The sequence below is a fragment of the Patiria miniata genome, unplaced genomic scaffold, assembly GCF_015706575.1.
Source record: "Patiria miniata isolate m_02_andy unplaced genomic scaffold, ASM1570657v1 HiC_scaffold_22, whole genome shotgun sequence".
NCBI classification, from domain to species: Eukaryota; Metazoa; Echinodermata; class Asteroidea; order Valvatida; family Asterinidae; genus Patiria; species Patiria miniata.
This window is the reverse complement of record NW_024037061.1, coordinates 5,063,459-5,197,156: the sequence shown is the minus strand read 5'-3', so window position 1 is coordinate 5,197,156 and position 133,698 is coordinate 5,063,459. Positions and strand designations below refer to the sequence as shown.

General features: G+C 40.7%; 4 protein-coding genes and 2 long non-coding RNA genes across 7 annotated transcripts in view; 3 read left to right on the top strand and 3 right to left on the bottom strand.

Moving 5' to 3' along the window:
- Positions 1 to 19,324: 19,324 nt before the first annotated feature.
- Positions 19,325 to 20,213, bottom strand: LOC119730211. The gene has a single exon (XM_038203000.1). It carries the CDS (start codon positions 19,731 to 19,733, stop codon positions 19,356 to 19,358), a length of 378 nt encoding a protein of 125 aa, XP_038058928.1. The 5' UTR covers positions 19,734 to 20,213; the 3' UTR covers positions 19,325 to 19,355.
- A 1,868-nt stretch (positions 20,214 to 22,081) lies between these two features.
- LOC119729970 lies at positions 22,082 to 24,423 on the bottom strand. The gene is made up of 3 exons (XR_005271331.1): positions 23,880 to 24,423; positions 23,015 to 23,172; positions 22,082 to 22,720 (listed from the first exon to the last, which is right to left on the bottom strand). It is a non-coding gene; the product is annotated as an uncharacterized LOC119729970 (long non-coding RNA).
- Positions 24,424 to 30,316: 5,893 nt separating this feature from the next.
- On the top strand, positions 30,317 to 90,856 carry LOC119730628. The gene is made up of 21 exons (XM_038203616.1): positions 30,317 to 30,546; positions 35,940 to 36,011; positions 45,793 to 45,852; positions 46,035 to 46,103; positions 46,567 to 46,638; positions 49,855 to 49,926; positions 50,536 to 50,607; positions 50,820 to 50,888; positions 51,855 to 51,920; positions 52,350 to 52,439; positions 52,647 to 52,718; positions 52,890 to 52,961; positions 54,127 to 54,198; positions 54,682 to 54,825; positions 56,227 to 56,295; positions 70,668 to 70,742; positions 72,316 to 72,387; positions 72,661 to 72,717; positions 73,895 to 74,082; positions 86,465 to 88,273; positions 88,738 to 90,856. The coding sequence occupies exons 1-21, from the start codon at positions 30,326 to 30,328 to the stop codon at positions 88,971 to 88,973; spliced, it is 3,729 nt and encodes a 1,242-aa protein (XP_038059544.1). The 5' UTR covers positions 30,317 to 30,325; the 3' UTR covers positions 88,974 to 90,856.
- On the top strand, positions 83,557 to 86,098 carry LOC119730629. The gene is made up of 2 exons (XR_005271386.1): positions 83,557 to 83,847; positions 84,062 to 86,098. It is a non-coding gene; the product is annotated as an uncharacterized LOC119730629 (long non-coding RNA).
- A 9,310-nt stretch (positions 90,857 to 100,166) lies between the features above and the next one.
- On the bottom strand, positions 100,167 to 116,743 carry LOC119730654. The gene is made up of 20 exons (XM_038203643.1): positions 116,671 to 116,743; positions 115,228 to 115,287; positions 114,838 to 114,906; positions 114,354 to 114,425; positions 112,468 to 112,539; positions 111,410 to 111,481; positions 111,106 to 111,174; positions 110,358 to 110,429; positions 109,643 to 109,732; positions 108,887 to 108,958; positions 108,624 to 108,695; positions 108,127 to 108,198; positions 107,412 to 107,555; positions 106,377 to 106,445; positions 105,459 to 105,533; positions 104,898 to 104,969; positions 104,231 to 104,287; positions 103,858 to 104,042; positions 101,614 to 103,422; positions 100,167 to 101,404 (listed from the first exon to the last, which is right to left on the bottom strand). Exons 2-20 carry the CDS (start codon positions 115,233 to 115,235, stop codon positions 101,166 to 101,168), a joined length of 3,390 nt encoding a protein of 1,129 aa, XP_038059571.1. The 5' UTR covers positions 115,236 to 115,287; positions 116,671 to 116,743; the 3' UTR covers positions 100,167 to 101,165.
- A 7,179-nt stretch (positions 116,744 to 123,922) lies between these two features.
- LOC119730874 (betaine--homocysteine S-methyltransferase 1-like) overlaps positions 123,923 to 133,698 on the top strand; it is a 17,923-nt gene continuing 8,147 nt past the window's right edge. Inside the window, exons 1-5 of one of the 2 annotated variants that reach the window (XM_038203938.1) lie at positions 123,923 to 124,266; positions 126,723 to 126,782; positions 127,320 to 127,510; positions 127,714 to 127,908; positions 133,114 to 133,225. In XM_038203938.1, coding sequence (XP_038059866.1) covers positions 126,752 to 126,782; positions 127,320 to 127,510; positions 127,714 to 127,908; positions 133,114 to 133,225 — 529 coding nt within the window. In that variant the 5' untranslated portion in view covers positions 123,923 to 124,266; positions 126,723 to 126,751. Of the gene's footprint in view, positions 124,267 to 125,403; positions 125,631 to 126,722; positions 126,783 to 127,319; positions 127,511 to 127,713; positions 127,909 to 133,113; positions 133,226 to 133,698 lie in introns of those variants that run through there. The other variant, XM_038203937.1, reaches the window with a different exon arrangement.

Here is a 133,698-nt window from a genome sequence, read left to right as displayed (position 1 = left end):
GGCAGTTAATGGTCAAATGTGTATAAATATCACAAATTGTTAGCCTGGTTGCCTTGTGGGACAGAACAACATTGATGTAGCTTTGTCTGATACTAATCATATTTCTGTTATTGTCTCATGGATGGGACGGATTGCATTTAATAACTACAGCTTTTTGTATATTAGGTTATACTTTGCTTTGCATGAAATACTATATTTGAGGTCAAATATTTGGCAAGTGGTCTTTACAAGTTTGATGATCCGTTATTCAGATTATGTACGCATAGAGTATCGCAATGTGTTTTTAAGTTTACCTGTATTTGAACTACCCATTTTACCGAAATGGTAATTGTTGTAATGTTCCTACATGTGTACTTATTTTTTAATTATAACATATCTCAGCTAAACATTAAGAATATACCTCATAAGTCTTTCTTGTGCTTTAGTTTCGACCATAATACCATTACATTCTGTTCATTTATTCTCAGGGCTGTTGATAACACCCTAGAGTTTGTGCCTGTCACATGAAAATGTACGGATCGAATGTTACGACGTAATTATTATCCTATGGTTACTAGATTTGTTTACTTGCTCTATCTCTTAAAGAGCCCATAATGTTATGTATTTTTGTATGCAATCCTTAAATATGCACTTTTGAGTCACAATTAACCTTATGTTTCAATTTGTATTTTGACATGTTCAAGGGGGTTTTGTGCCTTTTTTGTGTCATGCGGACCAGGAGTCACTCGAGTCCGTTAATGTGGTAGTGCATTGTTTCTCTTTATTTGATGTCATTTATTACAAGTGTTTGACATTCACATTACCAACAAAAGCGTATTAAACTGTCGGGCATAGACGTCGTAATTCGCATAATTTCCCTAATGAAAATTTCCATAATCTTGATCAAGCTTGCAAGGTCCATTTCAGCATCAACAGTTACCTGAATTGTGTATATATTGCTGTCTTCAATATTCTTATTACGGTGACTGTAAGGCGATGAACATTCGTGTCTCACAAACCCTTTTCAATCAGCATATGTGTTGGTTCACAACTTGAACATAAACCCCTAAGCTGAACAGCGACTTCCCAATGCGGATGGAAGGTAAAAGTCATACATTTTGGAGTAGAAAGTTGCATAAAATATGTTCCTAAGGAAAGTGTTGATAAATATCAGAAAATGTTAGCCTGGCTTCCTTCTGTTTGCACTTAACTACTTGTAAATATGTAAGTAGTGATCGTTTTAAATGTATGGATATGGAAAAGGAAGAACCGAAAAAAATATTAGTGTACCTTTGTTTTATACTAAATGTATTTAAACTATTCTGTCATGAGTTGGATGGATTCTACTTTGCTTTGCACGAAAGCCTATTAGATAATTTGAAGCGTTTTCTTGTTGAGTATAATTACCTTGACAATACCAACACGTGCAGAGCCTCGGAGGTCTTCTCTTTATACCAATCAGAAATATTGCTTTATTGTTGTTAGCTTTGGCATGACTTCTAGCAGGTTGTCTCTGATTGGCTTTGCTTTTTTCCCCTTCTGTTGTATCTGTGGGGACATTGATGACTTGCTTACAATCTAACTCCAGTTACGCCAGAAGAAATGAAAAAAGAGGAAATTTTGGATTCCCTCAATCAACAAATGTTTTCTCGTAATTTGTATTTGTGGTTGTCTGTCAGTCTGCAGAAGTTGCCCAACGGGTTAGGGAAAAAATGATCGCTTCACCTTATCCCCATGTTGCTATGTGGACTACATTTGTATATATTGTCATTCTGTTAATAATGGTATTGTGTTAAATTTACTCGTATTGATGTTGTATGCTAAACTGTTGACATGATGATTTCGTGTTTCTAGTTTTGTTACAGCGTTGAAATAAATGCTCAGTAAGTATACACCATCAATCATGAAATTAAGTTACACATCATTCTGCGTTTTGGCAGTCTTGGCCAAAGTCTGGAATTGGATTGTGTTAACTACGTGCAGTCGAACCGGCGCAGCCATCTGACATCAACAGAAGAGGGCGATATCGACGAGAAAAACCGAAGCCAGTCTTTGGGGAATTTGGCATGCCTCCCCGAAATATTTCAAGTATACCTCACGCGCTCGCATTAGCATCAATATAATAGCAGGAAGCTGCACATTGACACGTATTTTTGACACCACCATAACCGTCAAAAATCATTACTACCAACCACTCTTACGGGACTAACACTTGCTAACACTCAAGGTCAAAACTCCAACATTGACCAATCATAATCGTTCATCTGATTATACTTTTTTTGTAAAGTTATTTCAATTCTAAACTAAGGTAAACAAATATATTGCGTATATTCTCAATATGCATTATATAAGATGAATCGGTGATAATTTTTGAAAATTACTAGAGAAAAGAAATATTAGAAGTTAACTTCCCCCATGTATGTACGTGTGTTTGTGCTTAATTCCAGAAATGTGTGTGTGTCTCTGTGTCTGGCTGTCTAAGATTTTCTCCAGAACCGGGCTCTGTATGAAGTCTAAAATCAGAGGGTGTATTGCCAGAATATGCAGTGTTAGGTCTAAAATTGTTGGATTGAGCGGTTCTCGAAAAAGCAAAAAAGCTGCAACTAAGCCCCATTTGTCTAATATAAAAGAGTTGGCCTGTGTGTCCATAGAGCTAGCTGACCTTCAGGGGGCACACCGGTAAATAGGCCTGAATCCATCCGTCGATGGATCGTACGCGAAGGTTGTGTACCGCTTATACTAGTTGGCTTTCCTGACTTTAGACCCCCCCCCTCTAAAAAGGTCGGTCTCTGGTCAGTGCGCGCGTCGATTTTAATCATGCGCGTCAATCTTGTTTTCCCCAAAATGTTCCGTGGTAGCTCCATTAGCGCCCTATATTGCCGCCCCTCCTGTTTTTTTTTTTTTACCAAAGAGCACCAAGGAATGGAAAATTGCACCAAGGCAAATGATCGAGAGCATCAAGTCAAATTATGGAGGACACCAATGTAGATGAGGACACCGAAAAAGCAAATCGTACCACCTTGTCTGTACAATCCAAGCTTGAAAAAAAGAAGCAAAAAACAAACAAACAAACAAACAAAAGCCGCGTCGCCGCGTCAATCCGGAACTTTGGTCTAACCAGAGTCTGAATATTTTTTTATTTTTTTTTATTTATATATTCTTTTTATACAGAATGAAAAAAAAAACCATATGTCAATGTATCTCTCTTTGTGGGGTGAAATGACTTGTTGTTTCGAAAATTATAGTTCACTATAGACTCGATTTTGAGAGCATCTTGAGTTTGCTTTGAAAAAGGGGAGGAAGAGTAAAAAACTAAACAATCTCACCCCAAAAAGTAAACCCGAAAAAGAGGTTAATATATACACCAAAAGCTATAAATATCGGTATACAGCTAACCAAAAAAAAACGTTGCACGAACGTTCTGAAAACGTTACGGCAATGCCAATAAGCCCAAAGTTCCTTGAACCATATCTTAAAAGCTATTGAGTCAAATTAACCCACCCCACCCCTGGCCGGGCAGCCGCCGAGTTTGCTGCTGAGGGAGGACTCAGACACAGAGAAATACGCATCAAAACACTAGACTAGGTTGTGCTGCTATCAATTCTTTCTTTTCTGTTTTGTTCCAATTTGCTTTTCAATTTTTCAGTTTAAAATGCATCGTTTGGGAATTTTACGTGGCGGCAGAATAAGAAGATCATAATTCACCTATGATCTAACTCAGCATTGGTTTTCCAGCATACTTGACAGTAAATAAGGGTTGTTGTATTCTGAAATTTAACGAATGTTTAATAATTTTATGTTGAGATTTTACCTTTTCTGACTAAATCTGATTCAATTTTCAAACATAGACAAAATCCCACATCCGTTGATTACGTGAAAAAAATAATGGCCGAGATTGTGCGAAATATGGTCGGAGATGTAAATATGTCTCTATGCAAATAGTGGTTAATTTTGAAATGCATATGTTTTGCATTTCATGTTCATATTTACACTATATCTGTAGCTTCAATCAAGTCAATGACCCTGAAAACATGGGTCTATAGACACCTCGTTGAAACGTTTTGACGAATACATATGGAGATATTGAAAAAAGTTGTATTTCCGATAATGTGGCAGATGCTAATTTACATTTTAATGCATAATATAGTGCACTGTCGCTGTAACCACAGCTTCAATGGAATCATGGACCCTAAAAACATGGGGTTAGACACCAAGATTGATAGAATTTGGACGAGATCTTGCTAATTTGCATATTAATTGATTTTAAAAAAAGATGCTGGTCAAGGGTGCCAAATTGGCAAGAGAATGCAAAACATTTTTGTGCGGACCATAATTCACGCTTCTGTGGTCAACCCCCGGACTATCAGATATAAAGACAAGTCGTCTGTTGACGTTGAGAAAAGTCGACTCGTATTTTTTTAATGATTATAATAGTCCAGCGGATATGTGCAAAAATTGTGCACTTCTGCATAAAAGCATGAAACATGGCACAGATATCTATAATCATAAGAGAAAATGTTTTAAATGTGGAGCTTTGCAAACTTACCCTTTGCTGACTGTCGTACAGACTGTGCTAGACATGTAAGTTGACACAGTAAAAAAAGGCTACACAAATTAATGTGTGCAGAGCATTAATGCAGAGTTTGATCATAGTTTATCCTATCCTGTCATGTAAATGTTATTGTAATACAGGTTTCGAAAACAGTGGCAACTGCACTGTAGTATTCCAATGCATTAACTAGGCAAAACAGTGTAACATGTATGTACATGTTCGATTACAAAATATCAAAACTTGTGCTTTTTGTTTTTGTGCATGTATGAGGGGTTTGTTATTGCCTCCATATTTTGCGTGGGGCACTGTCTTCTTTTTGGAATGTGGTGTGTCGTACAAGAGCCCCACAACGTGTACATCTTTCTTTTATCTTTCTTTGTTTTTATTGGGGGGGGGGAATTGTCATTTTTCCAGATCGTTCCCATTGTTCTCCTCAAAAGTTGCCAAAAAGTCAAGCAAAATACTTGACAACAATACCTTTCAAAGAACTGGCTTGTCCTAGGGCTTCAGTAATACTAACGATTATTTTGTTGGTTTGTAAATCCGTGAATTTGACCGGTTTAGCACAGTTTCATAACAGGAACTTACATACAATGTATCGCTTAATAAATTGTGATGTGAATTCACTATCAGAGACTGGATAAAAGATTCACTTTGCGTGTGCAGTATGTTATATAAACACGACCATCGCGCGGCATAACAAGGGGATCCGAATTTAGTAGTCAGTTTAGACACACATTTTATTAGGTGTTACATTTGTCAAAAATTATTATAAAAACCTGTTTATCTCACTCTTAAGCCATCAGCTACACTTGCATATTACAGTATGAAAACCAAAATAGCACAGATATCCCTTTCATTCGGAACCCTGTCCTCTACTTTTCCAGAAACGCTGCGCCGCTGTGTGTGTATGTGCGTATACGACGGTGCCTGCGCATGCATGTATCATCGATAAACTACGTTCAACGCGTATACAGTCTGCAATTTATTTTAGTCGTGAACATTATTGATTTCCTCAAAATTAATCACTTATAATATTGTTTTCTATAAACTGACTGCATGCTGGCGTGGTTGTGTTGATGTTTAAAAAAAGAATCTGTTAGGTTTTCGTTTCGCCCAAAACGCGTTTGTAGCCCAAGTTAATATTGGACGTTTTCCAGGCCGCAATATCGTTGCATTTGCAGCCAATAATCGTACTGCAACATGGCATTCAGTCACGACAAATACATAGACCTGTGGAGAAGTTTCTCCGCATTGGGTTTCTATCAGGTAATGGGCGAGATATTCTCTGCCCTTGACGAGATTCCCTGGCCGAATATTCTGACCAAGTTTGGGTCATTCTTGAGACTACTGGAGATGAATATTGTCCAACTGGTTATCAGTCCCCGCTGCCACTTTCCAGACTTCACCTACCGCAATGTGTACATTGAGTATTTGTTTGGTATGAGCTTAGTTGCGTTCGTTGTGTTGGCAGCATTGAGTTTCTATTGGGTCTCAAAGTGCTACTCTGCGGTCAAGAAATGCACAGTTGAAGGGCGTGTCAAGGTTTGTCAACTACAAGGCAGAAATGTTACCTGTTTGTTGTCATGCTTCTCTTTGTGTCATATCCTGGCCTGTCCGGTGTTATCTTCACCCTCTTGCCTTCTGGCTGCGACCTGTTCTATCTAGATGAGAACGAGACATACAATGCTACGAGACTTCGATCCGATTACTCTTAGTAGGGGGGCCAATGTACAGATTTGGGGTTCCCGTCGAAATTTCATGTTAATTTATGGCAACCATTATAAATGTAATCTTATGAGTCCTGAGAACAAGAAAATTGATGTTGCCATTTATTCCATTGACCTTTAGTGACCTTGACCTGAGGTCAAAGTTCATGGGTCATTTTCACCTAAAATTTGCCTTTCGGAAGGGTTTGCGAAGATTTTTCGAGGCAAGTGAGCACATATTGTATTTGGTTGAGAGTTTCTCCATTATAATAAATGTTATTATTAATGTATTTATGGGTTTTCCTGAAGAAAACATGGGAAAATGTCACTTTTGCCCGAAAAGGGCCGGATTGTTTTGACCATCTCACGCAGATTCCACCCCCCCCCCATGACCACGGCCATCGAGTGACGAAACATTATGAAACTCGGTACATGCATAGAACAACTTAACATGAACAAACCCAAGAAATTTCATGACTATGGGTCAAAGGGTTTTGGAATTACACTAATTAATTATTCATAAGCACGTATGGTAATTCAAATGTGTACACTACATATATGGGGAAATTCAGTTTTGACGGAGGGTAGCGCCGAAAATATTTCGCTGCGCGGCAACCTGTGGTTCGAACTTTATGTTTTTGGTATCAAAAGATGTGCAAGACTCGAGGCTAAAAAGTCAGGACAGCTCAGGCCGTGAAATAAATAAATTTTCAAGAGTATCGCGGAAAAAGTTGAAAGGGGGAAAATCCGCCCCCCTTTTAGGGCCAAAATATGACCAACCCTTTAGTGCCTGGCATCTAAATATGAAATGTTGTAAAGTGTCCTCTGCAGTACCACACTCACACAGGGTGTTTGTCGGTTGAGGAAAATCCCCACTTCTTTTGGTGCGAGCCACTCCAGAGCGAAGGTGATTTAAGCATCCTCAGGTCTTCCATCCTGCATTGGATCCTGTAGGTAAGGCTTCTGCAGGCTTGATTGGCATCTCATGTAGTGGGGGGAGACGCCACCAGCCTGGTCCACCCAGGAGGCACACACTTGGGTCTTAATAGCAGGGTTGATCGCTTTCAGGTGACTCATGGTGTAGCATTGCTGTGACTGGTCAAGAGCATTGGTCAACGTCTTCCCTTGGGGGACCGTTCCTTTGAAGACGTACTCTACTCTGCCTTTGAATACTACAAAGAAACGATGGTTCTTCAGTAGAACACCAATAAACTGGGTAAGGGTCAGGTCTGCCGTCATGTCCAGGATCTTCTGAAGGAGTCAGCAACGGTTAACACTGTCAAATGCAGCTGTAAGATCAACAAAGACAGCGCCGGTGATCTATTTTTTTTCTGATGGAAGCAGTCCTTAATGTACTGAGTGAGGTTTAGAAGCTGTCCCGTTGTAGATTTGCCGGGACGGAAGCCTGCCTGCCTGTTCCTGTATCAGTTGTTTCTTAATGAAGAGGCAAGAAGGTTGAGGAGGAAATGTTCCAGCAACTTGAATGTGTGACTTAAAAGGGATTTGGGACTAAAAGATTTGACCCGCATTGGGTCTTTCCCGGGTTTTAGGAGGGCGATGACCTTCGACTTTTGCCACACTTTAGGTATTGTTTGTGTGGCGAGGCAGGTGTTGATGAGCTGGAGTAACCAATATGAGGCGTTTGGTCCAAGATGTTTCAGTTATTTGGTGAAAATGTTATCCAGTTTCGTTGATTCCCTGTTCTTTATTTATGCCAGTCGCAAGTTCATTAGCAGAGAAGGATTCGATGAAGCCAATTAGGTCGATGGCGGGGTCTTTCTGGCGGAGCTTGGCTTTCGGTCGCTTATTAGGAGAACGTGGCACTTTACCATTTAAATAGCAGTTGTTGTGGGCTATTTGGTTGGCGGTGATGTTACAATGCTGTTCACTTGGCTGAGCTTTTTTTTTTATATTATACTCCAGGCTTGGAGGCCATATTGGCTTCTTGGCCATATTGGTGGTTACCACAAGGGTTTGCCACAAGCTTTGAAGCTGTTCTGATATGGCTGTTATTAATTCCTCCCCAGATGAGATGGTATCGACAGCAAGAGAGTCGTTTTCATACATGCGTTTGTATTTCCTGTAAAGTTCAGCACTACGGGATGCTAGGCCTGCGATGTAATCAGTGCGACAGCCCCTAGGGATGTTCTTGCACCACCACATCAACAAATTGGTGTCATAGTTATCGGGGGTTGGATCAATGTCAGCTAGATGGTGTTTGAGCTCATTGGTGAAGCCTTCACAGTTGGCCTTACCAAGTTGAAACAGCGGTGGAATGGAATTGTTGGGAAGAGACAGCAGCAGTCACTTTGATTCCAATAGGGCGATGTCGGGTCTTTGGAATGGGGTCAAGGACCATCTTGTTGCGAAGTGAGGCGATGTTGTGGCTCAAAGGGGGCTAGAGCAGGGTTAAAACTTTATCTCCAGCCTCCACTGTGGAAAAACTTCGATAGTTTCGCATTAAGCAGACATGCAACTGTAAACTCACCAAAAAAGAGGAAATTCTTAAATTCAGAAGACTTTGTACAGTGATTTTCAATTTTGAATGGCAGAAATGAGAATAAAAAAAGAGGAAATCAGCTGATCCGAGGAAAAGTTGCATGCCTGATTGTGAATAAGGCTCAGTTGACTTGCTTCGGCGAGCGACTCAAAAGCGTCGATGTCTGTGCTGGAATGATAGCCAATGATGCTGCTGTGGCTATTAAATCCCCGATAATTATGCCTGGCTTGGGCTGTTTTGTGGATTGTGGCGGTCGCATTAGGATGGAAGACCTGGAGGTGCTTAAATCACCTCCGCTCTGGAGTGGCTCGCACCAAAAACACCATGAAGAAGTGGGGATTTTCCTCAACCGATAAATACCCTGTGTGAGTGCGGTACTGCAGAGGACACTTTACAACATTTCATATTTAGATGCCAGGCACTAAAGGGTTGGTCATATTTTGGCCCTAAAATGGGGGCAGATTTCCCCCCTTTCAACTTTTTCCGCGATACTATTGAAAAGTTATTTATTTCGCGGCCTGAGCTGTCCTGACATTTTAGCCTCGAGTCTTGCACATCTTTTGATACCAAAAACATAAAATTCGAAACACAGGTTGCCGCGCAGCGAAATATTTTCGGCCCTACCCTCCCTCAAAACTGAATTTCCCCATATACGTAGTGTACACATTTGAATTACCATACGTGCTTATGAATAATTAATTAGCCGTAATTCCAAAACCCTTTGACCCATAGTCATAAAATTTCTTGGGTTTGTTCATGTTAAGTTGTTCTATGCATGTACCGAGTTTCATAATTTTTCGTCACTCGATGGCCGAGGTCATGGGGGGGGGGGTGGAATCTGCGTGAGATGGTCAAAACAACCCGGCCCTTTTCGGGCAAAAGTGACATTTTCCCATGTTTTCTTCAGGAAAACCCATAAATACATTAATAATAACATTTTTTATAATGGAGAAACTCTCAACCAAATACAATATGTGCTCACTTGCCTCGAAAATCTTCACAAACCCTTCCGAAAGGCAAATTTTAGGTGAAAATGACCCATGAACTTTGACCTCAGGTCAAGGTCACTAACGGTCAATGGAAAAAATGGCAACATCAATTTTCTTGTTCTCAGGACTCATAAGATTACATTTATAATGGTTGCCATAAATTAACATGACATGCCAACGGAAGTACATTGGCCCCCCTACTATCTATCGACTGTCAAAACGAGCAGCATGTGCATTTCAACCATGCTGCCGAAGTTTCTTTCTGTTATGTTGTTGGCTTTTCGTCCTTGCTGTTTGTACTTCTGTGGAAAAGTAACAGACAAGGCAAGAGGAAGAATATGGAGGAGCAGCCTTTGCTTGAATCGGCAGTAGATGATCCGAGTTACTACAGCATTAATGATCCAACTATGCCACCAAGAAATGAAGATGATTCCTCACTTAATCAATCATGCATCAACCTCCTAAATCCCATACAGCAAAGTCAGGCGGATATCAGCTGGAAAAGTTTCCTCAGTGGAAACTACAAAGCAGAGTTCTGGTATTGGGAAATTGTTGAGCTCTCTCGTAAGATAATTCAAACACTGTTTGTGCTGCTGTGCGGCCCAGATGATCACTTCACCATGTTTGCAACCATCGCCATATCTGTTGGGTTCCTGCTCCTACATGCATATGTGAGACCAATTAAAGATGCCACCGATAACCGTCTACAGATGTGTTCCCTGGCAACAATCTTCCTGAATCTCTTGGCAGCTTCCTTGCTCCTGTCTCGAACTGGAGGTAGCACAGGGAGAACCGAGGTCCTTGCGGTTATCCTGGTTCTGATGAACTTCAGCATCATTTTTTTTGGTCATAGGTACGCATTTAAATAAATCCAGAATCTTGATTGTTGTAGACAGTTCATTTGTGCAATTTGCACGGTGCTTAAGACCAAATTTGACAGAAACTGTGATCACCTGACCAAGAGTCATGATCTAATTGGTCAATGAGCACTATTTGATTGAAGGTTGGGACGGGGCTATTAGAATCAGTAACAATGTTCCATTTGGGGTTTCCTTGTATACAGTGAGTCTTCTCCGGATTGTGATGAAGTCACTGTGGCACCGTGGGTGCTGTAGCAGTATGGCAGCATGCATTGCTAAAGCCTGTTGCTGGTGCTATCGACACGAGTCATTGGACAGGCAAGGCAGCGACATTCATCTCATGATGACCAGCGTGAGTTATCATTCGCTTGATGTTGACGAAGACTATGCAGAAAGGCCTTTTGAAGATATCATATCAGAACTTTATCACAAGGTTGAGTAAAAATAATTAAAACTTCAAAATTCAAAGGCCAATCAGATTTGTCAATAAAATTGGATTTACTTCTATAGTCAAGCACTTATTTAGAATGGAGGCAAAATAGGTTAGAAAAGATGTTGAATTTTGAGGGACATGTAAGAGCTTCAAACTAGTTTGTTGTAGTTTCGGTACAGATCAGCTTGAATATTTGCAATGGGAGTTCACAAAATGTTGATTTTTTTTTTTTTTGTGGATTTTCGTAAATTATCAGAAATTTCCTTGAGATAGGTGAATTGTAAATAAATACGCACGGACAGATAATGGTCAAATTTTGATAAATTCAAGATCCTGTGAGTCTGGTTGCCTTCTGTTTGCATCAACCACTTGTAAATATGTATCTATAAATATTTTCAAATGTACACAAATATGGACCAGAGAACAATGTAGGTTTGCTTAATAGCTATTTTAACCCCATTATCTTTTCATAGATATGATGAATTTCGTAACTAAAGCTCTGCTTTGTATGAAAGACTGCTCCGAGGTAATTATTTGGTCAATGGTATCTAGAAGATCGATGATCAGTTAACTCAGATTATGTGAGCAGAGGAGTACCTCAATGTGTTTCTTTGAAGGCAAATCATCATTCTTAAGTTAAAAACCTCTTAACCAAGCTGGGTTTTTTTTTTCAAAATCTTCCTTGGTTTTATGAAATGAATTGTAACAATGCTCACGTCTCCGAATGGTCTCCAATACCAACAGTTTTTTTCATCTTTCTTGCTTCTTCTGGACGTCCAGTCTTCTTCAGTAATAATATGTAGGTGTACAGGCTATCACTGTAATCTAAGTCACATTATAAACATTTAATTGATGTAAAAATGACAGACAACTGCACAAGTAAACTTAAATAAGAACATCACAGATAGAATATATAGGTAGGCTCAAATGTATTTAAGGTAGTCAATCCAAGCAATTCATCAGTCAGAAAAGAAAACAAATCCTGCTTTACCTACGGTGTATCATAAAAAACCTGAAGCAGTTTCCTGTAGAGTATATATTAACCTGGACAATACAAGCATGTAAAGAGCCTCAGAGGTTTTCTTTTGACCATTCAGAATTATTGCTTTATTGTTGTAAGCTTTGGCCTTGACTTCTAGTAGACTGTCTCTGATTGGCTCGGAGCCTCCAGAAAGATTGTGCGTAAGGCCAAAAAAAAAAAAAAAAAAAAGGTCTCCGCGCGTCGCCATAGCCATGCGCGTCGGCAAAATTAAACAGTTTTTTTTTAATGTAAGATGATGTCCCAAAACCGCCAAATTCACTGGTTTGACTGGAATCCTGCTGATGCACAATTTTAACTTGCATTAAATGGGGTTACGATCGAGTATATGCTTTATGTGGCCTTTCTGGGTTCACATGTATTTTGCACAGAATAGTAGGGCACCATTTGCAGACGGTGCTGTATTTTTGTGTTGTGTGTGTTGAAGCCAGAGGTGTGTGTGTAGAAGCGATGGTCGTGAATCAGCTCAGACACGATAACGATGTCGCTGTATGGTCTGACGTTGACGATACCGTTTTCTCTGATTTTTGTCTTAACTATCTACATTCTCGGGCACCATTTGCCTTATGGTCTTATTAAGGTCACCTGAAGGTCAACCCTGAAGGATACTTTGAGAATTTTAAGGGGATCGAAGCGTCATCATCTGCAACATCAGCCGACATTTGAAGAAGAAAAAAGTAGGAAAAATAAAAGCCGCGTCGCCGCACTGCTTTTTGGGCAAGCTCAATGCCAGAAACCGAAACCTTTTTTTGGCCTAAGGGAGGAAGTCAGGAACACATGATGAATCTTCCTGCTGGTATATGGTCCGTTGAAAAGAAAACTTCATGCACATCATGAAACAAATAATTGGTGCAAACGAAATTTGGCATATTTGGAACTTTCTCAACTTTTTTGAAATCATGTCTTACTATTAGGTACGTTTCACAAGTATACTTCGGTTTATCAAGTGATAACTACGAGCAGTTTGTATGAAGTCTTTGCAGCATCATTAACTCTTGGGGAAAACTATATGATTACGTTTAATCTACCATGATTACACCTGCATTCAGTCACAGAAACCTGATAACAACAATCCAAACTCAACCAAAATCCCCAAATCCTACTGCAGAACTAGTGACAAAGAGTGTACAAGTATTCAAGGGTCTGTTTTAGTTGCTTACTCCCTCTTTCCATTCAGTTCATAAAGAACAATTTGCAACAAAAAAAATCATCTCTTTCTCAGCATTGACACTTATACTTATTATTTGTACGAACTGTTTCCTAAGCGGCCCTCAGATCAACACGGAACAGTCGGCGACTGATTTTTAAGGATAAAGCTACGTACGTCTGAGCAATGATCGTGCATAGGGAACATTTTCAGTCGTCATTTTTTTTCGACCAGAGTGTGGTGCTACAAAAAGCAACATTCGCAACAGTAGAAACAAATGTGAACTTCTGCGCCACATTGGAACTTGTAATTCCCGACAGTCAGGTATCAAACTTAGTAGACCTGTTTGAAGTAATTGCGTCGTGCGCGCAGTCGGAGCATCTAATTTGTATTGCGTAGTTGGTGACATGATGAGCATGGTTATGATTATTCTGTGTCGAGATGCCGCTTGTTCCAAGACAGTGACACGATTTCTCAGTTTTGTGACCCGAGCAAGACCCTTGTCCTGTGCTTGCTACCCCAGTAGCAAAATTCCAACCAATCATCAGCCTTTTATTGCGTGCGTTGCTACTACCCGGACGCGTCGACGCGCCCAGATGCTTGCGCACAATTTAAAAACAAAAACTGCGAGTCTAGTTTTCCACGAGATCGTGACTGCGTAATTGTTCTTACATTATCTCATTTAAATTTTACTGTTAAAAGTAATTCAACAAATTATTTGAGTGTATGAACTTATTTTTCATCTGAACTTACAGTTATTTGTTCTTACGTTTTCCTTACTCATCCTTCTTTTAAAAATGGAAGCGACTAGGCAAAATCCGCGTTGTGATTGGTTAACCTTCAAAATTCTATCGCAGCACAAGCAAACAGCAGGTCGACCCGAAGCCAGTGTAACGGTCTCAGTTGTAAGGTATGCTCATCTCTTTGCTTTGGCTTTTTTGGTCTTTGCTCTTAGCTTTGCCACTCGTGCGTGCTAACTTAATTTTTGCTCCAGTCGGTTCGGGTCTTCGCAAATCCGCCGCTCTAAGCCAAGATGGCCTGGGCAAAACGCTTTGCTTGATGCCGAAAATTCTGTCGCAGCACAAGCAAACAGCAGGTCGACCCGAAGCTAGTGTAACGGTCTCAGTAATTAGGTATGCTTATCTCTCAAGATGAATTCAGTGGATAATCTAGCACACGTTACTGTCACAGGCTCTGTTAATACGCCGGGCTAGATTTTCCGGTGAATGGCACGGACAGCGCGTTTTAGCCGTTCTGTAAGGGAGATGGGTCAGAAACACCAAGACAACTTCCAATAAAGAGGGGTTTTCTTGAGAAAGGAGAAGGGCTAAAACTCTGCTCGGTACCACCGCGTTATTCACACATGTTTACGTCACGCTACTTAATTTTTCAGTCGGCGTAAATATGTACACAATCCCATCAGTATGCTGTGTGGCAGTCTTGGCCCAGGACTCGATTTGCAGGTTATATTCATCTACTTAAAGTCTGTCCGGGTGCAACCAACCGACATCAACCTGAGAGGGCGCTATCGACGAGACAAACCAAATCCAGTCTTGGCGAATTCGGCACGGGCCTCCCCGAAGTATTCCCAGAAATATTCGCCCGCATTAGCATGAATAGTAGCAGGAAGCTTTATTCTGACCTGTATTGGTAACACCTCCACATGTATAGGCTTAAGAATCATCATTTTCAACAACTCTTTTATGGAATTATCACGTTCGCCCATGTAAACCTGCAATGTTCGCCAATCAGCAACAGAATTTCAATCTCACGACTCCCACATTGACCAATCACAATCGTTCCTCTAATTAGACCTATGTCTTCTGAAATTCTTATATATCTAAACTAAAGTGAAAAGATTGTATTATTTAATATTTGTATTTTTCAGATTCTCAGTGTGCATACAATAGGTGAATCGTTGATGAGTTAATTTTTATAACCTGAGTGCTCTGGTGGCACGACTATAGGTAAATTGTTCAAAAAGAGAACAGCGCCAGAAGGTTTCTTTTGACACAGTTCATTGATGCATTACTAAAGGGTGCTAGACTGGTTGTTTCATGTGCCCGTCTTTTTTCTTGTGTAAGTGTGTTACTATCTTCAGTTTTAGGGCTCTCCTACACAATATATAGAGCCCCATCTTGTTATTTACTCTTGTCTTCCATACCCAACTCGAATGTCGAAAACGGAACTGTTTTATCCGAGCTCTGTGAACGTGTTAATGTCAAAAAATGTATTAAACTAACCCCTTGTGTGTGCAGACGACTAGGTTGTTTTCCAGCAAACACTGAGCACCAACACCTCCAACAATCCAGAGACTATTGCTACAAAAAATCATGTCCCTTGGCGAATCACTAAAACCTAGATCTGTAACAATTCCATCGATTATACACCGCAAAAACCCACCAGCGCCTCAACGCAAGAAGATATACGATTCCAATAATCTGCTAAAATCCATCGCAAGGCATAACGCCTGGGTTCAAACCGAATAAATGAGACAGAGATGTTGAAACAATGAATGACTGAACTTATAAACCGAGTTTACGATTGAACGTGCTCTATGGCGAAGCTAAGATTGTCAACCACATTTAAATATCTGCGTGCGTACCAATAAGGTGTTATGTTCAGTGTGACCCATGCCTGTGCGCAGGAGAAATAGGCCAATCAAAGTACAGGGTAGCACAGCACAGACGCATATCGACCAATGAGATAACAGAAGCATGAACTGTTGCCTGTCATCATTTACACGTGTGTTTGAGGTCAGGTTTCCAGATATATCCCTAGGTTTGCAAAAGGAACCGAACCAGCTATAATTTGTGTGGGACACGGGACTCATAGGGGTCTGACAATTGTCCAATTCTGCCCATCCCTCCGTGTATGACGTCGACGACTATAAATCGTCACCGTCACCTCGAAGTGACCTTAACCCCCGCAACTTCGTGAAAACGCAAAACCCATTATTGACGCGTAGTGTGCAGGCAGGTTACACGACAAAGAATGGTAAGTACATTTCGTGAAAACGCGTTTTCCAGTTTGACCCATTAATGTTACAAACGTTAAATAATGTTAATTAATATTTTGACAAAACTAATTAAATCTGTGAATAATAATTTCTTAAGGTGATAGATTATGTGTAATTAATCACACACAAAATCGAAATTGCAAAATATTTGATTTTTCAACGTCAGTGTCACTTCGTGGTGACGGTGACAAAAAAGGGGCTAGGCGAAAGTGGTTCTATCATTTGCGCGCCTTCGCCTTTGAGAGTAAACTTGGATTCCGTTCTCGTCGAATCCGCACTGTACCTTTTTAGTATAACAATCTTTGATTTGATTTCTGGAAGAGTATGTTTGTGAGGCAAGCCACAGTTAAGTGTGTAGTGCTGCATCTAGGAGCGGAGTTTCTGTAAGTGAGTAGCCATTCTTTCTTTTCAGTGTGTGTGGAATCATTTAGTGATAATTAATTTTGCTGGTAGTACTGCTGTTTACAGGGTCAGAAATATTGTACAAATTTTGAGTGCAGTTTACAATTTAAGCTATTTTAGCTATTGGACAAGGATATTGGTGTCTTCAGCCGTGTCTTCAGCCGTGACAAGTTGGCAAAGGGATTCAGATTTAAAGTGTGATCGTGTTTGGTACGGGAACTTGCAGATTAACTTGAAGTTTCAATTCAAACGCTGATACTGTTGTTGTCACATGGGGTTGAACTCCTGTCCGCAGTGTTATAGTCAAGTCCAGTCTGGGTTGAGGCCAAGCAAATCAAGTCCAATTCGAGTGTAGTCACTTTTCCTGAAGTCAAGCTTTGGCCAAGTTAAAATGATTGAGTCTAAGCTTTATCCAGTGAAAATACATTCGACCACTACACGTACCGTGAACAGAGTTTAAGGGACAACATATAGAGAACAGTGTGTGTGAGTATAATGTTCTGCTGCATAGTTTCTTTATTATCTGCCGTGAGCCCGTGAATATCGTGTGATGATGGTTCTATATTTAATTTAAGTTTATTTGAGATGCCTACTGAGCTTGTCTATAATTAAGTTGAAATGTGAAGTTGAATTATATCGTTTGACAATTGTTGAGTAACTGTGATGTGGGGATATTTTATCATTATTTTCTACTTGTAAGTTATAGTTCAATTTTAAAAAGTTGTATTTTTACTGTTTGCAAATTAATTTATGCGATGTGCATGTGGGTTGCTGATAGTGTGAGCCAATCGCTCATTACCAAAGAAAAACATGTTGAGTTTGCCCATTAAATATTTGTTTAATTACTTATGCGAGTTCTCCGAACGAAATGAAAAGCACCTGCAATGCATGTAGTTCCATATCGCCATAATATGTTTTACCTATATGGTATGGTACATGTATATAATCCGTACGCAGTGGGGCAGCAACAAGTATGGGAATGTTTGTGGCAGCTTTTTTCGTTCAGTATTGTTGAGAAAATTTGCATCAAGGTCTGTAAAAGCCAACGATGGTGTATCTGAGAATTAAATTAATGGGTGACATTCAATTCAAGAAGACATTTATTCCACACTCCTTTAGAGAATACATCCATAAATAAAAGAAAGACTGGTAAATAGCTTGTTTAAGAGTGAGGGGAAAATGGTGATTATAGCAGGAGGAGAAAATGGAAAGGAAAGTGTTATATGCAGTATCAGAGTCCTGAGCTAGATACACGTCACTCCACTCAATGCTGCCGAGGTCTTGCTTAAATGAACTGAGGGATTCCGTGTTAATATCCCTTGAAAGATATGTTTAAGGAGAGGATTCAGAGCTCTGGAGACAAGAAGTAGTGAATCGGAAGAGTGGATAGTGATCAGAGATGTCAGAGTACAGAATCCCAGCTGTAGTGTTTAGATCAGAATAGGTTAGTATGTTGTCTATTAGTGTGGAAGAATGGGGAGTGATGCGAGTGGGTTTTGTGATTAAAGGATGGAAACCACAGGCCAAGACAGCATTCACAAAGTCGTCCGCGGGTTGGTGATCTGCACAATGAAGTATATTAAGGCTGAAATCACCCATTATGTAACACAGCTTTCCCTCCTTTGTTATCTTATCTAGGCAGGTACCAAAAGCCTCGTTAAAGTTGTCAAATGAAGTACCAGGATCCCTGTAGACATTTCCCACAACACGATTGCTAGCTTTGTCACGCTGAATTTCGATAAAAAACTGTCTCAAAGCCATTATGAGAAGGCATGAGGTCTTCACGGATCCGAAAATTCAGCGAGTTCTTGACAAACATGGCTACCCCTCTGCCAGGTTTATCGGAACGTGAGGAATGAACTAGACGGAAATTATCCATGTGAACATAGGGCGGAGGGATTGTTTGAAACCAAGCTTCAGTGAACCCGTAGATGGAGAAAGAGTGGTTAAGACTAGCCAAGTAATCTGTTATGTCGAAGAGACTCCTGGAATTCACGTAAAAGATAGAGAAGATACCTGGTGTAGAGATATTTAAATCATTAAATTCAGTAGACTCAAAATAGGCACATTGTCCATCATTAAAAACATCATCATCAGAAAAAGAAATATTGTCAACAAAGTCAGCTAGGGTCATTTGGACGAAAGATAAACAATACAATACGATATACAAAACAAAAACTTAACTTAAGTAAACAGTATGTAAAGTAAACAGTATGTAAAGGCAAAAGGAGAAACGGGAAAAAATGCAAGTCAATGGGGGACTAACAAATAGAGTAAATTCAGTAGACTCAAAATAGGCACATTGTTCATCATTAAAAACATCATCATCAGAAAAAGAAATATTGTCAACAAAGTCAGCTAGGGTCATTTGGACGAAAGATAAACAATACAATACGATATACAAAACAAAAACTTAACTTAAGTAAACAGTATGTAAAGTAAACAGTATGTAAGTGGAGAAGGAACCCAAGCATGAACAAACCAGTAACAATAATTTAACCAATCACAAGGAGATTAAGATGCAAAACAAATAAATTGAAGCAATCAATTTCAAGCGAATGAATGTAATAGATAAAAAGTTCGATGTAAAAATCATAATGGATGGTTAATGCGATGATTTGCAGCAAACATAACATATACAGTACATAGATATACAGTGGAAGCATGCAGATTGATGTGATGCTTAAAGGTAGAAGTCAGCTAGTGCGCCGCCTGCACCTCTCCACTTACCGGCTACGAACCTGTACTTCATTCCCTCCTTGTTCGCTGCGGAGGCTTGTGTTGACCATTTTCTCTTCTCTTGCAGGTCGGCTCTGGTCAGGTCTTCGACTTGTCCGGACTTGTCGCTGTTGCTGGAGGATCTTGATTTTGTCCTGATAGCAGTTCAGCTTGATAAGAAGGTGCTGTGGTCTGCCGTCCATCTTTGGGCCATCACGGTGAGCTCGTTCCAGCTTTGCATCTGGCATCTTGAATTTCTCCTTGAAGAGATTGTGAGCGAGAGCCAGGCAGTCTTCAACTTTCTGCTGTGGGAAGCCGATAACCCGAAGATTATTTCTCCGAGAGAAGCGTTCCAGCTTGTTTAGCTGCTCGGCATGGTCGGCCATGGTTTTCTCAGCCTTGGCAACCACTGCAGTTATCCGGTCAAGTTCTTTTATCTTCAACTCCAAGCCGTCAATACGCTTACTCTGGAATTCAATGGAGTCATTGATATTCTGTTCCAGCCTATGTATGCAGTTACGTAACTCTTTTTGTCCTGATTGAATCTCTGTCAGGGTTTGACGGACAAGGTGTTTAAACTCGTCGGTGTCGGAAAGGGACTGCTCTGTGCTTGGGTTTGCAGACTGTGGCGATAACGTTGGTGGTGATCCAGGATCGCTCACTGATTTTGTCGTTTTCTTTCTCACCAAACGGTCTCCAAGGCTTGAGTATGTCCTTATTGACAATTGGTATGATATCTACGTATGCTGAGGCTAGGATAACGAACATACTAAGGATTTTTTACACGGAGACCCCAAAAAGCTCGTGTCTCACTTTGTCGCCATGTTCTACTGGCGACATTGAGACAAGGATGATCGAACGTGAATAGATATATTATTAGCACTCTGACTTGCCGTAGGTAAAATGTTTGGAAAAACCATTGCACTATCAACAATATGGGCCGGGTACCCATAAAACGGGAGGAATAGGAACAAAGAGGTGAATAGGGACACACATCTGAAATATATGTACCACATGCATCCAGCTGCCCAGCCATGACCCACGTGATGGGAAACAACTAACATGTACCCCTGCGTGAAAGAAAATCCGATGTCTTGGAAAACGTCTCAAATCCTAATGTTGTCAAAACATTGCATCTTGGGATTTTCTTGAGAGAACCATCTGATTTCACATCAAGACCTCACAAATATGGTCTTGTATGTAAGGTTTGAGCTGGGAAGCATTTGAAGTTGTGCTGATATTTTGTCCTTTCTTTTAAGCTTTATTTTCACGTTTTTGCAAAACAACCGTGGTAAAAAAGAGACAGGATGCCACGTGACTTTAAACCAAAGCCTGTGGCCAAAAGATATATGAAGAGCACAGTAAAGATGAGAGTTGAGCCACAGGAAAGCATAAGAACTGTATGGCATCCCCAAAACAGTCATTTTCAGGCACCTCAAGCACCCTGACACTCTTTCCATAGGTGTACAGACGATTTCTGACAAGACCTTTGGGGATCATCTCCTTAGGGAATCCAGACTAGTGCCGAATGGGACTATATATCCATTAGGCACTCGAGAGTTGAGGCATCTCGTCAAAGGTTACTTGGACAAATAAACTTTGAAACCTGTTCAAATGTAGGGCCGCAGTGAATAGGGTCAAGCAGAACCGATTCCAAAACCATTCAATGCCCGGTATTGAATGGGTGAATTCTGTCCTGAAGCAAAATAAAGACAGTGTGGCACACGCATTTGCGAGAACATAAAACGGTCACGAGATGCTTGGTCTAGATAAGCTATCAATGAATACTTCGACAACCTGGTCAAGACTTTAAACGATATAGGCCATCAGCTGAAACTCAAAAACCGGCTGTAAAATGAGTTTCGTTCCAGCAACACTGGGTCTACTTTTTTAATGCACATATGTGGGGTTTAGTACATCACAAACACTATGTCAAAAGTTCTCCAGCAAATATGCTGCAGTTTTTTTTTTACACTTCATCAAAGTTTGCCAATGTTATGTACATGTATGTATGCTAAAAACCCACATTTTCCGGTTTGAGGCCTTGCGTTGGCACTTCCAATTTCAAAACTACGCACGTACAGCACTATAGCTTGTCATATCCTACACTCTAGAAACTCCTGGGTCAGACTCAGTCTGCTCAGTCCTTTTCCGGGTCAAAAATTGACCCCTTTTGGAGTCATAAATGACCCCTTTGGAGTAAAAAAAAAGACATGTTTCTCGGTAATTTTGACTGAAATGTGTATTTTTTTTACCCAGAAAAGGACTGAGCAAATTTGGATTCAGATTCTGGGTCAATCTGACCCAGGAGATTATAGAGTTAAAAAATATCTTTTATGTACATTGACAATTGGGTCACACCGAACAATTTTTTTGAAGGTTTATAATGCAGTGGTGGAATGAGGGGGTGCCCAAAATGGAGGTGTCTTTAGAGTAAATAAATACCTGTACATGTAACCAGCAGAAGAAACAGGAAAGCAGACAAGATATGTCCCTTTAAACAAAGCAAACTAACGCATATAAAAAAATACAAAAAATGGGTGCTATGCCCCCAAACCCTCTGGATCTGCTGTGGTGAACCAGGTACGTCACTTAAAGAACCTTCTACTTGTAAGAAAGACCACCTTTTTTGGAATGAAACAGGCTTTAAATACAATTATAAATCAAAGGACCATCAGATAGAAGTCAGAGTCTGGTTTAATAATTTCAAAAATCAACCATTGTTTATTTATTTGCTACCTAATCAAAACAGCCATCTTGGTTTGGAGAAAAGCCTTAAGATCAGTCTTTTGTCAAAGAAAATTTCAGCTTTTAATTTATTGATACATTGATTAGCATCGAAAAATGCATGTATATCAATAAAAAGAAAACAAAACCATAACTCATGCTATTTTGTATGCTTACACATTAAAGAGAGTGATTTGGCTTGTCATATGTGGCTAGTCTCACTGTTAACATTCACAGAATTTGCCTTTCTACTGGAACTAATTTTTAATAATTGAAAAGAATTAAAATGAATAAAACCAACACTAATGAACAGAAAGATACAATTATGTAGTTTTGAAATCTAGAGTTACTCATTATTTTCATTATAATGTCAAATGCTAACTAGTCGTGCTGATACAACTTCAAGTAAATGTTATCACTACATCAAAGTTCTCATCAAATCTTGTGCAGTAACGGCATAACAACAGGATGGAGCATATGTCTTGCTTTCTAAGCCAAAGTTTCAGTTTTGAATCCTCCTCTGAAGTCCCCAGAGATTCAACCACACATCCAGCAGATAAAGTAGCGGTGTAGATGATGTTGCATATATTCAAGGAAAGAGACCTGTGGATATTCTCTTCTAAGCCGATATGTCAACTTATCAGTTCTGTAAAAAAAGAAAATAGTAAAATATAGACAGGTTTAGTATCTGATGATCAAAAACAATGATTACTGTGGATGTGCTTTAGAAGAAAGAAAACAAGTTGTTCAATCTAGAGTTAAATTACTAGAAAGATCACGTGCCCGATCGTTTTGCCTTCCACTGTAAATATGTAAACATTGGTAGCTATTGAGAACCAACCTTTTCAGCTTCCAAAGCAATATCCAGAGGTTTTCATTTTGAATATTCTATTAAAGTTTATTTCTGTTTGCACTCTGAATAACAATCAAAACATCTTACCGATATAAAGATCCAAGGCCAGTTCCTTCGGCTTCTAAATCATTTCATGATTCCAACAGTTCAGCAAGCTGGGACATTCTCATGAAACTAAGTTGTTGATCGGGGTTGAACAGTCAGTCGCAGAACATCTCCCTTTTCCTGACGTTCATCCTTTAGGCCTATATATATAGAATAAAATAGTAAATTCTATAAAAAGCTATTTTGCTATTTTATACAAAGGGAAAGACTACCCTCACACCTCCATAAAAGTATCCTTCAACTATGGAGAAAGAGACTGCACAACATTTTATTATGGAATTTTGTGCAGTACCCGTTGTACTTTGGCATCTTAACGTTAGACATTTATTTTCAGTGCCAGAGGTACTCGGTTTGAATCATGGAACTAAAAAAAAAACACCCTTTTTTACTAGGTTTTTCAAATAAGACCTTTGTCATTGAAGACATTTTTCTTCTTTGACTTAAGAGAATTTTTCTAAAAGGAAAGTAAAGTCCAAGAACCATTCAGTAAACAAGTGACGTACCCAACAGTCCAATGCCGTAGAGAAAGAAAAGGTGTGTTTTTATAACCAGGAATCTGTTATCATTTTGAATGGTATCTTTTGCAAGAAAATAATTTTTTCTGTGCATTTTCAGTTGACGCCATCCAAATCGATGCGGTTCTGTGCATTCACGGTGCATCGTGGTGACCACCAGCTTTGTTTTTGCATTTCGTTTTTATCGTTGTGACACCCCAGTTTCCCTCAAAGAAATTAAAACCTAACCTTACCCTTAATTCAAGACAAGTAAACCCAAACATGTTTTTTTTGTTCTTTTTCGGGGCACATAAATACACAATCGCCTTCATTATAATGACATGTAGGCCTACCTCCAACGGAAGTTCTGCTTGTTGTACTGTTGCAGCTAGCAGCTTTCCTTGAATTGAGGTTTTCATCGAAATCGAAATCCTGGTTGAGTTTGTGTGCAGCATGACACAGTTATGTAGATAGGCAATTAAAAGAAACTTGAACTTTGCCCGGAGCTTTTTCGGTGAAGAAATCTGGGTCTCAGCTGAAGTGTCTGGTTTGCGTTTTCTTGCAGCACCGAGACGTTTACTATCTATAAAAATCGCCATGGGTGAGATCGGCCGGCCGGACTGCCTTGTTTACATGCGCCGGTAGTGTATGATGTAGTAGTACTGTCATGACTGTGCAGTACGATACACTGTATATACAGACATAGCAGATCCACTGCCCACACATCGTGGGTATATTCGGCGATGCCATTGTGAAAATCAGCCACTCTTTGGCACAGGAAATGAACTTACTACCACCGGCATCAGATCCTTCGCATTTACCCCCTCAAACGTGACAGATTATGAGTGCAAACACTTCTTTTTTTCACCGGTCGATGTTTACGTTGACGCACTTTTGCCAATGGACGCTGCCATGTTTGTTAAATGTCATGACCTGCGACCTCATATCTGATGTCTAATTGGACAGTTCACGTCACGTGGTACGATGCGTCATACGCGGCGGATTTTTTTAACGTAGGCGCGGTACGTTTTTGAACGTCCACAATGGACAAATAGTCCGCTTTTTCGAGTCAAATTATCAAAAAACTGCTGGACGAAATGTGGAGAACTTTTGTAGTATCATTCTTTGGTAGTGTATTTCGGTACAACTGTTAAAAAAATTTAGACCCGCGATTGCTGGAGCGAAAAGAACGAATTTTCCAGTCCAGCTGACGGCCTGTATACCCCCAGTAAAATGGTGAATTATTATGAGACCAATCTGTCAGATGACCCTGTTACTATAGATGGAGCTTTGTCATTACAATTTCTGATAAAAATCGTTAAAATACTTCTACAAGCATTGTGTTGTTTGAAAAAAAAAAGCCCATGTAGTCCCTATTCCCCTCAGCTGAGGGTACACTAGGAGCAGTTAAGTGTTTCGTTCTGTTCCTAATCACCCCAACATCGAAGTGAATCCCCAACATCGGGGTGAATAAGAACGGTCGAATAAAATAAAAAATCCAACGTTGATGGGATTTTTTTTTTTTTTTTTTTTTTTGCTGTCAATCCAAAGTTAACATGGGTGGACATTAAATAGCACCAAAATCTCTATCACTGGCCATGTAGTAAAAATTGCGATACACTTGTATAATATACTCCCTCTTGCTGGGCCTCAGTAAGGAGCGAAACTCTACCTAGTCTTCTAAATCATAAAGAGAGAAACTTCAATATACATCTACAGCAGTTGAAAGAGGTAAAGCTGTTTCCTGCTTTACGCTTGAATAATTGTGCATGCCTTTGTTAGCAACAATGGATCCATTTCCTTGTGACGATGTTGTCATGGGGTAAAAAATAAACCTGGGAATTTCCCTTAGACCTTCGTCTGAGTTCATTTTCTACATTGTCCCAATCCACCCCGTTTAACGGCATTCAATTTATTTCTCATGAACCAATTGTACGTGCTATGTGGCTAATGCAGGTGCATGTTATGGCCCTTAATAACAGTTCAAATTACTGAAATGGCTACCATGCTGGAATAAAAGTAGTATTCTTCAAAAGATATTACTTAATTTTGCAATCAGGGTGATCGTTAACCGATTTTCGGGTTACTTTGACAAAACTTTTGTAAAAAAAACGAGTTTGACAGAAAATTTGACTGAATGGATTTGTTTGGCAAATTTCTGGCAGAATTCTACACAAATGGTTATTTGACAGAATAACAGCAAATTTGAACAAAAAAGTGTTCATATTGTTAAAAAAAAGTTTCAATCCTTTCATACAAACCCTTGCATAATGGGACAGGTTGGCTGGTCTAGGTGCTGAGGTTCACTAAGAAACGAGCTTCGTCGTGGCCGGATCCGCGCTTTGCCCAAAATTTACCAATAATTTCACAACATCGTTAAGTGACTAGATTGTTTATTATGTAATATTAATGAATATTAATAACGGAAATACTACCGATCTGCATGTGATTTTAAGGGTTTATAGTGTATTTCGAGTAATTCTGGGAATTTGGCAGATTGTTTTTATAAATATGACAGATTTTTGATGCGCATTTAGCAGAATTTGGCTCTGACCTTACGGCCACCGTGTCTGTAATTAGGACTTGTTTAATAAAAAAAGTTTTAGGCAAACAGGATGTTTGACAACTTTCATGTTGTAGTTTATGCTGCGTGTTACCCCGTTGCTCAAAAGGGAGTGAATTCGAATTTCGAAGCATTTACAATTTCTGTGGGACACGGACCCACAGGGCCGGGTGTCTTACGATTGCACCATTCTGCTTGTCTTTCCGAGCATGACGTCAGTTTCACTATATATATATAGGGGTTGGGCAAAAAGGGGTTTTATCAACTGTGAGCCTTCTCCTTTGATAGTAACAGTGGATCCGTTCTTGTCAATTCTGCACTGTACACAATAATTCAGTTTTGCAATACATTTCAGGCATGCAACTTTTTCTCGGATCTGCTGATGTCCTCTTTTTTATTCTCATTTATTTTGCCTTTCAAAATTGAACAACACAAAGTATTCTGAATTTAGGAATTTTCTCTTTTTTTGTGAATTTACAGTTGCATGCCTGAAATTTAGTTAGTGGAAGAGATTAAAGCACGATTTATTAGGCAAGCCATATACGAACTGTATTGAAGACTCAATCGGAATCCCTTTTGTCGTCACGGTGAGTAGAATGGGCGTAAATTCCACCCATTTGTGAGACATGTTAAACCTGTAACAGCTTTTATACTGGGTGCACATTATCTTTGTTTTTATCCTCATTAAACCACAGATGGCCCCGCGTTGATGACTCATGAAAGCTTTGCCATTTGTGACTGTTTGTAAGGGATGGACGGTCCTTTTCCCCCTTGGCCCCTACGTTTGAGTATTATGGAGACATTGAGTCTGTCTCGCAATTCCACAGGGAGATGAAGCCCTATGCTAAGATATACATGCGGTAGAGTCAGTTAAGGCTTGGCAAGTTGGCATGACCAGACATATGATACTCCAAGAAGGCTTCTCTTTGCGGCAATAAATTGTATCAACAGGGAAGTTATTTTTCTAATTAATACCAAATTGACTTCACACTTCACAAGAAGAAATTTCCTGCATAAAGTCTTTTCACAATTGTGGGTACGTGACTCTACTGTTATTTTCCTTTGTAGGCACCAAACTCTACCATCGGGAGGGTGGCGGGGGGGGGGGGGGTCAATAAAGGGCAACATTTCCCTACCGTGGAGAGTGAGAAAGGGGGTGGGGCTGAATCCTACGTCACTAGACGGCTGTGCATGTGGTTGTCCAACGTTTGATTTATTGGTACGATTAATTCCCTTCCAGACAGTTTCTTTTGTTAAAGGTACAATCAGCAAGTAATGAGCATTGACATTGCGGCTCGGATACGGAGCATGAGTGGGTATGAAGAGAGGGAAAACATGGGGGAGATGCCCCTCCCTCCACCCACTGCAGTTCTTGAGGTTTATAGCACGATGCACAAGAACGAAGGTCGCCAAAATATTTCAAGTTTTTCTTGCACAACGAATAACTGCCATGTCTTTATATCCAAAACAGTAATGGTCTGCTGAACTCCTGAGTCAACTAATAGACCTGAGACATAATGACGTCACGCTTTGGTAACATGTGCACTTTCTTTTTGGAGCTCGGTGGCTCTCGTGCCCACCTGGCTCTTATAGAGAAGTGCACATGTAAGTAAAACATGACGTCATCAGTTATATTAATGACTGCAGTAGTTTCGTGTACACAGGCCTACATATACACCCTTTTAAACCTTAGTGACTGAATGATTTGATTGATCCAATAAACTGGGCTGGCCAATTTAAAATGTTAAGCTCCAAGATGTTCCAGTTGAAGCTACTTTGGAATTTTATTCTTAGAAAGTGTTTCAACATCCAGAGAGTGGGCGAAAGTGCCGTCCAATTGGCGTCCTGGGCTCCTCGGTTTTACACAACAGGTTGGAGATAACTTGGGAAAAATATTTCAGTTTCATTGGTGGATATCGAGTGGGTGCGGCACAAAACAATCACTTGCACATTTAACATGCACATTTCGATACCAAAGCCGTAATATATAACATTTAGCTTGCGAGGGTTGAAATACAAAGATATACATCTAACTATAATTCCAGGAATTCCAGGGTGTGCGTTTGTATGATGCCTGTGTCATACGCATGCACACAGTACGCAGGATTCACGTATTTTCCGAAAGCATTTTCAAAGCGGCGGGGCCAGGATATATGCGTAGTGTATGTCTGCCTGCTATTTGGATTTGGGCAGATGGTGCCATTTATCTACATTCAGTCTATATATTCAATAGCTATGTACGTTGTTTCATCGTTTCTTTTTTTTTTCTCGAAAGTCTACCAAAGTGGAATTCTCCTTTAATTAACCTTTCCAAAGGTACTTCACTTGATTCGGAATAAACTGTCAAAGACGATGAAAAGTCCCAAGAATCAACGTTAATTTCTTTGCAATTGAGACACCGATGAACATGACAATCAAAGGTAATGTTTCGAGAGTATTTTCCCAAGAAGTGTCTTGCCGAAAAGCTCACATTCTTTTTTGCTACTAAATTATCGGGTTTTTTTTCTGTCGATTTATTAATATATATCTCGAATACCAACAACTGATTTGTAATATTAAGTGATTGAAAAAACGGCGTGCTGTGAGCTGTTTTTATGCAAAACGAGCAAGTGCATAAAAAAATTAGAAAACAGCGGTGGAGAAACGTGTGTTTTTGAAGTTGTTAATTCAAGTTGAATTATAAGCTGCCTGGATAATCCCTTGCCCTTCTTCGACTTATAGTCAGCCTTTTACAGGGCGAAAATAAAAGCGAAACTCTACCTAGTCATTATAATCATGAAGAGAAAAACTTGACAGCAAATTGAAAGAGGTAAAGTTGTTTCCTGCTTTACGCTTTAACATTTTGCATGCCTTTTGTTGACAACAATGGACATATTTCCCTGTGTCGCTGTTGTCATGGGATAAAAAATAAACCTAGGAATTTCCCTTGGACCTTCGTCCGAGTTCACCACGTATCTGTTCAAGACCTGCAAGAGGTACTCTGGATTTATTCTGATTTTTAATACAGTTTGAAAGAAAATCTATATTTAAGATCGATATTACTCTGCAGTTTCTACTAGTGTAATATAGCTCCTTCATGCTGGACCGAAGTTTGGAGCGAAACTCTACCTAGTCATTGAAATCATATAGACAAAACTTCAATATACAGCAATTGTAAAGGGTTAAGTTGTTAACTGCTTTACGCTTCAATAATTGTGCATGCCTTTTGTTAGCAACAATGGCTCCATTTCCATGTGACGATGCTGTCATTGGGTAAAAAAACAAACCTGGGAATTTCCGCTGGACCTCCGTCGAGTTTATTACCACGTAGCTGATCAAGACCTGTATTTAACAAGTGCTCTCGATTGAAACAGTCAGTGTTTTTATTCTGATTTTTAATACAGTTGAAAGAAAAGTGAGATTTAAGATCGATGCACACTGCAATGTAAAGCCAACCATATTTTAAGCCAGACGGTCTATGCAGTACGCGGTATTCCGCGTGTGTACAGGCATGGAGCGTGGTTGGTACATGCAATTCATTTGAGGCTTGACTTAATTGTATGTATAGCCTCAAGCATAAACATCTCTATCTGGCAGGCGGGGAGGGCGGCGATCAAATGAACGCTAATTTGTTGTGCCATGCTCTCTGTTGGGCAGTCAAGACGAAAGTGAAGCATATATTATACGCCTCCCTATGAGTCTCAGACGTTTATTGTTATAGACGCAGTGGACTACAAAACCCATAACAATAGTTCAGTTTGCCCCTTGCGAGTTTTACTAAAGATTGTTATGTAATCTCCCAGACAGTTCAGTTAAACCCTTGCAGCTGAGAAAGTACAATCTTAAAGACTTATAATTATGTATGGAATTCACCCACTGTAAAAGAAGGTACTCGATCGTGTTCCATAAATAAGATTAATACTAGATCTAGATTAATCTCTTCTATAAGATGGAATTTTGAGTCGAGGTGATAGAAATCAAAACTATAGTTGTTTCCTGCTTTACTCTTCAATAAGTTTGCAGGTCTGTTATTAGCAACAATGGATCATGTTTGTCACGATGTCGTCATTGACTACAAAATAAATCTGGGAATTTCCCTTGGCCCCCGTCCGACTTTTACCATGCAGCTCTTCGAGACCTGCAACAAATGATCTCGACTGAAACAGGAAGTGCTTTTGTTCAGATTTATTTAACACAGTACGTTGAAAGTAAATCGAGAATTAAAATCAATAACACATACTTGAAATCAGACGGTCTATGCAACACCCGGCGTACCGCGTGTATATAGGCATGGAGCGGGGTTGGTACATAATTTTAGGACTGATGATGTTGCACTATGCGACTCTTATCTTGACGGTTCATGCAAGCAAGGAAGCGTGTGAGGTGTGTGAGTGTAGCGACCACGGGACTCGCATAGACTGCAGTGATAGAGGTCTGATGGAGTTACCGAAGGGGATACCAAACGACACCAAAGTCCTGTAAGTGAAACAATTATTATTGCTGGCACTACAACGTCCTTGTTTTACCTTTCTGACTGACTCCCCCCCCCCCAAAAAAAGACTCCCTGTCTCGTTTTTCTCTACCCCCGTTTTCCTTCAAGAACATCATAGGAAAGAGAAAACCGGGGACAATGTTGTAAACAAAAAGCCAAAGAGAAGAATCGAATCCCTCTTGTACTGTACCTTAAATTGAAATTTTTCACTGTACATTAAACTGAAACTTTTACTGTACAATACAAAGACTGGAGAACCACTGAAATGGCATTAAACTGCAAAAAATATATACGTATACGTATGAAATAGATTTGAACAGGGACCTCAGATGATGGTCCCCGTCCCCGTTATTCGATTTTTTTCCACGGTCGATATATCTAAGCACGCAAATTTATGCAACCCTGCGGCCCAGCCAATCGGAGTCGACTACATTGTGACGTCATTACATTTCGAAATCTGGCTATATTTGTGATTTTTCATTTCAAATGCAGTGTTTTTTTTTTATTTGTAATACAACAATGGGCATATGCCCATTGTACAAGCTTGGCACTGTGTAAGATAATACACAGCGCATGACCGCTGCCTGCCTTTGCAAATGACCAAATACCCTATATAGAAAGCGCCCATTGATTGGTCAAGATCTAGAGGTCAAGAGGCGGTTGTCTTCCATCATTAATCAGCAAATCTGATCATAGACTACCAACTTCCAAACCAATCCCCCTCCCCCAACCCCCCCCCCCCCCAAAAAAAAAATCCCCCCCCCCTTCACCGCGACTGCTGACTGACTGACTGCTCCTGGAAAGCTGGGTGGTGGTTTCAGATAGGATTACATTGCAACAATGAAGCAGCCAAGAGTCTTTTAGTATCTCTCTGACTGACTGACTGCTCCTTGTGAGCCGGGCAGTGTAATCATTTAACGCCGATGAATGCGCTTCAACCCCTAGGTGTAGACCAGATGGATAAAAACACAGCAGTGAATAGCCATTCACAATCAATTGAATAGTATATTGTGATCTTGTACCAGCTTTACTACGGTTGCTTTGTCTTGTGTATTTTTAGTTGATTTCATTGCATAATTGATTACAACAAAGCAAGCATTTCTTGAAATAAAAAGCTCGTATAACTTTTTCTTTTCCAAATTCAACTTCGACACTGCAGGTTTATGTCAAGTTGTACGGTGGCCCTGGAACGACATGTTAATATTGACCTTTTTAATGTGAGCCTTGTAACCTCTTAATATTGACGTTGTACCTTCGCATTATGCACGTTGCCACACGTGGCTTAATATCGCATTTTGGAAGTTGTTCCTTCTTAATGTGAATGTTCCAACTTGTTAATATTCACGTTCGATCTTGTCAGCAAATTTGCACTGTTATGCAAGTGAATAATGTTATGCATCTTGTTAATATCATTGTTGAACCGTCCTCCTTCGCAATGTACGAAGTCCTTGCCAAGCCCTATAGTTAGACAACCAGTTATGATGGCGTTTCAATCTGACGGCTGTTCAATGTCACTTAACCTGGGCGTCTATCTTGTATTGATTGTTATCATGACCCAAGGCTCTCTGTTTTATTTCACTCATCTTTTAAAATTCACGTTCAGGCTAACCATAACCCAAGGTTGGGCATACATGTAAAAACATGGATCCTGAAGCAGATTTGTCATAGTTTCAAATAACCTGATCTAATCATTTCAACCGTTTACTATACACACATTTATACCGGTTTGCTTTCTGAATGTAATGATTTCTTTCTTCCTGTACTTTCATCTTTGCCATATCCCAATAATTTTTGACTCGCCAACAGGGTTCCTCACCAAATAGTATGAGGGTACCCGCTGTTTTGACGAGCATTTCGTTTATGGGCTATTGCTAAGTCGAACCCTAAATATCCCCCCCCCCCTCCCGGATATCCGAGCCTGACCGCAACATGAAGAATATTCGCAATTGGCTGACTACCAGTCATGCATGCATGAACTCCAAGCAAACAACTTCGTATAGGGTGCCCCGGCTACACGTGATTCGCGCAACGGTGCGGTCGTGATGCGGCGCTCTCTCGCGGTGGCGGGTTATCGCTGCAGCGGGTAATCGCGCATTCAACCATAAAAACGTCTAGCCCTATAGACAAGCTCGAGTATGTTGCGGGTGTATGCACTGAATAAACAATTAAATAATTGACCGAAGCCACCTGTGCCCCGCGCGCTATCGTTTTTACAGTAACTGACGAGAATATGACCGTTGGTGAAATCCCCGATATTTCCCCGAAGTAATAAATATCAATGTATGCCCTTACTATTGTTGTCATGCTTTGTAAGACGTGGATATTACTTCGTAACGGTACCACCGCATATGTTCCTTTCAATTACATCTTTAGATCATACTCTTATACTATATGCGATCACGTGACCAGTTGTCGAAGAAAGCTCACAAATTTCTTTCTCCCTGTGATTGTAGGACTGCCAGATTTTACCTTCTACCCAAGATTCACAAGGCTGGCAACCCCGGTAGACCCATCATCTCCGGTAATGGCTCACCCACGGAACACATCTCCCTGTTCATTGACAGTTTTCTCAAACCCCTTGTCCCACAGATTTCGTCATACATTCACGACACCCCAGACTTCTTACGCAAGCTTGAAGGAATCAAGGACCAGATTCCCAGCACAGCCATCATTGGGACTTTCGACATCTCATCTCTGTACACCAACATCCCACATGAGGAGGGTGTTCGTGCTTGCTCCTTGGCTCTGGCCAAGGCAGGACAGACGACTCCTCCCATCAGTGATGTAGGCACCCTCATGAGACTTATACTAACGAAGAACAATTTTTCCTTCCTTGGTGAACACTATCTACAGGTACACGGCACTGCAATGGGCACTCGCATTGCCCCGTCGACGGCTTGCCTCTTCATGGGTGACCTCGAAGAACGCATTCTTGCCTCGGCCCCATGTCGCCCTTGGATCTGGTGGAGATATATTGATGATGTTTTCTTCATCTGGACCAGGGATGAGGACAGTCTCTTGACCTTCACTAACCACATCAATTCCTTCCACAGAACCATCAAATTCACATCGGAGTTCTCGGCTCACCAAACCCACTTTCTGGATGTCACCGTCCGCAAGCAAGGCAACTCACTAACCACTGACCTGTATTCCAAACCCACAGACACCCACCAGTACCTCCACTCCTCCAGCTGTCACCCCAGGCACTGCAAAACTGGCATAGCGTTTAGCCGGGCACTCAGACTCAGAAAAAATTGTTCTAATGATTCCGATTTCTCCCGCCATACACAGATACTGAGGAACAACTTGGTGGCCAGGGGTCACAGCTCTCGCCAAGTTCATCGTGCCATTGCCAGAGCTAAAATTATCCCCAGAAATCTAGCTCTCACGGGAAAGGCCCCTGATGCCATGGCCAAACCCATGATTCCCTTGGTTACCACGTTTCACCCCAATCTCCCTTCCCTCCGCAAAATCACTAATGACAATCATCATATCCTCCATACTTCAGATCGCCTTGCCCGCGCCATCCCCAACGGCCCCACATTGGCTTACAGGCGTCCTCGAAATCTACGGGACTTGATTGTTCGAGCTGAAGTCCCATCCTTAGATGCATCCCCTCCCACCCAGCATGGTACTTTCAAGTGCAGTTCCAGATGTGTTGTCTGCCAGATTCATATCCAGGAGTCTGACTCCTTTTCTGGCCACTCTTCTGTCACTACCCACAGAACCATTGGTAACATCACTTGTAACACCTCTAATGTCATATATCTTATTTCTTGCAGGGTCTGTGGAGTGCAGTACATGTATGTAGGTGAGACTAAGAATACGCTCAAGAAGCGTTTCTATGCCCACCGGTCAACGGTCAACACCAAGAAACTAGACACCCCTATTGGTCATCACTTCAACCTGCCTAACCACTCCATTTCTGATATGATTTTGCAGGGCATTGAATCTCTTGGCCATCGCAAGGACTCAGTTCGCCTCAGCAGAGAGAAGGTGTGGATGAATCGTCTTCGAACTATTCAACCACATGGTCTCAACATCCAACTTGGAAATGATTTATCCTTTTCTCCCTCCATTGTCCTCTGTTTCAGATAATCCATCTGGTCTTCCTTGTTTGTGTTTACCCATCTTCCCCCATCTTTCATCCCTTTCCACCTCAATACTGTCCCCCCCCCCCCCCCCGCATCATCCCTTCACTCTCACACTCTTTTGTCCGTTACCACTCCCTGTGACCTTTGATCCTTCTCCTTTTTGGTCCCTCCCCTGTTTACACCAGACCCCTTGTGGTTTGCCATCTCCCTTTGTTTCTTTGTTCTCCCCTCCACCCTCCCCTGCATCTTCCCACACCTTTCCCACCTAATCCTGATCCTTTTGTGTTTCTTCTTTCAGCCCTGCGTGTTTGTGTGCAACCCCATGTTAATGTATGTACCTCTGTCATTTCTGTTTTAGCCTCTGAAGAAGAACTTGCTAAGTTCGCAACGTCAGGCCACATTAATTTTAAGATTTACTCTTATACTAATTAAATACGTGGATCTCGACGGAAATCTCTCGTAACTATGATTAAAAACACAAAAAAAATCTGAATAGGGCTTGAAGGATGTAAAGTATTATGATAAAAGCCTTCTTAACGTGATCACAGAACACTGTTTTGCTTTGTTGTAATTGACGGAGAGTATACCGTCAAGAAATTAATTAGTCTCATGAATTGAACATATCTCTTCTAGTGAAACAGCGCTCATTATATAGCCTGAACATGAATTATAAAAGATATGTGAAATAAATCAGAAACCCTTGATTCATGATAAAAATCACTACAAGGTAGACCCAGGTTAAGTGACCTGAAACAGCTGTCCATCATAACTGGTTGTTTAACTATAGGGCTTGACAGGGACTTCGTACTTTTTAGAATGCATGATTCACATTGCGAAGGAGGACAGTTCAACAATGATTTTAACAAGATGCAAGGTCAAATGTTCACAATGTGAAGGTACATGGTTCATATTGCGAAGAAGCAAGGTGCAACGTTGACATCAAGCATGATCAATGGTATACATTGACAAGATCGAACGTGAACATTAACAAGTTGGAACATTCACATTAATTAAGAAGGAACAACTTCCACAATGCGATATTAAGCTACGTGCAACGTGCATATTGCGAAGATACAACGTCAATATTAAGAAGTTAAAAGGTTCATATTAAAAAGGTCAATATTAAAATGTCGGTCCAGGGCCACAGTAAAGTTGTGCTTAAAACATTTCTCTTGAACTTTCATCCCGAAAATGATTCAGTTGATGAAGGAATTTGGCATTAATATACAATATACGCTAATATCGGCCTATAATAAAGCCTTGAATGCACAATGTTCATTTTCAGAAACCTTGCCGAGAATGCCTTGAAGGAGATACCTAAGCATGGTTTCTTGGACCTTCCGCACCTTATTGTGCTGTAAGTACATTGCAAGGGTTATTGTTCTAATGGGCGACATGGCACGAAGCAAACAACGCCCTTGGCCTTCTGTACAAAATAATATTATTATTTAGCACTTCAATTGCCTAGTAGAAACATGTTATCAACACCGTTTCGTTTGTTTTGAAGTGACCTGTTCTCAGCTTAGTTTTACACAGCAGTAAGTACATACGCTTACTGACATGGAAAGAATCATTACAGCTTGCAAGCCACATGAAAATGGATCCAGATATATTGGACATTTTACATCCTTTGTTTTTACTGAGTTACACATGTATACCCGATCTCTTTAAAATATAATTAGTCCTGATTGCAAAGTTTCAATGTGTACGTATTTTTTTACGAAACAAATTCCACTATATTCCAACCTCGTCTAGAAGAGTAACTTTATTTTGACCTTGTTTCCCGGAAAAAAAAATATATTTTCGATTTTTTTCCCCCTGTATATTGATTCAACACAGCAACGGCAAGTAATGTTTGCTGTGAATTATCACGTTCACGCCACCTCATCAAGAGCCCCCATTTCCATGTTGCTTATTTTTATGTTGTGCTGCCGTTTTTACCGCGGGCACGACCCTAAAAAGATAAATTTGCGATGGCGCCATTTTCCGGCATAAATATGAACATCTCTGCCAAGTTTCACGTTTTTATGCAAAGGTGCACAATTCATCGATATTTTGTCACATATCCGCTGGACTTATAATAGTTGGATAAGATTGCTACTTTTTAATTTAAAATGCACTGTAAGCACAAGAAGGCACCAGATTATTACTTATTTGCATATGTGTGCATATCCTTGGTCAAGGCGTTTGTACCTATGGTATTCGGCGGCATATCTTTGCCGCACACTTCAAACAGAACAACGAAGACTAAAATATTCTCCAGAAACCATGAGAAAACGTCGCGCGACACTATTCTACCGACTGCCGTTGACCAAACAAATTGGCCAACAATGCTGGGACCAGCAGATGAACGCTGGGCACGTACGTCCACATCGCATTGTTCAAACACGAGTTGGAAATTTAACATGTTGACGATCGTGATGGAAGTTCTCGGAATTGAACGGGAAATTTCACTTTTCATCCGACTCGTAAGCAAACTTTACTACCTCGATTTCAATCATCGATCTCTCATTTTACCTCAGGAGGCGTATCTAGTAATTTTGAGGCCGTTTTTAGGTAAATCTTGTGTTTTTGTTGGCCAATGTTGGTTTTCTGGGGGTCAACGGCAGTCAGCAGAATAGTGTCGCACGACGTTTTCTCATGGTTTCTGGAAAATCGCCACCAAAATCATCGAAAAATTTCCTATGTTTGTCTTCGTTGTTCTTTTTGAAGTCGATTACTAGCTTCATGAACGTCTGCTGCATCATATGAGGTATGAATTATGGAATCTGGGTCGGAATAATATAGGGAAAATAACCGTTTTTGTAATGCACTGGGGATGTACAGTCCGAGATTTCGGGATTCTTACGACCCGGTGATTGTAACGTAGTTTTGACTCGAGCTCTAATGCGATAGGCAATAGAGCTGGAGTTACTCAAGCTAAGTAACTATAGGCAATATTGAGTGAAAATGTACATTTTTCTAAGAATCCCTTTTTTTTTCTACCAGTTTTTGATCGTAGAAGGTACAATTTTGAATGTTTGTCAAGTGCCCAACACCACACACACCTATATCACACATCATTTCATATGTCTACTCTTAGATTAGGCATAATGTGGAACTGTCACATGGGGGAAAATTTGTCTTTTGGCTCATTTTGGTCTAAAAGTCACAATTTTGGGTCAAAAATATGATTTTACACATGTTGTATTCTATATACCTGTGGGACCAGCCTGAACCATCGAGGAAAGTTTTACACCAAATTGACGTTCCATAAATTCACAAATACCATATGAAGATTATAAAATGCAAAGTAACTAAAGGCAATATTGAGTAAAAATGTGAATTTTTCTCAAAATCGTGTTTGTTTTTAGGGGGAACATTAAGGTAACATTTTGTTATTTGTCCGTTGCCAAACATCACACACCTACATCATATAAGGAACACAATTGGTTAAATTTGGTATTTCAGCAAATTATGCCTTTTTATCAGCAAGCAAATGAAAAAAAAAACGATTATAGATCATTTTCACAATAACTTGACTACGACTTAGTGTATTTCTCGCCAATTTAATTTAATAATTGTAGACATCTATGGAGCAAGTCCCATCCATGGAAGCAAGTTTTACAGCTAAATGTATATCATCTTTCATAAATTCACTACAGAGATCTTAGTATTACAAAATGTACAGTAACTATAGACACTATTGAGTCAAAATGGTTTTCTCAGAATCGTATTTCTAAAAAGCAAAATAAATGTTGAACTGCACAAATGTTATATTTAGTTTTACAGCATTACATGTTATATTTAGGCATAAGATGGAACTGATGAGTGAATTTTTTTTTATAAGAATATGATTTGTTGCTACAATCCTGGCCAAATCTCGCTGGCCCCCCGGTTCAATGTTGGCTCTCATGCGCGGTGCGCAGTGTGTGCTCCATCAGCTGGAAACACAACATTGACCGGGGGAGTGGGTGACCGTGGCAGGCTCAGGAAGTGTCCCAACCATTTTGGCCGGGATTGTAGCATGAACTCTTGTCAGTGCTGGAGGTTTCTCTGATATACATCTGAAAAAGTCCCTAATTTGTAGCAGCATTAAAGATGTAGCCGGTCTGTTTAGTTCACAAGTTAGTAGAGTAGATACCTGAATGTGTCTGCATGTTTCATCCTCGAATGCAGCTTGGTACTGCGGCGCTGCGAGCGTGGCTGCCCTTAAATCAGGTTGCTCTGGCCTCTTGACTTAAACCTTTGGTGAGCGAAGAGAGCAGTGATCTCGGTGACCGAGGGAATGTGTCCGTTCGGAAGGCCGTATGCCGACATCATGTACAAAGTGGTCTCCTTAAGGATGTACAATTAAGGGAAGGACATGAACTGACCGACTGAACAAACGCTGAAACCTTTATTTATCAGACAACAACGAAAATCAAGTTCTTTTAATACTCCATTGCGTTGAATTAGAATGAAGGGGTCAATCAACAATAATTACAGAATGAAAAGGCACCTGCGTCAGGGGTGAACTGTTCGCATCGCCCCCCCACGCTCTTTTGCAACTTACTATCGGGGACCCCAAAGTTACCGGCGGCAGGACTCCCGAGGCCCCAGTGGATACAGCCCACGAGGTAGCAAGACGTACACGGACCAAGCTTCAGATCCCCGGTGTGTCTCCGGCTACTGACCCCCTGTCCTTGCCCAGTCGTTGGCACGTCGGTGCAGCAACACGACAACGCACAAACGTCTGTTCTCCACGAGACGCCGCAACCCACGTCCGTTCTCAACGATGCGCTGTGATCAACTCCTAATTTGGAACGCGCGCACGGTTCTAACTACAGAGGGCGCTGCGCAAGCTTGCTGGCTCTTGCACTATAAATTACTCGCTGCAAGCACACCATTACGCTACAGTACCAAGGAGTGAAAGGATGTGTGATCATCATGTCCCTGGACACACGGTTTTCGCAGTCAGCTACTTTTCCAGATATGATGTTTGGTTTGGCAAGAAGGTTTAGTATATTCTGAAAGCTAGAGGAGCTACAATGTAAGCGCTTTGCAAATCACTCCAAACCGGCAGAAAACAGGAAAAGGTGCTAATAAATGCAGTAATACAGTAGCTAGTGGTAAAGTCGTATGAACACAGCGTGAAAGGTAATGAAGATAACGTGGAATGTATCTAAGGTCAAAGGTCATAGATCAACGGTCAAATCAAGTCAATTATGATGCAATTCGTAAAAGTTTTGATTCAGTTTTTATCTCTGAGGGTGGCATTGGAACGGGGTTTGGCGAGTACCATCCCGTTCGTTGGTGACATAGGGATGGTAACCCCAAGCCGGTAAAAGCGAATTGTTAAGTTTTGCGACTCGACCTGTTGAGGCGACAAACAACAGTTCAGCTCGAGTTGACATCTCATCAGTGGGTCCATGGCCACTGAAAAGAGAGGCATGGGTCCATAGTGATGTGGGTCAGATGGGTAGTTTGGAGCGACCAAATCACAGGCCAAACATAACCCCTGATCGGTACAGCGGAAAGGTGCTCTGGAAGAGTGCCTCCGCCATTTTGAGTCGTGTCGTGAGGTCAAAATGTGGAGCGAGGAGCAGGCTGCGAGTTGGTTAGCCGCAAGCTTGCAGGGAGACGCTCTACAGTTGTTGGGTGACTCTGGCCATAAGTACACGTATAGTGCGCTTGTAAAATTGTTGGAGCGCAGGTTTGGGTCAGCTCGACAGAGCGAAAATTATCTCGTCGAACTGAGACATCGGCGCCAAAAGCCAAAGGAGACTCTGTTTGAATTAGGGCAAGCGATTTACGAATTGACAGCGAGAGCATACCCTGAGTTGCAGGAAGATGCTCATAAAAGGTTGGCTAAGAACCACTTCACAGATGCTGTTGACAGTTATTCAGTTAGGGAGGGCATCAACAGGGCTCGTCCAAAAACTTGGGATGAAGCAGTCCAGGCCTCCATGGAGACTGAGATATTGAGAAGGTGGAACAGCACAGATTAATTGCTGGACCGGAAGCATTGCGGTGTTTCAGATGTAATGACAAAGGGCACTTCGCCCGGGAGTGCAAGAAAACTCCAAAGCAGGGAAACGTCAGTCAGCCCCCGTAGAACCCGCGGGAGGGCTGAGAGGTCAAAAGGGTTCAGAAGACAACACAGTGACAGCGAGGCTGGTGGTGGACAGAAAAGGTCAAAGCTTGGGGACGGGCAACGAGTCATAACTGTGCCCTATCTCAGTCGTGGAGCTCGGTATGGTTTGTTTGTTGACAAGTGTTGATTTTTGATCGACGTGGGGGCCACCAATACTTTAATAATTGGTACGGTGTACTACCAAATTCCGAAAAAAAAAGAGGCCCGTTTTACAGACGGATAATGTTCAGGTGAAGCAAGTTGACGGTAGTCAGCTCGCCGCGTTGGGTATAGCTTGGGTAGAGGTACAAGTGGGTCGAACCACGCACCAAGTCAGGGCAGTGTTTGTGAAATGAAATACTGTGGTATCCTGGGCATGGATTTCCTGGTACCCTCAGGTGGAAATCTAGATTTCCAGTTGAAAGAGTGGGGGCTCAGTTGTGAGTGAATCAAATGCACCAATCGTGCTGGCGAGCCTTTTGTTGGTCGTGTTGTAGTTTCTCAAATTACGGTGATTCAGTCAGGTCATGAGGCCGTGGTCCCAGGTATAGTTGCTCGGAAGGGTGCCGACTTGGTCGGGCCTGCCATCGTCGATGGAAGGTGGCGGTGACCTAGCCAAGAAAGGCTTGGTGTTAGCCATATCTCTGGTACCATGAGGACGTCCGGAAATGTCTTGTAGACTTTCAGGATGTGTTGTCCAAGGGTGACCATGACATTGGTCGCACGGACGTGGTGCGGCATCACGTAAATACTGGTGATGCTAAGCCGGTGAAAGAACTGATGAGGCGTCATTCGTATTGTCAGGAGGAAATTCAGAGGCAAGTCAGTGATTTGGGAAAGGGGGGGGGGTGATTGAACCTTCCGACAGTCCATGGGCGGCAAATGTTGTTTTGGTTGACAAAACAGATGGTACGAAACGCTTCTGTATTGATTACAGAAAGTTGAATTCGGTGATCATCAAGGGTGCCTATCCTGTGCCGCGCATTGATGAAACATTTGATGCGTTGGGTGGGGCGAAGTGGTTTTGTACACTTGATTTAGCGTCGGAATACTGGCAAGTCGCTCTGGATGAGGACGCCAGCCAAAAGTCATCATTGGTGGTGAAAAGCGGGTTGTACCGGTGGAAATGCATGCCTTTTAGAGGGGCTAATGGAAAAAAGGTCATGACCGGCTTGCAGTGGGAAATCCTACTGATTTATTTGGATTACATCATCGTGTTTGGCCAGTCAATGAGGGAGACCCTAGAGCGTCTCCGAGTTGTGTTTGACAGGCAAAGAAACGCTGGGCTTAAACTCAAGCCCAATAGGTGTCATTTGTTTCATATGTCAGTGGCTTACCAAGGGCACATTGTGTCCTCAGAAAGGGTAGCCAGCCACGGATCCTCAGAAGATCAAGGCAGTGGCAAGTTGGCCTGTTCCGAAGTGTGTACAAGCTGTGCGAAGTTTTTTAGGCCTCGCATCGTACTACTGGAAGTTCATAAAGGGGTTTGCAGAAGTGGCAAGTCCACTTCATGCATTAACCGAGAAGTCAAGAATGTTTGTGTGGACTGAGAGTTGTCAAGAGGCATTTGACGAGCTGAAGGGCAGGCTTCAAGCCGCCCCAGTTTTGTCATATCCGATGCCCGAGGATGACTTCATCTTGGACACCGATGCCAGTGGTGAAGGTATCGGGGCGGCGTTGTCGCAGGTCCAGGGTGGTGACGAAAAGTGCTTGCGTATGCGAACTGGAAGCTCAGCAAACCTGAGCGAAATTACTGTGTCACTCGTATAGAGTTGTTGGCTGTGGTTGTGTACTTGTAAGGCCGCAGGGTAACGGTCAGAATTTACCATGCCGCATTGCGGTGGGTACTTAATTTTAAGAACCCCGAGGGTCAGCTGGCAAGGTGGATTGAGGTCCTGTCTCAATATGACTTGGTCATTGAGCACAGGAGTGGCAAGAAATATGGTAATTCTGATTGGTTGTCGAGACGGCAATGCAAACAGTGCGGTTGTGAGGAGGTGGTCAAGGAGGATGAGGCAACTGGTGTAGTACCCGAGGTTCGGCATCAGGGGAGTGAGTTTTGGTTAGGGGCGTAGTCACAGGATGACACCATGAGTTGGCTCATGAAGTTGAAGGAGGACGGTAATTGGTCGTCCTGAGTAAATGCTGCCACTTCAGAAGTTCGGGAAAAATACTCACAACACTCCAAGGTGTTCGATATACACATCAAATTAAAGCTTGTTTCATCATCTTTTATTTTCTTTTCAATTTTCGGGGGGGGGGGTCAACTGATGACTTTCAGGAGAAATTTCCATCTATAGATGATCACCCCTGAAAATAGTCCTGAAGCACATCGCCATTTTGAAAAACGATGCCTACACTCCATTGCAAAATAGAGCGCTTTTGGGGTCCAAATTACATCCAAATTACACAGAACTGCAAGCTCCCAGTCCTGTGCACGGCTTCCACCCATATTTTTTACAATGCCTCAGGTTCATGGCCCACAGCATGCTCAAATACTGAAGATTTTGAGGGCATGCAAATCGTGATTTGGCCGGCGTAGGCAATTTCGGACCGATTTACTGGTCTGCACCCATAAATGCGTGCCTGGAGATTACATTTTGGCTTTGGAAGGCTTTGATTGTTAGGTGAGATACTGCTTGTGTGCCTAGTTTCGGGGCTCAGCTGTTTCAGGTGTTGAGTTCTCCGGGTGTCTGGAGAAGCGGGCTAGAGCGTAGCTGCGACAGCGGGCAGAAAAGTCGGTGAATTACTTGTACTCCACATGTGTAGTTGCTTAGGCGATTCGTGTACAAAGTCTGTGTAGCTGTACAGGGGTTGCGCTGGTACATGTAGCTGAATTCTGGCTTACACACACGGCGTAACGGGTACCCTGCTAACGGACCGTATACATTGCTAAGCGGCTGTTGTACGCTTGTGACCCTGTGTTATTGCTAACTTAGCGATTCATAACTAGCGCTGTGTATATATGAAGTCACATGGACCACATTGGGGTCAACACACCTTGGGTCAGACAAATGAACAAACCACTACTTAGTCTATAAATAATACTGAACTAGAAAATCTTTAATTTGAAAACTCGGTCAGAACTCTATATCAAAATCTATAACACCAGCGCTGATGATGATAATCAAAAAAAAAAACTTTAAGAAGGCCTACATGTAAATGTTTAGGTCAACAATGTCACTCTAAGGCAATCAAGTCCCAATCCAAAAATGTTGATCGACTAGTCAGTTCAGTTCAGTTCAGTTCACATCACTTCGTGGAGTTCCGGCGAAACTACAGAAGTTCAACGTCACTGTATACGCTGCACAGTAAACTAAACGGTTCCTTCACAAGATCCCTCCTGCTTGGAGATAGAAGTTCACCTAATGCAGACAGCATACATGTAATTCATGTCCTTGTGAAGATGTAACATGTGTAAGCTCACACGTGGCCAGTCCAGTCACCAACGGCTTGCTCCACTCAAGATGTGGAGCAGAGTTCCAGACTGTGACTGTCCAGGCAGAAAAATACAGATCAAGTTATTTCCCAAACTATCAGGGTACACCTGAGAGTAAAAGAAAAGCAAAATATGTACCTTAACAAAAGGCGTGTGTCTCTACACAAAGCAATTTAGGGGGTCAATCCAGATTGTAGATCAAATAATCCACCCAACTTCTAGCATCAGTACACTTTAAACTTGTTCAATTTCTAACATTACTCAACATGTAACTTAATTTGAATCATCCCAGTATGTGAGGTTTCATTACGGAAAGGTATATTGGTAACAAGATCAATTATTTCTTCTAGATGCATTAAAATTGGCTCCCGATTTATACAATTCACATTTGTTTCTGTAACGTTAATTTCAACATCAATTATCAACACAACAAATGTTATAATCATCCCAATATCCTTCACTTATTCTCACCTGAGAGCCACAAGCTGTAGGATTGTCAATCAATGTCAAACTAACAGTTGACTTATAGCAAGAATCTTGGCATTTCACTGCGGGAATTTCGCCAAAACATGTGCGAACATGTCGTCTGCCATGGTTACAGTACACGCGTGTCTCATAACTGCTTGAGGGCGCACTTCAGCGTGCCACACGGGCTACATATTATAGTTGCTCATTTTGCTGCCATTGATGTCTAGTGCTTAATGCTGTGTGTGTTGTTGCATAGGCGAGCAGCGGGCTACCTCCAGTAACGAAGGACCCTGGTATTAAAACAACCCACCGAACCACATCCTAATTAATGTACCTGATTATTGTGAATAAATTACGTTCATTGTTGTTTGAGATTACCGACAAACTGCTTCCGGTGTTTATGTTTACAGGTTTATTGTGCAATTAAGTAATACAGATAAATAATCAACACTCATTCATAATCGGGCGGTAGATTTCCACCTTAACGGACCTGCACCCTTAGCCTTGAAGGTCGCTCTGAGTGATCTCTCATCTAGGGAAGAGTGGGTTTGGGAAGACTGTCTTCACCGCGCTAGGAGTCAGACGTATCGTAACAAACTTAGGTTGGCGGGGGGGGGGGGGGGTTCCCGCCACACTATCTATTAACCATATTCACTTTTTCATTTAGCTCGGAAAACAGGCACAAGTATAGTAAATAACAAAGACAATTACCTTCATGTTGTTTTAAGAAATACGATTGTTAGAAAATTGCATATTTGCACTTAATACTGTTTTTAGTAACTGTACATTTTGTAATCTGAATATGGTATTAGAAAATGTATAGAACGGCAATTTGGTTTAAAACGTGCCTCGATGGTTCGTGCTGGTCCCACATATATTAGTCCCCTATTCAATACCAAATTTGTTAACTCATACTTTTGTAACCAACAATGTAAGTTTTAGAACAAAATAGCTACAAAGCCACATTTCTTCCAATTTTGAAGCTTCAAATCAAACCTAATCTTAAAGTAGACATATTAAGCCTGCTCATGATGTATGATGTAGGTATGTGTAGGGTGGGGCATTTTAGTCAACCCAAATTTTGATTCCGCCGCTCGCCTATTAACACCTGACTGTATCTTCTCTGTTTTTACAAAGCGATTTGACTGGCAACAGCATTGACAAGCCTTTCGAAATTCCAGAGTCTGTGATGATGTTGTAAGTATTAAATAAATTACAACATTCAACTGCCTCTTGTCTTGGTAAATCACAAATATTTGTGTCTATCGAAATAGTTGCATCATCTGGTTATTTGCTAGGATAGCCAATTTCAAAATTGCGTTCTCTTCTGTGATGACAATTGAACAATTGGACTATTTTCATGTCTGGCTTGCTCGTAGACACGCTCGTGGAAATCAACTGCAAGACATCGACTTGGTCATGAAAAATGGAGTCCAGCTAAAAACAGTGTGAGTCAATATTAATTGCTAGCTTTTCGTTGATTGTTATATTCAAATAACAGAAATTTCACTCATATTATAGTCTATGTGAGTGAATCAGTCATGCTTTTCGACTTTTAAAACATCCACATGCTTTAAGAGAATCAGTTTTCAAAGTGATCCCGTGAGGCACCTGCCGCGTTAAACTGGGAAATTATAAACTACTTTGACTCTACGGATTAAATCACCGTAACTGTGATTTTTGGCCTCCATAAATTATTGTCAATAGTTTAAAAATATTTGGACTTGAATTTCCTTGTTTTGTAATGTTGTAAAAACGTACATGTGCACACGCAGGATTGTTTTGCATTAGTTTAAGCTGTTCGGCCATAGCATACATGGTGCTGACGCAGGGGATTTTGTCTTCGCTGTATCGCCAATATGATTACCGCAAAGGAATTAACGTATATTTCAACATCGGTTTCTGTTCCAGGGATTTCGAAGACAACAGAATGACGGCTATTGGTAGAGACACCTTTGCAAGATGTACAAAGTTGACAAATGTGTAAGTTCGCAAATTTAAGATCGTAATTTAAGGTCTATAATACGAACCTCGTCCCGTTTTGCTTTGTTTTAAACCTCGACGCTAATAGTAACCCATGTGTGGGACATTTACATCCTGTAGGCCTATCCCAATTAGACATGGCATGGTATTCTTATCGTGTACTTCGTGATTTGTTTCCAACGTGTTTTTATGACCTGCTCACATTAAGGAGCACCCTAATAAAACAAACAGAATATCTCAAAAGGATAGCTAAAGTTCTTGGTTCAACAGACCATTCCACAATGAAAACGAGAAATAAGAACGAAAACAATGGTTATTGGGCTATGCCTCACTCAAAAGTGAAGAGAGACATGCCTATTAGCATCACAATGCAGTCACATTTCACCCAAACTGATTGTTAACTTTAGTGTACTTAACATTTAGTCTGCATTTGAAGGACTGCTTGCCCTTGTAATGTATGTCTGAAAGAACTGATGACGGTAGACTGTTCCATAATCTTCACTGCTGCAGGAAGTTAAGTAGCATAGGTTGCCTGGTTTGTCGAGCAGCAGGTAGCCTGAAAGGTGGTACCGTGGATTTCAGCAAGGTTGGGCACTTGCTGCACTGTATTCTATATTTATAAACAGAAGACTGCTGCAACATTTCATCGATGGGGTAAACTGCTAAGATTATGCCTCGATTGCTCTTGATTGCTTAACCATATTAGGCGGCAGGCTCTCCTTTGGATTTTTTAAGAGTCGAAAGATGGACAGTGCTAGGCTCCCATCCAAGCAGTGCGAGTGATATTCTTCAGATGTGTCTTCCATTCCAGTTTGCGAGAGAATGTAACTCAAAAGGTTTCATCTCCGGCCCATTACCGACAACCTGGCCTTGGAACATTATAGGCGGATGATTTTGCATGTCCTTCATGCTGAACACAAAGATTCTGTGCCTCCCAAACTCAGCTCTAACAGGTTTAACCAACTGTCGTTTAATTCTGACACCAAGCGTGCTTTAAGACGCAATATTAGGGCCTACAGGAAAACTCGTTGCACCAACAGAGACAAGGACTCTGCCCGCTTGCGACGGCTAAAGAGAGACGCCCATAAGATTTGTCGTAACGCGCACAACAAATACATCTACGACATTGTGCACAGTGAACCAGTAAGCGCAAGGAACAAGAAGCTGGGTGCTCTTATAAAGTCCATGAACGAGGGTGGATTCCTTAAAGCGGATTCATAGACAAACGCTGACATCTTAAACCGGCAATTCTCATCCGTTTTGTCCAAATTTGATGGCTCCACACTTCCTGATTTAGGTTCCAGGAACTCTCCCGCCATGGAGTCCATCGCTGTGAGCCAGAGTGGTGTTACCAAACAACTTCGGAACGACAAGCCATTACTGCATCTAGCCCTGATGGCATTCAAACTAAACTTCTGAAGGAACTAGTTAAAGAAATCGCTCCTGCAGTCACACTCATATTTCAAGCCTCTATCAATCAAGGGTACTTTCGCAATGGAAGAAAGCTCACATCGTCCCTATCTTTAAGAAGGGTAGCAGGTCAGACGCAGCAAACTACCGCCCAAACTCTCTCACATCGGTTTCATGCAAGCTCTGCGAGCACATTGTTTTCTGTGGCAGTGATCCGTCATCTCAATGACTGCAATATCTTCTCAAACACACATCACTAGTTTCGCTAAAGTACAGCACGTGACACCGATTGGATGACAAATCACAAATTGATGTGATCCTACTTGACTACTTCATAAAGTCTCGCACCGCCACTTCCTGATGAAAGTTGAGCACTATAGAAAACGAGACATCACCTTAGATTGGACCCAGGATTTTATCCATATACAATCCCAATTTGTCCGAGGTGACGGTCAGAAGAGCACCGAATCCCGGGTAAGGGTAATGTCCTAGGCCCCTTGTTGGTGCTAATTTTCACTAATGACCTACCTGCTTGCGTCCCAACTTCCACAACAAAGCTGTCTGCTGAAGACGCAGCCAGCCTTTAAAAAGATCATGATGCTCTCTAAGATAGGGAATCTAAGTGGCCGATGAGGTTTAACGTTAAGAAATTCCAGGTCCTTCGAATCACTAACAAACGTAAAGCCATCCTTGCATCATACACCATTCATGGACGCACTTAAGAAGTAACCTATTTTGCGAAGTACCTTGGAGTTGATCTCGACTCTCATCTCACCTCAACACCCATGTGGACACTATCAGTAGGAAATCCAACTCCACAACGTTTTTTTTTATCTCGCAACCTCAGACATTGAAGTTGAAATGTGAAGGAAGCTGTCTACATGAAGCACCACCTGAGTCAGACATACAGTGGAATATACTTGCTCTACATGGGACACCCACACACAGCGAAACACGCTATGCTAAAGGATCTGAACCGGCCATCTGTACAGGACTGACGTAGTACTCACAGTTGCTTGGTCATGATGTACGAAATCAACTACAATTTAGTCGACAATGTTGACAACCAGTCTCACCCAACATACTATACCAGCCAGAGACCACGAATCCCGATTCGTCATCCCACACACCAAGTACTGCCTCTTCCCACGCACAATCCGGGACAGTAACAGCCTTGTGGTAGATCCAGTGGAGTACAAATCCCTCGACGCCTTCAAGCTGGCACTAAGGGATCATCCACTAAAAAAAGTCAGCACAACCAGCTTTTTACTTGCAGATCTGTACATGTACATATTAGTTATACATATAATTGCTCAGACCCATGCGCAACATATCGTACATTTATCCTCGAAGACTCTGTGGAAGAATAAAAATACGGGTACCTTTCTGCAAGTAGGTGTTTGAGCACACTAGTATGAGTCATTAAAGGAAATACTCGAGTACAAATACGACCACGAGTACAATAATGTGCTATGGGGGAGGCAATCACATTAGCACTCGTACTGGTCTCTTTTTGGTGCCGGCATCTGAGGCGCAACGCGTCCGGGTAGCCAAGCGCTACTTGACTAAAGTATATGAGTCTACTGGCGCCTGGTCCGTATATTGTTGATATTAATTGTGGAGCAAGAACCAGACTACCTGCCAGAAGGAAATAGTTGTCAGGCAGCCAATAAGTCGAAATTGTAAAGGAATAATTCAATTACAAACTGTCGATGTTTCATCAAAAAAAACATGATAACTAGAAGATGACCAAAAAAGAAAAAATCGCAAGTAGAGCGCATATTTAAGACACAAACTTTCTTGCAGGAATTTAAGAGGGAATGACGTGACTAGTATTGAAGCGGATGCATTCAAGAGTTGCACCAAACTTCGATATTTGTGAGTATTAGCGAATATATATTTGTTAACAAGATATCGTTACAAAATCAGTACATAGATATTTTACCATTAATTGACCACTTTTGTGCAGCTTGGGACGTGCTTTGTTAATTCCTGGTTTAGATTAATGTCAAGGCCACCTTTGGAGACATTTAAAACAAAAGACAACATTCAGAACAGATACATTTAGCAATGTTGGTACTTAAGAGGAACTGACGGGGGCATTCGTATTGCGGTGTGAGAGGTGAAAATTCTTGGATCGCTGCAAGACGACAGACTACAAAAGCATTTTCCAAGAAAGTTGTCATTAATCAATGCGTGATTTTTGACAGAAAACTATCTATTTCTAGACAAAATGAATCTCCCAAAATTGATGTTGGTGGAGTTTCACAATTTGCTGCAGATCCTGTCCTGGGGATGGTTATAATGATAGGTGAAGCCGATGTGAATAGGCCGAATGTCTGGGCGAATGAGAGCCTTCTCCTACAACCCTCCCTTAATCACTCGAAACCACGGCCTATTGCATTCATGACTGGGTCCAAAAAGATTGATGATATAAAATTGCCAAATCTGCAAAAGAAAAATTATGGAATGTTTTGGTTTAATCAGATTACTGGATAAAAACAAGATATCAACCATATCAGCCAAGGAATTGACTGCCCCGAAGGACATGGACACATTGTAAGTTTCTTTTTATTCCTTAACTGTCACTTTGTGCAAGCAGTAATAAGTAAAAAAAACTGAAACAAATCATGATGATACAGGAATGAATTTTAATGATTGAGGGGGTTGGCTTTGCATTTACGGTAGTATTTGCATGACCTATGACCGTTGGAAATTGTGTAAATTTAAACTGAATTAACATTTTGTTTCGCGTTTCTTTAATCTACCAGGGGTCTTGCCGAAAATAAGTTGAAGGAGCTCGGCCCAGATACCTTCAAAGGACTGCAGATCCGAGAAGTGTAAGAAACACTATAGGCACGGTGGAATATGGGCTCAGTGCGTGGAAAGGGAGAGCAGCGCCTTAACTAAACACAGCAATCTGATATTTTTAAATCTGATCGTCTTATGATGATGTCAGTTATGTATACCTTTGGGAAATTCCGTGACCTACATTTTTGTACCCTGTTTACTGCACAATACTGTTAATCGTTCCAGATTGTCAACGGTTAATGAAAAACGGTGCAAAAACACATGCCCGTACTTCATTGGCCCTTATAAGGTCTTCAGTGTCGAAACACAGAGCGGATGATTCAATTTCACGCGCTCCCATGTTTACAACCACTATGTGATCGATATTTCATGCAGTTCGTTTCGGGCAGTCACGCAAGAATTTGCACTCGACTCGCGCTCTCTTTAAATTTGCAACGTTTGCAACTGCATTATTGTCAATATAAGACATTCTTACTAGGAATGTTGTGGACTTTTGAAGCAACCGCCGCTTAAGTCCTTATCCGTTGCATTACCTGTTCTCCTCCCCTTGTCTGATGACATCATGAATTTGAAACCCTGCCAAGTTCTTAGGAATCTGTGGACGTTTGAAGCAATTCACCGCTTGAGTCCTTATTCGTTACTTTACCTGGTGTTCTCCCCTAATATCTACATGCTTATGTACACTGATAAGCATTGCTAAATCTCAAGGTGTTACTCTTTTTACCTACAGGATATTTCATAACCTTTAAACTCTCTTCATCAATGAAAACCCCGCTCGAATTTTTTACCCGTTGTCTCAAACTTCACGTGTTAATTTACCGTTGCCGCGCGCGCGTTTACGCTGACCCAACGTAAGGGGAACCCTTCTTCCCCATGGCCCAATTGAATGATGTCGTCGTGTGTCATTAGTGACTTTACATCACAATACCTAGTGTCTGGTCCTGCCCTATAGGCTAAACGATCTTGGGTATTATTCACACGTTTTTGCATTACAGGTGGATGGACGACAACGATGTGCAAGTGTTAAAGGCACACACTTTCGGCGGAGTCATCTCCTCCATGTGAGTATACATGTAGGTCGTGGTGAGTACTCAATAATAAGAATGGTCTTCAAAGAATGATGCTCGTTTCTTTGTAATGCAGATGTCTACCAAAGGTGATTTGCTCAAACATTACAACTGGTAAATGCCATGTTACTGTAGAATGATATTTCGAGAATAAAGTACACATAATATATTATACTTTCAATTAAGAAGGCATAAGAGCTTTATTATTGTTTAGAACAAATACCAGAGATAACCCTGACGATTTGTATATTATACGCACACATTTTGCATTTAAAGTGTTTTGAATAAAGAGTATAATATACAAACATGCATACCCTTTCCATTAATTATAAACGACATTATCCATTTCCACGTTGAATATCATTCTCAGTAAAAGAAAAAATTTATACTGAAACTCTCATCTCAATTTTTAATATTTGACAGAGTTTTGGATAACAATAGAATTCTCGAGATTCCAGCTAGTTTATTTGTGGATCCCTCGAACAAACAACACAGGAAAGAAATCGAGAGATTGTGAGTATAATTGTACAAATACCATGGCCTTTAAGTTACGGTCATCTTAAAAACAAATTTTGCCAATAAAAAAGTTTTCTTAGCCTTCAGGGCAGGGTATCACAGCAGGTGAAAAGACGGCGGTAATAAACCTCTTTTATTAAACCAGTTTGCCGTATCCGATTTATGTTAAATTGTTTAAATACTGTAACTCTTTTGTTTCTTCAGTTATTGTCAAGAAAACAGGGTTAACCGAGTCGCCATTGGAGCTTTTCAAGGTGTTAATAGGTTCAACAAATTGTAAGTAAACTTCAACGTCAAATAAATAATAAAATGTGCTTCGACAGACTTTATATACGAAACGCATTGGGCATTTGGGATTCATTTTCTGTTCAATATCAGACAAATTCATAAATGCACTATTAGTTGCTTTTAAACTCTTCATTTTACACATCTGTCACACTGTATTAGGTTAATGCGGAACAATCGCCTAACGACTCTACCAGAGGGTTTGTTTGACACGAAGACTGAAATCGGGCAGTTGTAAGTGTACAACGTGTCCCAATAAACATTGTGCATGAAGAAGTCGCTGATTTGCTCAAAAGATGTTCATACTAGCTAATGAAATTTTATAGTATTTTCAAGTCTATGGATTTGTTTGTAATTGGTAAAAAAAATTCAAGAAAAGTCATATTATTTTCCACTCGCACAATTAGAAGTCTTCGGCTGAACTTAGGCTAATACATTAATATTAGGCATTCCAAGTGGTATTAGATTTGATTGCAAAATTCTATGTCACAAAATGCTACCTGTAAACACCCTTATCCAAATGCTTCATAAAGGCCAGGCAATATTCCAAGCACTCACAAGACATACCAATAACCCAATAATTGGCGGAAGTGCATAAATTACATTGTGCAGGTCGCAATTTACGTAGCCTTACCAAATCAAAGATACACTCTAAAAACAACTTAGTCAAAATATTGACTAGTTTTCCCAGTTATTGGAAATTGAATAGGAATTTAGTTAAACATGCAAAGTTCAATACTATGACTAGAAACGTAGTTGGGTTCGACTCCAATTTCAGTTATTTGCATAACTACTTTTCCAAAGTCAATAATACTGACTGGAAAAATCTAGTCAGATTGACTGATTTTCAGTCGCACCCAGCTGACCCTCAATGGCTAGTCAAATTTGACTGGTTTCTAGTCAAATCTGACTAATGCTTTTTTAGAGTGTACAGTTGGTTAACATTGTTGAATTTTCTTGATGTTTTTGAGCAATTATAAACAAACCATGGGCTTGAAAATGCTAAAACAATTGATAAGCTACTTTGAACAGTTTTTTTTGGAAATCAGCGATTTTTCTTCATGCACAATGTTGATTTGGACACGCTGTACTTCTTCGTATTCATGTTTGAATATGTTTTAATGTCGCTTCATCGATAGTACAAAACTATAGGCAAGATGTTATTTTTATTAATGAAGGTCCTTTCCAAAAAAGTTATTCATTACTCTAACGTGAAATAATAGTCTCCGTTGACTGCATGACCTGAATACATGTATGTTAAAACAAAATTCTTCAATCGAGATTCTTTATTATAACAGATTAGACACAAGTACATGTTTAATAACGCTTCTTTTAATAAAAGGATTCTCACCAAAAATATAATGAGGTTTTCATATGTATTCGTTTCTATACCATACAGGTTGATAGCCGATAACCACCTAGATTTTCTACCAGAGAATATTCTAGTCAACACAACATTAACCGAAGTTCTGTAAGAGTTTTGACACACTATATTTTATGGTCTCAATCGCCACACTTATACATAAGTCAATCTTTTAGTAACAACGTTGAGTGTTTTTTTTTCCGACACAATGCGCCAAAACAAAACCATTCCCTTGAAGCAAAAACTGGAGGTTGCTAACTGTTTTTCGGGTTAGTACATGTATGTAACAGTCTAATTACGCGACCCAATGTAATATTTGGTAGGAAAATGGTTGTATGCACAGCGTGCCTAGATTCCAGCAGTCCTCAGCTAATCCTTGGAGGTTTTTTTTTCCAAGAGGGACAACTATCAAGTTAGTCCATCGCAATTCTCAACCAAACCAACCCCGTATAAAGAAATGAGCTCTGAAGAAAACAAGTGCTCCTTCGCTCTGTATAACCTACAATGCTGACTCGCAAACACTTGAAGTGTGGTATAAATTATGCATGGTTTGACGTTCCTTTTTTCTCTCAATATGTTCATATTTTGAAGTGATATTGGCTTCAATCGTCTCACATCCATCCCCGATGGCTTATTTCGCAACCAGACCAAGCTACGGACACTTTTCATGCAACGCAATAACATCAGTGTCATTACCAGAGGAATGTTTAAGGATCTTCACTCTCTGGAAGTACTGTGAGTCATCAATTTTTATTGTTTTTTTTTTGCTTACCGCTTATTAAAAAAAAATCTAGGTTTAAATCAGTGTTTACTTATCCAGGTATTTGCTGTTCCCAAGTTGCAGTCACAAGGCCATGCATTTGCAATCATTTGTCAATCGTGCCGGAATAATATTTTTTGGGTACTTTTCTCTACCGGGATGTCGCGCTTCACACGGCACCCGCTAGCTGGCTAGAGTCATTAACTTCGACCTCAATTTGCATGTTGACCACCGGTTGCCGTGGTAAACCTTGGAATGTTTATATATATATATTTGGAATGTTTTGGAATGTTTTTATATATATATAGGCCTAATGTTGTATCTTTTAACTATTCAAAGTCTGATGAAAGAAGGAAATCTGCTAAAAAAGCAAAACAAAACAAATATATAATGTTAATCATGAACCTACCGTGATATTAGAGGACTGTGAATTCGTATCATACATGCGAAGATAGCCAACAACTTCACAAATAATTGAGTGTGCAAAGATGGTCAATAAGGCCGGTCCTGGCGCAGAATGACTGATTGCAGTATAGGCAGGTGTTGGTTGGGGGCTAACTAGGCGGAATGGAGGAACTTGATCTGTTCTTACAGAGCTGAAGTTTCTGTTCGGCTTCACAGATGCGACCTTTCTCATACTTGTTTACGCCGTGCATGACTTAGTAATAGGCCAGTTGGAGCGGTGCTGAGAAATAATCTCCCACGTCTCTAGATCTATGCTGCAACCTTTGACGGAGGCATTAAGGGTGCCTTAATTTGTAACATTTCCCGTGCCACCTTGAGTCTGCGCAGATTAAACAACTTGCTCTCAGAGCAGTATTGCAGATAGACCCCTATATCCCCGCAACAAAAGGTATCTATCAGCATATCCGAGAACATCATGTTAATGGGTAGGTCCCAGGACGCAGCCTTGCTTCACTCCGTTGGCCACTCAGATGGGTTCAGAGAATGCGCCGTTGTCTTGGACGCGAGCTTGCATGCCATTGTGGATTTCACAGACCATGTGAATGAACATGTCGGGGCAGCCAGAGTTGGACATAATCTTCCACAGGCCCTCTCGGCTTCAGTGGCGTAGGCAGGAATTTTTGAGGGGGGGGGGAGGCGCTGGAACATTTCATGGGGGCGTCATGTAGATCAATGATAATTGTTTTTAAAAACTCAAAATCTCAGTGTGTGTAGGGGGGGGGCGACTGGGGGGCGACAAACATCAGACAGACAGACAGACAAACATCAGACAAACAGACAGTCTAACATTTGACTGGCCGTTGCAAATCCCTTTGGCGAAAACCAAGTTTTGTTTCGCTAAACAATGGTATGCCCTCGTGTAGTGATAAAGCGTTTCAAAATGATTTCCAAGTCTTGATTTTGTTTTATAGATCCGTATTTGGCAATCCTCTCCTTGCGCTACAAGCCTGGCATTTCTATAACACGCAGCTCACAAATGTGTAAGTACATGCATATCATCTACAATCAATTGCTTATTAAGTGATGTTATGGAGGTTGTATATTTATTTCACATTAACATGTGCCAGGTGCACGATCCGTCATGTTTGCCGCCCATAGCGTGCTTGATCGGCTGTGCAGTACATGTACAATGCATGATGCGTAACGTGCATGTTATGCGGTATCCGTCACGGTCAATATCCGATTTGAAAAGGTCTGGGCAGTTTTTTCCTAAATTGTGTAAGTGGACGTAGTCACCAATGACGTTTTTGGCCCATTATTTACATGTCTGCAACCGTAAGGGTTTAATATAGCGGAAGCGTGGGTAGCTACTCAACTAATTCGTCACATTAAGTACTTCTTTAAACCAAAACAAGATCGATACACCAAGCTCCGACCTATGAATCTTTAACCAATCACAGCAACGTTTTATGTCCAGCATTGCGTGCACTTACATGACGCGCGTGTGTGGCGTGAATTTAGGTATCAATGATATACGGACTCATTGGAAGCATTACAAATACCTCGGCGAAGATAGCTAGGAGAACGACCAATAAAAGGGAAACAGAGTCCTAAGTCAGGTTTTCATTCACCACCGGCAGAAACTTGCAGTGTCGTATGCCATTTTAAATTGGCACTTGTGTGACGCAAGTACGTTGTGCGCGGGGCCTTTTTTGATCTAGCGGATATGTGAAGAAAATGGTGCACTTTTGCATGAAAGCATGAAACTTGGCACAGATGTTTATATTCATGAGAGAAAATGTTTCAGATGTGGAGCAACCGCGAAGTCACCATTTTAGGGGCGAGGGAGTCATTTATAAAAGGGGGACTTTTTATGCTCACCGTTAAAAACATCATGCCCACCTCTCAAAAATGCACATAGCTGCAAACAAACATATATATATATATTCATGACAAAAACAAATAGATGTAGAGGTCTCGGAACATAACCATTTTAGGGGCGTGGCATCCATTACAAAAAGGCGGGACTTCATTATGTCCTCAGTGAAAAAAGTGCCCATCTTTCATAAATGCATATAAGTTCACATAAACATATATATTCATGACCAAAACAATATTCAGATGTAAAGGCCTTGACAAATTACCCTTCTAGGGGAGTGACAGCTATTTAAAAAAGGTGCCCTTTGTGAAACACAAATTGAGGCTGACTTTTATAAAAAGAAAACCAGTTAAGATGTTAAACCCCAAAGGACATGACCCGTTGGGGGCGTGGCCGTTATTTCAAAAATAGGGTGTGGGTGGGAGCTGTTGTACGCACCATAGAAAAAATTGACAACCCTTCTAAATTGCATCAACTGCACACATATATACATTTAATTGTATCTGTGATATTTTTTTAGATGTGGAGACCTGGCAAACCTAGCCCTTTAGAGGCGTGGCAGCCATTTTATAACGGGGATCGAGTCACATTCAACGTACCCACATTTGTAATTTTCGTTTTTTCCGACCGGTTTTGTACAATGTTGGTTGGCCATTAATCTTCATATATGTTATCTCATTTAGTAACACTGCAACATCGGCATAGATCATTTTACTTCAATTTTCTCCTAATTTCTTCATAAGTGGAATTAAATAGTTTAATAAGCTGACATTGAACATACGTGTACTTTCACATGCACCTACTAGCTCACGAAGATAGCATACCTGCAGGGGACATCAACACCCTGTATTCCCGGTAAGATCAATGACTCATGAGGTTCAACTGGAGGAAATGCTTCTCTTTAAAAATTACTTATAAAAAGACTGATGCCATCTACAGGTACAACATGGGAGGGTCTCCACTACAGTCCACTGTACTGATAATCATTTCTACCTTGCAACATTTATCTACATATTAAACTCAACTGGAGTTAACATATCATCAGGACTGCAACCAAAGCAAATAAGACAGTCTGCTTCAAAGAAATTTCCATCACTACACGAAGGTGAATTCGACTGCTTATAAAACACCTGTGCGCCATCAATTGGAGTATTGCAGTGCAATCTCGGGCCCACATCATCAAACACATCATCACCACATGCACACAAAGCAGCACACTTCAGGGCTGCTTTGAAGCACTTGCACCTTCCTGTGCAACTTTTTTTGAAGGCACAGCAAAGCAGTTCACGGCAAGATGCGCTAGCCTCAGGAAGTGTTGTCCATAGTGGCCTCTAGTTTGACGCATCTGTCCACCCCATTCACCAGGAGATGGCATATCGGGATCTCTGATGAGAGATTTACCCCAACAAAATCCGCCTTGGTAGATGGCTCTTTTGATGTGTTTGATTATGGCCGCCTTTGTAGGTGGAAGTGACTGCATGGTACGCCCTTTCTTCGTAAACAGTTTCATTCGTGCCTCATCTATATTGACCAAGTTGCTAGTTCTGTCATATAGAAGAATTGTGAACCTTTCAAGCACAGCAACATCTGAATCTTGCATAAGTTGGGGCACCTCATTTAATCTTTTTAATGAGGCTGTTACTTCTTCAAACACATTCCATGTGTCCTATGCCCTTTTCTTCCCGACAGACCCAAAGGCAGATACTGTGTCGCAACCTCTATAAGCATGAAACATTGGCAGGGCAGCTGATTCTGCAGGACCAATTGGTGATGCAATTGGATGAGCAGGAATACAACGAAAATACTTTCCAACACCGAATGCTAGCTACCCCCATTTCTGCACCGAGAAGCTTGTTTACTTCTGCAACCTTTTTTATATGCATCAGCTTCTACAATATAGTTGGCTAGGAATGCAAACAACTCTTGTTTGTTTTGTTCAATTCGAAGAAACTGATTCCTGCTTCCTGGCAAGAGTAATGTTGATTGAACTCTACGTCTGATACCTTTCCCCCTTTTTGTCTTGTTTCAGATTTGAGACTGTTGAGTATGTACACGTCAAAGACAAGGTCCAATCTGCAGACCTTCTCCAGATGACTTTGTATGTACGGTACGAAGATCTTTGAAGCATACTCCCCAAAGGTCTTAACACCTTTCGGCTTGATCATGTTTACAATATTAGCTCCATCCATGATGATAATATTAACTAAAGGTACGACTATTTGGGACTCGGCGCAGCTTTCAAGACAGTGTAGTAGATCAGCTTTTTCCCCAGTCTAAGTGCACCACACTGAGAGAGCGAAGGGGGACATGGTTGATTTTCATGTTTGAAAAACTCCCCCATGTTGCCATCACGCATCTTGCAGGCAATTTTCAATATTAGAAAGAGAGAACAAACATTCTGGAGTAAAGATAACTGAAACTTTGCTTTAGACTTGGTTAATTCGGATGATCAACTGAACAGTTGCAGCTTGTTTCTCTTGATTGGATCCGTAAAAGGCACGGTACGATCTACAAATCTGTCTGTTACAAAAGAGCTATAGGCCTACTGCTCTTGGCCCAACTTGTAAGCCTTTTGCACAGATGTCACCACTGCATCATCCATTATGTCTCTTGTGTCGAGTCTAAGCAGATCATTGCTTCCTTCCAAGAAAGGGTTGCCCATTTCTTCCACCACCTCGACAAGTGCCTTGGTCTGAGAGGCAAACGTCATTTGTACAGCTATTGTTTGCTCATGATGTTTCGTTGCATAGGTTAAACCTCTGTTTTCTATAGACGACTCAAATTCAGAAATCGTGCTAGCAACTTCTGGTCCGGAAACCATCCATCGTCTGAGAGCCTCATTGTCTTGAGTTAGGCCAACAACGCTTGGTCAATTGCTATGGCTGAGATTGCAGAGTGACTCTTGTAAACTGTGAATTTCCACTTTTGAAATTCTTCAGCAATGTTGGGGTGTGTCTCGCTAAGACTCACCATGTCTCGTACGTGGATCGGCAGCCACCTCGCATAGTTGTTGTGATCTAGGCTGAAAAACCACGGCGTCAGCTTTGTGAGGCAGTCGATGTACAAACCAAAATTTGCTTCTCGGAGTGACCTGACGTAAGATAAGACAAGAAGCTCTAACTGTACAGTAGAGTACCAATACTGAAAGTGTGGATGTCTTTACACTTCATATTACACCAGTCATCTAGATCCATTGGTTGGTCTCATTTAGTAATGGCTTCTGTGTACTTGGTGTATACCTTCTTCAAAAGTATATACAAACTGCATGCAGTCACCTGATGAGCGTGCCTCGTTCGAGTGACATGGGATGCCTTGAGAAATGAGTCGGCTATTTCAGCTGATGTTATTTTGGCCTGCACGAGTGCTTCAACCCATCCACTATCTTCAAGCCAATCACCAATTGCCTTGAGAGCAGCCATTTTAGTATGCAATCCACCAAGAAGGATGAAAAAGTTATCCTCTCCGTACTGCTTTGGCCACCTCCACTGTATCTGTTTTGCAACTGCATACAATGCCTGATCCATTGTGATCACTGGTGTCTGACTAGGATTAAGATGTAGAACAGCCTTCTTAATCATCGCATAAGACTTGGATTGGTCGGGAAACAGGGGTAGCATTGCAGTAATTGCCGGTTCCAAATCATGCACACCTGTCTGACTTGCATGGTATGCACACCTGTCTGACTAGCATGGTATGCTGAACATGAAATGTTGCCGTCTCTTCCATTGTGTTGGAGATACATCTGTTGAAAATGCTGCGGCCTACTGAAAAGGAACAATACAAACAGAGAAAAGGTTTATAAGACATTACAATGGTTGTATCAAAGCAGGTGAACCCAAAAATTTTTCAGTAATTTCAGTTTCAACGTGTCTATACTTATGATGCTGTAGTAATTCGTGTTTTCTCCCGAAATGAGCTCTACTACTGTTTATCAAGCCTCGTGTCTGTTCTTACAAGTCGTGAAAAAAGGCACACAAAATGTTGGTTGTTTACGAGTTTTAATGCTCTCAAAATTCACAAGTTCGTCATGCACCTGCTATCCAATGATTAACAAACTTCTGGAACGTCAGTAGGTTTAAGCACACATCAATTGACTGAATAAAACTTGGTTGAGGAAACTTTCAACGTTGGAATAAGACTTGCACAAAGCAGAATGAAAACGATAAGTAAAAGGTCACCAACATGTCACACTGCGCAAACGCAGCACAGCGAGAGTGAACTCCGGTGCCTATGGCAACCAAAACTTATTAACATACTTATTTGTATGGAACGCCTGTTGGAGCTAAAAGTACAAACAATTAATTATATACACATGTACATGTCACTACAGTAGCCCCCCTCTAGATTGTAAGAGATAAATGAAACAATCGATACAAGCAGTTGATAATAACAGTCAGTGACAGTCGAATTGTTCATATTTGGCTGGCCAGTGAACTCGTTGACCAGCTCTGGTGGCTCGTTGTGGAGAAGATGGCGTCTCTGGCGATGGGGGTTGTGAAACCGGCAAAACAGTTCTCGCGGGGGCGTTCTCGCGAATCTGTCGGGAAGACGACGTTTCTGTGGATGGGGGGTGTGATTCCGGCAAAACAGTCCTTGCGGGCGTGTTCTCGCAAATCTGTTGGGAATGCGCGTTTGTCCAGTCGTCATCAAGATACGCCACTTTCAGACGATCCTTGGCAACCGCATCCCGTCTGCCGTTGAGGTCCAAAACAAAGTATTTGCTGGCGCGCTTGATGGTGCGAAATGGTCCATCATACGGAGATTGAAGGGGTGTTTTCACTGCATCATGCCGAACAAAAACGTGTGTGCACTTGTCTAGGTCAGCTGGAATGTGTGATTGTCGCTGTTGTGGCCTGGGCGGAGTGGGACGAATGTCCTGCATGTGACAACGCAGCCTGTGAACATACACACTGGGGTTGAGCTCAGCATGATCATTGTTAGGCACAATAAACTCACCAGGCAGCCTGACTGTGGTACCGTACACCATTTCTGCTGGAGAGAAACTGATATCTGACTTGATAGCGGCTCTGATGCCTAACAGGACGAGGGGAAGAGATTCCGTCCAACGTGGGTTAGCATGAGTCTTTAGCGATGCCTTGAGTTGTCTGTGTAGTCGCTCTACCATCCCATTTGCAGCAGGATGATATGATGTAGTGTGAATTCGTTGTCAACCGAGCATGTCAGTGAGCATTCGAAAAAGTCGTGACTCGAACTGGCGTCCTCTGTCGGTGGTGATGGTAGCTGGTGCACCGAACCGAGAAACCCAGTGGGTAACGAATGCATGGGCCACAGTCTCCGCAGTCATGTCAGGAATGGGGATCGCCTCCGGCCAACGTGTAAATCTATCCACACACGTAAGCAGGTAGGACTGTCCGGCTAACGGTGGAAGGGGACCGACTAAATCGATGTGTACGTGTGAGAATCGTGCGTCGGGTGTGGAGAACGTACCAAGTGGCGACTTGATGTGGCGATGAATTTTGCATTGTTGGCACTTGCAACAAGTCTTAGCCCAAGCGCGAACGTCTTTGTTAATACCAGGCCACACGAACCGTGCAGTAAGTAACTGCTGTGTGGTCCTGATACTAGGGTGCGACAGTCCATGCAAAGCGTCAAAAACTGTTCGACGAAACTGGGCTGGGATGAAGGGTCGAGGCGTCCCTGTGGAGGTATCGCATAGAATGGTACCCTGCGATGTCTGGAGGGGGACGGCAGTTAGCTGGAGAGAGGTGTCGGGGAGATGTTTCAACTCGTCGTCATCGATCTGTGCTTTAGCGGGATATTTTGGGATATGAGGTCAAGTTGTGGTCAAGTTGTGGAATCTCTCGAGGAGAATGGCGGTCTAGTTTGGAGTGTAGGGCATACGTAAGGGGCTTGTGATCAGTGTAAGCGCGGAATGTCCGTCCCTCCAGCATGTGTCGGAAATACTTGATGCCGAGGTATAGAGCTAAAAGCTCTCTACCAAAAGTACTGTAGCGGGTTTCCGCTGGTTGGAGGCGCTTGGAGAAAAACGACAGTGATTGCCAAACACCCTTGACGTGTTGCTGGAGAACACCGCCCACGGCCTTGTCCGATGCGTCGACTAAGAGGCATAACGGTGCGTCAGTCTGTGGGTGGACTAGGAGTGTTGCGTCGGCCAATGCAGCTTTCACACGCTCGAAAGCTAGCTGCTCGTTCGGCCCTAACTGAATCGGCTCGTTTTTCTTCCTGCTGTTCTTGAGCAGGTCGGTCAGGGGCTGGAGCATGTCTGCGCAGTGGGGAACAAAACGCCTGTAGAAATTGATGAGGCCAAGAAATTCCCGCAACTTACTCAGCGATGCCGGTTCCGGGAAATCTCTGATGGCTTGCACCTTGTCAGGCAAAGGACAGACTCCTTGCTGGTTGACGAGATGACCGAGGAAGGAGAGGGATGGCACGCCGAACTGGCATTTGTGGGGGTTTATGACTATGCCATATTGCGAGAGGCGGTCGAACAGGAGTCGAAGGTGTTCTTTGTGTTCAGCCTCTGATGAGCTTGCTACCAGCAGATCGTCAATGTAGGCGAAAACAAATGGTAAACCACGGGTTACCTCGTCGACGAACCTTTGGAAAGTCTGTGCCGCATTGCGGAGCCCAAAGGGCATGCGCACGAACTCGAATAATCCAAACGGTGTAGTGATGGCAGTCTTACGGATGTCTGTTGGTTCCACTGGAATTTGATGGTAGGCGCGTACCAAATCAATCTTGGAGAACAGCGTGCACCCGTGAAGGTTGGAGGAAAAATCCTGCAGGTGTGGAATTGGGTAGCAGTCCGGAATGGTGTTCTTGTTGAGGGCGCCGTAATCACCACACGGACGCCAATCCCCGGGAGTTGACTTAGGCACCATGTGCAACGGAGTGGACCATTCGCTACTGGAAGGGCGAACAATTCCAAGGCTAAGCATATGGTCAAACTCAGCCTTGGCAAGTGGTAGTCTGTCCGGGGCAAGTCGACAGGGTCTAGCCGCAACCGGGGGGCCATGAGTTTCGATGTGGTGCGTGATGTTGTGCCGTACCTCCGTTTGCTTATACACAGGACGCACTACGTCGGGATACCGGCTAAGGAGCTCGTCGTATTGTGATGAAGCTGCATTCACAAACATGGGGCTCGCGGACGGGGTACCAGACATTATTCCTTGTATGGCAAGACTAGTTTTGGAATCGACAAGCCGCTGGTTCTTTACATCGACTAGTAGGTTGAACTGCCGAAGAAAATCAGCTCCAATAATAGGGGTTGGCAAGTCGGCAACAATAAAAACCCAACGGAATACTCTGCGAAGTCCCAAGTTACAATAGGTGAGTGATTGACCGCTTGTAGCTGTATAGAAATAGGTTGAGCTCGTGACTTGTGACTGCGTGGCAAAACACTCACTTCAGCGCCGGTGTCAACTAGGAAACAAGTGCCTGTGGCCTTGTCAGTTACATGGAAGAGGCGACTTGTTGTATCGCTGCCAGACCGACCTGTCGCCGCTAGTCGTTGGCTTGGCCGTTTTCCTGGTTCCGCTGTGGTTCTGTGCGTCGCGAACAAGGACTGGTACATTTTCGTGCATTAGTTCCGTACTTCCAATGATACCAGCATTGGCGGTCGCCGGATGGCTGGTTATCCGCAGAAGGGGTTGGACTACGTTGTCTGGGTCGACTGCGGGAGGAAGAGCGGGGACGGCCTTGTCGCTGCATGCCCTGTAGCTGAAAAGTCAAGGCCTGCACTTGCCGAGTCAGGTCATCAACCTTTGCGTGCAGAGTGAGTACCTCAGGGGAGGCGTGTCGTTGCGGGGGGTGGAGGGGTGGTGAAGAAACCGTGGAAATTTGCAATGCCGGCGTAGAGTGGGCAGACACCTCAACAATTGTGTCAGCCAAATCTGCCAGTGCTCCAATTCCCACAGTGTCCGCTGTGGAGGCCAAAATGGACTGGACGGTGTGGGGAAGGCGCTGTACAAACAACTGCTTCAAAATCCTCTCCTCCAGCTTGTTGTCCCCCAAAAGCGGGTGCATGCGCCGCAACAACTGCGAGGGCTTGCGATCTCCCAATTCCTCTGAGGTAAGCAGCTGGTGTAATCGTTTCTGCTCAGAAACTGAAGTGCGGCGAATGACTTCAGATTTCAGCTTATCGTAGCAGTCCGTGGATGGGGGTGTAATCAGGATATCCCGCACCTCTTGTGCGACCTCCGGTTGCAAAGATCCGATAACGTAGGCAAAACGAGTCTCCTGGGTAGTGATATGGCGGATGACAAACTGAGCCTCCACCTGGGTAAACCCTGGGTACTGCAGCTTGCATTAGGCATGACAGGCGTTTGAAATGGGTTAGAGGGAGGTGGAGTTGGAGGCGGTGTACCCTCTGTCCCATCAGGTTTAACTTCCACAGACATGGCTTGTGCAGAAGGTCACAATTGATCACGTCAGGGTCACCAGTGTAGTAATTCGTGTTTTCTCCCGAAATTAGCTCTACTACTGTTTATCAAGCCTCGTGTCTGTTCTTACAAGTCGTGAAAAACGGCACACAAAATGTTGGTTGTTTACGAGTTTTAATGCTCTCAAAATTCACAAGTTCGTCATGCACCTGCTATCCAATGATTAACAAACTTCTGGAACGTCAGTAGGTTTAAGCACACATCAATTGACTGAATAAAACTTGGTTGAGGATAAGACTTGCACAAAGCAGAATGAAAACGATAAGTAAAAGGTCACCAACATGTCACACTGCGCAAACGCAGCACAGCGAGAGTGAACTCCGGTGCCTATGGCAACCAAAACTTATTAACATACTTATTTGTATGGAACGCCTGTTGGAGCTAAAAGTACAAACAATTAATTATATACACATGTACATGTCACTACAATGCTGTTAATTGTTACAATGCAAACAAATTGTGTTTCAAAATCATATGTATGACACAAGTAAAACAAACAGCCTACCAGTATTCATTCTTTAATAATTGCTGAAACACATGTCCGTCACTCTCGAAAGGTCCACTTGTTCTTGGGACTGAAGATTCTTCCTTTTTCACAAGTACTGGGAACAAACTCGTATACAAAGCTACTGAATTCATAACAAGCTGACTTTAGCTGTGGATTTCTTCTTCAGGGCCCTTGGGGGGCTGGAACATTGAAATACCTGTTCCGTGAAAGGAATCAGTGGCTTTAGTTGAACTGGTGTTGTGGTCAATGTTGTCCACGCCCGAGGTGGGAATTCCTTTAGCCGAAGATTTCGATGACATACAACATTCTTTGCAACATAGTGATACATACAAAATTTCCCAATGCAGTTGAGATGCTCAAAACTCTGTCATAGGACACCGACAGACCTAAATCAAAGAGTGTGTCCACTAGGTTTCTCTTACGGGTTTTGGCATGCACCTTCATCCCAATATAGACAGGCAGAGGAGTTTCTCTATTTTTGTTATGACGGGGACTACATGTACCGGTACTTGTCGCGTCTCTACGTCGAGAGTAGCTGTTGAACTGCAGCAACTGAGCCATACTGAGGGTGATTTGGGAATCAGTGCTTTCTTCCAGCTCACTGTTATTTGGACCATTGAGGATCATCGATACAAGTGCTTACAATGAGCGGAACACAGTCTTTTTTGAAAGAGGCAGTCAACTTCCCTTCCACTTTAAGCATGTCTCTTCGAACGATATGTGCTGCCTTCGTAAGTATGACGGCTTCTTCATCTCTGTCATCATCTTTATAGGCCCTTTCCAAGGCGATTTCAACATCCTTGTCGAATGCAAGCAGTATATCCCTTCCATATTTTTGCCCTTGCATATCTTGGAAATGTGCAAGAATACGCTCTTTCAGTCTTGCGCAGGCGCGTTTTGTGTTCAACTCCAAGCTGCCAGAGGCGGTGGACATACATTCGGGACTCGGGATACATCTGCAAGCCTAAAAACTGGAACTGTATCTTGATCATTTCTGGCTTCTTCTATGTATGCTTTTATCTCTGCAAATGCAATATCATGCCCAATGCTGTCAGGGCAGTCTTCGCAATATTTTCTCTCTAGTGATGTTACTATTTTTTGTACAGTGAAGCCAAACAGCACACATGGTATTTTGCCTTCTGTGCTACCATATCTGCAACACTCAATTTAGCTAGCAGACGATCATCCTGCAACTCGGTGGAAAACCTGCGGACACGATAGTCCAGTTCAAATGTTAACACTTCGTGAAGTTGCTCTTGACGAAGATTCTGATCACAGAAAAAAAACCAGATCGCCACATCTGGTTGAGGGGCATCCGTCCTCCTTGTGTATTTCTTTATCAAAGAAGATTCATCGTTAAGTTGGCATCGTTTCTCTGCTCGTTTCAGCTTAGTTGTGTTGAATTTCAAAAAACAACTCTTAAGCCACCTAGCCTTCTTCGTAAGCAAAGTAGCGGTAAGTCCTTGCCCTTCATTGATCAATCTAATATCAATGTCGATAGGGAATGACTGTAAATTATTGAAGTCCATAATGTTTTCAGCAAGAGTATGATACCCAGCGCCAATATCTGCACGGGTTGACTCATCAGGACACTGGACTGGTTCAGCTCTGATCTCTTGACAAAGAACACATTTTGTCCAATATGTTGACGACACAGATGGTTTAACAGTACCCTCCGTTTGTGGATCTTCATTTGAAGTTTGTGCACATTGGATTTGCTTCAACATTGCTCTTTGGTTACTTCAATGCTTATGAGTTGGAAACACCACCTTTTTTTTTTTACATAATTAGAGATGAGTTGAAAGGTACTGCATTTCTGTGAAGAAAAAAGATAAATAAAAGTATATATGTTTAATAAATTACTTTGCATATTATCTGAAATAGAGGGCATTGAATGATTCCCTAATTGTTGTCATTGTTTTGTTTTATTTATCTAATTACTTATTTGTTATATTTGTACATTTACTTTCGCAGGGTAGCCTCATAATTTAAATAGTGACAGCCTTGAGAGTTTTATATGAAATAGCAACATTAGGGATAAACAAGCATCTCAATATAAGATTATCCAAACAATGACAAAATATGAGAAACAATATTGAATAATCAACAAATAAGTTAAATTAAAAAAATACATGTAGACCAATAAATAATATAACAGAACAGAAAATATATTTAACAAGTTGTTCAGAAAAAAAAAATACAGCATGAAAAAAAACATTCATATATTTTTTTTTTAATTAAAAAGGTATAATCAACAGAAATAAACAACATTTAAAATGACAAATTGTGTAAAGTTTCATATACATGGAGTAATAGAAAAATAAGATTATAATCAATTTACCTTCGATAAAACTTGAAAAATAGGCATTCCCTGAACAAAAGCTGGATAAATTCATGACATACAATGTTTGACATACTGATAACAAAGAAAAAAAATCAAAAAAAGTTACAGGAGATTTAAAACCTCATTAAAGGACTCAGCCACGGTCGTTGGATTGTGGTTGACTTATTCCATCTGAAATGTGTGCCATGCAGCAGTTTGTCTTGGGAGCACAACACGTACACCTTGTTGTTTCAGCACTACACGAAACATGCACCACGAATTGGAAAAAAAGATGACATATTCTGCAAATCAAGTAGGATTTCAGTTTGAACAGTTACTTAATGTGACTCCGACTGTTTTACTAGAATAAAACAAAAGTAAAATGAGTACGCGGCGGAGGCTCAAAATGCTTCATCGTGACTTGAACTTTTAGCCTGCTATTCATCCGGCCACATAGTGTGCATGATGGGGGCGCTGAATAGTGTTCCGGTCTTTTAACAAAAACATGGGGGACCGGTTACTGCTGCGAAAAAGAACTAGGCCTAGGCCTAAATCCGTGAAATCATGGGTATAATTAAAAGGACCGCTGTATAGCCTGAGTTGTCTATTTCACACACAGTCAGAAAATATTAAAAGGCAAATGCCTAGGTCTACTGTTATGGCGATATACAAAGGCAACTCTGTCTGTTTTTTATTTCGCGGGCACCCGCTTCGTGAGCAAGAGACCATAGCACCCAACAATCTTTTCATAAACATTTGTTGAGAATCTGAAGTTTAAAAACCTATCAATGTATTATTGAGCACATTTCTCTTTGAACAAGATTCATTCATCAGCATAGCAGGCCCTGCATACATGTACATGGCATATGCACTTGCCCACACACTGGGTCTACAATTTAACACAGAATTGCAGATGAAAACATGCTATATCCTCCAAAAGATACATGAAACCATTATCTACAATAGAATCTAATAATAAATGTTTACCTTTATACACATATTTAGCCACAAAGTATGACTAATTCATCACTATGAAGCATTTAGACCTGTCTCAGCAAGCGAATAACTTTTCACGAGACTCCATCTTGGTTTATCTAACAGCTTAATTACGTAGTCTGATGCACTGTTCAATGTACTGGTATTAAAGCTGCGCACGCAGGCAGGGTGCCAGAGCACATTATTCATATGTGATAAAATAATGCATACTCCATAAAAGACATAGGAAAGAGCACGTGGTTTCTGAGGTAACAAAAAAGCAATAAAAGAAGGAACATTTCAATTTGTTATGGATCCACATCTGAAATTATATATTAAATATTATTTTACTTCCCTGCAGCAAGTAGTGCAGTTAAGGTTGGCCCTTTTTTTTTATTTGGGCAGAACATGTACCACCCCCATTTTTAAAATGACTGCCACGCCTTAAAAAAGGTGGATTTATAAAGACTCCACATCTGATTTTTATTTTTTATTAATATATACAAACATATATACCTCCATCTGAATTTTTATTTATTTATGAAAGGTGTTTACGTTTTGTCAAGGTTGGCAAATGAGCCCCGCCCCCTTTTTGAAAATGGCTGCCACGCCCCAAAAAGAGTGAGTTTACTAAGGCTCCACATCTAATTCTTCCCCCCCCCGTTAATACATATGTCTGTGTAAAATTCCATGAATTTATGACACAAATGGGCACTTTTTTAGGTCAAAATAATGAGTTCCCCCTTCTTTTTTTTAAAGCTGCCACGCCCCTAAAATGGTAAATTTCCAAGTGCTTCATTTTTTTTTCTTTTTAGGTCATGAATATGTATGTCTGAACGAATATTCATGCATTTATGGACGGAGGATAATTGTTTTTTAGGTGGGCATAAAAACTCCCCCCCCTTATTGTTAAAACAGCTGCCACACCCCTAAAAGGATGATTTAGCGATGGCTCCACATCTTAAAATGTTCTTCTCATGAAAATTAAAATTTGTGCCAAGTTTTATGCTTTAATGCAAAAGTGCACAATTCATCGATATTTTGTCCCATATCCGCTGGACTATTTGGATCTGCCAATTCTCACACTGTTATGCTTCAGAAGCATATTAGTCTTATGATACAACAACAAATGTTAAATTATTTCCATTTTGTTTACTTCTAATTGATTCATACCTCACAGGCAAAGCCAAAGCCGAAGACGAAATCAACTATTTCGAAAACCCTATTAATGATAACAGCTTGGGTTATTGCTTGTAAACTTTATATGGTACAAAATAATTCTTCATTTTCATTTTTTTTGTTAGATACATGTTCCAAAACAACCTTTCTTCGATCGGAGAGAGACCATTTGCCACCGTCAATAACACAATCAAACAGGTGTAAGTACATTAATTATGCAATTTTCTAATTTGTTTGCTTCTCCAAAACGAGTCGAGTATTGAACACCACCATTTTGTCATAGCATACACTTTTGGGTTTCATATGTATACCCATATCACTTTTAAAGCCCAAATTTGTATGTTTGCATTTGCCGGTGTCACGGTCTCACTTCTCCGGCGTGCTGGATTCTCCGGGTGAATGCGGCAGACAATTGAGCACGTTTAAAAGTGCACGTTTCATGAGCACGATTCATGCTCATGTGTCTGCTGTGCTTACTTTTCCTCGGGCTGTGTTATGGAGTCTACTCTACAGAGTCTACCAAGTCCATAACACAGCTAGGGACACCCAAGAATGTGTTATGTAACACTTCCTGTGGGTCAAGCTTATAGAGAGGAGTATGGGAATAGCCTGGGTCATTCCATGGTCCATGGTTTTGCAACAGCGTCGTGTGTGGGTGTACAGGCATTACATTCACTGTGTGGACTTCCGAACAAAAGATGTCCACATAAACCAGGTAGAGGAGACACTGTGTGGACTTGGGCAAGTCCACTCAGTGATTCCCCATTTCTGGAAAACAGGTTAAGAGGCATTTTTGGGTTAGGTTTATCCGTAGCAGAATGAAGAAAAACACTTAAGGGAATCATAGAAGAAAAAAATGGGTTGAAAGAGTTTTCACAGTTTGAGAAAAATGAGTTTTTTTCACTGTTTTTTCTTAACTACACGAAAGCCATGGAAAGTCCACACTTGGTATGTAACGTAAATTAGGGTGTGGGTGTGTGTGTGTGGGTTTGCTGGAATTTACTACCTTACGGAGACATGAACACAATAGGGAACAAAAGATTGTATACGTCTCCAGAAGAACATTTCTATAGATAAATACGTCTCCACAAGAATTTCACGAAATAGATTTTACTCAAAAACTAGGAATTTCCAAGGTAGGTTGAAGAGTTTTAGAAAAGGGATATTTAGTCCAAATTTCAGCCCAGGAAATTAATTCTGGTTAAAATAAGAGCATTTTGAAACTTCAATTTCAAACTCAAAAACTTTACTACACGAGAACAAAGAAATGTCTCCACAGGAATACAAATTCCAGAATGTGTGTGTATGTGTGTTCATGGAGGAATAATTAAGAACGCATTCCTTGCTCGTTCGTGGTTGTCTTTATTTTTGCAACCTTCCTCCGTGATTTTTGCAACCATTCGTGTATCGGTATTGGGAGTTGCGCGCGCCACGGAAATTCTGGATTCGACTGGTACCTTGTTACGTATCCATTTATACATACAAAGATCTCACGTGCACCAGCGAAACCCCAAAGAACGAAAAACCCAGCACATAATAATGATGACAAAATGTAGACAACTGCGCAATTTGTGCATGCGCGTAGAGGCGAAATTTCCCTCTGCGGAGAAGCTAGCACGCCGGAGAAGTAAGACCGTAACACCGGTCCCAAACACGTTAAACGTGTGTATTCGGTTTGATGTTACATTGCTGGTTTCGCCAATTTGCCAGGTTTTGATAAAACACTTAGGGTTAAGTATTGATCGGTTTTTACTTTTCCGATTTTTTTCGCAGATCGTTGTATGGCAGTCATTTGACAACGATTTCCGATCTCGTATGGCAAGATTTGGGCACCAACTCCTATGTGTAAGTTACAGTTTGCGTTTTCAGGTTTCCGTGTTCAAGTTTAACCTTCATTTGAACTACCGTGCTGCCAAAATTGTAACTGTTGTTAATTGTTCTTCATGTTCACTTGTTTTTTTAATTGGCACAAATCTTAGCTAAGCACAAGGATTGACCTCATAAACTCTTCACGTGCCTCAGTTATTTAAGTTTATGTACGTATACACCTATTGTGTATAACAATTATTTGTGTAGTTTCGACCACAATACCTTAACATTATGTTCCTTTATTCACAGGGCTGTCGATAGCACCCTCCAGTTTGCGCCTGTCACATGCCGGACTGACCTGGAAATGTAAGGATCGACTGTTATGACGTAATTATTACTTGATAGTTACTAGATATTTTGTTTCCTTCTTCTATGTTTCAAAGGGCTCATATATTAGTATAAGTAAGAAAAAACACCGAAATGTTGGGACAATAATTTTAATGACGTTTTGCATGTAGCACTTTCAAAAATATAGGATATGAATACCAAAGTCATGAGTTTTCTTTGAGTACAATGATCAATCAAATCACATTCATCCCATACACATTCACATACATCCCTATGTGTTTTGTGTTCGTTTTGCTGGAAGAACATTTGCCTTTTTTTTAGATCCGTGTCACGGATCATGATGATGTCAAATAGTTGGCAAAAATTCGGGAGTAGAAAAATTACATAAAATGTGTTCCAAAGGGCCCTGTCACACTTCTGCGTATCCTAATTCCTTATGAGTTGCGCATTGGCATTTTTTTCAAACGCAGTCGTACGCACAATACGCAACCAAAATGCATCTCTATCGTTTTGTGTAAGTTTGATGTACGCAGGCATACGCATGGTACGGCCCAATACGCTGGATAGTTTTAGGCATGCACAAAACTACGCTGTGTACGCTGTTACGCAGGTCATAAGTTATAAATACGCAGCGCATCGGTCCCGCATCGGTCGAGTGCGTTACGAGTACGCTATGTGTTCGTGACGAACCCCATCAGCATATGAGCCGCCTGTATTGGACGTATACATAGCGTACTTGCAGCGCAGATGCAACGCACGCTGAACGGCGAGCGGCGGAAATGCGGCGGGAATATGCTCAGTAGTGTGTCAAGCTCAAGCACACGGTCGGCATAAGTCGGGTGCGTCCGGAATACGCTCGGCATGCGCACTGCATACTGACCTATTCGCAGCCCGAAAAATAATGTTGTGCACTGCAGACGCAACTCATACGCATCTCATAGGCAATGGATGTGCTGAATGCGTTACTTGTACGTGGGAAGTTCGTCGCACATAAGTCAAAGTGATCAAAACATTTCGACGTTAATTGAGTGTACGGCGCGTATATAAGGAACTCATAAGGAATTAGGATACGCAAAGGTGTGACAGGGGCTTTAGGTAAGTTCATCTTAGACTTGACCTATCTTGCATTGGCTCAGGGTATTATAGTAAAATGACACATCCACCTTGTGTTAACTTTTGTACTTTCCAATTTCAGTGAACAGGTTGGTGACGGGTTTGCCCTACCGATACTTGTATCGGAGGAAATCGCAAAACAATTCAATAAGTCTGGATTCTCCTGTTCAAGACGAGACTTAAAACTTGATTCGTGGCGATGTGTGCCCTGTGCCCAAGGATATTATGGAGATCCTTTGAACCATGTACGCTGTAAAGCATGCCCAGCTGGTACGTATGATGTGCAGTTTTTATATCTTAAAGGTAGAGTTTTTATTACTCTTTTCAATGACTCGACTCAAGTCCGACTCGAGTCTGACTCGAGTCACCATTTTCGGTGACTCGAACCAACTCGAGTCCCAAAGGGTAAATGAATCGACTGGACTCGAGTCTCAAAAATGAAAGCAAAACTGAAAATGCAAGCGAAAGCAAAAACAAAACAATATTTGCAATGTCTTACGCCGGTGCCGGTTTTTGTTCACGACACGTAAGGTTCGCAGACTGATGTGTAATCATACATACGCGGTTTGATCAGTGTCCACGTTAGTTATATTATGGCGATCATTTTTCACCCCCTTTTTTATTAAGAGTCAAATGTGGTGTCACCACATGTAGAACACAGAAAGTAAAATTACAAAAGCCAAAAAATGCTTTTCCCTCTCGTGTTTATTTATTGTATCGGGTTCAAATATTTGTGACTTGATTTGACTCGAGCTAATACATGATTCGTCTCTACTCAACACTGTGACTCGACTCGACTCGACTCGACCTTCTTGACCTATGACTCGACTTGACTCTAGTCACGTCTTTAAAACGACTTGACTCGACTCGAATCACAGAAGTCAGTGACTCGTTACAACTCTGCTTAAAAGGATATAGTGTTCTTGAAGGAAATAGGGGAACAAATCACCGTCTCTGTAAATGTTCATGTCATTACGCAGGTTAATCGCTTAAAGATTATTTAGGTGCACTTGCTGTTTGTTCCACCCATGGGTATGTGACAAGCATGTGAGAATATAGCTAACGGTCTAAAAAGTTTCATAGTTATGGGAATGCACGGATTAACTTGTAAAGAGGTGCCTACCCACAAATTCATTACGTATTTCCTCCACTAGAGACTCCTTACAGAAAACAGTAGATCTAACTGTCAACTGGCCAGCACTCTTATCTTTTTTAATCCTTTGCCCAAACAGAGGCTTAATAATCCTTAACACTTCTACAAACACACCTCACCATGGGGGGTTGTCACTCATTCATTGTGAATGTAAGCGCTCAGGCGTGAAAACACTGTGAAAATTAAGGCATGTGCATATGTACATGTACATGTACGTGCACATGTATGTACAACATGTAGTGCAGTTCGTTTCAGTAGGGGAAGTTGAACATTAGAGGACAATAGGGTCCCCAGTTCCCAAAGATTTGGATTCGTGTACCAAACATAATGGGGGGAGTCTTTCTGAGTACAAGCAAAAGAGGGACAATGGTGGTTCCCCGATTGAAGGCTAAACACACTTGTACGAGAATGCAGATGTGCACATCCACATTGTATCTTTCAATTGTTAATGCATAAAACCACCCCAAAAAAAAAAAAATATCTGACTTTTAATACACATGTTGGTTTTACTTTGGGTCTGAAATTGAAAAGATGTAGGCCTACATACATGTAGTTCATTTTCAGATGGGCTGTTTTTTGGGGGGCTGTTTTAAATACAAGTTGCAAACATTTTAATGGAGCTAAAACTCACCGAATTTGTGTCAAATGTCTTGCCTAAAATAGACAATGTTTGAGGTACATGTAGTTTGTATATTTTTAAAGATGTATTGTGAACCACATTTTGTTCATGTTCACCCATTTCTGACCTTGAAAGAAAATTGACACTGTTGAGTCAAACTGTTAGCTTCCCTTAAGCTTATAATATGTGGCCCAACCTAAAGGGGTCCATACTATTACATGTACCGTAATTTTCGGAATATAAGCCGCGCGGCGTATAAGCCGCAGCACGCAAAAATCTGCAAATTAAGATTTGAAGTCGGCGTATAAGCCGCACCGGCGTATAAGCCGCACCGACCGCTGCGGTTTCAATTTTGTAAGGCCTCCAAATTCTAGTCAAAATGCTCTGAACCAGTTCCATTTACACTACAGAAGCTATTAAAAGGACCACAAAAGTTATATCAAATCATTTACAATCGATACTTTTACAAACAAATGGGGAAGTGATGAGAAATAAACACCGGGAACTGCTGCCGGCTGCCCCGTCATAGCCCGGTATCCTGCGCCACGCACGCAGGTGAATGACAACATTTTCCCACAGCGCGTGAGAGAGTATGAAACCCACCGTGTGTTGTCTGACTGGAGCGCTACAAATCTTGCTTTGTGGCAACAGATGCTGATTTGTTTTGTCCTAAGAATAAACAGGTCCGTTTTTACCTCAAAACTTATCAAATTGTTGCGATTAGTTGCGAGAAAAATTCAAGTTTCGATCGTAACTTTCTTCGGAAATAGTCAAAACGAAGCCCGGACATTTTAATGGACGATTCCATTAATTTTGTAAGGGGTGATTTAGTCCCTCTATTGAGTTTTACATCGTTTCTTGAATACATTTTAAGAAAACAAAATATATTGTGAAGTTGAACAACTGATTATGTAATAAAAAAATGTTTCGAACGCCATAAAAATTTTAGTGGTCTTTTTTCTTTTTTTTTAAATAGCGAAAATATTGGTAATTATTGTTCCCAAGAAAGAACACCCCTTTGTTACCACAAATGGTGTGGTCCGCTGTTGTTAAAGCATGCCTGCATATCGCTGCTGCACTGGGTTTACCCTGCACTGTACCAGTATCACGTACGGCTGGTGGCAAGTGTCGAAGACAGCTTTCATCACCGTACTTTTTTACCGCTCGGTACCTTTACGTGAGACGTGGTTTCGGTTTGTTAATGACTTTCTTAATTTATAATTCATTTCAGCAACATATCTCTTCTTATACCAGTACATTAAATACACATGTGAATTTCATTTTTATTCTTCAAGGCTCGGCGTATAAGCCGCCCTGTGAATAAGCCGCAGTAAACATTTTCATGGGCAAAATCAACGTATAAGCCGCGGCTTATATACTCAATAATTAATGTTTTCCTCCGGACACTTGGCCTCTGAAAATCAAAAAACGGCGGGGGGGGGGGGGGGGGGGGGGCTCGTACCATACTTTCAATGGCTGGGGGGGTGCATTTTTTGTTCATGAATTTGTATGGAAATTTTTATTTTAGAGACCCTTGTGGGTGCCCCCCCCCCCAACATGGATCGACTGGCAGGGGACATTCTGACATTTGACACAATGTTTTGTATTAATTCATGATGGCTGTTGGACAAATGGGGCATGGAACTTATGTAGCGTCGGAATTATGGACGGAAAAAAAGTACATACATGTACATTTAATTGTCTGACCCGAGGCTATGAGGTGTTGGACCCACGAGGCATCGGACCTATTTTGAGGGGCCTTTCTTTGGTTAGGCGGGGAGAGAGATTTTATTGGACTAATGTGGCGTCGGTCTTGTGCGTGGACTCAAAATGACACAAACTTGCCTTAAGTTTTATCGAAAATATCTGCCGTCGATAATCTTAAAAATAATGGAAAATGCAGGTCAAGTTTGCCATATACACAATGCTAGTCACGACGAGAAACTGGCTAACAACATCTGAACTTCGCACTAGTACGAGCGTTTGTGATGCACTGTGTGTGGTGGACCGGCAATGAGACTCGTTTCACGGTATAGGATTTCGGTGAAACACACTGCATCGTTTCACTTCACATACCTGTTTAACTTCCTCAAAATAAATTCATGAACACAAGAAATACATACACGGACGAGAGAGATCAAGTTCTGTGAATAAGCTTGCAAAGATCGTCCTTCTCAATCGTTCTTTTCTTGGCATTTTTACGATGTCTATTCCGTCCGGCCTGCACGCAAAACACTGTACGGCATCAGTGCATTGCATGCACCGCGCGCGACTATTACATTGACTGGTTACCGCATTTTCATCATGCCTTCATTGGGACTTAGTGCGCGGCGCAGCGGGAACCAGTCATTGCTGCACTCACTCGTATGTACGGGCCCACGTGTTTTCATGCAGCTCTATGCGATATGCAGATTGTGCACGCACAGTATACAACCGCTGTACACACACACGATCTTCTGCAGTACGTACGAGCTCGGTGTTCGTTCATTTTTAGCGATGTCCAGCGGCATATTAACGTGAGTTTGGGCATTATACCAACGAAAAGTACGTGTAGCTTAAGACTTATAATCCTTTGCGTTTTTATCACTTCTTATTTTTAAACTTCCCGTGTTTGACGAGCCCTCTTTTGGATTTCTGAGGAGTGCTATTTTTGGTGCTCCTTCGAGACAGTCGAGGAGCGCAGTAGGAGCGCCTGCGCGATCGCGCTCCTTAAAAATGAAGGACTGGTTATGATCAACAAAAAATACAAACAGTAGTAATCCTGCAAGGAAATGTAAAAACCAAAAGATTACCTGCAAACGCAAACACTTCTAAAAATTAAAATACAAGTGTATTTATATTTAGCAAACATGCTCCATTGTTAACCACAAAATCATTACATGCCAGGAAGTACATGTATGTTCGTACCGGCGCGGCCGTGGGGCTGTAATAAACAGTGTACTCTGTGTGTGATGAAACTGTGCTGTCACTCGGCTGATAAGAGCGCCGGGGATTAGCAGCATTATCTGATAACAGGGGCTGGTTTGTTGACAAAGGGATTAACAACATAACAGTGTACCGCTAGAAGTACTGTTTTCTTTCCGAGTTTAGAGGCCCAAACTTGGAAAGCCTCTAGCAGCACAAATACGTGATGTGAAGCACCACAACTATTCGCACTGTAAAAAATCCACTGCACATCATGCACTTTTTGACTAGCGCATGTTTTTCCCAGAATCATGAACACCTGAGGTACTTATATCATGCACCTGAGGTGCCAGATGATCCGCAAGCACACATACTAGCACATACTGACTAGCACGTCTTTGTCCAAGAATCATGAACACTTGAGGTACTATTAGCACATGTTTACTAACACTGTAGCACATACTGACTAGCACGTCTTTGTCCCAGAATCATGAACACTTGAGGTACTATTAGCACATGTTTACTAGCACTGTAGCAGTGCACATACTGACTGGCACATCTTTGTCCCAGAATCATGAACACTTGAGGTACTATTAGCACAAATTAACTAGCACATACTGACTAGCACGTCCTTGTCCCAGAATCATGAACACTTGACACACTATTGTCACATGTTTACTAGCACATACTGACTAGCACGTCTTTGTCCCAGAATCATGAACACTTGAGGTACTATTAGCACATATTAAATAGCACATACTGACTAGCACGTCCTTGTCCCAGAATCATGAACACGTAAGGTACTTCTAGCACATGTTTACTGGCACATTCTGAGTAGCACATATTTGTCCCAAAATTATGAACACTTAAGGTTCTATCATCATATGTTTACTAGCACATGCTGACTAGCACGCATATCTCTGTCTAAGAATCATGAACACCTGAGGCACTATTGGCCTGTTTACTAGCACATACTGACTAGCACGTCTTTGTTCCAGAATTATGAACACCTGAGGCACGACTCTATGCACCTCAGGTGCTAGTTGACTCGACTAGCACATACTCGCTAGCACATAAAATCACAAATACTTGAGGCACTTCCATCACTTCACGTACATGTGCGTTGCGAGGGGGGCAAGGGGGGCATTTGCCCCCCCCCCCCCCGAAAAGGAAAAAAAAAGAGGCGCGAAGACAAAGTGGTGTAAATAAAATGAGTGGGGGGGGGGGGCAAAATGTCCCTGCCCCCCTCTAAAACTGATAAATCGAGAATGTGTTGAGAAATACAAGCAATTTTTGGCAAAAAATTGTTTGCCCCCTCTAGAAAAAAGTCCTGGCGACGTCCATGTTCACGTACATTAAGCGCTGACGCAGTGACATGCACCTGAGGAGACAGTTTGAAGAAAAATCAAGCGCCCGGGCTTACAACGTGCACGGAACACTTTTTCAAACACATATATTAAAACACGTTTTTAGAACAGAAAATTCTCTTTCCTAACAAAAAGTAATTCACGTAGTTAAATAAGAAAATCATCATCAAATTTCCGATTTTGTTATAAAATGAAGAAATCATGTATGACGTTATGTGACATTTAAGTAATATTTCCGACAGTCATTATTTACATCATCGCATAAACTATAAAAAGGAATTATGCCAAATTTAAAAGACCAGAACTGCACCTGACGTGAAACAGCTTAATTGACAATTATTAAATCCCTCCATAAAAATTAATTTAGGCTATCCTCTGACTACAAACGGAACTCCACCCACTACGAAAAAAAAACCATCAAATTGCCAGGAATCCCCCCCCCCCACTAACAAGGGGCAAAGTTTCAAGTGTTAAGCCATATGTTAATTAGTGATTTGTTTTTAAACTACTGTACCGCTTCATTCATTGTCAGGTGTAGGGATGTATACAGGGATGTATAACCCTAGAGGGGTTAAGTTAACCTTTTCATAATAAGTAAACTTGAACATGTATGCTTTATATATCATTTTTTAAATATCCTTTAAAGAAAATTTTGCTCTTATCCCGTAAACTTTGTTTTGTAAAAAAAATATCAGAATGACAATAAAACGTTTAGGCTCCCTACAAGAAAAAAAAATGTTTCCAGTTTCTGGTTAAGACTAGAGTAAAAAAGTGGAATCCCGATTATTATTTTTTGTTTTGTTCCATATTACACAACATAATGAGCGAGTTATGATATTCAGCTATTCCAAACCAAACCGTATCACCATGTTAGAAAACACAAAGATTAAAAGGACATATGCACATAAAACTAAAATTAACCTTCACCAAAAAAGTCCACAGTTTTTGATTCAGGGTTAACTAACTTGAAAATTGGAATGGCGATTGATTTTTTTATGGACAAAGTCTGAACTAATCCCACAAGAACAGTCTTTAAACCAACTAAGCACACCATCGACACATCACAACTTATCGAGAAGATGTGGACAGGTGTCCTCGTGCTTCCAAATGAGACTTTGTAGGTGCACAATTTGGCCTCTGTCAGGTAAGCCCTATGTAAAGAGTACACCATTTTGTCAAAGAACACTTCAGTCTATTTATTTGATACATCTCAAAGAACAAAATATCATGCACTTAGTGAGTTTCTTTAATTGTGTAGGTTTTTTTATTAATAAAAATATAAAGATGTGATAGATATCTTTTTTCCCTGTGTTTCCTTTAAATATTATCGAATCAACATTTCCAAGAAATTATACATCTTTCCATGAATTGGCAAACAGTTTGTGACATATTTTTGAATGAAGTAGAAATGGTAAGGAAGGCAGAATAGTCTTTAGGTTTGTTTTGACAAACACGTTTAAGCATTATAGTGCTATTGAGCATAATATTTGAAAGACAATTAAAAGGTTCCCAATAAAACATATAAACCACACATTTTTTCCCACAAATTGGTTAGTACTTTTAAGTTTTATACACATTTTCCCCTAATGAATAGCTCAGAACATAATCAGACCATTTAAAACTTGTACTTTGAAAATTTGAATACAAGTCTTTGCTATTTTATGGAACCTGCACATTGATCCTAATTGTTTATCTCTTTCGATTTTCTTGGTAAATTAACGGATTTCACGGGAAAGCACTAAGACTTAACATTATAGTTCTAAATATATGTAAGTAATGCGCCAATCAGATGTTTCATCCACCCCCCCCCCTCCGCGCAGCCCAATGCCCGATGTCGGGATTTGGTCACGTTTTTCATGCCACAAGTTTGGGGATTTTGGTCACTCAAATTACATTGTTACCATTGGTATGCTACATGGAAATGCATATAACAATGCGCCCCACGTATGTATGTCGGGGCATGGTCGGGGATTGTCACTTAAATTTTGCCCGAGGGGTGGGGATTTTTTCACTTCAAAAGTGACAATCCCCACATCTTGGGTGGGGTAGCCCGGGGAGGGGTGGGGGAAACAATTGATGGGCGCATAATGGTCTGTAATAATCTCAGCTAATTTCTTTAGGAGAAACTAATGAAAAATTGTTGTATATCTCAAAAATATTTAAGACTCCATGTTACATTGTTAACCTATTTCGGTTTTAGTTGTAGTATTAGGCACGTGGTTGAAAACCACGTAGGGGCCTCGTAGCCAATAATAGCCCTCACATCGGTGACCCAGCCCCTACAATATACCCAGTTTGAAAATAGATCATTCAAACAAGCCCACAGTATCATTTCCCTTTTTTTTACCTCGAGGACCTTGACCAGTTTTAGGTGTTTCACTCTCTTGTTCAGCCTACTGTCCGTCACCTGCCAAACCTGGATCTGGTCAAACCTCAAAGTCAGTCTGCATTCTGCAAGAAAATAATTACGAATCATAGTAAACTCAAAGGGGTTTGCCTTAATGTTTCCCTCAGGAGAAATGGAAAGAGTTCCATACTGGGCCACCACTCATATTCCCTAACATGACCTGAAAAGTAGCAACAATTGTAAATCGGATGAAGAAACACTGTAAGGAGTGCAAACATTCTTCAAATATTTGGGCTTTTTCTGTCATGGCCCAAAGACTTAATGCAGGAGGTCTGAGTGGTGGCCCAGTATGGAATTCTTCATTTTTTTTTTTGCCAGGATCAGAGCAAATGAACAAACCTAAAATGTTCATTTTTTTGACTGTTCATAGTGCCTACTAATATTCTAGCAGAGTACAATTGTTTAAATGAGCCAAAATCTGAACATTGTTAAACAAATTAAATGGTAAACAATAACCTAGGTCTAAACAAAGTTTCATATAGAAGATTGTCTCCATTTTAGCACCCTGAAGGGCATTCATTGCAGAAATGACATGTATGAGCCACTCAAAAACATTGTCAATTTTGTTTATGATAGAAAATACTCTCCATAGACCTTGTCCAAACCGTCAAATTAGCGTCTGATAGGCCTAAACATTATTTCTATAGACCCGCTAACTGGGCTGGCTATTTTTTTTTCGAAATGCGGATTTAGTCTGTTGTCATGGGCGTCGCCAGGATATTTTCTAGAGGAGGGCAAAACATATTCTTCCCAAAACATTCTTGTATTTCTCAACAAATTCTCGATTTATCAGTTAAAGAGGGGGGCAGGGACATTTTACCTCCCCCCCCCCAAAAAAAACCCATACAATTTACACCTCTATGACTTCGTGCCTCTTTTTTTTCTTTTTTTTTTCTTCTTCTTTTCCTTTTTTGGCTTTTAAGCGCCCTCCCCCTTGAACCCCCCCCCCTCGCGACGCCCATATCTGTCGTACAACCTAACCAACAACCCCTTCAAACTTAGGCCTTGTTTTGCAATATTTGCAGACCATTTACCTCAAAAATTACCAAAGTAGCTCAAAACACTTCACAAAAAAAACACCTCAAAGCGCCTACAAAGCAATGGGGCTACATTGAACCTCACAATTATTGTTTAGGGTTGCAAATTCTTAAAATTCAACAAGTTTGGCACAGACAAGTGTGTGCAGAATGATTTCCGCGTTCAAATAATAACGGTTAACGTACGCCGCTGCATGGTCGAATGCTATGGACGTATATATGAACATGTATGCGAAGACTAGAGACACGACTGTCAGAGTCGCCTGTATTTCTAGTCCTAGTGGAACTAGGAAAGTCTGCGGTTGTTACGTAAGCCATGGTCGGAATGAGAAAAGGGTGTGAGCTCTTTGTTATGCATGAGTGATTTTCTTTGTTGCATGAGTGTGTGAGCTAGGAGGAGGAAAGGCGCGCGTTTCAGACAGACACAAGGTCCGTGTGGTGAAAGCAACATCAGCGCCGTGTGGATTACCGTTTCGTCACAGTACCACCTTCGGTGTGTTGCGAGCCGTATTTTCTATGTAGAAAATCGAAAGCCTGTTGTGCTGACCGTAAGTTTTTTCCCTTAAGTATTGTGAATATTTATATTCTCTGATGTTTTCAATAAGAAAAAGAAGGTGGATTTATCCTCATGGTGTGTTCATTCCTGAAGTTAACACTCACAATTATGTATGTTAGCATTCCAGTTTCAAGTGGGCCTTTTTAAAGTTAAGTTGAGTATTTTTATTGATCTGGCGACGGAATACTTTAATTCTTGTTGCATAGATGGCTTTTTGGAGCAGGGTTTGACCATACCCACTTCAAGTGCACTGGAGGTGCTAAAGAGTGGCCAAGAGAGGGCGCTATTGACGGTCACAGGACAAAATGGCGCAGACGCTACCTGGACCATACTGATTGCGTGAAGCAAGTGTGAAGCGACCCTGGGCCCTAACGGTTTCCAAGCTCAGTCACCAATGTATTACTACCCCAGTCCTGAAGATTGTAGCTACATGTAGACGGTGGGACCAAGCAAGGTTGGTGTGGGAGTAGAACTCGCCCCATATCCTTCGGGAGTACAGAGACTGAACACTTGAACCGCATGAATGATCAGCTGATCAAGAGATCAGATATGACATGTATGACATGTACTGTTGAGTAAAAGTGGGCATACATTAACCTTGTGGTGGGTTCCAAAAGCAGTAAATTGTTGTAGGCCTGAAGGAAGGTTGAACCCCAAAAGCTCACTTTTCTGCAAATTCTGTAATTGTGATTGTATAACATTTAACTTGTAAGTCGTTTCATATATTCTCCAGGAACCAGTGTATTACTAATACTACTAGGCTGAAATCCAAGGTATGTACCTGACTTGAGTCACTCAAGCTGACCTGCATGTGCATGTACCATTTATTTGATTTGTGTATAATTTCTGTTTGTGATCAGTAACTTGGAGTCAATAGATTTTGCTTTATTTGTTCTGTTGCTTAATTTTTAAGACTTGCATGGTGCATGCTGGGTTGAGAGTTGTTTTTGCATAATTCTAGATTTTGCATGGTTGCATGAAAGTTACTTGGTGTACTTTCATTTAAGTTATTATTTGGTTGATTGGTTTTTGTGTATACCTATATTTTGGTCTTGGTTACTTGTATAAATATATTTTTTGTTATTTTTTTTCTAGTTCATTGTAATAAATAAGTGCATATTTGTTATTCATTTAATCCTTTTGTCGGGTGTGGAATAATTGTGTGCATCACCTAGGGTGGGCTAACGACCCTTGTTTGAATCCTTTTTTTTTCTTTTTCCTTTGCTTGCTGCTTTCGCGCATGACAACGACTATGACCTATGCATGAACCTGTTGCAACACTTTGCCGTTGGGACAGTCGTTTAGCGAAGTGTACATGCACACAAAGAGAGATGAAACAGTTTGAAATGTTTAATGCTCCCTTTCTTGTCAACATTAATTGTTTGAATTTTAAGGAATCACACGACTTAGCCGTTCAATTAATTCAATCTCATGCACTTTAGTTTAGGTGCCAAAAGTGTGTTCAATCACAGCAAGCGCAAATAGCACATCTGTTAAAGTCTGTTAAAAACAATAATACTAGAAGTGTGTTGGCATGCACACGAAGTGCTATTTCTCAAATAGTTTGCATTACTTAAAGTACTTCAGATGATTACAGTCCATCACTAGCGCTACCTGTGCTATAACTGTGTACAATCACATGAGGCGCAAAATGGTCATAGCACATCAAGTAATTCGGGTACCAATAATCTATTACATGAAATTACTTGATGTGCAGTAAGTGTGTTCAAGCACATGAAGTGCTCTCAAACATCCAAAACGGAACATTGTTACAATCACATGATTGAAGCGCTTTTTCACACATTTATAGCACATCAAGTGATTTTAAATGTCTTCAATCTGTTGCATGAAATTTCCCCGTTAGGTTCAATACGTGTGTTCATGTACTTTAGATGGTATCAGTCAATCACTAGCACGCAATTAAGGTGCCTTGATTGTATACAATCACGTAAAGCGCTATAATTTTATAGCACATCAAGTGATTCAGGTGGTAGTAATATGTTACTTGAAATCCCTTGAGGTGCAATAAGTGTGTTCAAGCATATGAGGTGCTTTCTCTCAGACAGTTCCCATCTCTTCATGTACTTCAGATGATATTAGTCAATCACTTGCACTTAGCTGAGTTGCCATAAGTGTGTACAATCACCTGAAGCGCTATATTTTTGCAGGTGTTTTAAGCACGTCAAGTGTTCTAGGTGCAAATAACCTGTTACATGAAATCACTTAAGGTGCAATAAGTGAATTCAAGCACGTGAAGTGCTATCTCTCAAAAAGTTCGCTTCACTTGAAGACCTTTGGGTGCCTTTATTTGTTAATTGCAAGAGCTTGAGAGGCGACAAGTGTTTCAAAGCACATAGAATACTAGCCTTTAATAATTCTTCATCACCTCAAATACCTCATCTGTTAATTTATGTTGCTTTCACACAAGCAGTATTTCTTAGGTGCATGCAAGTGCATGAAGTGTGGTCATGATTTTTTCTACAGTGCAGCATTTTGAAGTACATGGTTGAAAGCCATACTTAAAGTCGAAGACGAGGGTCGAATGGTAGTGAGAGGTTTTTGATGGTCACTTTTTTAATACAGTTACATGTATTATCCTTGAACTTTAGGAGGCTTTTACCAAATCAAGACTGGACAAGTAGCAGATACATCACAGCCCATCAAGTGTCAAAAATGCAACAATGGAACCTACGTCACCCCAGCTACTCACCCTGGTATCAGCCCCGCAGATTGCACCGTGTGTCCTACAGGTACCAATAAAAGAATTCATGCAGGGTTCCGCGCATGCTTTTGTCTCGATAAGTACTACCGGAAAGATCGGTTTGATGAGTGTTATCCTTGCACAGACGAAGGTCTTGACTGTTCAGAGGAGTATCAACACCTCTTACCTGGATTTTGGTGGACTTGGGAATGGGGCTCAAAAGACAACTACAAAGCATATCAAAATTTCGTTGTAAACATCAGGAGCAGAAGTGATTCCTACAAAAGCAGCACGCAGCATTTTAAGGGAGTGTTGCCTAAGGTACATCCGTGTCCACGTAAGGAGTCTTGTTTAAATGAAGGTGATGGTATCAATGTCACTTGTGAGGTTGGTTATGAAGGTTGGCTTTGCTCTGAATGCAGTGTGGGGTACTATGCGTGGTTTGATCGTTGTCATGTGTGCCCAAAGTGGTGGTGGTTCTTACTTGAAGTCGTTCTGTTGTTGGTCGTGTTGGCAGTGGTAATACTCGTCATCGCTTGGGATGTGCGGAGAAATCGGGAAAGAGGACGGTCAGCCGTTGATGTGATCTTTGCACGGGGGAAAATCTTGCTGGGTTTCTATCAGGTGATGGGCGAGATATTCTCTGCCCTCGACGAGATTCCTTGGCCGAATATTCTGACCAAGTTTGGGTCAGTTTTGAAAATACTGGAGATGAATATCGTCCAACTGGTCATCAGTCCCCGCTGCTACTTTCCAGACTTTGCTTACCGCAATGTGTACATTGAGTATTTGTTTGGGATGAACTTAGTTGCATTTGTTATGTTGTCAGCATTGTGCGTCTATTGGGCCTCAAAATGCTACTTGGTGGTCAAGAAATACACTATTGAAGAGCGTGTCAAGGTATTGTCAACTACGAGGCAGAAATGTTACCTGTTTGTTATTATGCTTCTCTTCACGTCCTATCCTGGCTTGTCCGGTGTTATATTCACTCTTTTGCCTTCTGGCTGTGACCTGTTCTATCTAGATGAGGACGAGACATACAATGCTACAAGACTTCGATCCGATTACTCTATCGACTGTCAAGATGAGCAGCATGTTCATTTCAGCCATGCTGCCGAGGCTTCTCTCTGTTATGTTGTTGGCTTCCCATCCTTGCTGTTAATACTTCTGTGGAAAAGTAACAAACAAAACAAGAGGAAGAAATCGCAGGATCAGCCTTTGCTTGAATCGTCAGCAGATGATTCGAGTTACTGCAGCATCAATGATCCAACTATGCTGCCAATGAATGAAGATGATTCCACACTTAATCAACCAGGCACCAACCTCCTAAATCCCATACAGCAAAGTCAGGTGGAGATCAGCTGGATAAGTTTCCTCGCTGGAAACTACAAAGCAGAGTTCTGGTACTGGGAAATTGTTGAGCTTTCTCGCAAGATCATCCAAACACTATTTGTTCTGCTGTACGGTCCATATGATCACTTCACCATGTTTGCAACCATCGCCATATCTGTTGGGTTCCTATTCCTTCATGCATATGTGAGACCGATGAAAGATGCCACCGATAACCGTCTACAGATGTGTTCCCTCGCAACCATTTTCCTAAATCTCCTGGCAGCTTCCTTGCTCCTGTCTCAAACTGGAGGTGGTACAGAGAGAACCGAAGTCCTTGCAGTTATCCTTGTTCTGATGAACTTCAGCATCATTGTGTTTATAATAGGTATGCAGTTAAATAAAGAAATTATCTTGCACGGTGTTTGAGAGACCATATTTGACAGAGAAACAGTGATCACTTGACCAATAGTCATAATGTTATTAGTCAGTGAGCACTATCATAGGCGTAGCCATTGGGGGTGGGTCGAGTAAGGGGGTATTTGCCCCCCCCCCCCCCGCCAATATTTTATAAGTCGTGCCCTTTTTTTGTTAACAAGCGCCCTTTTTCTGATCTAGTGCCCCTTTTTTATAAGTCGTGCCCTTTTTGTGGCATCAACCGTTACGGGTGCCTTTTTTTTAAATTCCGCATATGCATCGCTCTAAAATGCACCAGTATATAATGTGCATAGTCCTTGGTTTTTGAACAGCGCCCCAATACAATAAAAATTACCTTGCTGTGCCCCTGACTATTTAATTGACAGCTGGGATGGTGCTATTAGAATCAGTATCAATTGGTTTTCTTCTATACAGTAAGTCTCCTCTGGATGGTGATGAAGTCACTGTGGCGCTCTGGTTGCTGTGGTAGTATGGCAACATGCATCGTTAAGGCCTGCTGCTGGTTTTGTCGAAACGAGTCACTGGACAGGGAAGGCAGAGGCAGACGTCTTGTGATGGCGAGCGTGGGAGATCATTCCCTTGATGTTGATGAAGACTATGTGGAAAGGCCTTACGAAGATATCATATCAGAGCATCATGAGCTTGAGTAAATTACAACTTGTTCATAAGTTCAGATTAAAAAAGCCAAGCAGATTATTTGGGTTTATTTTGTATAGGTCACTTGTAATCACGTGTAATTGCAGTGGAGGTGGGGGAATTGGAGTGCCAGAAAAGAGGATTTTTTTGGGGGGCGACATGATCTTTAAGTTTGTTTTGTATAGTTTTGGTGCAGATCAGCTCTGTATATTTTTAATGGTAGTGGGAGCTTAAAAGATGTTGAATTAGTAAAATTTGCGGATTTGGGGAGATTATCAGATATTCCTTTGAGATAATTGTGTTATTAAAGTGTAGTTATTATTTGCATCATGGACAGATAATGGTCATACATATTTGATAAATGTCAGAAAATGGTTGCCTGGTTGCCTTCTGTTTCCAATCAACCAGTTGTAAATGTGTAAGTAGGGTATGAAGGGTATTGTGACAACTGTGACATCTTCAGACTTGTCTCCCCTTTTAGACATCCCATGTTTGTATTTAATAAAATCTGGTTGTACAGGACATCACTGTCATTTGGGGTAAATTAAATTAATTACAATTAAATTAGCAGCAAGTGCACAAGTAAACTTAAATAAGAGCATGACAGATAGACAAATAGGTAGTAGCTCAAAGTCATTTAAGGCAAGAAATGGCATGCTTTAACCAAAGCACTTTTCTGTTGTGTATGTGACATTCATGAAAACGTATGATTATTTTCAGAGCCCCGTCTATTTTTCAGCTTAATCTCAACCCGGGTATAGTTGTTTCTTTACTTACCTTTGTAAATTATTTCAATTAGCGAAGCGCCTTCTAATGTTTGTTCGGTATTTCGCGCTTCCACCCTCCCGTCATATTATTCTTCACCAAAGACTCAACCACATCGTTTCGTATTCACTCTTTACAGGTTATAATTACCTTTATTAGGTTGAACGCGTAATAACGGGTCTTAACCTTAAGATTTCGCGACGGTCCTTGAGCTCGTTGCGATAGTTAGATCGTTTTTGTTTGGGTATAGCACATAATTTCTTAAAGGCTGTAAGAAGGAGAACATACGTGAATTAAGGAACATATATTTTATTATTTTGGAAGACTTTTATTTCGACACTGTAACAACGCGAATTTCACGTGCGTCATGATTTTGTTTTGTTTTTGGCTTGACATCGGTAACGAAAATATTCATAAAACTTTAAGCAAACCACTCCTTCGGAAAGATATATACTTGCTACAAAATATTGTTAAAAAGCAAATAGTCCAGAATATAACAGATGGTATTGTACAGTATTTTCCAACATATATATGAAGTATTTACCCGGGGAAAAACGTGAAATGTGACACCTTTTTCGATGAGTTATATTTGTATTTTTATATTACATTTGTTTTTATTTGATAGATTTTGTGTGTGTGTACGCAAACAAGTGGTGTTTTTTGGGGTTTTTTTTGGAATTCAGTTGTTGATATCTTTTTATGGTTATTCACGTGTTTTTATACATATTTTCATTCCTCATTTACTTTTAAAAACTTCACACTGAGAACACCGTGTACCCAAATCTCGTTTTTAATGAGGCTTTCGTCGAAAACTCGTCAGAAGAGGTGTTCCCGAACCCAAAAAAAAGGGCTGCGGATAAGTAAAGTGTCCACAGCGTTTATCAGCTTGTGAAAAGCGATTGCGCTTAATTGTTGTGAGAAGCGATTACGCTACTTATTGTATAGATATCCGTAACCCGGTAATGATAATAAAAAAATCTTAGTTATTATTATTTTCATTAATAAATATGATTATCAAACCATGGTTGCGTACCTTGACCTGATTAGAACTGACAGCATGTAACTTGTATATGTGATTGTTAAACCATGCTTGTTGGACTGTCTCATTTGAATGAATAGTGAGTGACCACGGCGCTAATTCTCTGGTGTGATTCTTTTTACAAAATTCTAGTTGTGCATGATATCACTGTCATCTAGGGCATATTAAAATAAGTTAAATAATTGTAAAAAAGCGGCGATTGCACAAGTAACCTTAAAAAGAGCACCTCAGATAGTCAAATTGACTGCTATTTATCCGCCGCGGTGTATGTTACAGTCATGTGGTTGCTAAGGCAAAGCGTCTGCCGTTGTTAGGCAAAGCTAATCCGATTACGTACTTAGACGCTATAGCCGAGCGATGAAATTCATGCACTACACAAAATCGTGGCCTTTTGAACGTTATGTTTCTCAGAAAATATACACAATATGATTGAATGTTAAATTACAACGGAAGAAATTCCAAACTTCATGTCAGTGAAAACAAAAATTGCCGTCATCGTTGCCGAAACGTCAATACTGGCTGCTGCGCTGCTGCTGCTGCTGCTGCTGCTGCTGCTAATAATAATAATAATAATAATAACTCTTTTCGCCCCAATAGGGTGACTTTCTAATAATAATGATAATAATAATAATCCGCCCCTCCCTTCGACTTTTTCCGCCATAGCTTAAACAAAAGAATTATTATGCTTTTTATGTCATGCTGTTATGCGCATCTTTTGATACCAAAAATATAAAAATCTGACTACGGGTTGCTGCGCAGCGAAAAAAAATTATCGGCGCTAGGCGCCGTGAAAACTGCATTATCCCATATACGTCGTGCACACTGAGAAGAATTACCATTCATACAAAGGCCTATGAATAATTAATTAGCCATAATTTTAAAACCCTTTGACCTCTAGTCATAAAACTTCTTGGTAATGCTCATGATGAGTTGCTCTATGCATGTACCGAGTTTCAAAATTTTGCGTCACTCGATAGCCGAGATCTTAGGCGGGGGTGGAATCCGTAATAAAGACACTCGTAATTAAGACATCTTGGTACTTATTCCTTTAGAATTAAGCTGAAAAGCAAATTATGTAGGGAAGCTGCATTAATGTCGATTTTGTTTGTTCTTGTTGAGCTCATATTATTATTGGGTCTAATATACCTACGCAAGTGCGGCATGAAATCGACACATTCCAGGCAGGAGGCCACTTGCATCCATATTTATAAGAAGGGTTAGGCCACAAAACCCACAAAAAAAAGTATACAGTATATAAGTTTCCATTACTTTAAAGTACAAACAGTCCACCATCGTCGCTTTAAAATCCATTCATTAAAATCTGAAAGCTACTTACTCTTGAAAACGTAGCCTATACAGCTGTAAAGGCTCCGCTCGAGTTGATTGGTCACGTTATCAATTGCAACAAAATTTCACGCATTTCAGGTTTTCCTGACACTTTTTCTTTCTTGGAACCTAATGGGCAGAACAAGGCACGCAGTTTTAATAAACTGATCATGGCTGTCCATACAAACGCAACTGGGCATGTGATTGTGACCGAGTGGATCGGAACATGAAGCCTCGACTCACTGTTAGTTTGGTTTATCAGCCCCTCTTCTCGAAGCTTCAAGAGAAACGTTCATGGAAAAGGTGTATTTCAAGTGTGCACATCAATTTGGTTCAATTTGAAAGCAAAATACGCCTCTTAATTAAGATCAAATCCGGAAACATGTACAACAGAGAGAAAGGATACATTTACGGTTGTCTACGTTTAGCGCCAAGTCTGTGAGTACGAGGTGTAAACAAGATTCACGCAAATTAAACCGATTCGCAGTTTTCCCTTCCTCATTGATCTAAGCATCACCCTTGATATTGCTGGATAACTTTGGCAGAAAATTGAAACGGAAACGCAAAGGATTGTGGTTTATCATCAGCAGCGCGTGAGTGTACTCAACTTTACTCATTTGCGATGACGTCATCACTAACATGTCAACCAAGCATGGCAACTGGGGGCGCCCTCAGTACAAAGTGTCTACGGGTGCAACCCAATGAATAGGCCAAAAATCCGTCCACCGAGCTCATGAATAAAAGTTATACACTTAAATTCTTCTATATAAGAGAGTTATGAGAGCCATGAAATTGGGAAATTGAAGAGATATTGCCAAGCAACTCTGAACCGGACTTGGGGCTTCCAATTCCCAGCATATTTTGAAAGCAATTGGGCCCGTAAGTGGCGTCATTTAGCCATGTTGTATGGGGATCTTTTTTTCAAGATGGCTGCTTTCCACCTTGGGAAAAAAATCACCCGTTTTAGGGGTCGTCTTCTTTGGGTAAGAATTTCTCGAAAAGTCACCCACCAAAAATTGAAAATAAAATAAAAAATGACATGTTAATCATCATTTTTCTGTGCTTCCTGAATACCTGTGAGTGTTCTCAGTATTTCAAAAAGATTTTTGAAGTATAGGGATTTAAGAGTTAAGTCTGAGTATCAACCGTTATCCACGGAGCCAGTCTCTTTTAACCGCCATGGTTTATTACATAGACTAGTATTAACACTGGTGTCTATGGGAATTTATTTGCTTGGGTGTACCCTTACGATCAGGCGGATCACAGGGTTCGCTCATACCGGCCTCCCTGCAAACGGGACGCTGGGACAGGCTGATGAATTTATACGCTCTGATTGGATAGATATTGCGTGACTTGTGACCTGCAAGTCATCGCGGCTACGACCTTGCAAGGTTGTAAACGGCCGTTAAGACTGAGTCATCACTCTTTTATTCCCATTCATCAATGTTGTTCCCATATACGTCGTGTACACGGACCAGAATTGCCATTCGTACATATATGATTAGTTAATTAGCCATAATTCCCAAATCCTTTGACCTATAGTCATGAAATTTCTTGGGTTTGTTTATGAAGAGTTGTTCTATGCATGTACTGAGTTTCAATATTTTTCGTCACTCGATGGCCGAGATCAGGGGGGGGGGCGGAATCTGCCCCCCCCCGGCTTAGAGATGGTCAAAATAACCCGGACCTTTTAGGGTAAACAACTAAATCGAACTGAATTCCATTGTTTTGGCGTCTGTTTGTTAGTTAGCTGACTGTCCGTGTTTTTATCTGCTAGTTCAGGCTAGGGATCACTTCCACATGACGTGATGCTCGGGTTGTCAGTGTAGTTAACTTATCGCGGTAGAATCGCGTCATAGCAGCTTGTGAAAATATTGTCTTATTACATGAAAAGGGACGCGGAACGCACAAAATCTGAGACAACAAAACCTAACGTACATAATTCCATACGGTTGTCTAAGGGGCGTGGCTAACTCGCAAACGGCGATAGGTCAATAGGCCTACTCGTGCGCACTGCGCACGTGCACGCAGAGCTTACACTTGTCCAAAAGTTCACGTCAAGTATCAACATGTGTGAAACTTCAGGATTGGTTGATTGAGTCCCACAAGTTATTAAGGGTTGAAACTGCCAAATGCTCCAAAATGAGCTTGAAAAAAAATTCGCCTTACATTATTAATATAATTATGCAGAGGGTGTGAAAGTATAAAGGCTGAAGTATTGGAAGGAAACAATCCAACTTCGCAGCATCAACTGCCTGTTCCCATGTGGTGCGGTACGAGTACGAAGCGATTTTCATCATCAGTCGCGGTTGCTAGTTCTGCCGAGGGTTTTGCACCGACAACTACGCTGGGTCTCAGCGGCTGAGATTAAGCAGATAGACCGCACCTATTTTTTTCATCTCGTGTACCAGCGCTCTTCGGTGTGTAACAGCTTAACGTGAGATATCGCGAGATGACTGCACTCGGTCCAGCTCCCCACGGCTGATAGTTGACGCTGCTTACATTGCTGCTTTAATCACTGCAACCGAATCGTAAGTACATGAAGAAATGTCAATTTGTTATCTCCATTATCCACCTTAGACTACCTACCTGTACAACTGACTTGGTTTCGGCCGGTCATAACACATACTCGGGTGAAGGGATACGTTCTCATAGACACGATGCGCAGGCTTCAACAATGCCTTTGACGTGGAACGAAAAAGAAGATACCGGCAAAACGAGATTTATGGTGACCATTTAGTGTCTCCGCGAAAAAAAATCCTTTGCTGGCATCTGATCAAGATGATTACGATTTCCACTCCTTGACACACGCGATTATTTCACTACTTCTTCTTTTAGTACAGGCGCGATCAGCCGCGTATCCAGCGCGAAGGGGCCTTTGCGGCATTTTGTTTTGGAAGACGGTTTTCAGACGGTTCAGACATTGATACCGTGTATTAATTTTGCCTCCCCGAGGCATAAAATGCTTTATACGCTATACTGACACAAAAATCACTACCCCCATAGCAGAGACATTTTGGAAAAACAAATTCCCCACTCATAACTTTGTTTGGGATGTAATATGGAAGAGGCTCAACTATTGCTGTCCAGACAGTAAGTCATTTTCAATCAACTGGAAAATCATTCATAACTGTTACCCCACGCAAGTCTGGCTTTGCAAAAGGAAGAAGAGTGATTCAGAAAATTGCACATTTTGTCATGATAGTATTGATTACATTGAACACTTTTTTTGGTCGTGTAAAATAGTAAAACCCCTTTGGAACGAAATCGAAAAGATGCTGCATCTAAGTATGGCAAATCGATCAGTCTGTTCGTGGAAAATATTCTTTTCGGGGTCGGGGAAACATACAATAGTTATCGGTTTCTGAATACTGTAATTAATATAGGTAAACAAACAGTGAGTCGTTTTAAATTTGGCCAGTATTCCAACCTTATCATCCTTTTTGAGCAGGATCTCCAGCTTCGTCATGTCGAGTAAACTGTTTTGTTAGAATTTTTTTGTTGTGTGTAATTCAGTAGTACCTATAAAGCAGACGATTAACTGTGCATGTACATAGATTATTGTTATTTAATTGTTGATTGTATCTTTGAAATAAACAGAAAAAAAAAGTTTACAAAATGTACAGTAACTAAAGACAGTATTAAGTGCAAATATGCAATTTTCTGACATTCGAATTTCTTAAAAAAAACATTTTTTTTTATTATTTACTAAACTTGTGCCTGTTTTCCGAGTTAAATAAAAACGTGAATATGGTTAATAGATAGTGTGGCGGGACCCCCCCCCCCCCCCCCCCCCGCCGGCCAACCTTGTTCGAGGCTTTAGTGATTCGCCGAGGGACATGATTTATGCAGCAATAGTCTTTGGTTGTTGGAGGTGTTGTTTCTCAGTGTTTGCTAGAAAATAACCTAGAGAGGCTTTGTTTAATACATTTTCACGTTCACAGAGCTCGGATAAAACTGTTCCGTTTTCAACATTCGAGTTGGGTATGGATGACCATGGTAAAATAAAAAAGATGGGACTCTCAATACTGTGAAGGAGAGCCCCAAAACTTAAGATAGTAAACACATACAACCCAAGAAAAAAAGACTGGCACATGAAACAACCAGTCTAGCACCCGTTAGTAATGCATCAATCAACTGTGTCAAAAGAAACGTATTTTCTTTTTGAACTATTTCCCTATAGTCATGTTACCAGAGTACTGAGGAGTCAAGAATTAACTCATCACCGATTCACCTATTATAATATGCACATTGAGAATCTAAGAAATACAAATATTAAATAATACAATCTGTTCACTTTAGTTTAGATATAAAAGAACTTCAGAAGACATAGGTCTAATTAGAGGAACGATTGTGATTGGTCAATGTGGGAGTCGTGAGCTTGAAATTTTGTTGCTGATTGGCGAATATTTGCAGGTTTACATGGGCGATTGTGTTAATTCCATAAAAGAGTTGTTGAAAATGATGATTCTTAAGCCTATACATATGGTGGTGTTACCAATACATGTCAGTATAAAGCTTCCTGCTACTATTCATGCTAATGCGAGCGAATATTTCTGGGAATACTTCGGGGAGGCTCGTGCCGAATTCGCCAAGACTGGATTTGGTTCGTCTCGTCGATAGCGCCCACTCACGTTGATGTCAGTTGGTTGCACTGGGACAGACTTTAAGTAGATGAATATAACCTGCAAATCCAGTCCTGGGCCAAGACTGCCACACGGCATACTGATGGGATTGTGTACATATTTACGCCCACTTAATAATTAAGTAGCGTGACGTAAAAATGTGTGAATAACGCGGTGGTACCGAGCAGAGTTTTAGCCCTTCTCCTTTCTCGAGAAACCCCCTCTTTATTGGAAATTGTCTCGGTGTTTCTGACCCATTTCCCTTAAAGAACGGCTAAAACGCGCTGTCCGTGCCCTTCACCGGAAAATCTAGCCCGGCGGATTAACAGAGCCTGTGACAGTAACGTGTGCTAGATTATCCACTGAATTCATCTTGAGAGATAAGCATACCTTATAACTGAGACCGTTACACTGGCTTCGGGTCGACCTGCTGTTTGCTTGTGCTGCGATAGAATTTTAAAGGTTCACCAATCACAACGCGGATTTTGCCTAGTCGCTTCCATTTTTAAAAGAAGGACGAGTAAGGAAAACGTAAGAACAAATAACTGTAAGTTCAGATGAAAAATAAGTTCATACACTCAAATAATTTGTTGAATTAATTTTAACAGTAAAATTAAAATGAGATAATGTAAGAACAATTAAGCAGTCACGATCTCGTGGAAAACTAGACTCGCATTTTGTGTTTTTAAATTGTGTGCAAGCATCTGGGCGCGTCGACGCGTCCGGGTAGTAGCCACGCACGCAATAAAAGGCTGATGATTGGTTGGAATTTTGCTACTGGGGTAACAAGCACAGCACAAGAGTCATGCTCGGGTCACAAAACTGAGAAACCTGTCACTGTCTTGGAACAAGCGGCATCTCGACACAGAATAATCATAACCATGCTCATCATGTCACCAACTACGCAATACAAATTAGATGCTCCAACTGCGCGCACGACGCAATTACTTCAAACAGGTCTACTGAGTTTGATACCTGACTGTCGGGAATTACAAGTTCCATTGTGGCGCAGAAGTTCACATTTGTTTCTACTGTTGCGAATGTTGCTTTTTGTAGCACCACACTCTGGTCGAAAACAAATGACGACTGAAATTGTTCCCTATTCCCTATGCATTGCTCAGACGACGTAGCTTTATCCTTAAAAATCAGTCGCCGACTGTTCCGTGTTGATCTGAGGGCCGCTTAGGAAACAGTTCATACAAATAATAAGTATAAGTGTCAATGCTGAGAAAGAGATGATTTTTTTTTGCAAATTGTTCTTTATGAACTGAATGGAAAGAGGGAGTAAGCAACTAAAACAGACCCCTTGAATACTTGTACACTCCTTGTAACTAGTTCTGCAGTAGAATTTGGGGATTTTTTTGGAATTTGGATTGTTGTTATCAGGTTTCCGTGACTGAATGCAGGTGTAATCATGGCAGATTAAACGTAATCATATAGTTTTCCCCAAGATTTAATGATGCCGCAAAGACTTCATACGAACTGCTCATAGTTATCACTTGATAAACCGAAGTATTCTTGTGAAACGCAAGGGCGGATCCAGCACACAATTTGTTGGGGGGCCAAAACAAATTTTGGTCCCCCAAAAAAGTGGGTCAAAAAAAATACGGCGTGGGGTTCGGGGCCCGCGAGGGCCCCGAAAATGTTTTGGATTCTAGATGCTCTGTGGTGCGATCTGAGGCAATTTCTGACCACTTTAACCAATTTTTTTTTAGGAAAAGATGGTGATGTACTCATTGCCTGCCTTTATTGCGATGTCACATTAAAAAAAAAAAAAAAAGATTGGTTTCGTTTTTTTTTTTTTTTTGGGGGGGGGGGCATGGCCCCTTTGCCCCCCCCCCTGGATCCGCCCTTGGTGAAACGAACCTAATAGTAAGACATGATTTCAAAAAAGTTGAGAAAGTTCCAAATATGCCAAATTTCGTTTGCACCAATTATTTGTTTCATGATGTGCATGCACTTTTTTTTCCAATGGACCATGTACCAGCAGGATGATTCATCATGTGTTCCTGACTTCCTCCCTTAGGCCAAAAAAGGTTTTGGTTTCTGGCATTGAGCTTGCCCCCAAAGCGATGCGGCGACGTGGCTTTTATTTTTTTCCCTACTTTTTTCTTCTTCAATGTCGGCTGATGCTGCAGATGATGACGCTTCGATCCCCTTAAAATTCTCAAAGTATCCTTCAGGGTTGACCTTCAGGCGACCTTAATAAGACCATAAGGCAAATGGTGCCCGAGAATGTAGATAGTCAAGAAAAAATCAGAGAAAACGGTAACGTCAACGTCAGACCATACAGCGACATCGTTATCGTGCCTGTGCTGATTCACGACCATCGCTTCTACACACACACCTCTGGCTTCAACACACACAACACAAAAATACAACACCGTCTGCAAATGGTGCCCGACTATTCTGTGCAAAATATATGTGAGCCCAGAAAGGCCACATAAAGCCTATACTCGTTCGTAACCCCATCTAAAGCACGTTAAAATTGTGTATCAGCAGGATTCCAGTCGAACCAGTGAATTTGGCGGTTTTGAGACATCATCTTACATTGAAAAAAAAAACTGTTTAATTTTGCCGACGCGCATGGCTATGGCGACGCGCGGAGACCTTTTTTTTTTTTTTTTTTTTGGGCCTTACGCACAATCTTTCTGAGGGCTGCGCTGTCATTCTACAAAACCAGCGACATTGAACAGTTACTTACCATCACTGATGGAATAACTACCAACAATTAGAAGCATAGCCAGAACATAATTTAGCGTCACATAGTTTGAACGCCGACGCAGACACTATAAGACAAACTGAACATCACCAAACAGACAACTATGCATTACCAGGGCACAGTTTCCATGGTAAATGTCCTGGAGGCGGGGAGTTAGACATACCAGTGGCATTTGCTTTGCACAGCAGACACGAGCCAAGCAATATAAAAATAGTCAAATGGCTTCTGTTCCTAACCTTGCTGCAGAGATTCCTTTTAGGCAACCTCATGCGAGTATGAAAACTGCCAAGGGACGTCTCATACTTTACATTGCTCACACTCTCTTGTCCAGCTGCTTGATTCAGATGAAGAACTGACATGAACTTGTGACCAGACTTGTATAGACTCAAATACATCACTACTTGTCTGCTCTCTTTCTATTTTATTTAGATCCATTTTTGTTTATACTTTGAGTGAAGTGACTGTTATTGGGCAATGACACTGAAAACTAAATGTAGAAACTAAAACAAATCGTGAGTTATATAATAAGCTATAAATGATGGTGTATACTTTAGAAAGTAAGCAACTTATCCATTTCCCTACAGACACACAAGAAGGGAAAACAAGACGGCAGTAGCCAATCAGAGACAGTTTACTAGAAGTCAAGGCCAAAGCTTACACAAATAAAGCAATAATTCTGAATGGTCAAAAGAAAACCTCTGAGGCTCTTTACATGCTTGTATTGTCCAGGTAAATATATACCCTACAGGAAACTGCTTCAGGTTTTTTTATGATACACCGTAAGTAAAGCAGGATTTGTTTTCTTTTCTGACTGATGAATTGCTTGGATTGACTACCTTAAATACATTTGAGCCTACCTATTTATTATATCTGTCATGTTCTTATTTAAGTTTACTTGTGCAGTTGTCTGCCATTTTTACATCAATTAAATGTTTATAATGTGACTTAGATTACAGTGATGGCCTGTAGACCTAAATATTATTACTAAAGAAGACTGGACGTCCAGAAGAAGCAAGAAAGATGAAAAAACTGCTGGTATTGGAGACCATTCAGAGATGTGAGCATTGTTACAATTCATTTTATAAAACCAAGGAAGATTTTGAAAAAAAAAATTCAGCTTGTTTAAGAGGTTTTTAACTTAAGAATGATGATTTGCCTTCAAAGAAACACATTGAGGTACTCCTCTGCTCACATTATCTGAGTTAACTGATCATCGATCTTCTAGATACCATTGACCAAATAATGACCTCGGAGCAGTTTTTCATACAAAGCAGAGCTTTAGTTACGAAATTCATCATATCTGTGAAAAGATAATGGGGATAAAATAGCTATTAAGCAAACCTACATTGTTCTCTGGTCCATAATTGTGTACATTTAAAAATATTTATAGATGCATATTTACAAGTGGTTGATGCAAACAGAAGGCAACCAGACTTACAGGATCTTGAATTTATCAAAATTCGACCATTATCTGTCCGTGCATATTTATTTACATTTCACCTATCTCAAGGAAATCTCTGATAATTTATAAATTTATATAATTTATAAATCCACAAAAAAAATAAACTCAACATTTTGTGAACTCACATTGCAAATATTCAAGCTGATCTGTAGCGAAACTACAACAAACTAGGTTGAAGCTCTTACATGTCCCCGCTTGACTATAGAAGTAAATCCAATATTATTGACAAATCTGATTGGCCTTTTAATTTTGAAGTTTTAATTATTTTTACTCAACCTTGTGATAATGTTCTGATATGATATCTTCAAAAGGCCTTTCTGCATAGTCTTCGTCAACATCAAGCGAATGATAACTCACGCTGGTCATCGTGAGATGAATGTCGCTGCCTTGCCTGCCCAATGACTCGTGTCGATAGCACCAGCAACAGGCTTTAGCAATGCATGCTGCCATACTGCTACAGCACCCACGGCGCCACAGTGACTTCATCACAATCCAGAGAAGACTCACTGTATACAAGGAAACCCAAAATGGAACATTGTTACTGATTCTAATAGCCCCGTCCCAACTGTCAATCAAATAGTGCTCATTGACCAATTACATCATGAATCTTGGTCAGGTGATCACAGTTTCTGTCAAATTTGGTCTTAAGCACCGTGCAAATTGCACAAATGAACTGTCTACAACAATCCAGATGATTGATTTAGTAAATGCGTACCTATGACAAACACAATGATGCTGAAGTTCATCAGAACTAGGATAGCGGCAAGGACTTCGGTTCTCTCTGTGCCACCTCCAGCAGAAGACAGGAGCAAGGAAGCTGCCAGGAGATTCAGGAAGATGGTTGCAAGGGAACACATCTGTAGACGGTTATCGGTGGCATCTTTCATCGGTCTCACATATGCATGTAGGAGCAGGAACCCAACAGATATGGCGATGGTTGCAAACATGGTGAAGTGATCATCTGGGCCGTACAGCAGCACAAACAGCGTTTGAATTATCTTGCGAGAGAGCTCAACAATTTCCCAATACCAGAACTCTGCTTTGTAGTTTCCACTGAGGAAACTTTTCCAGCTGATCTCCGCCTGACTTTGCTGTATGGGATTTAGGAGGTTGATGCCTGATTGATTAAGTGAGGAATCATCTTCATTTCTTGGTGGCATAGTTGGATCATTAATGCTGCAGTAACTCGGATCATCTACTGCCGATTCAAGCAAAGGCTGCTCCTCCGAATTCTTCATCTTGTCTTGTCTGTTGCTTCTCCACAGAAGTACAAACAGCAAGGACGGAAAGCCAACAACATAACAGAGAGAAACTTCAGCAGCATGGTTGAAATGAACATGCTGCTCGTCTTGACAGTCGATAGAGTAATCGGATCGAAGTCTCGTAGCATTGTATGTCTCGTTCTCATCTAGATAGAACAGGTCGCAGCCAGAAGGCAAGAGGGTGAAGATAACACCGGACAAGCCAGGATATGACACAAAGAGAAGCATGACAACAAACAGGTAACATTTCTGCCTTGTAGTTGACAAAGCCTTGACACGCTTTTCAACAGTGTATTTCTTGACCGCCAAGTAGCACTTAGAGACCCAATAGAAACATATTGCTGCCAACACAACGAACGCAATTAAGCTCATCCCAAACAAATACTCAATGTACACATTGCGGTAGGTGAAGTCTGGAAAGTAGCAGCGAGGACTGATAACCAGTTGGACAATATTCATCTCCAGTAGTCTCAAAAATGACCCAAACTTGGTCAGAATATTCGGCCAGGGAATCTCGTCAAGGGTAGAGAATATCTCGCCCATTACCTGATAGAAACCCAGCAAGATTTTCCCCCTAGCAAAGATCACATCAATGGCTGACCGTCCTTTTCTCTGGTTTCTCCGCACATCCCAAGCGATGACGAGTATTACCACGGCCAACACGACCAGCAACAGAACGACTTCAAGTAAGAACCACCACCACTTTGGGCAAACATTACAGCTATCAAACCACGCGTAGTACCCCATACTGCATTCAGAGCAAAGCCAACCTTCATAACCAACCTCACAAGTGGCATTGATACCATCACCTTCATTCAAGCAGGACTCCTTACGTGGACACGGATGTACCTTAGGCAACACTCCCCTAAAATGCTGCGTGGTACTATTGTAAGAATCGTTTCTGCTCCTCATGTTTACAACAAACCGCCGATATGCTTTGTAGTTGTCGTTTGAGCCCCAGTTCCAAGTCCACCAGAATCCAGGTAAGAGGTGTTGATACTCCCCTGAACAGTTAAGACCTTCGTCTGGGCAACGATAACACTCACCAAACCGATCTTTACGGTAATACTTATCAAGACATGAGCATGCGCGGAACCCTGCATGGAGACTTTTATTGGTACCTGTAGGACACACCGTGCAATCTGCAGGGCTGATACCAGGGTGAGCAGCTGGGGTGACGTAGGTTCCATTGTTGCACTTTTGACAGTTGATGGGCTGCGATTTGTCCGCTACTTGTCCAGTCTTGATTTGGTAAAAACCTCCTACGATTCAAAGAAAATGCTTCCATTAAAGCTGGTAACTGAAGAAAAAAAATCAATGTCATTCGACACTTGCCTTCGACTTCACGGTTTGTAACAATCAACCATGGGAACGATCTTGCCGCGCCATATGTTGGTTTCCAGTGCAGCCCATTAAGTCGAGACTGCGCGTTAATTTGAGGCCGACGTGTATTTTGACAACCCCATTGGTGGAAGAAAAAGAAACAGCGAGTGCGCACATGGTGCGCATGGACATCATGCGCGCGGATTGCCTGCGCTCGAGCATGGTGCGACCATAGAGCTATATTACATTTAATATAGCTCTATGGTGCCACCTCGTATACCTTTATTTAAGCTGATATTAGATGACACGAACTTTTAAAGAGGAGTTCACAGATACAATATGCTCTTAGCGAATGAAACCTACATTGATAGTACCTGGTGGGCATGCTTTACACACACTATTCTGCGGATCTCCATAATACCCCTGTGCACAGGGCACACATCGCCACGGAAGAACTTTGAAGCCAGTTTTTGAGCAGGTGAATCCAGATTCATTAAAGAGTCCTGCCATTTTCTTCGATACAAGTATCGGTAGGGCGAACCCATCACCAACCAACTCACTGGAATTCGAAGGTACAAAAGTAAAACAAATTCAACGGTAGGCATGTACGTTATCTGTTAACGGTACTATGTGCCAATGCAAAATGAGAGGTGCGTTTAAAACAAGTTCTTTATTCTGTCATTGCGGCTACTTAATCAAAAATCAACAAGTCACAGTTACACCATGAGAATCGTGAAAGATCCTTACATTTTCAGGTCAGTCCGGTTTGTGGCAGGCGCAAACTGAATGGTATTATCAACAGCCCTGGGAATAAAAGAACAGAATGAAATGGTACTATGTTCTAAACAACTCTAAGTAACAGTTGTTGGGCAAAGTCTGTACATGTATAAACTTTATTCATTTATTTATTTATAGTTTTATTTAGTTAAAAACTGCTGTTACTGAGGGCCCTGTAAAAAAATGATAAGAATAAAATGAAATAAAAATAATAAACATGATGTAAAATCACTTAGAACATTAAGTAAAAACTAGAATGAGGAAACAAAAATGCAAATATGTAAAATACAGGGGTGTGAATACAAAAACAAGAACATATATTACGATACACTTATAAACACGAACAAAATACAGCACGGAAATTTATTTAATTTAACAAAATGAAAACAAAGCATATTTTAAATTAATATTACGAAATTAAGAATTAAAAAAAAAGTAAAAGCTTGCAGAAAAAATCTACCAATTAAAAAACAAAGACTTCAAGACAAAAAAACAAAAAAAAATCAAAACAAAAAAACCAAACAAAATCCAAACAAATACGTAAAAGGGTAAAGCATAAAGAGCAATTACTAATAATTTCGATTTTGGCGGCGCGGTAATTCAAAAAGAGATATATAAAAAGTAAACTGTAACTTACACATAGGCGTTGGAACCCAAATCTTGCCAAACGACATCGGAAATAGTTGTCAAATGACTGTTATACAACGATCTGGGAAAAATCGGAATAGCATTAAAGCATCTAGCTTCCTACGATATGACACAAGTGAGGGAACTTCACGAATCAATCCATACTTGACCAAGAGTGTGTTATCACACCTGGAAAATTAGCGAAATGTACATTCCTGCCTTAAAGTTAAAAATGAAATAATTAATCGAATAGTAAGTGATTGGGACCAGCGAATAAAATGCTAATCTACAAACCAGGACTTCACAATGATATCGCAATCTTCTGCCGTATAAATTAAAGTTTGTTCCTGCACTATTTTTTCATGGTATTATTTTGAGGGGCCCGTATCTACGCAGAAACCAAAAGTGCATGCTATGGAAAAACAACTGGTGGAATACATGTATGTATGATGGTGGTGTACATGTATTCATAAATGGTGGTGCACATGTATTCCTAAGATGGTACGCATATACTTGGCTCTTTTCAAGGAAGCAAACAAATTAGAAAAAATGTGATGATGAATGTACTTACACCTGTTTGATTGTGTTATTGACGGTGGCAAATGGCCTCTCTCCAATCGATGAAAGATTGTTTTGGAACATGTATCTAACATACAAATTGAAAATAAAGAATATTGTTCTAAGTTTGCAAGCAGTAGCCCAAGTTGTTACCGTATCTCGATCGAGCATTAAGAATGTTGTGGACATGAATGGATTTGCAGATCCAGTAGGCCCCGCCCACTTTGCACGTGGGCAACGTCGCTTGCGTCTCCAGTGCCTGTTTGCAATGTCCATGCCAAACTGCATGTTTCGGACGCTCGCGTTATGTAATTTAAGTGCACGCAATGTCGTATATCGTAGGCGTGATTGGTCAACGTTTCATTACGGTGCTAAACGCCATGGATCGAAGTGGTTACGTCATGCGCCGCCGAGGTCGCGCGTTGCCTGGGTAATGGGTCTAAACCACAGACATATAAACGCATAGACCGCCAGTCGTGCGCGTAAAACCGTGATTCGAAAAAGTATGGGCAAAACGCTTGTTGACATGACGCATATCCGCTCAACGCGCGTTCAATGCAGATACGCGCTTAGGACACTACATACATTTACATACAAAGCATGTTTTTTTTAGCTAAAAAAGTGTTGTTTTTTTACAATCGAAAAATAAGTTCATAGAATTTTTGTAATGGAATAGTTTGGGTGTGTGTAAAATCCCTATACCGAGGGGTGAATTTGCTCATAGTTTGGTATTTTAGTCGGGCGCTGCGACATCACGGAATGCGCGTGTAGTTTCGAATGGGACCTGGCGGTCTATGCGTGTATATGTCTGTGGTCTAAACACACATTGCTGATACCGAACACTATGGAAGATGACCCCGCTTGATGTCACACTTGTACGGCGTATAGGATCACTAAACGAGTGATTGTTGATGCATGTACATGTACTTACAAATTCGTAAGCTGCGTGTTGTAAAAAAGCCAGTCTTGTATCTCAGTGACAGGATTGTCAAATGCGAATCTATAGAAATATAACAAGAATTGCAGTTTAGTTGCTTGTAAACAGTGTATTTTGTAAATGTTAGGCCCCTAATGATGGGACCAGTGGCGTATCCATTGATGTGTGTGAAATTTTGCCTTTTTTCCTCTCTTTTTTTCCCAGACACTTGCCCTCCAAAAATAAAAATGGGGGGGGGGGGGGGCTGTTTCCCTTCTTCCACATGGGGGCGCTCTTCAAAACTGACCATTTTATGCATACTGCAAACATAATTATGCCGCTTTTCACGGCGCATTGTAATGGTTTTGGAGCTTGGTTTTCTTTCTGGTTTTTCATGTCAAAAAAATATATATAATCTAAAATATCTTTCACAAAAATTAAAGTGCCCCCTCCCCTCTGGATACGTCACTGGATGGGACACTGGCGGGCAATTAAACCCTTTGTCTCTACACGAGGGCATAATGAACCATTGTTATGAGAAACCCAACTTGATTTTCGCAAAGGAAACTTTGCAAGGGCCACCAGGACTCGATTTTGTTTTCGTAGGCTTGAGAGGCAATAACATGAATAGTTCAGTAGTTTTTCGATGGGAAAATTATGTTAATTTATAAGAAAACAATGACACGTCATCGTTATCTTATAAACACGTCAAATCCACCGATGTCCATTTATCTCTGCTGTGTTTCTTTTCCAATTTATGGTTGGGATAATTATAATTTTATTTTAATCGTAAAAAGGTCCAAGAACCATGTTTCTTGCAGTGATTCTGTCGAAACTACTGAATTATTCATGAATGGCTTCACCCACCCATGGAAAAAAAATATGAGGCCCAAGCGATTTGTTCCCTCTGGCAGGATCAACAGAGGGCGCCCTCTCCTCATGCATATAATTCTCGCAGCCGGTCTTGTGACTTGTGAGCAGCCAATATCTCAACAATGATTTAAACTTTGAATTTAAAACTGATAACAAATAAAAAGGACAAGAACTCACAGAAATTCCAGAGAGTGAAGATCCTTGAACATCTCTCTGTTGAAGACCCTGATTTGATTGCGTTGGATAAAGAGTCTCCTTAGCTTGGTCTGATTGCGAAATAAGCCATCAGGGATGGATGGGAGACGATTGGAGCTAATGTCACTTCAAAATGTGAAAATTGAAAAATGGGAAAGTCAAACCTTTGCACAATTCAAACCAAACTTCAAATGGTCAAGTGAGTCATCAATGTAGGTCAGACATAGTGAAGATGCACTGTTTTCTTCAGATTTTTTTTTCAGAGGGATAGGGGGTGGGTTTAGAATTGTGATAAATGCACCCGATTATTATCACAAATGGAAAAAAAAACCTTAAGCGTTAGGAAAGGACTACTTGAATCTTGGCTGTGCATAAAAAATACTATACCATACAAGTGCCAAATCTCAAATTGGGTCATTTATTTGGACTGTTACATGTACTGCACCAAAAATGAAACAGTTTAGCTACTTAAGTGGAATTTTGAGCCCACCCCGCTCCACTCAGGCGTTGTTGGTTATTCTATCAAACAAAAAACACAGAGTCTAAAACAGTCTCTCACCTCTTTTTTCAAAGGACGGAATTCTTTTCTTTGAATTGTGGCCGAAAAAGAAAAACACTCATCTGTGTTGCTAAAAGATTGACTTGTGTTTAAGTGTGGTGATTGAGACAATAAAACATAGTCTGTCAAAACTCTTACAGCATGTCGGTTAATGTTGCGTTGACTAGCAGATTCTCTGGTAGAAAAACTAGGTCGTTATCCGCTAAAAACCTGCAGGGTATATATGGAAATGGATGACCCTCTATTTATTACATGTTGGTGATAGTCTTTTTAAAAGAAGCGTTATTAAATAATGTCTTCATGTCTGATCTGTTATGATAACGAATCTCGTTGGATTGATTGTTTAATATGCCCAGGTCCTCCAGTGAACGAAGACCACAAGGTCCTTTATGAATAAAACAAAATGTTGCCTCCTTTTTTTAAATGAATGATCGATGACAGTTTGTTTTCTTTCTTTAATATACTTAGCGTCATTACGACATATCGTCGCGTCAGTGCAACGAGGTCGTAACTCGCGTATCGCGACGTCCATTTGACTTTGCGTGTACATCCGGGTTGTTTCAAGCGAGATACGACCTTGTTGCACGGAAACGGCGATATGCAAACATGAATAAGAAGAAGTGTACTGCACTTACAACTCCATGATTTCAGTTGTCGGTTCAAACAAACCCTCTGGTAGAGTCATTAGGTGATTGCTGTGCATTTCCCTAATACAGTTTGACAGAGATGTGAAATGAGGAGTTTCAATATTGAAGCTACTAACAGTGCATCTCTGTAGTTGTCTAATATTGAAACCATTGAATCCAAATGCCTAATGTTATAACACTGCCTTCGTAAACTTGGAAAAAAAAAATTGTTTTATGTTGTATGTAATATGTTTATGATAAAGTTTACTCACAACTTGTTGAACTTCTTAACACCATTAAAAGCTCCAATGGCAACTCGGCTTACTGCGTTACCAGCAAAAGAACTGAAGAGCATGTGAGACAAAACAAGCACATTATTTAAACAATTAAATTGTTATCGGATAAGTGAATTGGAAGTTATAACTTAAAACCGTCTTTTCAAATGTTGTGATACTCTGGCTCAAAGACCTATAGAAAAAGCCACCAAAAACTTCCCTAAAATTAAGGTTGTTTTTCACAACTAGCGTTCTCGCGACATCCCGCTAGCTGGTCAGTGCGCCCTCGTATTTTTTTGAGAAGGGGTTTATTATACAGACAGGTTTGGAAATGCATATACATTTTGGAGTGTTTTCAAAGAGACAATGTTGTAATATTTAACTACTTAAAGTCTCAAATAAAGTTTTAGAGAGTTGCTGTATTATTTAACTATGCAAAGTCTGAAAGAAATAAATGTGCCATAAAAGCCAAACGAAACAAATTCATAATTTTTTTTAGAGGACAGTGAAATCGGGGCACAAAATGTATACCAGAATAATGACTTTCATACAATAACCAAGCCTCTCCGTTAACCATTTCATTATGTGCTTGCCTTTTACAACAATCGTGACACACAGACAGACAGACAGACAGACAGACAGACAGACATCAGACAGACAGACAGACAGACCGACAGACATCAGGCAGCATAGGATATTTTAAATTGGGATGACCCAACTTGTAGGTCATGATATTTTGATAGTAATACTCACAATGTTTGGATTTCTTTCCTATGCTGTTTGTTCGAAGGATCCACAAACAAACTAGTTGGAATCTCGGGAATTCTATTGACCTCTAGCGTTCTGCAAAACAATGACAATTGAGGACACATTTTGAGCAATACTATTTTCGCGGCCGTTCTGAGACACTGCTCTGCGGTCATTGTAGACCTACGTGCAGCCGCATAGATCCTACGTTCCATCAGAATATCTGCTACTTTTGCGTCTTTTCATCTCAGAGGTTGGTAAAACCCGTAGTTTTCCAGGTCTAGTTTTAATAATGTCCATGTACATGCACGTGTGTACATGCACATCATGCACAGTTAGTCTGTACACAGCTCAGACGTATACGTACATGTACGTATGCTTGTTATGTGTGATGTTTAATGTTATTCATAATAATACTCTATTTTCGACGTGTCACACCCCAAAACACGTATACCAACTTTAAAGGCAAAATGTGTGCATATAAGCCAATTGTCAGGGTTATCTGTGCTATCCGATTCAAACAATAACCTTTTATACCTTCAATATTTACTCATAATTTTTTTCGATTGTTTTCAGTTAATTCTAAAAATTATATTATAGAGCGAACATTTTAGCATTTTTTTTGCGTTTGTAATGTTCGGCAGGGAACGACCATAATGACCATCGTTCTTCAGAGACTTTTCTTCTTAGAGTAATTATTCAGACTAACATGCATACTCACATCCAGCTGAGCTTGGGGACAATACCAAAGGTGTGTGCCCTTAACAGTTGCAAATCGTTGCTTCGTATCCATCTGTAATGCCAAACGCGTGAATAATACGTAACTTTGTACACGGGTTGGCAAAAATGTAAGGTTATTGTCGTTAAAATAAAGAATAGATGTAGTTCTCAATGTTTCAAACCATATCATTGGATTGTAGAAAATACAAAATTACCAACAAAAGCTATCAAAGACTTAAAAAATACATCCTTTGTGCAATTTTGGCTAAATATATTTTGGCTAATAAAATCGGGTGGCGCAACGCTCACGTATATCACGTGCAGGTCACATCTGTTCGGCATAATTATGCGGTGCGCGTGTTTTGGAACCTATGGGCTCCGTGCGCCAACTAAGAGGGCGCCCTTTTACCTAGCAACGACGTTCCATGGGCGGGACATTTAGCTGGTTGACGCGCATCGTTCCTTGTGTGTGACGCACGTACACCAGGGATTTGTACTAGGACACACAGTGGTACGTACGGCCCCGCGTCGCGGCAAAATTGCAGTCAGGCAAGATGGCGTCGGTCGGTCACCCCCAACTGTACTTTTTTTGGCAGTGAGGAGGTACTTGTGAACGGAGCGGAAAAGTCAAATGGCACATAAATTATATGCCACTTGCCGCATGCATTTGCGAGCATACCACACACTAGATAAGCAACGCTATTCCGCGCACTGAGCCCGTAGTCCACCGTGCGTTCAGTGTTTCTTACAATTCTTGTATCTGTAGTCCTTCAAAAGTATCCGGGCCGAGTTCCTTCAAATGATTTCCTGAAATTTTCCTACGAAAACAAGGAAAGAAAAGAAACAGGAACTCGAATTTTAATGTAGGGCATGTAACGTCATGTGAAACGGCAAATTATAGCAAAATACAAACCTGATGCTGACGTAGCCAACCCAAATACTCGTTAGAATCCATGCCTGCAATATCATAACTTGTTTCTTTTGTATTACATGTACTCGTTGCTTGAACACAGTGACAGTTACAGAACGAAACAAAACAACAAAAAAACTTACAAGGTCTCGATGAACTTCGGGCCAGTCAATTCCTTGGCTGATATGGTTGATATCTTGTTTCTCTCCAGGGATCTGATTGAACCAAAACATTCCAGTGAACAATATAGCTCTGTTTCACAGCCTATCTTCAAATTGCAGATGTTTCACTTTCATATCATTATGCATTCATTCATTAATTCAACGTAAAGATATTCTGGTCCAATTCACGTTCCTCAACTCTATCTTTGCTTTGGACCCAGTCATTGTGCAATACGCCATGGATTTGAGCGCGTGATCGAGGGTTGTATAGGAAGACGCCCTCAATCGCCCACACACCCACGGCCTATTTACATCGCCTTAAGCTGTCATTTAAACCAACCCCTGGACAGGATCTTTTGCAGTATTCAAAAACCTCCACCTACATCGATTATGAGAGATTCATATTGCCCTTGTAATAATAGTTCTCTGTTCATATCATTGGATTTAAGACTAATTCGTTACGGCCAAAACAAAAAAAAACATGTTTAGCGTCCCCGCCCACTTCCTTTTTCGAGGCCGCCTCATTTTTTTTTAAACACGAAAACTGATAAATTTTAAACAGTGACATCATTTGCGCGTCTTTGTCTGTTCCTGTTGCATCTAGCCCATATAAAGCTGGTATGTCATACTTGAGTCAAAGTGGTGGCCATTTAAACAAGAAGAAGCTGTCGGCGATCTTGAAAAAAAAGCCCGGTCGGGCGGCCATTTTGAAAGAAAAAACAAAGGGGCCTCCTCCTTCCTTTTTTTTCAAAAAGCAGGACGCTAAACATGTTTTTCATTTTTACTTGGCCTCAACTGTCATTTTTTTTCTCTTCTGAATGTTCGTTTTTTGTGTAATTGTTTGAAGGTTGGCCTTTAAAGTCAAACCAACTACGAATTAGCCAAGCACGTCATACAGTTCCAAAATGAGGTCAAAGGATGAAATATCCATGATGTCAACAGGTTCTCCCACGATAAAAAAACTTCGCTTAAAGGTTTTCTCTAGTTTGTTTTGCGATATTTGTTTTTGAAAAAAAAAAACATATTCGTTTTATACTCACAAATGTTGAAGGTTGGTGCAACTCTTGAATGCGTCCGCTCCTATACTAGTCAAATCATTCGAGTTTAAATACCTGTAAAAAAGGTTTTTTTGTCATGAGGATGCGTTCCCCTAGCTTGTTTTCGACTTCCGTCTCGAAAATAGATTCCTTTTGTAAATTGATTTTTTTTTTTCTGGCCATAATGTTATTCACTTTTTAATGAGACATCGACCGAAACTAATCGGCCCATGTTTAGATATTGAATTATTTGTTTGCATGTTGACATTATTGGCTGCCAGTCAGTAATTCCGTTGTGGCGCGGTAGGCTGGTTACCGGCCAACAATTAGAATAAAGATAAAGACCGGGAGCCAGTTTGCTAGCAAAGCGGATCTGTTTTGCGTCCAGAGGGTTCCAAAAGGATAATAAACAATAGTGGTTTTGGTGTTAATATAAACATACAGCTCAAAATGTATTAATAGAAAAATATGATATTTAATCGAAAAGCACGGGAACGTAACTTTCAGTTGGGAATGAATCGTATGTCGTTTGATTAAATAATGTCAAATTTGTGTAAAATCATTTTCATATTCATGAACTAAATATTCAACATTCATGTTTCTGCATTTTCAAAGGTTTCAATGCAATTTTACACTCAAAAGTTTTGTGCTTAGTAATAATCATTAAGTTTGTGAATTGGAACTTTGTCGGTGCTGAAACAAACTAGTATAAGACAAACCGGGGTCCCCCCGATGTCAACTGTGCGCTCCCACTAACTGCTGTCTCGCCCCTTTAGCAACGGTGAACCCATTTTTTGTTTGTTTTTTACTCGACCCAACTTGAGTCCTGGCCCAACGGGTAACTCACTTGACTCGAGTCTCTGATGAAACTGCGGCTAAATTTATATTTTGCTTTCCAAAATATGTGTAGATATATTCCTTGGCCCAAATCATAAACAGTTTCTTATGCTGGATTTGGTATGGACGTTGTCGGCGTAAAACGTATTCCAGACCCGAAGTCAAGCCAGAGATAAAACCGAAGTTTCACTTCTTTGTAACTGTTACGTAGGTCTTTGGTAGAAACATCAAGCAGAAGCTTTCTAGTGCAGGGGCGAAGCAAGGTCATTTTTAGGGGGGGGGGGGGGGGAGGGGGGGGGGGGGGGGTACCCATCTAATAATGGGGGTGCTGTTCAAAACCGACGAGTTTGCACACTGACGGACAATATATGGCGGTTTTTTTTTTCACGGCAATACGTGCGCAAAAGGGCGCTTGTTCACAACAAAGGCATTTGTTGACAAAAAGAAGGGCACTCAAAAGAAGGGCACAAATATTGGGGGTAAGCGCTGGGGGAAATAGGGGTCATATCAATGGAGAAGGGCAGGTAGTCTTTACAAAATATTATTACTAACATATTTTTTTTTTTTTTTTTTGGGGGGGGGAAATCCCTTAACCCCCCCCCCCCCCACCACCACCACCTCCATCCCCTCTGGACTCCCATATATTTTGCACTAAATGTAGTCTGGTACCGGCCGACATTTGAAGGGAAAAAAAGAAAAGAAAAAAAGAAAAAAATCGTCGCCGCACAACTTTTGGGGCAAGCTCAAAACCAGAAACCGGAGATTTGTTTTATTTGGCCTAATAAGCAAACTAGACAGGGAGGATTTATTTTGTTAGGAGTGGACGTTGTAATTCACACTGAACGTTAATACACTTAAGTCAAAACACAAAGAAGACGATTTTCCATGCGGTATCGAATCGGGATACCGGACGCAAGTTTTCCACCCATGGGTTACTATTGGAAACGAGGTTTTAAAGTAAAATAAGTCCAGGGACGAGTTTGGTATAAGACTTAAAATTTCACAAAGTGGCATTTTCATTATCGCCTAAAATAACAATTGTTCGGACTTACAAATGCATCAACTTGGTACATCTTGCAAAGGTGTTTTTACCGATCGCTCTTATTCTGTTGTCTTCGAAATCCCTAGAACAGAAAATTGGAAATCTAAATTAATTCTTTGCGTAAATCGTCAAGGCGGTTTAGCAATGACAAATTCCCCTGCGGCAGCACCATGTTGTTATAAAACAACACATCGTGCATCAGCATTTGCACATTTTACAACATCATAAAACCATACACTTTCAGTCTATAGTTTCTGAAATGTATGGCATTAATTTGTGGCAGTCAAATATTACAGTTACAGTGATTTAATCCTAAGATCAACGCGTGTGCTTTACCTAATCATTTGGCAAACTGATTCTCTTAAGGAATTCAGATATTTTAAAAGTCGGAGCGTAGGGAAATTGCTACTTAATCAAAATAGAGTACAACATGAGTCAATTTCAGTTATTTGAATATAACAATCATTGAAAAATAGCAATTATTATTGACTCACGCTGCTAGCAGCTTGACTCCGTTTTTCATGACCAAGTCGATGTCTTGCAGTCGATTTCCACTAGCGTATCTACAAGCCAACGATGAAAGAATTCCCATTGCTATTGTCATTTCAGAAAAGCACATTAACTTGAAAAGGTTTACCCTAACAAATTATAGGTGTTTTGATAGGAATGAGTGCGAGTGCCCAATAAGGTGTGGTCGTGTTGCAAGAAGTATTGCATGAAAGTCTTGCATGAACTTGTCCACAATGATCCCTGCCAGATCTGAAGAATGCGACGCCGATGGCAATATGTAGAATCTTCTGTCAATGCTTAAAAGTGTCAGTGATTTACAAAGATTTTACCCAGAGGCAGTTTAATATTTAATGTTATATAGTACATTTACTTACAAAGTCATTAAAGACTCAGGAATTTCGAAAGGCTTGTCAATGTTGTTGCTGGTCAAATTGCTGCATTAGAAAAAAACAGTAGATACAGGTTTTAAGAAACGGTGATTTAAGAGTTTTGCCTCGAACAATCGCGAGATTTGTTCATTGCCTTTTCCTGGCAATACAACAGTTCTAATGTATCACTTTTGAATGAGATATTGAACAAAAACAAATCCATCGACGTTCGGTTATTAAATCATTTCTTTACAAGGTTCGAATTATTGGTTGCCAGACAAGAATTTGGCTCTTATACTAAGGCCAAAAAAAAATAGTTCTGCTTCCGGTTACCCAACCGACCTTTTTTTTTAGGCTGCGACCCTAAACATTTTATCACCAATTCAAAGAAGAAAAAAAATGATTGAATAAATAAAAAAAAATGTTGTCTTTTCTGTCTTCACAAAATACCTCTCAACAACCCTTTTGCGTCCAAAAAATGCTAATATTTATTTGTTTTCTTACTTATATTCGCTATTTTTTCAAAAGAAACCTCCGTTATTTTTACAAATTCGCTTTGCGATGTAACTACTTTGCAATTCGATGTCACGTTGACAATAGTATAATCAAATGCATAACGTAAACCCAGCTCAATGCGGCGACTACTAGTTCCCGCCGCGCCAATTTAGAAGACATGGTGAAAATGCGGTAACTAGTCTGTGCACGGCTATGCGATCGATAGCGCTAGCATGGCTCTGCATTGCAGGCACGTGCACTGTCAACTGGTCGGATCCGACATTGTAAAAATGCCAAGAAAACACCGAAGGAGAAAGAACATTTTTGCAAGTTAATTCACAGAATTGATCTAGGTTGTTTGTGTATGTATTTGCCGTGTTCCAAATTTTCGACCTTAATTGAACGAGGTGCGTTGGCCGCGGGCCACACATGCACAGTGCATCACACACTTTGGAGTTTTGGCCAGCTTCCCGTCTTGACTAGCGTTGTGCATATGATGCGAACGACCTGAATTTTCAATATTTTTTTTTTTTTTCAGAATTATCGAACGTAACTATATTGGCAATAATTAAGGTTGGTTGTATTCACATTTTGTTGCCATTTTGTGTATAGCTTTCGTAGTGCAATGGAAATAATTCAGGCTAAAACTTCGCATATAATTGAATACCACATTCAATCTGCATAACAAAAATTGGCAAAAAACAAATGTTTTCCGACCGACCGACCCTATTTTTGAAAGGCATGTAATCGGAAGCAGAACTATTGTTTTTCGGCCTCAGCTGAGAACAAGGCACAATCAATACGAAATACGAGTTTTTGTAGATATCCTGTTTCTACTAAGACATTTCTTTACTAGATAATAATATTTGCACAAGAGGGCGTTGCTTGATTACACAATATGGCATGTCTGTACTCGAATAAATTATGCAATTTTTGCAAAATTAATATACTTACAGCAAAATAAGGTAAGGGAGGTCCAATAAGCCATTCTTAGGTATCCTCTGCAAGACATTCCCTGCGAGGTTTCTGAAATTGAGTATTGTGCATACAGGGCTTAACTATAGGCCTATATTATCGTAGATTGTAGCTTTTATATTTTACGTTTAAAGCCCAGTATTGATGATGAGTCAAGTTCCAGGGAAATACAAGAGAAATGGTGCAGGCGTATCTGAATTAATAATTTGTCCTACGCACGATTGTATCAATAATTTTTAAGTACCTAAGACAGTTTACCCTTTCCTATTGGTGAAGAGCCCGTCACGTGACTGGTCGTAAACAGATGATAAAGACCGGCTGGCTGGTCTGAATCACTTTCCCAGTGTCACATGAAATTTGGACTCCTGTGAAATCAGGTGCCTTTTTACCGTTGTATTGGTTGAAGTCTCAATATTCATGTAGGCATGCGTAATACTACCAGTGACTCAGTATTTCATAGTCCTAAGTTCATACTAAACTGACACAGCAGCTGCATTCTGCGCCACAATGCGCAGTACGTACGCGCGATGCGCGCGCCAATCTCCATTGAAGGAGTGGTTTACAGCTTTTTGCGACAGGGAAAATCCATGTTATATCTAGAGGGGTGTTTCGAAAAACATGAGGTAAAATTGTTGAACAAAATCGTTTGAAATTTATAATTTTTGACTTGTTTTGACTTTTGGACAGAAAGGTTGTGTGTGTTTGTTTTTTTTCCAAAAAGGTATTTATGAATGGGAGTGAATAAGTGCTTGGCCAGTTTTAAACCCTATGTTTATGACCTGTTGCAGTCATTCATACTACAACTACAAGCAGTATGTGACATTGAATGGAGTTAAATCCAACTATCAAGATATTAATTGTGGCGTACCCCTAAGGCTCCACACTGGGACCACTATTAGTTTTAGTTTATGTTAATGATATGCCATTTTGTTGTTATGCCATTTTATTTGCGGATGACACAACTCTTCTTACCTCTGGGAATGACTTAAATGTATTGGCTACGGAGGTTAACAGAGATCTATTAATTTTACAAGATTGGTTTAGAGCAAATAGGTAAAGATTCCATCCTGATAAAACCTATTTTATATGTTATACATCCAGGCAAAATGAACGTTACTCACCCGACATACCATTATTTAAAAAAAAAATGTTTTCTGAAAAGGGTCCCCAGTACTAGATTTTAAGGTCTTGAGACTGATAAAATTATGCTTTTGAAGGAACAGATTTCTTATGTTTGTAATAACATTTCCAAAGCTAATTATATTCTTAATAGAACCAACATACTTATGAGGATAAAAGATGGTATTTCTATTTACAGTGTACTGGTTAATTCCTATTTAAATTATGGAGTCTTGGCATGGGGTGGTTTGATTAGGATTTATCCATCTTTTTTATGATAGGATTGTTTCTTTACAAAAGAAATGCATTAGGAATGCCTGACATGCCAAATATAATGCCCATACTTCACCTCTATGTTTTAAGTTTAACATTCTTAAGTTTGAAGAAGTTTATAATTTTCAGATTGCCTCACACTATTATGATAATTTTCTTAAACTGCTTTCAAAAAAATGTAAGTTGCGATGATTTTTTTTCCCTTGAACCAAGATGTTCACTCATATGCTACTCGTCAAGGCAGTCTTATTCATTTGCAAACCACCTGTAGGCTAGACATTGCTTCTGCTAATTATAGACATGTTTTGCCTACCATTGTTAATTCATTCCTACCCTTTTTAAGAAACGATTTGGTTAACTTGTCAAAAAAGGTTTTTATGAAGCACCTAAGAGAATTATATTTAGACAAATACAGGGATTTTCTTTGTGTCAATCCTAACTGCTTTTCCTGTCCATAATGAGAAAGGCAGTGTTTGTTATTTGTTATCCATTACTTTGTATTTATCAAACGCGGAAACGAACATCATCTCAACCGAAAGTTATGCAACTGAAATAGAATGTATAATTACATGGATATACTTGTGTAATTTGACAGTCGTCTAGGGTTTTGTCCTGCTCTCGGATGTCACCCCTATTCATATAATTATTTGCTTCAGATATAGTATTTGTTTATTAATTTTGTAATTGTATCATTTTGTGTATTCTTTCTTGATTTTATATGAATGGAAATTAAAACAAATAAACAAACACCCCAACAAACAAACAAACAAACTAGTCTTGAACATAGTGTTTAAAACCGACTAGGTATACATTATTCCCTGAATACTAGCTTCATTGTAATCAAATATACATTGTAGTCAACCCATAATAAACAAGACAAAGCAACCCTAGTAAAGCTAGTCCCAGAGCCCACAAACATAGTAATCATTGATTCAGAATGTTTTATTCACATACATCTGGTCTCCACACAGGGCCGCGTTACGGGGTAATCCTTTACGATTGCACTTCTCGGCTCACAAAGGGCAGTCATTCAGTCAGACAGGTACAAAGAGAACTCTTGGCTGCTTCATTGTTGCGGAGTAGTCCTATATGATAGCACTGCCCAGCTCACATTGAGCAGTCAGTCAGTCAGACAGGTACAAAGAGAACTCTTGGCTGCTTCATTGTTGCGGGGTAATCCTATGCCCGACTCACAAGGAGTAGTCATCAGTCAGACAGGTACAAAGAGGACTCTTGGCTGTTTCATTGTTACTGTCAAGTTTAATCAGTCAGTCAGTCAGTCAGTCGGTCGATCGGGGAGTCAGTCAGTCAGAAAGGTATGCAAAAATGACGCTGTTTTTGGCCAGCAATGATAGTTGTTGCACTTACAGTACTTTGGTGTCGTTTGGTATCCCCTTCGGTAACTCCATCAGGCCTCTATCACTGCAGTCAACTATGCGGGGCCCGTGGTCGCTACACTCACACACCTCACACGCTTCCTTGCTTGCATGAACCGTACGCGTTGAGGTAAGAGTCGCACAGTGGAACACCATCAGACCTAACATTAACTGCTTATACCAACCCCGCTCCATGGCTGTATGCATGGTGTTGAATAGCCCGTCTGATTTCAAGTATGGGTTATACACGGCAATTTACCATCGATCTCAATCTTCACTTCAACTGTAAAGTCGGAATGAAAACAATCATGTTCCGATAAATTGCTGCAAGTTTTGAAGAGCTACGTGGTATTGAACTCGGGCTATAAAGGTCCAGCGCTGGAACTTTCCCTAGTTAGTATCGTATGGCAACATCGTCACAAGGAAATGTACTACAGGCATTATGTGCCATGACCTTGAACAATTTGCCCCGGAAACGCTTGACATGTAAAAAGTCCCGTTGGATTCTCTGAGGGGAAAGTCCTGAAAAACCCTTTCAGCCCCCTTTAGGGGAGGGGTTTTCTATGAGGAAGCATATTGTGTCCATCATCCTTATTCCCATGTACATGGACCGATTTCCTTATTCCCATTGAAGGACCGATTTTTCAAAAATTCGGCAGGAATGTCGCTTCGCCACTAATCGATAGTTGGTAGCCACACAGTGATGACAAGAGGGCACTTTACCATTTTTCTCTTTTTTGAATGTTTTCAAATTTGGCACAAATACTTTTTTGACTAAATATTTAACTAACACAATTTCTTTTTGCATCCAATTTCAAAATTAGAGGGCGCTTTACTATATGATTCTCTGATGTTTTGGTCAACAAAATATTTGTATCATAATTTCAAAACTTTTTCTTAAAGGGAATATACAACATTTGCAAACATCGAAAAATAAAACTACCAAGTTTTTGCGAAATACCTTAATAGGATGTTGGTAAATGACAGTCTAAAGCATCCTGTAAATTATGGCACATGGTATACTGTCATTTTCAAGAAAAGTGGTATTTTTGTATCAATTTCCAACGCTGATCGGCCGATCAGCGTTGGAAACAACTGGCTTTTTTTCAAATACTGGCCCCAATTGACCATTGCACTTGTTTGCAATCGATTACAAACCTATGAACGGGTACGAGCCAGCTAGACTGGTTCCCTGACCTTACAATTCCCCAATGTATGTAAACTGCTCTGTTTCTTATATGGAGTCAGGGAACCAGACTACAGGAAAATGATCGTTTTTCTTGGTTTTATAGCATTTTCGAACCAAAACCTCCAAAAAGTCAGTGTAACTATATTTGCTTTATATTTCCAACCCCCCAATTCCATCCATTTCTGAAAATTACAGCAAAAGCAAATGATGTATATTCCCTTTAAATGCTTTCAAATTTGCTACAAACATTTTTGAGGTTAAAAGTCAACCAATCAAAAATAGTTGTTGGCATCCACCATTAGATGTCTTTGTGCCATTTTCTTTCTGGCTAAAATCATTTATTCCATCTTGTCCCCATTTTCAACCAAAATGGACGTTGGAAAAAGGAACCCCCAAATGGACACACAATTAAGCAATTTTAATGTGGCTCTTCGCATCACTTTGGCAGCCATATTGTATTGCCAGCGTGCCACCCACAAAAATGTATTACTTCAATGTTCAGCCAATCAACTCTCTGGTTTAATGCACTATCGGTATAACAACAGCCCGTCTTGTTTATCATTTTGTATGACAGCTCACTGTGAAGCGGTTCTATTCTCAATGCAATACACCCCAAGTTAGATTGACTCAGGGTGTACATGTAAAGTCTTCCTTCTCTAGGCCTAAACTGCTCGTCCAGTTAGCAGAGCTAGACATCAGCAGCAACAGAATGCTTACCAAAGAGGCTATACTTTTCAGGTCCAAGGCCTCCACCGTCAATTAACATGTGTGTCACTTTGGACAATTTTCTGAGTTCAGTAAACCCCTGATTTGCAATTAATCAGTCAGCACCGTCAAAAGTTTGAAATCCCCCCCCCCCGCCACTCTCTTCAACAGAACAACTCACTGCAGGACTGAGGCACAGTATAAACAGGATGTTGTCTAGTATCTAATGCCTGGACAATGGCAGATATCAACTGCTGTGAAATGGCATGGCTCTTGTCAGTGGCCGTTCGTCTTGTGCAGAGAAGAGAAGAGACAGGCGAAGACCGGCCTGTTTCAATTAAAGCAAAAGACGATTGCCTCTCACATCAACTGGCAGTGCAGTGGTCACTCCCTCTGCCTCTGGAATGATACAAACGTAAACTCCACCCAGTATAATTCTCCCATTCCCTGACTCAGGCGGGACCATATGCGTCGCGAGTGGGGGGAGGGGGTGATTCTTAATTGGTTAATTCAAAGACCCCCCGCCCAGCCCCCGGAAAATCTCCCGGGACTTTGTATATGTGATAAGGGACATATTCAGGCATCCAAACTAGTTCGTTTCTGTTGCAATTTGTTCAAGGTTGAGTCCAAGTTATAGTAAAATGCCTGTTTTAATGGACCATATCAGTGTTTACAAAATTTTATGCAAAATGATTGAAATGTAAAGCACACAACTACTTGACACCTCTTATATAGGGCAAGCAAAAGAAAGACAAAGAAAGAAAGAAGAAGCCCACAGGTTGCCCCTTTTTTTTTTGGAAAGTGTTATACGTGTAGCGCTTTTCAGATAATTGTATGGAAGCCCAATTAATAAGCTTTCTTTTAAGAAAAGAATCATTCAAATTGCTCATATAATTTTCCACGTTTGAACACAAACACCATTTTGTTTTACCTTGGCCGCGGTTCACATTATATTTTAAGGACGCGATATAGTTCCCGTTAAAATGAAACCATTTGTATATCGTGAAAGTGATATTAGAATAATCCCATAAGTCTCCGGGACAGCCAAGTAGAAGGCAGGGCAAATGGAGACTTTACTCTCTTGACATTATAAAGCATGTCATTTTAACAATTGGAGCAGCAGGTTTTTAAATATGTTATGATAAGTGCCATGCAGGTATCATGGTTAGGGCCTATTGAGAGTGTTCTGATTTTTTTTTTTTTATAATGTTAATGTTTTTTGCTTCGCTGAAATATAATTATACCTGTATTGTGATCTGTGGACAAACGGTTTTTGTTTTCAAAATGCCATATCTGAAAAAGTACAAGAGCGATTTGAATGATTCTAAAAGAAAGCTTATTAATTGGGTGGGCTTTCCTATCCTCGATCTGGAAAGCGCTACATGCAGTATTTTGTAAAAAAAAAAAAAAAAAATATGGGGCACAATTTGTTTTTTTTTTTTTTTTTTACTCACCCTGTACTGCCTAATGAAGTTTTCTCTCAGTATTTTTATGAGCTAGTGTGACTAGCTACATATAACCCAATGGACGATGCAGGAGGAAGTTTAGTACACTAGTATCTCATGCACACAGTCTAGTTCTAGAGTGCGCATTATTCTGTACAATTATATTCTTACAAGAAAGCAGGAAATGAAATGAATCCCCCACTAGCACTGCGCTGCAGGAAATCCTATTTCTTATATGCAATGCTATCCTTAAACGGAAACACATCGATTTTTTTTTTTATTTTTATGGTTACAAGTTTCAGGAAACAAAACGGGGATGGAAACTAGTCAGCTTGTTCTGGTATGGTGTCCAGCTTTGCAGTTAAATATTGTCTGAAATTATACAAAAGCGCTATCAGCAGAAAATGATGCATTAAACACCAGTAAAAACGCCAGGCTCATTCGACTCTTTCAAGTTGGAATTATGAGTTTTCTCACACTACTGTGTGATCCGAACAACTCATTTTTGCTGTTTTGCATTTTTTGGAGGAAGGCTGTGTAAAAAGAGCTTAGTAAGGCCCAAAAAAAATTCGGTCTCTGGTCAGACCAAAGTTCCGGAATTGACGCGGCCACGCGGCTTTTTTTTCTCATTTTTCTTCAAGCTCGGATTGTACAGACAAGGTGGGTACTATTTTGCTTTTTTTGGTGTCTTCATGTACATTGGTGTCCTCCATAATTTGCTTTGGTGCTTTCGATCATTTGCCTGGGTACAATTTTCCATTCCGTGGTGCTCTTTGGTAAAAAAAAATGAGGAGGAGCGGAAATAGAGGGCGCTGTTGGAGCTACCGCGGAACATTTTTGCGAAACTATGATTGTGATTCTTTTCAAATACGCGGGAGAACGGTATATTTAGACAATAAATACAAAATATAGCCCTGATAAAATAACATGTTTGACAAGAAATTAGCAACAAGGTCCCCACGTTTTTTTAAGAAGGAAATAAACCCACTTCAATCATATTCCTACGGCAATCATGTGTCCACTTCAAAAAAGGGAAACATTGTTCAACTTGAAGAATGGACGGGGCCGGATTTTTTTTTTCCTGTAGACAAACTCTTGGACAGTGCATGTCTCCAGAGGGCGCTATGTCTGGCGTTTTAAGATGGCGGCCTCCATGTGTGAATGTTGAACTTCAATGCTCACATTTTTTCAGTCGATATTTTAATATTGATTGAGTGGTTCCCTAATCCTTCTTAAACTATGTTCTGAAGAGTAACGGCACTGAGCTGTGCCAGTGTGATTTGTCGACAAATTTGTCGAAAAGTGACAACAAGATTGAAGAACGGTGGTTATTTTTGCTAGTCCCTGACCATGATGAATCCATGAAAACGTGCACACACATGACACATCTTTGCTGCAAAATAACTCCGAAGGTTTGGGACTACTCCTACTACGTAACCACCCTCCTTTATGTCAAGTAAAATCGTTGGTAAACATTTCACATGAACATTTTAGGCGCTTTTTTATTGCAGTGTTTAGGAACAAATGTTGCAACCTGACGCCACTTCAGCTATTGAGCGGTTGTATACAAAGTCTATGGAAAGTCAGAACAATCTTGTATTTCCTAACGAAATTGGAAATGTTTCTCACTCAGTCCCAGATTCATGTGTTATCAATATCATCATTTTTGCAATGAGTGACCTTTATTGAGATGATAGGCCTACATGAATACTGTAGGCTTTATGAAGAAAATAATTGGCGTCAGGTTGCAACAGTTTTTCCAGTGTGGATATTGGAAAGAATGAAGGCCTAGAAAAGTTTACTCCAGACCGCCACTTCGCTCTTTAATGGTTGTGTTCAAAGAGCCTATGCCATGGAGAGTCAGGAAACTTTTCAATGTGTTTCCTAACAAATTTAAAAGTGTTCCTTTGTCCCAGCACACCCAGATTCATGTCTTTTCAATATTTTTGTAATACTGACCTTTATTGAGATGACATATGAATAAAAAAATGGCATCAGGTTGCAACATTCTTTCCTTTATCAGTTTATATGTATCTGTGTCCTGCATTTGTGTCCATTGTTGTGCCGGCACTTCCTCTGCGCATGCGCACCTGCTATAAGTATGTAATGTAAGTAGTATGTACAAATGTAGTGGCTATCGTTACGGCAGTCGACCATCTGGTTCCCTGACCTGACAATATTCAACGTCAGGATCTGTGGCTCTTAGAACTGTGGATCTCGGACTTTATTTGCCTTAAAAGAGGCTATCGTTATGGCAGTGGCCCTGGATCGCAATGACACTTTAACCTTAACCTTTTCAATATGACCATTGAACCTTCACAATATGAATGTTGAACCTTCGCAATGGGCACGGTGTACGTTGCTTAATTTTGCTGTGTGGAAGTTGTTCCTTGTCATTGTGAATCATCCATCCTGTTAGTGTTAACGTTCGATTTGTGTATGTGGCCCAGGAATCATGCTTGATGTCAATGTTGCACTTTGCTTCTTCGCAATGTGAAACCATATTGAGTCGTTCGTCCCATTCATTGTTTGGATAGCCGACAGAGGGGGCTATTTATTTGTACAGCGCTCACTATGGATACGCACTTTTAGCCAATCAGGAGAACGCGCGTATCACGCGCGCGATCGATCGATATCAACGCGACGTGTGCACGTAGCTGGATTGTGCATGTAAACAGACGGAAATTCGAGACAAAACCATGTTCTTTTACACAAATCTGAACGATCCATATATTCCTAGACAATGCACTTGTAAAAAAGGGCCTACACAGCCTTCTTGGAAAGTCGGCGAACAAATTGACAACACAGAAAGTGCATTAATTTCCAATAAATGTGAGTGTTTGTTGACCGTTTCATTGTTTGCAATGACCGTTACCATTCATCAGTTGTGCGTATGTCGTCATATGATAATTCCATTATACTTCAGGGAGGATAGTATTACCTGAAGCGCGCAAACTTAGGCCTAGCCTACGCCTGATAACAAAAAAACAGGCCCTAGGCCTATGAACAACTTTGAAAATGTTTCACATCGTGGAGCATGCAAGATTATCTAAATTAAACTTTATGTAGAAATAGTTGGCAGTATTATTTTCTGAAAATAAAACCTTAAAAAAAAGGAAACAGTCCAGTTGACCAAATATGGTAACGGAATTCCCCCGTGGCGTACCGCTCCCAAAGTTAAAACGCTGAACTGCTGAAGTTCTTTTGAAAATAAAAAGTACTAACACAAAATTTTCCTACTGAACTTTTATTAAAATATAATTTGAATATTTGTGAGCTATTCTTTCATATTCCGAGTGAGCAAATTGCATAACAAGGTTCAATGGGACACGGCACGTCGCGAAAGAGCTGTGTTGTGATTCGCTTGAACGAAGACCCATAGAGAATGCGCGTATTTAGGTTGTAACAAGCATGTCGAACTTCAAACATAAAAGTACTTACACAAAATGTTCCGAGTTTGAAAGGATATTTTCACGACATGATCTTGAATAAATGTAGTTTCAGATACCGAGTGAGCAAATTGTGCCAAGTACTTCAAATGAGTGGTATAGAGTGATTTCAAAATGACACAGCGTACTCAGCATCAAATTCTACAAGCATTTCTCTGTTCTGCCATTGGCGGCGCTCCAATGAGACGCTTCAACTCGATATGCATGTACCTTTGCATTGTTAACTTTCGACCTTGCATCTTTTAAATATTATTATTGAACCGTGCTCATTCGTGATGTGTATTGAAAATATACATGTACATTTACATGTACATGACATGTAGCACACAGTCGGTTGGTGATAATTACCACGCACGACCCGACGTTCACTCGCACATTTTACAATTTTGGGTGCACGGACTGACGTCAATCCAAGCTATTGGCACGAATCTACAGTTTGCTCTAATTCATATTTTTCAATTTGATCTCGATCTAGATTCATAGGATCAGAGTGAACATTTCAACATGGATCAGAAGAAAAAGTGTAGGCCTAAAGGTAAGAACTTTGAGGGAATTATAATTATGGTCAAAAAAGTACACTTGACCAAATGTATCACGACTGCCCGCCCTGAAAGGTGTGCTCATCAACTATAGGCATTGCTTCTGCAGTCAGTTTTAGATTTAAATGGCCAATAAACGAAACAGACCAGTTCACTAATACATGCAGATTCATGCACGCACGCACGCAGGCAAACAGTGAGGCGGAAGTAAAATTGCCCTGTGTAAAAATGTATAGGGCTTTCGGAACTCAGCCGAATTTGCATGGTTTTATCGAATTTAGTCCATTTGTTTGCGGTTCATGAAATAGACGGAAAACCTGCATGGGCATCGCCAAGATTTTGTTGTGGACTAGATTCGATGCGAACGAGGCAAAATCGGTTGTAGCTCCGAAACCCCTGTACATTGTACACAAGGCAATTTTACTTCGCCTCACTGCGTACTCATGTGCGTCCGTGCATGAATCTGCATTGATTAGTGTACTGGTCTGTATCTCAGAAGCTGCCTTACATTGTATTAATACCTCTACGTAAAGGTTTAATGGAACGCCTTCACGATGGTGAGACGGTTATCTGCGCGGAAGGATATCTCTTCGTGTTCGAGCGACGTGGCTATTTGACAGCGGGGTCATTTGTACCGGAAGTAGTCCTCGAACATCCGGAATTAGTCCGGCAGCAGTATGAGGAATTCGTCCACGCCGGAAGTGACGTCGTGCTGGCATTTACGGTTTGTTTGTTTGTTTGTTTGTTTGTTTTGTTTTTTTTTTTTTTGGGGGGGGGGGGTTTGGCGACCGAACTGAAGAAAACGTTGACCACAATTCCTTTAACAATATCCACCACTATCCACCATCCAGTTTCAGTTGTTACCGCGGGTTTGAAAATGTAACATTGTTAACAAACCGCTCACCGCAACACATATTTTTTTTTCAGTATTACGCACATCGCGAAAAGATGGCACTGATTGGTCGAGAGGATGATCTGGAGCGAATCAACAAGCACGCACTGCGCATGGCACGTGAGGTGGCTGACCAAACTGGTACTCTGATGGCAGGTAACATCAGCAACACCAACATCTTTCTGGACAGCGTGCCCAATTATCGAGAGAAAATTTGGCAGATCTTTAAAGTACGTATGAAGTAAATCACAGATATATTTTTCGTACATCTAAATTGACAGTATCTGTTCCATTCCACCAACTCAAACATCTTTTATTGTCATTTGTGCATTTGTCTCGTTCGAAGCAACACAAATGCTCAAAAACTAAAGAAGGGTGCATAATCTGATGAAGTTTTAGCTCAGTGAATGCTGCGTTTTCCGAGAAAACAATATTCTAGGATCTCGATTTCAATTCAAAAGTTGCCGAGTCATGTTTTGAATTGCGCACGGAATCAGCATCCGGGACACGTTCTCATCCAGCCGATTGCAGCTACTGAACCGACGAAGTTTAGCAAGCGCACGCGTGTGCGTCTTGTCAACGCTTGCGCGACCTATTCACGGCTTCGCCGAATAAATTTCCAAAAAATGTGTCTTTAGACGCATCTTTGGAAAGGACCTTCTTCTAGTGTTTTCTTCAAAATGACAGCAGGCCAGAAAGAATAATTTCACATGGAGTTAAGTGCCATTACTATCTTTAAACCAAGAATGCCTTTCTTCAATCATTTCGTCAATAACCTTTTGGATAGCTGCAAATGATATACTCTACCTTTAACCACAAGCTTATCGAGTGAGACTTGAACCCCAAAAAAGTGTTGTGCTTATGCATTAGTAGGTTATCAATAACAATTTGATTTGTTGACATCAAGTTGTACGTAACTAGGGCCCTAGTTAGGGCCCAAAACCGAAACGCACGATCAGCAAATGAGCGTGACATTTTACTCTACGCAAACAGCGCAACGAGTGTGCGCATGTCCACTGCAGGACTGCTTTTTTAAAACCAATGACGTACTTAAGTTGTTTGCGTATGCGCTATTTGTGCGTTGCATCTAAAGTACACTTTCAAAATTCAATCCATCTCATTTCATTATGCTCTACAAATAGAACATCAAGTCAAAATGTCTGCGCCAAGGACGGCTTCAAGGCGTCTCCACGCGCAAGAATGAGGAGTTAGCGCTCTAGTAATTTAATATAGCTCTGTCAGTCATGTGGATGTCTTTAAGTGTCTTCACATGACTTGGTTGAGGAAAGTTTTACTGATCACTCGGCTTCCAAACACGCCAAACGAATACTCTCTGGCCAGTGTGAATACTCTGATGTTTGGTTAGATGGGTTTGTCGGGTAAAGGCTTTGCTACAGGTCTTACAAACAAATGGCTTCTTGTCATCAGGGCCATTGTGAAACCTTTCATGTCTGATCAGATGAGATTGGCGATTAAAAGCTTGACCACAGGTCTCAAAAAAATAAATAAATAGGGTCCTATGTTGCAGGGTTGGGGTTTGAAGGGCGTTTTAAGGCTTAGCTTCCATCACCGGCCGGTTTAAGTACCGGCTACTCTAGGCCGGCCCCTTTGAGGCCGCAATGATCCTTTGCCGGTATGTTTGCCCCTCTCGGCCGGTTCAAGTCCGGTCTTGCTCCAGTATCTCGATCATCGACACTTCAAAGTCACTCAACAAACAACCTACTGATATGCAGCCTGCCAGCCTCCAGAGTTGAACAAAGGGTTCTGAGCAGATTAGTGTCTATTGTGTAAACATGGTGTAAACACGCTTCCAGACTTTAGACTTTAACTAAACTTAATGGCGAAAGATACATACGGCAGTGTGACGTTTAAACTCTTTGAATTTAAGAATTACTTCTTTTTTACGCATTTTTATCAGCTGAGTTTGAAAATAAAGCAGAAAACCCGAATTAATCACCATAACGATTTACATGTAACTGGCTCCCGAGGAAAGTGGCAGGTTAATTGATAGCAGTCAGGAACTTTTAAGGCCTTTTTGTTGCACTTGGAGGATTAAGCGGATTAAGCATGAAACAATAGATCGTTTATAGCGGGTGGGTGTCTCTGCCAGAGTCTTGCCGGCTGCTCGGCCGGTTTGAAAAGGATTAAACTAACAGGCCGAGCTATATCGGCTGGCCTGTATTTAAACCGGCCGGTGATGGAAGCTAGGCCTAACGGATACTGCAATCGTTGTGCTCACGTTGTAATCTAAGGGGCGTTTTATTAAAAAAAAAAAAAATACGTCAATCCTGCCCCTTTGTCTCCGAACATGATGTACGTCTGACACATGTTTACAACTGGTTGAAGCAGTTTATTATTACAAAAGGCAGTTATTTATTGCTGATCGAATTAGGCCTATAATTATGAGTTTTCATCAATGGCTAATTGCTTGTACATCGAGAACCGTGCACATCCACAATATGAAACAGTCAAGTGCCGTGTCACGCGAAGCTAACTGGGCGCATTTCTCGTCCTTACAAACTGAAAGCAACGCGAAGCTAGCGAACGATGGCCGTAAAAAGGGCCCCAGAAAATTCGCGTTATTCATTCCCGTTATTGAGTCTGGTTGTTTGTTTTGTTTGTTAGTTTGTTTGTTGGGTTGTAAGAGTATTTATTTATTAGTTCGTTTTTATATTTGTGTATCTGTCTGGCTTGTCCAATGTTTCACTCTATGATTTTTTGGCTGAGTCTTGTCTCATCTCCCCCCGTCTTGTCTCGTCTCGTCATGTCTCGTCATGTCTCGTCTCGTATGATTTGTACAATTTACTTTTCAATAGTACTTTAATTTTTATGAATGGAATTTTAAATCTGTTTTATTGGCAGGGGTTTGGATGAATGTCTGATGACAATTGTTTTTTTTTTACTTTTACATATCCGTGGCAGCCTGTCCAACTTTTAGCTTTTATTTTATGTTTTAAGATTTAAAATAAAATAATTGAATCAAATAAATCAAATAAAGTTTCTTCAAGTCTTTATTACGCTGGAGATTTCCCGATCGCAGTACATATGAGAGGCAGCCCGAATAGGCGCGACCTAATCCGGCCAAATAACGATTTGTATACTAGTTTATCTGTATTAATAAAGAATTTTGGCCCCTGCACTTGAGGGTCTGTATTTGTAGAAGTGAAGGGTCCATGTTCCTGAATTTGGATTTCTGAACAAAACATTTGAATGGAATCTATATTGATATGGAGTGGAAGGAATCTGTTTTTTTTTTTCAAAATGGCGATGGGGTGATCATCGTTGGAGGGAAAAATCACCTAAAAGTCATAGGTCAACCCCCCCCCCCCCCAAAAAAAAAAAAATTCCAAAAAGGTAAAGAGGATTAATTCAGCTTTCATTTGATGTATATTTTGATCACCTGTGAGGGTTCAGAGTATGTTACCCGATTTGTTTAAATTGGGGTATTTATCTTTTGAAAATTGTCGGTTTGTGTATTATGAATATGATAAAGTGAAATTATTTATGCAGTATTTTGCCCATTTCCCTCAAAATTGCATATTGTAATATTGTACATTTTTATCAATTTGCTGGAATATGTGATACCTCACCAACAAGTATCTTTTAACGAAATTCAATCAGAATATTTATCAATTTTTTTATTTTTTTTTAGTTGTTGTGTTACTTGTTGGTGTCCCTGCCACTGTACGATGGTGTAGCCGTGCGTTATGCACGTGGATTGTGTACTTTCGTTTTGACGGGGACTTTACTGAATAGAGTCTGGTGACTGTACATAGAAATTTCCTTGAATAAAAGTCGAATCGTTCATTCATGTGCACTTGTTATGCAAAGCAGGGGCAGTGGTTCAAGGATATCTATGTCGACTTGCATAAAGTGTGCAGGAACGCGACTTGAATGCTTTTATGTGTTCACAATACAACGACGCTGTTTAGTTATTTCACTGTGTGACACAGTGAGAAATGTTGGAATCATAATGGCGTCAGCGATACTTGCTGGGGAGCTCTTGCGTACGACTTTCTGTACTTTGGTACTGTTGTTTCCAGGACAATTGTGTGTACGGTAACCCGACGTACCCAGATTTTTAAAGACGAAATTGCCGACCTCAAACTTGTTAGTGCCATATTTGGCAACTATATGTGCGTTATTAGTTTAATTAAACAAATGAACAGGTTAATTAAACATAGTACCATTGAAGGTACCTAAAAGTAAACATAACAGCATATAAGACCGACAGACGAACATAAAATGTCTGGATAATTTTTTAGGGCGTTAGGCCGGCAAGTTAACACAAACTTGGTGTCAAATAGATCATGGGAGTGACTTTTCTTTGACTTTTCATACAACTTTACATACACTTTAACTGTATGACCTGCAGTGGCGTAGCCGGGGGGGGGGGGGGGCTCCCCCCCATGAAACCTTGTCGCCCCCCCCCCCCCCCCAGTCGCCTCCCCCACTGACAGTACATACAGGGGACGAAGTTGGAAAAGAAACACGCATCGCGATATCGGAACGCTTGCGCGTAGTTCAGGCAAGTCAAAAGATCTATCTTTCTTTGTTTTTTTTTTATCTTTTTCCATGGAATTGAATTTCGTCTTTCAATTATTTAGGTTGACCAACCGACCCACAATTTGGAAAAAAGATCGAAATTTTAAAACATTGACAATTCTGAATGGCCCCTAATGTTCCCAACAACTACCACTTTTTATAACGCGAAAAGAGCACCACCATTGTATAACCGGTATGACCTTGTGACCCTAATACGCCCACTGATTGGTCGAGAACGAGATAGCCTGCTTAATATTCATCAGTCATTCATTGCACTTTCACGAGTGCTTTTCACAGGCCTACGTAATTGTACTTACGTACTTTTACACGCAAACATATGATTGCAAATAATGAAATCTCGCAGAAGTCTTCATTTTCAACCGGCGATTTCGACAAAAAAAGTATAAATGGCTCTTGCACGTGTTTCACATGTAAATGAAGCGTACACCATCCTCTACCTACTAAAACTTGCCATTTCTTTCGGGTTTTTTTTAAAGAATCGAATGTACACACAATCGGCCCTCGCTTTTGTTGCAAAAAAGTACGAATTTTGTTTGACGCGCCGTAACAACACTTCAATTTTGTCAAAGGCAGTTATATTTTGTATCAAATTTATATTTTGTATCAAAATAAAGCACACGATTTCAACTTTTTACTTGCTTCGCCATCTTTGCCGATAGTGGTACATGAGAGTAGTTTGTTGGTGTTTTCTGTCGTATTGAATGCACTCTCTCAAAATCTTGTGTAAGCTTTCGGACCATGCGTGCGTGACCCCGGGACAAGAAACTGAGGTCAGGGCTGTGCGCGTGACACGGCAACTGACTAAACAGTATTGACTGAGTGTGTGTTTTTTGTGTGTAAAATTTTGAATTGTTATATTTCCTTTTAAGGAACAGATAGAATGGGCTGTAGAAGCGGGAGCCGATTTCATTGTGGCGGAAACCTTTCCTCACTTCGGTGAAGCGTTAATGGCTGTGAAGGCGTGCAAGGAATTTGCAAAAGGTGCGTTGGTTTTAAATTGAGCTGACAAGTTATTCAGGATACCCTCATGCGTATGATAAAATGTACATGCTTGGGCAGTATTTGAGTAGGTTAATTCAGCTACACTATGTTAAAAAGATAGGAAGCGTGTCAATTCAAGTAAGATTTGAATAACGTACATGGCGCAAGTCCGTACACTTGGTTACGACCAGTCACGACGTGCTCTAGAACAGAGGTGAAAATATCACGTAAGCTGATTAAATATCTCTAGTTTTCGACAAAATCTAACTTGGGAAACAACATTGATTGTCTTGAAGACAATTTTGGTCTTTGGCAACACTGTTTACTCCATAATTTTTGAAACAAATTTTGAAACAAACTGACAAGGGAAAATGGCCGCCAAGAAGTCTACATACGCTGACGTCACAGCATCAAATCCGCTGGAGGTGGGAGATTGTAAGCCAGTCTTTTTCCGACATTGTGACGCAATACCT

Excerpts from the sequence above, each read along its gene's own strand:
- LOC119730211 (XM_038203000.1), bottom strand. The coding sequence starts at position 19,733 with ATGGCCGACCATGCCGAGCAGCTAAACAAGCTGGAACGCTTCTCTCGG.
- LOC119730628 (XM_038203616.1), top strand. The coding sequence starts at position 30,326 with ATGCAACACCCGGCGTACCGCGTGTATATAGGCATGGAGCGGGGTTGG. Across the intron at positions 50,608-50,819 it reads CCGAAGGACATGGACACATT|GGGTCTTGCCGAAAATAAGT; the intron begins GTAAGTTTCTTT and ends TTAATCTACCAG. Across the intron at positions 54,826-56,226 it reads CTTCACTCTCTGGAAGTACT|ATCCGTATTTGGCAATCCTC; the intron begins GTGAGTCATCAA and ends TTTGTTTTATAG.
- LOC119730654 (XM_038203643.1), bottom strand. Across the intron at positions 114,426-114,837 it reads GGAGTCAAGCTGCTAGCAGC|GGATTTCGAAGACAACAGAA; the intron begins GTGAGTCAATAA and ends TTTCTGTTCTAG. Across the intron at positions 107,556-108,126 it reads GCAACATTAACCGACATGCT|TGACATTAGCTCCAATCGTC; the intron begins GTAAGAGTTTTG and ends CACATTTTGAAG.